This window comes from Carettochelys insculpta, chromosome 1 (genome assembly GCF_033958435.1).
Source record: "Carettochelys insculpta isolate YL-2023 chromosome 1, ASM3395843v1, whole genome shotgun sequence".
NCBI lineage: Eukaryota > Metazoa > Chordata > Testudines > Carettochelyidae > Carettochelys > Carettochelys insculpta.
In genome coordinates this window covers 42,128,835-42,254,229 of record NC_134137.1, presented here as the reverse complement: position 1 = coordinate 42,254,229, position 125,395 = coordinate 42,128,835, and the positions used below count along the sequence as shown (strand labels likewise).

The following is a 125,395-nucleotide window of genomic DNA, read 5'->3' as shown; positions in this document are numbered from 1 at the left end:
GTTAACCAATCACCCTGCCCCTCGCCGCTTAGCTCCAGGGGAGGGTTGTAGCCCAGCCCCTGCTCTGCGGTGAGTGTGCAACGCCCGCCAACCTCGTTCCGCGCCCTCCCGCCCGCGTCCCTCTCACCAGCACCCAACTGCCTCTGCCGCCCGCGCCCCTCATACCTGTTGCTGCCTTCGGCCAGCGCCAGCCTCACCCTCCTTCCCACATCCATCCCACGACCCTCTTCACGGCAGCATGACCTACCGGATCAACCCACCGCCTCCGCTCACCCGATTGATTCCCCCACCAATTGACCACGGCTAGTTTCACGCATAGCTTTCAACGCTATGTGCGGGCTAACACCCACCTATAGTACAGCGATAATCCCCTACCCCCAGGGCACTAGTTGTTAAAACATTCAGGCACATGTATTAAGCATTAGGATAGCAGGTTTTTAGCTGAGACTGCTCTGCATCTTTATTATACTCATGGACACTGATGCAAAGTGTCATTAGTTGAAACAAGCCTGAGAATCAGAGGGTTAAATGGGACCACTGCAGATCACAGCCCTAGGGCCTGCTCACAGCAGGACCAATCCCAATAAAATCATTCCAGCCAGGGCATTGTTAAGTAGGAATGTAAAGACCTCTAGGGAAGAAAATTCTACCACAGCCGTAGCTAGCCCATTCCAAAACTCCACTATTCCATGTTTTTTTCCCCTAATATCCAAGGTAGACACCCCCCCCCCCGCACAACTTGAGACCATTGCTCCTTGTTCCATCATTTATCACCACTGAGAACAACTTCTATCCTCTTTAGAGCCCGCCCCCTGCCCACTTTTCAGGGAGGCAAAGGCTGCTATCAAATCTCCCCTCTGCCTTCTCTTCCATAGACTAAATAAGCCTAAATGTCTCAGCCTTTCCTCCTAAATCACATGCTCCAACCCCCTAATCATTTTTGTCACCCTCCGCTGGACTCTTTCCAGAGCATCCGCATCCTTTCTGGAATGTGGCATGGGGGCAGAATTGCACACAATACGCCACATGCAGCCTCATCCATGCCAAATCAAAGCAAATAATCATTTCCCTAGATCAGAGGGCAGTGCTCTTGCTAATGCACCCCAGTATTTTGTTAGGCTTCTTGGCTACAAGGGCACGCTTTTGGCTCATACCCAGCCTCTCCTCTACTGTAATCCCCAGGCTCCTTTTCTTCTGCACTGCTACTTAACCAGTCAGTCCCCAACCTGTAGAATTGTTTGGGATCCCTCCCAAGCAGGCCTTCACTTGTGCTTGTTGAACCTCATTTCTTTTGGCCCAGTCCTCCAATTTGTGCAGGTCTCCCTGGACCTTATCCCTATCCTCCAGCAGATCACCCTCTCCCTCTAGTTTAGTGTCATCTGCCAATTTGGTGAGGGTGCAATCTATCCCCTCAACCACATCATTAACAAAGATGGTGAACAAAACTGTCTCCAGAACCAGCCCTTGGAGTACTCCACTTGGTACTGGCTGCCAACCGGACATTGAGCCATTGTTCATTACGCATCAAGCTCAACAATCTAGCCAGCTTTCTATCCACCTTACAATCTATTTATCTAATCCATGCTTCCTCAAATTTACTGGCAAGAATACTATGGGACACCATATCAAAAGCTTTGCTAAAGTCAAGGTATATCCACCACCTTCCCCATACCCACAGATCCAGTCACTTTGTCACAGAAGGCAGTCAGGTTGGTCAGGCATGGTGAATCCATACTGACTATTCCTGACCACTTCCTTCTTCTCAGATGCTTCAAAATGGATTCTCCTCCTTCTGTTTTTAAAGAGGGGGACTGCATTTGCCTTTTTCCAATTGCCTGGGACTTCCCCCAATCACCATGAGTTTTCAAAGATAGTGGCCAATGATCTGCAATCACATCAGCCAGCTCCCTCAGCAGCCTCAGATTCATTTGATCCGGCCCCATGGATTTGTGTATGTCCAGCTTTTCTAAGTAGTTCTTAACCTGTTCTTTCTTCACTAAGGGCTGCCCACCATCTCACTCCCATACTGTGCCGCCTAGTGAAGCCCTCGGGGAGCTGACCTTGTCTGTGAAGACAGACAAAAAAAAAAGCATTGAGTACTTCAACTTTTTCCACTTCACCTGTCACTAGGCTAAAGTCTTGGCTTAAATAGATAGGAAAATTAGTGGTAGTAAGAGAGAATTATTTTTGTCATAACTACAGGGAAAGAGTTGCCCACACATCATGATTTATGCCATCATGCGCCAGCAATGCTCCTCTCTACCATGTATATTAGCCAAATCAGACAGTCTCTGAACCAAAGGATAAATAGACACAAATCAGACCTCAAGACAGGTAACAAAACAGTAGGAGAACACTCTAAAATCCATTCCTGACTGTCTAGGGAAGTTAAGTCATCCCCAACACTCACTCCCCCTCTGCTGGGAGTGATCAACATCCATCCTGATCAAACTGAACTCATTAACACTGATCCTACACTTCATAAGTAACTCCCTTCTTTTGATATACTGGTACAGTGGTTCCCAGCCAGGGGTCTCCAGGGATATTGCACGGGGTCCATGAAAAAAATTAATAAAAATGATCATAGAAAATACAATTAACTTTGATGGGGGTCCACACTATTGAAAAAGTCAGGAAACACTGTATTAGCACATAAGGTTGGGAGGTTGTCTGTAGAAGAGAACAGACAGAACAGGTGACATGCCTGTTCTCTCCTACAACCTCCCAACCTTATGAGGATCCTCACAAACAGCCACAGTCTATACCTCAGGAATACCAGTCCTGGAACCTTTCCCTGCAACAAAGCCTGCTACCAGCTTTGTCCATCTATCTTCTCTGGAAATACCATCACTGGACCTAACCAGTAGTCAACAACCAGAGTGGTAGTAAGAGGGAAGGGCTATTGGCTGAGTGGCAGTCAGAGGAAAGGGCTCTCAGAAACGCCCAAGCTTTTTAAACCCTGCTGGCAAGCGACCAGGGAGCTTGCGACCAGGCTCTTGCAAACAGGGTGGTTGTTAACAGGAGGGAGTTTTGCGAGGGGCTCTCCTGGGGAAGGAGGGGGCAAACTACAGCACCTTCGGGTAAGTGGCTCTCTGGAGTGTGTGGGTGTCTGGGTTTGGGGGTTCTGGGCGTAGGTTCGTCTGTCTGTTTGGTGTTTGGAGTGCTGAGCTGTCTGATTGAAAGGCCATGTGCTCAGGCTGGCAGTTGGAAGCTGTTAGCCTTGATTAGGTTTAGGTTTGAAATCTAAACTCTGCGTGCCGATTGGCTGAGCGGTAGTCAGAGGGAAGGGCTCTCAGGAAGGCCAGAGATTTTTAAACCCTGCTGGCAAGCAACCAGGGAGGTTGCTAACAGGAGGGAGTTTAGAGAGGGGAGTTTAGAGGGAGCTAGCTACTTCTACAGGGGTAAGGGGGCAGCAAGATGGTTACGACGGCAGCATTCCCAACTGCTGGCTGGAGCTGAGGGACCCGCCGCCCCCAGGGTGCAGTGTGGGCAGCGGGACACAAGTGGGCTTGGGGAAGTGTGGGGGGCAGGGGGGGCAAGACTGAGGGGTGTCAGTGGTGGGCATGTGGTTTGGGGGCATGTGGTATGACTGTGCGGATGGTGGCACCCACGGAGGCTGGTGGTGGCATGCCCAGCTCAGATTGCCTGGGCTTCCAAGCCCAGTCCTGCGATCCCTACATGCGCGTCCCGCAGCAGCTCCATGGGGCTCTGGGGGCAGCCACAGCCAGAAGAAGAGTTGGTAGCTTTGGCAGGGACCCAGGGCAGGGCTGGGCCGCAAGATCGGCACCTTCCTGGAGGACGTGGGGCTGCAGCAGCGCACGATCAGGTGAGGAGAGGCCGAGGGAAGGGGGACCTGGGGTGATGAGAGCTCATAGGGGTCAGTGTGGTGAGGTGGGGGGACATGGGACTGGATGGGGGACAACATAAGAACATAACATAAGAACGGCCATACTGAGTCAGACCAAAGTTCCATCCAGCCCAGTATCCTGTCTGCCGACAGTAGCCAATACCAGGTGCCCCAGAGGAGGTGAACCGAAGACAATGATCAAGTCATTTGTCTCCTGCCATCTGTCTCCAGCCTTTGACTAAACGCAAGGGGCACCATACTTTACCCTTGGCTAATAACCATTTATGGACCTAATCTCCAAAAATTTATCAAGCTCTATTTTAAACTGTTAGAGTGCTGGCCTTCACAGCCTCCTCTGGCAAGGAGTTCTGCAGGTTGACTGTGCGCTGTGTGAAGAAAAATTTTCTTTTATTAGTTTTGAACCTACTACCCATTAATTTCATTTTGTGTCCTCTAGTTCTTATGAGAACAAGTAAATAACTTTTCAATATTCACTTTCTCCACACCATTCACGATTTTATATACCACTATCATATCGCCCCTCAATCTCCTCTTTTCTAGACTGAAAAGTCCCAGTCTCTCTAGCCTCTCCTCATCTGGGACCCTTTCCAAACCCTTGATCACTTTAGTTGCCCTTTTCTGAACTTTTTCTAATGCCAGTGTACCTTTTTTGAGGTGAGGAGACCGCATCTGTACGCAGTACTCAAGAGGTGGGCATACCATAGTTTTATATAGGGGAACTATGATATTCTTCGTCTTATTCTCTATCCCTTTTTTAAATAATTCCTAATATCCTATTTGCTTTACTGACTGCCGCTGCACACTGCGTGGATGTTTTCAGAGAACTATCCACTATAATTCCAAGATCCCTTTCCTGATCTGTTGTAGCTAAATTTGCCCCCATCACATTGTATGTATAATTGGGGTTATTTTTCCCAATGTGCATTACCTTACACTTACCCACATTAAATTTCATTTGCCATTTTGCTGCCCAATCACTCAGTTTGCTGAGATCTTTTTGAAGTTCTTCACAATCTACTTTGGTTTTGACTGTCCTGAACAGCTTGGTATCATCTGCAAACTTTGCCACCTCACTGCTTACCCCTTTCTCTAGATCATTGATGATCAAGTTGAACAGGATTAGTCTCAGGACGAACCCTTGGGGAACACCACTAGTTACCCCCCTCCATTATGAAAAGCTACCATTTATCCCAACCCTTTGTTTCCTGTCTTTTAACCAATTTCCAATCCACAAAAGGATCTTTCCTCCTATCCCATGACCACCTAATTTACATAAGACCCTTTGGTGAGGGACCTTGTCAAAGACTTTCTGGAAATCAAAGTATATTATGTCCACTGGATACCCCCGTCCGCATGTTTGTTAACCCCTTCAAAGAACTCTATTAGTAAGACACGACTTCCCTCTATAGAAACCACGCTGACTTTTGCCCAACAAATCATGTTCTTCTATGTGTCTGACAATTTTATTCTTTACTATTGTTTCTACTAAATTTGCCCGGTACTGACGTTAGACTTATCGGTCTGTAATTTCCAGGGTCTCCTCTAGAGCCCTTTTTAAATATCGGCGTTATATTAGCTGTCTTCCAATGAGATGATTCCAGACATCAAAAAGAAGCGCGCTGCACTCCTGGAGTACAAATGCTCACCGAGCCAGAGTACCCTGCAAGCACTCAGAGTAGCCAGAAAAACAGTACAGCAGACGGCCAGGCGCTGTGCCAACAACTACTGGCTCGAGCTATGCAGCAGCATCCAGACCAGTGCCGACTTTGGTAATCTCAGGGGAATGTACGAGGGCATCAAGAAGGCATTAGGACCCACCCAGAACAAGATGGCACCTCTGAAATCCAAATCTGGTGACGTCATCGCTGACAAAGCCAAACAGATGGAGCACTGGGTCGAGCACTACTCCAAGCTGTACTCACGCGAGAACATTGTGGTTGATACAGCCCTCGATGCCGTCGAGCTCCGACCAGTAATGGACGAACTGGACCAGGAACCAACTGTGGACGAACTGAAGAAAGCCATTGACAGCATTGCAGTAGGAAAGGCCCTAGGCCAGGATGGTATACCAACAGAGGTAATCAAGTGTGCCACAGACACCCTCCTGGAACCCCTACATGAGCTACTGTGCCTGTGCTGGAGAGAGGGAGAGGTTCCACAGGATATGCGCGATGCTAACATTGTAACCTTGTATAAGAACAAAGGAGACAGAAGCAACTGCAACAATTACCATGGAATCTCCCTCCTAAGCATCACTGGTAAACTGTTCGCTTGAGTCATCCTCGACGGACTCCAGAAGATTGCTGAGAGGGTGTATCCCGAATCACAGTGTGGATTCTGCGCAGAGAGATCTACCATTGACATGGTCTTCTCTCTGAGGCAGCTGCAGGAGAAATGCAGGGAGCAGAGGAAGCCACTCTATATTGCCCTCATCGACCTGACCAAGGCCTTTGACTTGGTCAGCAGGGATGGACTGTTCAAACTGCTCCACAAGATAGGCTGTCCGCCACGGTTACTCAAGATGATCCAGTCTTTCCACAAAGACATGAGAGGAACCATCCAATATGATGGCACATTATCGGATGTTTTCAGCATCAGGAGCGGCGTCAAACAAGGATATGTCCTTGCTCCGACATTGTTCGGGATCTTCTTCACACTCCTTCTGAAGCACGCCTTTGGATCTTCAACAGAGGACATCTCTTTGCACACAAGATCTGATGGGGAAACTGTTTAATCTTGCAAGGCTGAAAGCTAAATCTAAGGTGCGGGAAGTCCTCATCAGAGATATGCTGTTCGCAGATGACACTGCTGTAGTGTCACACACAGAAGACCAGCTTCAGAAACTGCTGGATCGCTTCTCCGAAGCATGCAAGGACTTCAGGCTTTCCATCAGCCTAAAGAAGACAAATGTACTTGCTTAGGACGTTGCTGAACCTCCATCAATCAGCATTGACAACTATACGTTAGAGGTCGTCCATGAGTTCATTTACCTTGGGTCCACCATCACTGACACCCTGTCATTGGAGTCTGAGCTAAATAGGAGGATCGGAAAAGCAGCCACAACTCTGTCCAGATTCAGCAAGAGTGTGTGGAATAACATCAAGTTGTACACCCACACCAAAATGCAAGTCTACAGAGCCTGCATCCTCAGCACCCTCCTTTACGGCAGCGAGTCTTGGACCCTGTACATCTGCCAGGAAAAGAGGCTGAACGTCTTCCACTTGCGCTGCCTCAGGCGCATCCTTGGAATATCATGGAAGGACAGAGTGTCCAACACCGCTGTCCTTGAGCAAGCTGGAATCCCAACCATGCACACCCTCCTCAGGCAGCGGCAGCTCTGCTGGCTTGGCCACGTCCACAGGATGAACGATGGGAGGATCCCAAAAGACATCCTGTATGGCGAGCTAGCCTCTGGCAAGAGACCTCCTGGACACCCCCAGTTGCTCTACAAAGATGTTTGCAAGAGGGACCTCAGGAAGGTAGACATCGAGCCGGACAGCTGGGAGGAGCTGGCAGACAATCGCAGCAGATGGAGGCAGGAACTACACAAGGGCCTTCAGAAGGGTGAGATGAGGATCAGACAGCTAGCAGAGGAGAAGCGTGCCCACAGAAAGTGCAGTAAGTACCTGCCAGACACCCATTACACATGCAACAGATGCAGCAAGGACTGTCACTCATGTGGGCCTTCACAGTCAATGCTGCAAACGATGATCCCAAATGGAACTACAAAGGGCATGATCCATAGTCTACGTAGACTGAAGGATGCTGCTACTACTACTACTATGCTACTATTGCCTAACCAGGTTACCCACAGAATCACGGGCACTAACATCATATATGCCACCAAAACAAAAAGCAGTCAAGTAGCACTTTAAAGACTAGCAAAATAGTTTATTAGGTGAGCTTTCGTGGGACAAACCCACTTCTTCAGACCATAGCCATACCAGAACAGTCTCAATATTTAAGGCACAGAGAACCAAAAACAGTAATCAAGGACATCAGAAAAAAATGAAGGTGAGCAAATCAGAGAGTGGAGGGGTGTGGGGGGAGAAGGTCAAGAATTAGATTAAGCCAAGTATGCAGATGAGCCCCTATAGTGACTCAGAAAGTTCCCATCCCGGTTTAAACCATGTGTTAATGTGCTGAATTTGAATATAAAAGCCAGCTCAGCTGTTTCTCTTTGAAGAACAGTGCGAAAGTTCTTTTTCAGTAACTCACGTACCTTTAGGTCATTAATAGAATGCCCCATTCCATTAAAATGTTGACTAATATATATGCCATCACGTGCCAACAATGCCCAGGTGCTTTGTATATTGGACAGACTTCTAACTCCCTTAGACAAAGGGTTAATGTGCACAAAACAAACATCAAAACACTCCAGATCCACAAACCAATCAGTCAATATTTTAATCTGACAATGGGCCACATCCCCCTGAGTGATTTGATTTGTTTTTCTTCTCTCTTGATCTATACTACTGATAATGGGCCATTTCCACCCTGACTGAACAGACCTGGTCAGCTCTGGCCCTCCCTTTTACTGGGACCCCACTCTTTAAATACTCCTCTGAATCCCCCCTCCCACTCATGCATCTGATGAAGCAGGTCTTTGCCCACGAAAGCTTATGCTCCAAAATATCTGTTAGTCTATAAGGTGCCAGAGGACTTCAGACTAACACGGCTACCTCTGTGATACTTGTGTATCTCTGGTACACCTATGAAGCAGGCAAGGTACAGATTATTATAAGAGCTCAGACAGTATGCACAGATGTTACTAGAACTTTTTTAATTCCTACTAGGGCTAAACGACTTGTTAAAAGTAACCAATTTTGGAAATAATACATAATAAAGCACTCTGGTGAGAGATAGTTTAGGAATTCCTGGGCAAAAGCCACACTGTAAACGTACTGTCCATAAACAAGTGAGTCTTTGACAACTGCCATATAAATAAATCTGAGCTGTGCATTAAAAAGGGAAAGAGTAGTCACTGGAATCCTTTGTTGAATAATTTACAAACCATGACAGTGCATCATTCAGACTTAGTATTGTAAATAAATATCATTGGGGTCATGGATGTAATCTGTTTAAATCAACAATACATGAAAAACAAAGTCAAACGGGAAGAGATAAGGAGCAAAAGGACACAGGTAAGGGTTTTCCTTACCTGGCTTAGTTTTAAACAGCACCAAAAAACAAACAGATAATAAAAGACTAAAGAAGCAGAACAGCATTGAAATAGCACTCGGAAGGTATTAATAATGACCGGCCAGATGCAAAAGATGCATTCAAGAAATATCAAATACAGTGTAGCCACGATAAAGGGGGAAAGCTGAGTGAATGCTGCACATGCAGGACTTAGCAAGTGTATACAACATGGCTTATAAATATTTAAATGCTACCCTCACAGCTGTGCCAAGAGACCACTCTGGATGCAGACAAAAACCAGCAGGTGTTCAGAGAACAAATTAGTGTCCTAAGGGGACAAATTGCAACTTTAAAACTAAATGCTATTCCTAGTGCACTCCCTCTTTCACACCCTTACAAGGATGAAGGGGACAGCTGAGTTTATTATAGGAAATGTGAATTTGATGAACCATAAACAAACAATTACGAAAACCAGAAGAAAGTACCAGTAGCTCCTGGAGAAGGAGCAGTCACAAGACAATGGGCGACAAGCAGGGGATGGCAAGAATGACTGGGGTCCTTCCAAATTCACAGCCATCAAAATGTATGAAGGATTATGAAATCTGGTTTCCCTTGCTGAAATCTAGTATTGTGTGCTTTTATACCTTATTGTGCAGATTTCACAGGAGACACCAGCATCTCTCACGCTGGGGGTTCTGATGCTAAAGGAAGTTGCAGGCATGTCAGAGGGTTATTTTCTGGGGGGTTGTGGAATTGCCACACTTCTTTGCTGCCTTCAAAATCGAGGGCTGGAGAGCAGCGGCTGCTGACTAGATGCCCAGTGCTGAAGGCAGCACCGTGCCCACAGCAGTACAGAATTAAGGATGGAAATTCCATGCTATGTCATTCTCTTTCATATGCATCCTTCAGAGCTGGTCTTCTGGTCAGCAACCACTGTTCTCTACCTTCCCAGCTCTGAAGGCAGTGCTGTTGCCAGGAGCAGTGCAGAAGTAAGGCTAGCAGTACCTCCTACAGCTTTGTCATCTTAATTCCTTTTGGGCTCAGGACCCTATAAATACAACTGTGAAACATATTTAAAATAGCTGAAATAGAGAAATTTACTATTTTAAAAATTCTGTGACTGGGAAATTGACCAATATGTACTGTGAATTTGATAGCCCCACCCCACCCCCCAACAACAACCAGGAAGAGATGGGAGAATTAACTGAAGGGAAGGGGCAAGGGATAGCCCACTGGTTTGAGCACTGGCCTGCTTAACCCTGGATTGTGAGCTCAATGCTTGAGGGCCATTTAGGGATCTGGGGAAATCAAGGACAGGGACAGGTCCTGCTGTGACAGCAGGGGACTGGACTCAATAACCTCTGAGGGTCCCTTCCAGCTCTGAGATAGGAAATCTCTCTCCCCCTGCTTCCCATGGAAGAGCAGCTGAATCCTCTGATTTGCAAAAGTCCAGGGACAGAGAAACCTGTTGACATGAATGATGCTACTCGAGAGAGCTCAGTTACTTTTTTGTGATTGTACAGCACCATGCCTTTGTGGCAATCATGGAGAAAGTCTTTTAAGAGTGGCCAAAATAGAGCAGAGTTTAACATAGAACTAAACAACAGAGGACTGTCCTTGCTGTTCTAAAATCTAGCATAAAAAACTAACTTTCATGACACAAAATATTGGACAAATGCAAAAATCTGATTTTGTAACTCTGCATGGCAGCTGGCTTTGATGCAACAGTGAAATGCAGAGGTTCAGTGAGGAGAATAAGGGTTTTGCTATTAGCTGCTGATAGGGCAGCCCAGAATGCTATAATCTTTGACAATGTTGTGGCTAAGCTTCAGGACATCGTGTACCCAGAACAAGCAGGTATAACTCTGATTGCAAGTACTGACTAATTCCCTGGAAAACATTACACCAATTACTATGAACAGTCGTCATTAGCTTGGAATACAGAGACTGGTTGGATTACAGGAATCCCGTTAGGGTTGTCACCCAGTGTGCTCATCTTGCCAGTGAGCCTGCCCAAACCCCTAGGAAAAAGTAATGGACAACCACGGAGATTGCTATCCAGGTCCTGTATGTTACTCCTGCACATTGCCACCAACTTCCTTGTTATTTCTGAAAAGATAAAACAAGCAAAATATACATTCATCTACAAACCTTAGCTGCAAAAATGACCAAGACCTGCTGTCTCCCAGAGAAGACATTTGTGGGTGGAGTATTTTAGAGTCCTAGGCTTTGTATGTTCCAGAAGAGGGCTCCCAAGCACCAAAATGGGATTGTCAGCCTCATTCTTTGGGGTTTCAGTGAGCAACCTTAGCATGCCCCAGTCACAATCCAAAATGCTGGTTATGGGATGAGAGGGGAGACTGTCATGACAAGATGAAAAAATATCACTCTAAGGCAACATTTCATTTTCTTCTCCCGCTCTACACAGTGTTCCCTCTGTTGCAGACAGCCATTTTCTCACTCTCTTTTTTAAGCATTACTGACTACTACTAGGAAAAACAAAACAGCAGAAATGTAGCACTTTAAAGACGAACAAAATGGTTTGTTCGGTGATGAGCTTTCGTGGGACAGACCCACTTCATCAGATCAATCTCATTTCCAATACGTCTAGATTCATTTCCAATACTTCTAGGAGTAGCTCTAGCAGCTCTCTATACTAGAGGGACAGAGTTGAGCTTATATAAAGAAAGGCAGGATCACAATTGATTTGCCTCCTTGCTTTTTGGCAGGAGGATGCTGACTGCTTGTAAGATGCTGGGAGACCACCACAATTAGTCAAGTAACTTTTTCCATCTTAAAAAAATCCATTTCTTTGACCCAGTTCCCTGTAGCTCAACCACCAACTATATATGAACAAATATCAGTAATGGAGCTCAAAACTTGTCTCAAAAAACAGCTAGAAATCTTTAGCATGAAAATGGACTCAAAGATTAAGTATAACAAAAGGTGCTTGATTGGACATGAGTGACTTTCTAATGCTAAATTCTGAAGCCAAAGTTAGGTAGAATAATTAAGAACAAAGTCTAATTTCCAGGTATGCTTGATTTCACATCATTCCTGCAATACAGTTCCTTTAGCAATTTTGACTGCACTCATCCAAACATGATAGAATTATAATGTTTCTCTGACGTGAATGTACTTTGATTAAAGTCACAAACTCTCTGGATGACTGTCTCTAGCCCATATTAAAATTACTTTTGCCCTGCTAGACTGAAACGACATGAATCAGAGAAACGAGTAAGCATGTTGTACCTGCCCAAAAGTTGAACAAGGGTATCAGACAATTTATCGATGTTTTCTAAAGGATGGATATCTTCTGAGCCACAGAAATGCTATGTTGTAAGACAAATTAAAAGGTTATCTGAGACTCCATTGGTTGTAAACCAAAGACCAGCAACGAGACAGAGTTCTCAGATAAAGACTAGTTTACACTAGGATTTAAACTGTGCAAATATCACTTTAGTGTGATTATAGTACACTGAGTAACCGAGAGAAATAAATCAGAAGGTAAATAGGGTGAGACTCTCTTCAGTTGATTCCAGTATATCACAGAATACTCTTTAAATCGTCTAAAAATGAAAGAAGACATCAAAATATCATTGCAAGAGAGTAATTTTACCTGTATATGATTACCTTCTGCCGAAAAGGTATTAAAGCATTTTAAAGCAGTTATGCAACATTTAATGCAGAATATTTTAAAAATTTCATATATAAAGATATCCGTGATCGCTGGCAACTCTATTTCTGCATACAGCATTGATCCAATGAAAGTAAATGAAAGTCAAGGGGTCAGATCCTGGGCTGCACAGCATTAACAGATTCTGGACATTCAAGCAAGCAAAACTGGGACAGGGAATACAATCCCTATGCATCATTTGGTGATACTGTATCTCTTATACTATTCACGTCAGTGCTGTTAAAAGCTGGAATTAGTTGGAGCAGCCTCTACACTTACCTCTGGGAACTGATTGGTCACAGAGAAGGCCCAGAAACAGGGAAGTGCAGTACCAGTTGAACCTCTCTAATCTGGAACTCTTGTCCAGCAAAATCCATAAATCTGGCATTTTAGTAAGCTAGATGGCCATTTATCATGGGCATGGCTAAGTTTTCTGTGGTCCTGTAAAGTTTTGTTTATAGCTACCAGTCCTAGCTCTCAGTGTTCTGTACTGTTACTTAGAAGACATTTGGGGTAAGTTACAGCTAAGAGCCCACTAAACTGTGGAAGTGTTGGTAATGTGCTTGAAGATAGTGACCTCCTGTCATTTGGCAAATTCTCTCATCTGACACCAGTCAGGTCCTGAGGGTGTCAGATCTGAGAGGTTCAACCTGTACCTTGCCCCCTCATTTTGTGATGTGTGTGCTCCCAATTATATCCCAGAATTTGGCTCACATTATCCAATTGAAATTGCCTGGGAGATTTCAGAAGTTAGAGTGACCAAGTATGAAATAAAGGCAGGATATCAGAAAATTCCATCTTTTGTCAGGCGACCTTATATTTTTCCTATTTTTGTAGCTATTCCAGCCCCACTCCAGCAAATTATTTTTACCCATTACAGGAATAAAAAGAGGAGACATGTCAATGGATAAAATCATATTTGGGCACAGCAGGGTACTACAGAGATCAGAAGACAAACAGTTGAAGAACCTTTCACCTTTGAATCATTGATTCAAGTCTCATCTAAGATGGCAGAAGCTGAAGTAGCCACCACACAATGAATTTCTCTAGAAGTTGCTTATCTTATTTATTTCTCATAGACACATTTCACAAAGACCATAAAAATTACTACCTTTGCTCAAAGTGATAGTTGAAGTACCCTCCCAAGGATTTGTGGGACATGACAACTGATTGTACTTACCCTTTACATTAAAGTTTTCACAAACAGAATTGAAAACACTGGCAGTATGATATGAGGAAGCTTTCTATCTACAAGGGTTGCCAGTCTGAAAATTGTCATGAGCACTGAATATTTATTCAAAAATAGTATTTATTCCATAGAAAGAATCTTTGCATATATCAGAAGGCACAAACATTCTAAATTTACTCTGTGCACCTTAAATACAAAAAAGCTGAAGTATAAGAATTTTAACAATGGAAAAGCAATGACATCAAAAAGAAACAGTCACAGCAGCATTAATAACTTAGTCGTAAATTTTCCTTCATCTTGGTTTGTTTATATAGTATTAGTTTCCTGAAAATTCCATCAGTTTGCATTATTTGGTGATATCACTGACCATTTTAGTTCCACTGATTGCATGGTACTAATGGTATCAGTGATTTCACAAACTGATTTACTCTGGGAGGCATTAACAAAGGTGTACCAGAGAATTTCATGAACAAACACATTTTCAAAGAGAATCACAAGGTGAGCGGCATACTCCAGAGCAACACTGTTACTGAGGGTATTTAGCCCATATCTCATCTCAAGTTACCTTTCATTTTAGATTTACATTTCATCTTTCAAAAGGAATTTAATATATAACATAAAGACACTGAAAGATCTATGTCTCTGCGTACACACACCCACAGCCTTGCATCAAATTACCTCAGTGAGAAAGGCGGACTGAAAATGGCTTAATTGTATCTTTTGATGCTCTGCTCATCTCATAATATAGACTGCATTTAGAATAGGTAGATTTCACACATGGTAGTATTTCTAATATAATGACTAGGAAGGAGTTCTATGCTGATTAAAACTTTTGCAGGGGAGAACACCAACATATCTTGCTAAAAGGAATAGTCTTTTATATTACATTTTTATTTTGCAAGAAAATAAATTATACAACTTAAAAAATAAAATTCAAAAAATTAAGCAGTACATCAAAATAGTTCAGCCAGACTGCCAAAAAGAAACTGCTACCATTCAAAATTGTACAGCATTATTATCTCAGTATGTAGTGGCACACATTCAAAATTGTAAATAACATATGTAGATAGATATTACAACCTAGAAACTCAAGTTTGCTTAACACTCCAGACTACATATAGTGTATAATGACAGGAAAGCTTTCATGTATTGTTTATTTCACAAAGAATATTTCATATGACCTTGAAGAATTTACAAAGATAGCATCCCAGTCATTTAAATGAAAATAGAAAACTGGTTTGAGTCTAAGACAGCAAATAATTCTGTAAAACTATCATCATTTTTCACCCATTTGCGTTTGTTTTGTTTTGTTTTTTTTAATTTGCAATTTACAGGATGAAATCCCAATGCAAATCAATATAAAATGCTGACTATTCAGAATATTACATTTTAGAAAAGGTGAAAACAACCACCAATTGTTTTCTTTTTTGAAATGTAACTATATTACGTTCAAAATAAGTGCAAGAAAATCTGATGACTAAACAAGCTTTGGACACAAACAGTAGAAAGAAAAATGGAAGACTTCAGAATTAAAACTGAGATCTTCATTAAGTTATTGGGACAGAGAAGATTTAACAGTATTTCTCAATTGAATGAGACATTAAGGATGTGATAAACTGTGTTTTCACATCAATAATAGTTTCACTCCATACCTGTTCACTGTGACAGTGTGAGTGGCACTATGTGTTTCAGCACCTCTTTAAGCTAGTTCTTTGGAAATATACAGTCATCACTAAACTTCAGCTTCAAAAGTGCATTGTTGCCATATTGCAAGCAAAGAATCTCATTTTTATTTTGATGTGAACTCCTCCCATCCCCAAAACACATTACTGCATGTATCTGCTCATGCTTCAGATAACATTAGCTTTAAATGCATGTTGGTAACAGTAACCTGATGAAAGATGGTAGATGGGACTCTGCATGTTTTGGAGGTTGCTGGTCTGATTTATTGATTCAATTTTTTAAAAAATCTCTTTTCAAACAGAAATCTAATAGAAATGTAACATTGTTATAAACATGCTGTCAATTATAAACTCCCCTCATCCACATATTGAAGCATGGTGAAATAATTTACAGATTATAATTTTTGAATATGCTAGTGTAAAAGGGAGAAATGCAAATAACTAGCATTTAGAGTTCGTTGCTGTCTGGATGCAAAATTGGGCCAAACAGTTTATGAAAGCTGTCTCCTAGACTTTGGTTAGGACCTAAGAGATAAGCATTGCCCACTTTTATATTTAACTATCTTGCATGTTCCAATGCTTCATGGCTATTAGTCTCCAATTTAATAATGCAAACTGTTCCATATTTCAAATATGTGCTCAGATCATCATAATGGAATTATTTTAAAATTCTGGCTTGTTTGCCATCTCCCCCCCACCCCCCCGCTCTCCAATTATTCGCAAATGGACATTTATTACTATTCATCTTAAAATCAAGTTACAAATGCTGAAAATCTTGTGGCACCATACAAAAAGATTTCTATTCTTAGAACAAATTTTCATTTTCTAAATTTAAAATGTTGGTGAATGTGTTACCAGCAAAATACAGAGAGCACCAATATGTTTTATAATGAATTTAGCAACATTTTAAGGTTATGAATCCCATGTTTCCATCCTACCTTAAAGGTGAAGTATGTTTTCACAGTATCCACTCATTTATAAAAATAAATAAAGCCATATCAATGTATGCAGTGAGATTTAAATAAGAGTTTAAAATTGCTGTGTATCAGTTTTCCTTCCTCTTTTGCATGGCCATGAAGTCTTCCTTGAGCTGAAGATGTCTTATTTGGCAAGATGTCAAATATGCATTGCTCTAAGGAACTTTCATGGGCCCATAATTCAGTGATAAGACACACAGCTCTGATCTATACTAGGAGTTCATATCAGCTGTCTCAGAGATGTGAAAAATTCACTCCTCAAAGACATTTTATCAATATAACTCCCATAGTATCACAGCTAGGCTGAAAGATGAATTCTACCGTCAACTAGTTACTGCCTCACGGAGAGATGGATTATGTGCACTAATGGGAAAATCCCTCCTGATGGCATAGGTAGTGTCTACCCTGAAGTGCTACAGGAGGACAGCTGTTCTGCTGTAGCATTTAAGTGTTGACAAGCCCAGACTGCAAGGCAGTAAAAGACTATCCCCACAATTTTCTTTTGTTAAGATGCCCTTATTTTAATTATTACAGTAAATCATGCAAACTTCTGTTTAACCACTCAACTAAGGAAAATATTTTTCTTTTTTAATTTTTTTTTTTTTGGAAGAGAGTAAAATTATGGGGTCTTTCCATATTATCGGAAATAAACAAGTAGGTTTTTCACCTGGGTTGGTAAATTTTCAGGACAATTTTGCAAGGCTGCCTGACAGCATCTAAAAGAAGAGTATTCATATGCTGCCAAGTGAAAGCTAACTTACCCCAGCCTCCAAACCAGCAAACTCTCTGCTCCAGTGGTACCTATGTCATCAGTCCAGTACACATTGGAACATCTGACAGCTACATGAGCCAGAGGCTACTTAACATGGCTGAAGAAAAAGGGAACCTTTAAAATTTGCCAAATATATCTCAGGAATTTTCTCAATTCCTCTTTGCACATTAAAACATGGAGTTTTTTTCTTCCTTAAACCTTTGGTGGTCTCCTTTAGCTACATTCTTTACCTCTTGGTTCAGGTGAGCAAGAGGTAGCTGGTGCTTTATTTATTTTAAAGGAAACTGACTGAAGAAAATAACGAGGAATTTCTAAAATGTGCAGTCACTGGAACATCTGGAGAGGATGCTAATTGCCCAGAATTTGCAAAGGCTTATTTTCTCAAAGAGGACTTGTTAATCAGATACTTTTAATGTCTTCAGATTTATGTAGTCATTCAAATATTAAATGTGCAAGGGAATACACTTGATATTTATGTTCACTGTAGCAGACCCAGCCATAAGATAGTACATGGGGAAGAAAGCTGCACCTTTTCAAAAGAAGTGTAATGAACCATCTGCCCAGATAAAATAAGCAATGTATATCCATATGTTTACAGCAAACAATATAAAACAATGATTTCCTGCTTAAGGAAAAACAACATCCACAAGTTGGAAATATTTTTATGTCACTTGTATGTCAATACTAAAATCCAGTTACTATATTGAAGCACTGCTTGAGCTAACAGGTTGTTACTGTAACAAATACATATCTTTTATGATGTATCTGTCTCCCTCTCAAATGTTATACATAAAAAGGATCACCAAAGGTGGACAGTACATTTACTCTGTTGATCCAAAACACAAAGTGAAAGTGCTACTTCTAGTCCTAATTGCATTTAAAAAACAACCAAAAAACAAACAATAGCAGTTCCTCAGTGCATGAGTATTTGAAGGTCTTTGTGTGTGTGCAAGTATTGTTCATCTAAAAACCCAAACCTGTATTTCTTCCTGGTGGGTGTAACGCAAATCTACTTTAAAAAGCTCACAAACGGGCTCTTCATGAATGCAAGTTTCTCACAAAACAGCATGCTGTTACAGTGTGCAACATGAAGGGAATGCCATCATGCTAGCTGAATGAGATTGGCAAAATATAGTCTTCTTGTAAGATAAGGCAGGGATTTTAATATGTAATGAAAGTCAAAGTGAGTTCTTCTCCAGCATGAAACTGTTGCAGCTGTCTGCCCACGCACCCTTCAATTTGTGTTCTTGGCATCTTAGAGTCTTCAAATTATGCCATGTATATGAACGTGTTGATATCTGATTCATCTCTTCTGATATATTTGTGCTCTATAAGCCATTCAATTTGCTCTTTTATCATTTTCTTTTGCGGCAAGAACATGTTTTTCAATATTTCTACCAGTTCAGTTTGAAGCTGAGCATTAGTAATTTTCTTCCGCATTTTCATTATTTGGATAATAGCCTCCTAGTAGGGGGGATAAAAAAGAAAAGCATTTTTGGAAATACTGGGTACAAGTAGCAAAATGAATACACAGGGTTAATTGGGAGGCTGTGGGAGAGGAAAGAGAGCAAATCAATGTGATGAACATTCTTTTTTTTTCCCCTAAATATGATGCTTATAGGAAATTTAGCCTGTTGAGTTGTAACACTAGATCTTACCAAAGCACATAAAATAGGCACAGAGAGACAGCCGTTCTAGTCTATATACTATCAAAACAAAAAAGCAGTCCAGTAGCACTTTAAAGACTAACAAAATAATTTATTAGGTGATGAGCTTTCATGGGACAGATCCACTTCTTCAGATCATAGCCGTACCAGAACAGATTCTTTCGACACTTCCATCCAAAGGAATTCTTCCGACACACCTATGAACAACAGTCTGACTCTCTCGACACCCCCTACCAACACCAAAAGAAGAACAACTCTAGGTGGACTCCCCCTGACAGCCGTAGTGAAAGTCTGGATTTCTACATACAATGCTTCCGGCAACCATGCTCAGACTGACATTATAAGCAAACAATACCAAATGAGAGACAATCTCAACTACGCTGAACGCTTTGCTGTCCAGAGTCTCAAAAATAACCCAGACATTATAATCAAACCAGCTGACAAAGGGCGTGCTGTTGTCATCATGAATAAGTTAGACTGTGAACAGGAGGCAGCCAGACAACTCTCCAACACCACATTTTACAGGCCTCTTTCCACTAATCCCACTTTGGAATTCCAAAAGAAATAACAACTACTTAAGGAACTCCGTGCTGCTACTTGGGACCTTCTTCACTCAGGCACACCATCTGAGCCCCAACCTGGATTATTCTATTTATTTCCCAAAATCCACAAACCTGGAAACCCCAGACGCCCTATCATTTCGGGTATCAGCACCCTTACCACCGGACTATCCAGTTATGTGGACCCCCTCCTCAAACCCTATGCCACCAACACTCCCAGCTATTCTGAGATAGCTCTGATTTCCTGAGTAAAATACAAAACATCAGAAAAGTTCCTGACAACACCTTCCTTGCCGCCATAAATGTAGAGGCTCTGTACGCTAATATTCCACACGAAGACAGATTACAAGCGATCAGGAATACCATCCCTGATGTAACTTTGTTCTCACCCACAATTATTTCTGATTTGGGAACAATTTATACCTCCAGATTAGTGAAACTGCTATAGGCACCCACATGGCCCCACAATATGCTAAAATATTTATGGCTGACCTGGAACAACAATTCCTCAGCTCTCGTCCCCTATTACCCCTCCTCTACCTCAGATACATTGATGACATCTTTAAGATTTGGACCCATGGTATAAAGACTCTAGAAGAATTCCACAGAGACTTTAACAATCTGCACCTCACCATCAACTTATGCCTTGACTACTCCATGTTAGAGACACATTTCCTGGACACTACAGTACAAATGAAGGACGGCCTGATCGGTACCACTCTCTACCGGAAACCCATTGATTGCTACACTTACCTACACGCTTCTAGCTTCCATTCTGCACACACATCTAGATCCATTGTTTACAGTCAAGCCCTTAAGTACAATCGCATTTGCTCTGATCCTACTGACAGAGATCAAAAACTACAAGATCTTTACCAAATATTCATAAACCTGAATTACCCACCAAGAGAAATAAAAAAACAAATCAACACAGCCAGACGATTACCCAGAAACCAGCTACTCCAAGATAGGCCCAAAAAAGCCAAGAACAGAACACCACTGGTCATTACCTACAGCCCCCAACTCAAACCACTGCAACACATTATTAAAGACCTATAACCTATCCTTAATCAGGATGCCACACTCCAGAAAGCACTAGGTGACAGGCCTGTCCTCTCCTACAGACAACCTCCCAACCTTATGAGGATTCTCACCAACAACCACAGTCTATACTGCAAGAACACCAGTCCTGGAACTTTTTCTTGCAACAAGGCCTGTTGCCAACTTTGTCCACATATCTATTCTGGAGATACTATCACTGGACCTAACCAGGTTATTCACAGAATCACAGGCACATTCTCATGTTTCTCAGCTAACATCATATATGCCATCATGTGCCAACAATGCTCAGATGCTTTGTATATTGGACAGGCTTCAAACTCTCTGAGACAAAGAATTAATGGGCATGAAACAGACATAACACTCCTGATTCACAAACCTGTCAGTCAGCACTTTAATGGAGTGGGCCATTCTGTTAATGACCTGAAAGTTTGCGTCTTACTGAAGAGGAATTTTCACAACAGTTTAGAAAGAGGCTGCTGAACTCTCTTTTATATTCAAATTTGACACATTTAACATGTGGTTTGAACTGGGATGGGAATTTTCTAGGACATGATAGGGGCTCTTATGCATACTTGACTTTATGTAATTCTTGACCCCTCCCCCCGCCCCGCCTACTGCCCCTCTACTCTCTGATTTGCTCACTTTGATAATATTTTTATGATTTGTCAACTTTGATTACTATTTTTGGTTCTCTGTGCCTTAAATATTGAGCCTGTTCTGGTATGGCTATGATCTGAAGAAGTGGGTCTGTCTCTCGAAAGCTCATCACCTAATAAGTTATTTTGTTAGTCTTTAAAGTACTGCTGGACTGCTTTTTTGTTTTTACATAAAATAGGCATTAGGAAAAGCAGCAAGACCCCAACTTCTACTTTCGTTCATGTCCATGCAACCCTACTGACTTCAGAGGGAGTGCACCAACGTAAATGAGGGCAGGATCTTACCACGATGAAATGATGCCATGTATATGCATATTTAAACAGTGTGAAATGAAGTAACCACAAGGATTAAGTGAGTGAGATGACTAGCCTTTAACAACTGGAAAAAACAGCGAACCATACACAGAAGGCTGTTGGGAACACAAGAACAAGGCAATATTAAAAGGAAACCACAAAGGCAGAAAAAATTACAGTAAGCTTTCTTTTAACTGGCACTCAAACAACCAGACTTCTCTATTAACTGGGATTCCATCCTGTGTCTGTGCAGGTGGTAGCTCCTCCGCTTTCCCGCCTACAGCGGCTCCCCGTATGACAAAGCTGTGCATGAGCTGCCCACAGCAGCCTCCCATGTGGTGCAGCCATGTGCTGGTCACCCAGAGCGGCTCCCCACATGATGATACACAAGCTGGCCAAAGTGGCTCCCCATGTGGCGCAGCACCCCACCCAGAGCATAATGGAACCTTCCACATATCTGGCATATTAGAATACCCAGCAATCTCCCAGTCCTGGGGCTGCCAGATATCAAAGAGTTTACTGTAAAAACTCATTGAAGAAAATATTTGTCCCACACAATGAATCAGATCATAGCATTCAGTACCATTGGAAGTCACAGAAGCCAAGAATTTAGCAAAATTTCAAAGTGGGATTGGAAATGTATATGGATAATATTGACTATAATAGGCAATGCCAAAAAAGATTTTGAAGGAATATTGAACCTCGTGCTTCATGGTTTAAGCCTACCTATAAAATAAGAGGGCACAAGATAAGAGCTAATGTGGAGACCAGAATATTCCATTCTTTTGAAGCAACTGGCCACTAGGAGAAAAAGGACAGTGAACAAGACAGACAAGTCTGATCCATTATGGAAATCTCTAGATTCCTATGGAGACTGGTTTAAGATCACAGATTTTTCCTCAGCAAATATTCAAGATGGATTTTACTGTCCATATGAATTATTGCTGGACCAAGTACTTCAGCCACTCAGGGAAAAAAAAAAGGCACACTCCATGTTTTCAAAAATCTAAGATGAAAACATTCAGGAGAACTGATTTTCTCTGAGCTCCCTTAGAGCGGAATGCCCCTATGAAACAGATTACTTTGGAATGATCTGCACAGTAGGGATCTTTGAAGTTAGTATGTTACATAGATCTATACTTGGAATAATCATTTGTCAGCTTGCTTGGTAAGAACTGAAAGTCACATCCTACAACTATTACTCTAAATTCACCTAACTGGATACTGAATAATTTAATTTAAGGGTTTGGTGGATGAAGAGTACATAGCTAATTGCTGAGAGGATGATTAAGAGTTATGATGGAATTTAGTCACCACTTTTTAAAGGAATTTAGAATGCATCCATAATGCAACCTTATTTTGTGTTTGGCATAACATGGGTCAGCCACTAAAGCACACACTCACTCTGTGCGCTACAGTAATTGCCATTAGAAAAATGACCTTTCCTGTGAAAAACAAGCTGCCAGGCATCATGGAGCTCAAACGGAATTTCCATCAGTGTAGCCAGGACCTGAGCTTCTAATCCCCGACCCTGGTGAGAACAGAACTACATGTTGAATGTACCGTGAAATGCTGAGAGTCTACTGCCAGGGATGGCTTATGACCATTCTAATGACTCAAGAAAGGCTTGTCAGCTTGGAGACGTTCCACATAGGTATGTATTTTTATAGAACTGCATTTCTCTTAAACTGCTGAAGTACTTTTAAACCTTCATTAGAAATAAATGAAAGACGGAACGTTCCTTAAGAAAGCACATCACTCTTCGGCACTGACAGTCTGACAAGTCTTTCACAAGAATGCTGCTCTCACCCATTCTGCATACACAATGGTCAAAGAAAAGTGAGAACTGCAATACACTGTTTCTTCATCTTTGTTAGGAACTTCTGCCCTGGCTGGAGTGAGACTCAGTATCCCACTGTCCTCACTACAAAGTGCCCAGTCCCATTGCATTGCTCTCTGCCATTTACAGATGACCGTTTGTTATGTCAGCATGAAAGATCAATATTACCCGTAAACAAATATAATTTTCCATTTTAGGGCTCAAATTGAGATTTGAAGTCAAAACTGAGCATTCCTCCCCAATATTGTTCCACCATCTCAAAGTTGATCTGACAGAAGCCACTGGAAGCACTGTTAATTTTGTTTCCAGAAGTCAGTTTTTGGCATCTCAGCTCAGAGTCCTCAAAGGAAAAATCACCTACAATTGTGTGTTCTACGAGTGGGACACTGGCTTGTTGGGAACTAGACCAAGTTCAAGCAGCAACTCTTTTCATACAGATTACCATCTAATGGCTAAGTAACAACCTTCATTTACTATTGATTGGTTCTGCATAAAAACAAATTGCTTAGGTGAAAAGTTGGCTATCCATGGCTAATTTTCCTCACTCATCTAGTCATTCCTTACTACACTTTTTAAAAGGTTTAAGCAGAGAAGTTGGGAACAATTCTAAAGCAATGCTATTGAAAATAACCTGCAGATGTTTATATTGAAAATACAGAACTACAGTATAGTGGCTATCAAGGTAAGTAGGAGGTTTCAGCAGATAATCAAGGGACAGATGGGCTATAGACACTCAACAACAATTGGAAGTTTTGCTTTTTGATACACAGAAGACAGCCAAGGTATCTGATAATAGGGAGGGTGAGAATGTCCCTCTTTTGGGCAACATTAGATTTGAAGAGGAGTGGAGGATAAGTTGAATTTCCTGCTTTGTAACCCTCCCCCACAACTGATCTTTAATATCTGCTAGCTCATCCCATGTGCTTCATCCCAACATTTACAACTACATCCAACGACTCACTGAACTGAGAAAGACCCCAAGAGATCATCTATTCCAGTGCTTAGCCATCCTGACTGTTACAGTTTCCCCAATGTCCAATCTAAACGTCTCTTGTTGCAATATGAGCCCATTGTTTCTTTTCTGATCACCTGAGGTTAAGAAGAATATATTTTCTCTCTTCTCCTTATAAAAACCATTTTGATACTTGAAAGCTGTTATAACCCCTTCACTTTTCCAGACTAAATGAATTCAATAGTTTCAACCCTCCCTCTTACACGTTTTCTAGACCTTTACTAATTTTTGCTGTTCTTCTCTGGACTTTCTCCAATTTCTTCATATTTTCCCTAAAATATGGTGCCCAGAACTGGACACAACACTCCAATTGATGCCTAATCAGTGTGGAGTAGAATGCAAGAATTACTTCTTGTGTCCTGTTTACAACACTTCTGCTAAGACATCCCAGAATGATGTTCACTTTTCTCACAACAATGTTAACTGTTATCTTATATAAAGTGCACTAGCTTGAGGTTTCTGCTATAATGATCAGAAGTAAAATTAACCACATATCATTCATAACAATCTTTTGTTTGTATTAATACCTAATAAATAAATTTGGATTGAGCCGCAAACACCTTGAGAGCTATTGTCTCAGGCTGACTTCAATAGACAAATCTGCATTCATTTCCAATTCTGAAGGTTTTCTTCACAACTGTAAGGGCTAGAGATGAGATATGTTTAAATGAAAACTTATATTCCAGATCAATGCTGCAGAGTACATATTCCCATGTTGAACATATTTATGAAACTTCCTCTCAAAAAAATCATGCACTGTAAACCCTTTTGAAAAAAAAAAACACTTCATTTTTAATCCTGTCCAAAACCTAATTATACTGATGAACATCTAAGTCAATAAAATGGAAAACAAACAAAATTTTGAAAATAGCCTTTTTTCAAGTCATGTAGAATAGGGAAAAGAAAGGACTATTATACAATTCTGCCATAGCAGCATACCACCACAGACTTCTTGTGCTCTGTAGACTTTGTGATGTTGGGCTTCAAGCTACCTTCATCCCATGTAATAAGTTCTTAATGGAAGAATATCTCAGAAACGGAGGTGACTTCTGGCAGTTGTAGTACATCACAGGAAATGGGATCATTTGACATTTCTCTGTTAAACTTCACTCACCTGGGTTCGTAATATTCTTAGCTGGACTATTCCTTCATTTTCCTCTTCTCGCATTCTCTCTGTAGTGAGCTGCAACCGGCCAATCAAATTTATCTTACCCCTTTTCTGAACTTTAGCATTTTTTCTGAAAAAGTCAATTACATTTATGTGAAAACAAAACAGAATATATGCATTTTACATTAAGAAGGAATTCACACTAGCCTTAGAGCAAAGCATCACTGACTTTGTATAGCAGTACTGCAGCAAGGGCTGGTGGGTAGTCAGCATACTATGAAACCCCCCAACCTCCACCCAAACAGCTGTAGGCTAGTTTAAAGCATCAGCAGATGCAAACACACATACATACATAACAAATGTCAGACAGGCTACGCTGCTGGATTGTGGCATTATGTAGTTTTACAGACAAAAATACTTCACATACAATATAAATTAAGGGTTTGGATAAAGAGTGCATACAAAAGTAGAACTAGAATGTTGGGCTACTGCTTTGTTCATCACAGAAACCAATGGAAAAATCAGATACATTATGATCAATATGAAAATCATGATAGCAGAATTTTTCAAGTTTCACTCCCCACAGTTTTCCATATTGCTTCCTCTGTATCATGGTGTCATGTCATCCATTCTCCCAGTGTGTGTGTTCGAGGAAGGAAGGACGGACATCTTCGATCCTTTGCAGGGGACTCAGCAGATGTTAAGGACTAAGCAGCAGCTGCAACTGTATCCCCCTCACAAGCCCAAGCAGCAAATAGGGAGAGTCGCAGCCCTACAGTTATTTATCATAAAAAGACCTAAAATCTTCCATATAAAGTACCATAACATCTAACCAATATGCATTTGATTTCATAATGTCTTATTTCTATAGCATCTTTCATTCTGAAAGATCCCAAAGCATCAATGAGGCTTCTATGCTCCTTAGCCACAATATGGTCCCCTTTACCATATCGTACAACAGCTGAGCTACTTTTAATAGTGCACAGAAATAATAATTTAGAAGAAGTGAAAATATCATTCCCAATGTTCCTGACACTGTGACCTAATTGTAGATAGCATCAATTTTTTAATCAGATTCTGTTCTAAAAACATTTATTCCTGCTTGAAGTGCTGTGGGACTCATTAGTCACAAGTCATCAACACCTCAATTTTGCACCTCCACACTAAGGCTGGGTCTACACATGCCCCTTCCTTTCAAAAGGGGCATGTTAATGAGCAGATTCAAAAGATGCTAATGAGGCACTGCAATGAATATGCAGCGCCTCATTAGCATAACGGCAGCCACGGCGATTCGAAAGTGCGGCTTTTCGAATCGTGCGCCACCCGTGGAGATGGGACCGTCCGAAAGGATCCCCGCAGTTTTCGAAAGCCCTTCTTCTGAGCACCAGATAGGAAGAAGGGCTTTCAAAAATTAGCGGGGGAGGGCCTTTCAGAAGGTCCCATCTCCACGGGTGGCATGCAATTCAAAAAGCCGCACTTTCGAATCGCCACAGCCGCCTTTATGCAAATGAGGTGCTGCATATTCACTGCAGCGCCTCATTAGCATCTTTAGAACCTGCTCATTAACATGCCCCTTTCGAAAGGGAGGGGCACCTGTAGACACAGGGTAAGAGATTAAGAAATTAGTTTATATCAAGAGAAATACTGTTAGTACTAAAACACTATATAGCAACTTCATTTTCAAAGAATATCTTACATTAAACTGAACTCCTGGTTCACTGAGAAGAGGGTTCCTTCTGTAAAGTCTTTGGGTGAATTGACTTGAGGTTCATACAATAAAACCTGACGTTTCAGCTTTGGAAATGCTACAAGAGACTACAAAGAAAAGGGGGGGGGGAGGTAAGACACCATGAAAAGGAAACAGAGCCAACCAACTAACATTTAGGATTTAACTGTGTAACAGGCAACTGTACCACATGCTCATTGGCAGGGAGACTGTGCAGTCTGTTTTGACTGTACAAAGCTCATGTATGCTGTTGGCACTCAGAATAATTACTATCATATCAATGATTTATTAAACACTGTTGTGATAGATTAGTTACCACACCTCTCTCTCTGCTATGTTTTAATATAAATAGTATCATTCAGAAGAACAGAAATGCATAAACTGTGCCACAGAAATGGCCCATAGTAAATCTGATCCATTCAAGGCTTCTTCCAAGTTTTTGCTGATCTGACTAGATTACAGAAGTGTTCCCCCAAATATAATGTACTTTATTAAGAAGTGACTTAAGAGTAGTAACTGCTGACCCCCTAAATCTTAATGAGGCCCACATCAAGAACAATTACATTTGTAAACTTTAAGCAACATCTGGTCAGAAAGACATGGCTGCCTCCAAAAGTGTAAGTTTGGCGATCTTGAGAGGAAAGAATGCCTACAGGTAACAACTGTATCAGTATATTTGTGTAGGGGTGAGCAAACTTTTCACATGGGGCCCTACTTTTTGTCCCTGCAATTAACAGGACCCCACCTCAACCCATCCAGAAGTGAATGGCAGTCCCCCCTGCCTCTCACTTAGGAAGGTGATGTGCCGCACTCCCCCAGCAGCAGAGGAAGCTGCTAAGAGAGACTACAGAGGCTGGGGGCGCCAGCATAGATTATGCACATCCCTGCTTTAAGGTGCCAAGGGACTTCTTGTTGTTTTTGCAGATACAGACTACCATGGCCACCCCTCAGACTAATAAAATATTTTTTGTTTGTTTTTATGGTCCTCTGGCTTCTCAGCTTTTAGCATGCACTCAATTCGCATTTTCAAGGTTTTTCTCTGCAACTCTGAGGTCTAGAAACATACTTGGTTAAAAAAAAAAAAGTTGAGAATCTCATGAAAGCACTTGACTCCAGGACCTTGGCCTTTAAGAAAAGAACCAAATATCATGATATGTAATAAAATCAGAAGAACTAGCAATACCAGACTAAAGTTAATGCATGCTACTCAGAGCCCTAACTTTGTATATTCCCCTTTGTCATTAATCTGTGTTGGTGCAGCACTTTGGACAAATTTAAGTCCCAGGTCCGATCACTACTGGATGTATGGCCTTTTGCTTGAAGACAATTGGCTTGGAGCCAAGAGTAGAAATCCAGGACTGGGTATAGATAACTAGAACTAGGTGCACCGGGGCTTCCAGTTTGGCTCAAAAGCTCTAAGCATCCCCACTATAAAAATTATACCAGCTCCCCTGGGATTAGGGCCTCACAGAAATTCTTTCTATTTTCCAGATTTTTAATCAGACTTGGCTCCCAGATTTACCACTTGCAATGTCTCATTTCAGACTTGCGAACAGCCCAAAGACCACTGCAAGTCAGCAGGTCCCACAGGACCTGCCTTGCCGTTTGCAGCGCCTAGAATCTGCTCCCTCTCTGCAAAAAGGAATTGAGTCAGAGGGAGGAAAAGAAACCCCAATGATATGAAAGAAAAGGAAGCCGGCCACATGCTTGCGGAAAGGGAACATGGCTGCGCTGGGAAGGGGTGAATGGGTTAGCCGTTTGCTACTTTGCAGTCCCTTTAAGAAGCCTAGGGACTTGCAGGCTAACCTGTCTGGTGAGAACCTAGCTGCTGGGAACCTTTGAAGATCTCTGCCACTGTTCCCTCCCCAACCCCAATGCAGGCAAGGAACAGGCAGCCTGAGGGAGCAGCTTGCTCCTTTGCAAAGGAATTGGGAGAAGAGATGTCCAGTGAAAGCAGTCCTTGGCTCTGGCTTTGCGTTGGAAGGGGAGAGAAACAGATAATATATGAGGATACACATCTCATAGAACTGGAAGGGACCTTAGGAGGTCATAGAGTCCAGTTCCCTGTCCTCTTGGCAAGACCAAGCACTATCCCTCCCCTGCAATCCTTAAATGGCCCCCTCAAGGACTGAACTCTCAACCCTGAGTTTAATAGGCCAATGCTCAAACCACTGAGCTATCCCTCCGGCAAGCCACTCCTCTAGCCCTTGACTCAAGAGATATTGATTTGTGTTTCTCCCCCTTTTTGCTTGTTTTATTCCCAAAGTCCCTTCCCTTGCCCCTTCCTACTTGACAGGCAAGAAAAAGGAGAATTCCTGATTTAAGAGGTAGAGGGGCTGTCTTTGTATGCAGCTAGACTCTGAAGTGACGCAGCTGGGCAGGGGTGTCTGATCACGCTGCATGCCCCTTTAGAAGCTTCACGCCCCCTTTAGGGGGGCATGTCCTCCACTTTGTGCACCCCGTATTAGTGTAAAGCACAAAGAAGCACCATTGCAACTTAACAGGTAATAAGAAAAGGTTTTCACTTTTCAACTGCAAAGCACTGCCAGAGTTTGTACTTTCAAACACATTCAGATGAATATTTAAGTATTAAATAAAGGCAAAGAAGAAATCTGTTTCAACAGAAAGGGAAAATACCCATAAAGTCCTCCTAAGTTCTGCATCAGGGAGCTCAGTTGCAAGTTTAAGGTTTTCAAAGCTGATCTTCTCTCGAGGTCTTTGGTTCCATGCAAAGAGCACAGCCAGCTGAAACGTTGTTACCTCTAAGTCATACTGGCCAACCTCATTCTTAAATGTTATCTGAAAACGGAAAACATACATATGTTTGTGCTCATTGTGGTTTTTTGTGTACAAGCATATTACTTATTATTATAGACACAGATTCTAATGACATACACTTACAATTCCATTAGACATGAGATGATGCCAATGCAGTTTTCTTCCACTGTGATTCTTCTTGTAGAATTCTTCTACCTCTGGGATGAGGTCTTCGAGTTCCGTGGGTAGCGATACAAATACTTTTTCAGAACTTCGAGACCAGGCACCAGCATTTAAAATTTTAATATTCACAGAATCAGCTATAAAAAACAGAGAGCATTAAAATGTATCCATCTGAAAGCATACTACCAAATGAGACATCAAAGGAGTATTTTAACTGTTTTTTACTTCTAAGTAATGTGTTCTGACTGACTGCCTATGTTCCATATGAAGTCTAAAAATTATAGTAATCCCATATTTTAAAAGAACTATTTTTTAATATGAGTTAAACATCAAAGCACATTTGAGAACTATACCTGGTAGGGCCAATTTATTGTTTTTATGCATTTCTTTGAAGGCCTGATTCAAGTCTTCAGATACTTTGATATCCTGGAACATCCTAGCCAATTTGTTCACATAATCTGCTGGCATACCCACTTCCTGTATAAACAGATAACAAATTACACCAAGACACCACAATCTTTAAGATAAAAGCTTGCATACAGTCTTGAGCATTACAATAACTAATTAAGTGACTTCCATAAAAAAAAATAAAAAAAAAAGACATTTTGTGATAGCAAGTTGCAAGCTGTCTGTATATATCACAAGAACAGGAAATCAGGGCTGAATGAAAGAATTACTTTCAAGAATCAACACGGAACAGGTAAAACACTAAAGCTGGGTCTACACATGAGCACCCCATCAAAAGGGAAAAAAATCAATGGGGAGAGGTCAAAAGAGTGGTCGCCAAAAAGGAGCGACCACACGCTAAAAGCAGATTACCCCTTTTGAAGGGCTGCCACGGTATTTTGAAAGGGAACATCCACATGGCTCCAAGCTCTCCTTTGAAAGAAGGGGGCAGGAAATGGCAAGGCCGCAGCCAGCCTCTCCCTTAATGGGCCCCTTCCTCTACCCCACATGAGCTGAGTGCTGCCCAGCCCAGCAGATCTCACTTGTGCTCCAGGATGGAGGCACACAGCAGCAGCTCCTGCATGAGGATAGCCTTATCCTGGAGAGCCTGCTATCAGTGCTCTGCATGGTTGCCACAGCCACCTCCCATCTACTCAGGTGGCTGAGCAGTCCCCCTGGGGCCATGGGCCCTCCCCGCCCAAGACAACGCTGGGTTCCCCCCACCCCTCGGGTGCCCTGGCACCCCTGGACCCATCCCAGCGACACAGCCTGGAGGGTGCGCCTGGTGCTGGGGGAGTGGAATGAGGAGCAGTGGCTGCAGAACTTCTGTATGTTCAGACAGACCTTCAACAAAATCTGCCACTGGCTCACCCCTGCACCTGGCCCCAGGACACATGCATGAGGCCTGCTCTTTCCCTGGAGAAGCGGGTCGTGACTGCCATCTGGAAACAGGCCAGTCTTACCACTCCATGGGACAACAGTTTGGGGTGGGCAAGGCCATTGTCAGGGCTGTAACTTATATATATAAGCAAGGCTTGAGTCACGCCTGCCATGGGCTGGGGGGTGGGACGGAGGGAAACCCCCAGCTGCAGGGGCCAGGCGGGCAGGGAGAAGGCAGGTGGGGGCAGCAGGCTAGGAGGGGGCAGGCCAGAGCCAGGGGGGATGGCCCACCACGCCCTTACAGGAGCACATTACCCCCTCCGCCCAAATGCTGGTTGTCAGAGTCATCAATGCAATGCTGCCACACAGGGTCATCTGCCTGGTAGATCTGGATGCTGCCATCGCGGGCTTCGAGGACCTGGGCTTCCCAAACTGCTTCAGCACCCTGGATGGCGCACACAGAGCCATCCAATACGTGAACCAAAAAGGCTACCATTCGGTGGTCCTCCAGGCCCCGGCGGATGCTAGGGGCTGGTTCCCGGACGTTTACGTGGGCTGGCCCGGCCGCACTCACGATGCCAGCGCCTTACAGGATTCCACGATCTGCTGGCGCATGAGGACCGGCACATTCGCCCCCAATATGAGACCCCCGGGGGGGGGGGGGGGGAGCAATCACCAGGCTGCTCTACACGGTGGCAGATGCAACCTACCCCCTCCAGCCATGGCTCCTGTGGCCATACATGGGACACACTGACCTCACCCCGGAAGCGTTCAAACAGTGCCTCAACCACACCTGCAATGTCAGACTGGGCCTTAGGGCAACTTAAGGGGTAGTGAAGGTGCCTCCACATGAGGTTGGAGGTCAGGGTCCTCAATGTACCCCAGGTGGTAGGTGCCTGTTGCATCCTCCACAACACTGTGGAGGGCAAGGGAGACGCCTGTGTCCAGGGGGCGCAATGGGGCCAGCATGGTGTATGAGCAGCCAGGCACCACCCCCATGTACCAGGGTCCACCAGCAAGGCCTCTGCATTAGGGAGGCCCTCAGGCAGCCCTTCGTGGATGGCTGTCTGTGACCTGCACCCACCCTCATCCCCCCATGCACATCTGCCACCACCCCATCAGCGCCGCACCCACACACCCACTACCCACCATCCCCCTGAGGGACACAGCACAGAGGGGTGTATGGAAAATAAAAATTTATGAACAACTAAACACTACGTGCAACTATATCTGTGGGGGAAGGGAAAGATGGTGATGGTGAAACCTAACCTGGAGGGGGGCACGGTGGGAGGGCGGCTCAGTGTAGGGCCAGGGTGGTGGGCCACAAGCCCTGTCAGTCCCGGGATCCCCTGCCTCTCCGGGTGCAGCATTCCAGGCAGGGAGGGGAGCACGAGCAGGTAAGGCTGAGGGGTGGGGGGGCTCAGCGGGAAGGCAGCAGCAGGCTTGGCTGGAGGAACCCCGCTGGTGGGCCAGGAGCTGGGGCACATGCTCCTAGAGCACGGTGCTGATGCCCTCCAGGGTGGTCAGCAGCCTGTCCCCCGCCGCCCTCCGCCATTCCAGGTCAGCCTCCAGGAGCCACAGGTGCCGCTCAGCCACCTCGGCCTGGCGGCAACTGGCAGGATCCTCCTCTGCCTGCTGGGGGGCTCTCTGGCCGCAGCACCGATGGTGTGCTGAGTAAGTTGGGGCCTAGCTGCCTTTAACAACCGCCAAGGGACTCAGAGACCAGGGATGGTACAGGGTTTTCCTGGCCCCCGGATGGTGCAGCTGTATGGAGAGAGGGACAGCGTGTTGGTAACATACCACAGCCTGGGGGACGGGTGGGGAGGGGCTGACTTGGGGGGGAGGGGGGTGCAGCCCACATGGTGCACACTCCCACCCAAGAGCTGGGCATCCCACCCGACGGCACGGTGGCCGGGGGGCTACTCAGATGGGTGGGGCTTCCCAGCCTGTGGTGCATGGTCCCCAGGTGCTGTCCAGCACCAACTGGCCACCACCCCACGTGTGGCTCATGGTGTTGTCCACTGGGGGCAGGTGCTGGCCATCACCGGTGAGCTGCCACGGGGTGCCATGTACAACGGCGGATCAGCTTGTACCCCTGGTTCTGTGCGCAGCTGGCTGGCCAGTGCATTGTCCTCACTTCACAGACCAGGCGTGTGCCCCACCGTATACATACTGGAGAGTCCTTTGGCAAAATCTGGGGATGCCTGGCTCCTGGTTGCCTGGCTGGATGAGTGGGAGGGGATGTAGATCATGAAGTCCCCCTCCATGCTTGACCCATCAGAGGTGCCCTCGCTCTCCTGGGTCCCTGGACTGGGCTGCTCCGCTGCCTCTGGCTGAGGTTCGTCCGCAGATGTATCCAGGACTGTTGGGGGTGAGGAGCTGTACCAGGGCCCCAGGGTGCACCAGAGCTCCTAGAAGTTGGGGCAGGTAGCTGGGGCTGCCCTGAAGTGGCCAGCGTTGTCCTGGTCGAGTTCTTTTACTTTTGAGCATACTTGCTCATAAGTATGCTCCAGGCAGCCCTGTGTCAGGAGGCCCTAGGCCAGGCAGGCGAATGCTGCAGCGTTTTGCCACTTAAAACACCCATCTCGTGGAGAACATCCTCCTCCTTCCACAACCCAAGGAGGTCCCTCAGCTTCCTCTCAGTCCAGGAGGGGGCCCTTTTTTTTCCCCTTGTCCCCAGAGCCCTGCGAGGGCTCGGAGGGAGGGCCATCGGGCTCTGGAAGGGGCTGGCTGCTGGTCACTGTCACCTGCTGCTGCTCCTGGGCTGTGCAGAGGGCGTGCTGGGGCTGCTCCTAGCACGCTCTCAACTTCCTACCACGGGGCTTCTGCATCAGTGCTGCTCTAAGGTGAAGGACACAGGGATCATAGAGCTCTGCTGCTGTAAGCTGGAGTGGCCCCGCGCTCCAGCTGATGAGCACCATGGTTGACCCCTCTTTCGAAAACGTAGGATATGGAGTGTATACACATGTACTCTTTCGATTTAGTTTTTCGAAAGGGGAAAATCTTCCTGATTGAAAGAGGGTGTTGCACATGTAGACGCTCCTCCTGTTCTTTTGAAAGAGGACCACATATTTCAACGTTTCATTCATATGTAGACACAGTTTAAGAGACTGACAGATCTTATAAGTTGAAAGGGCATAAGCCAAAAAGCTAAAAGTTATGCATACAAATATGCAAAGCTTATAGTTAACTTACATGTTACTTCCACGAATATGCTCACAAATCTGGTTATTTGGATGCCTCAACCGCCAATTAGTGGCACATCTGGTCATCTGACTCTTTGGTGGCAACACAACTTTTGCATATCTAGCCCTAAGGCTGCTCTTTTGACAGGGCACGAACTAGGAATGTAAAAGGTTAGCCAGTTACCTGGTAAGCTTACTGGGTAACTGATTGGATCGTCAGTTGCACCAGGCGGCATCAGGCTGGCCAGCTCCTAGCCCTGTTGAGGGACAGGCATGGGGAAACAGCGCCATATTTGCATTAGGCAGGTAGGACCTCAAGCCCAGCCCCAGCTGTTGCCTGCCAGCAGTTAACTGGTTAAATGGCATAATTTTAATAATTTAACCAGTTTACTATTTTAATGGATATTAACATCCCTAGCAGGAACTAATCTGCTGACAGTTTCAAGTCACAGAGTTTGCCTAACTATATCAACCAATGTTACAAGAACAGATACACAGAATTTTACAGAATTGTTTTCAGAAAGCAAATCCCACATATGGCATATTGTATGGACCTTTATGTAGAGTATTCTGATCATGCAGCTTAGACTGCATATGTTTCCAGTATGAAAAGTCTTTATGGAAGGACACAGTTTTCAGGGTCATGTAGTAAAACTGCTCTCTCTGGGGTTTCTTCCATATTAAAGACAACACATTTTATGCTCCATAACCCTTTATATCCAGTGATAACTCTCAAAACACTGGTCTCATTTTCATAATATTAAAATTTAAATCAGCAGTTAAGTTTTTTTTTTCCTTGAACTTTATTGGGGAGAGAAGATATTTTTAAATAATTCATGGGTTCTTGTCTACATCTGCAAAGTGTTGGAACTTATAGAGACAAAAAATATCCAAACAGGGCTACAATTTAAAATAAAAAAGTCAGACATGATGGGAGAAACATTTAAACTGAAGAATAAAAATTGATTAGTGGCTACAGGAGCTAACAAAAACAAACAAGGTTTCAGGACACTTACTCTCAGCCACTCCACCATGTTCTCTTCAATTTCACTGTCAGCTGATATATCTAGTATCAGACGTCTTGTTAAATGAGCTTTGTGATATCGCATGAATACATCCTTATTCTGTACATATTTGAGTACCAACAGCTGTTAAAAATAGATTTCAATACCTATTTATTTCCATGCCAATTCAAACCACTTCATTTAGTTTTCTTCAAAACTTTTCCAGCATATCACCATACAATAAAAATATAGAAGCTTACTTCAGATTTCCTCAGAAAAGAATCATGTTACAGCTAGTCACCAGTTGTAGATTGCCACAGTATTTTTGGAAACAAATTTTTTCAACTGAATCATTGAGGAGCACTCCCTTCCCTGGTGCATCACCTCTGATTTGTATTTAAACTTTAATATCCTGTCTACATTTTTCAGATTCTTGTCTATTATATATGTATCATTCATATATGAATTATACTAATGTAATATACTATGGCTATGTCTACACTACAGCGATCTGTTGACAGAAGTTACTGTCGGAAGACATCTTCCAGGAAAACTTCTGTTGACAGATCACTTCCACAAACACAAGCGGATCGAAAGAGCAATCAGCTCTGTTGACAGAGAGCAGCCAGCCAGCCAGTCAGCTTAGACCCCTCTCTCAACACAATGGCCAGCTGGAAGCCCAGGAAACAGGACTGCCTACTGAACCAGAAGCTCTGTCTATTGACAGAGGGCCCTCCGGAGCATCTACATGGCTTTTTTGTCAACAAGAAAGGTCAACAAAGGCATTATACCTCATCACAAAGACACAAAATGCTGTTGGCAGAAGTGCTGAGTTTTGTTGACACTTTGTCGACATTTTGTGTCGAGACGCCCTGCAGGTTTTGTTGAAAAAACTCATGCAGACATAGACAATATGCATATTATAAACTAGCACTTTGGCACTGCTGTTTTGTGACAGCACACAGAAATAAAATATTCTCTGTGGAAGTTTCAGTAACAACTAACGTTCTAGTTTAGCACAATTCTTGAAGATGAAATCCTTAAAAATAAAGCAACAGCCACAATTATTTCTTAGCTTAATTAAGAAGAAAAAGTAAAAAGCATAAACGTACCACTTCTTTAAGCTTTGCTTCAATTTCTTCAGAGGTTAGTTTTTTGCTTAGTGGTGTTTTTCTTAATAGCATGTCACAGTAATTAGCCAGCAGTTCAGGGCATTTGGACTCAGGCTGTGTTTTCAATCCAACCCTAAAATAACAGGAAATTACTCCATAAAACTGAAGAGCAGCCTGCTAGACCAGGTTAATACAAAAAACTAGGATTAAAAGGAAGACCAGGCAAGAGATCCTATCTCAATTAAACTGTTTCAAATGTAAGATAATCTCCTTTTCCATTGCCCTAACCCAACTGCATTCCATCAAACAATAATCAAAAGATGACCAAATGTTTCCACACATCTCTTCTTCTAGAGTCACACCAACTAATGTCACTTGGTAATTTCAGAACAGCAATTTGCATAAATATCTGAAAGGTGGGTGTCCACATACTAGTTAGCATTCCAGAAAAGAATGATCACATAAGGAATGCATTTTCTATCTCTTCCTGCTACTAGTGTAGACTCATAGAAACAGAGAAACACAGAGAAATATTTCACAGATGCTAGAGAGCATGCCATTACTGTCGTCAACACACTAAGTTGGTACTGGACACAAACCCCTGGAAAATGGCTCAGATATCAGAGCCAAAGTCCTGCAACTACAAGCTGTATCAGCAGAACTACAATATTAAAACTGTAGTTCCTCACAAAATACACAGGGAACACAAGGTGGCAGCTTTCTGGAACAGTTAGGACGACTGCCTTGTTGGTCTAGAGCTATGATTTTGGGGGTTGGGGGAAGCTCAGTGGTTTGAACATTGACCTGCTAAACCCAGGGTTTTAAGTTCAATCCTTGAGGAGTCCATTTTGGGATTGGGACAAAACAGATGTCAGGGATGGTGCTTGGTCCTGCCAAGAGGGCAGGGGACTGGACCTCCCAAGGTCCCTTCCAGTTCTAGATGTGTGTCTCCAATTATATTATATATTAAAAAAAAACTCAGTGCTTTTAGAACAAAAAGCAGCTTCTGAATACATGGTTGTCCTATGGCTGTTTAAAAGTTTCAGAAATAAAAGCACATCTTGCTTAGATTATTGTAAGTCTTGATTTTGGAATAGTTTCTCAAACTATGAAAATGGGGGATCATGCTCATTTTCAGACCACAGGTAACAAAGATGTATTTCGTTTGCTCTAAATTTACGGCACAAACTAGGCAGGAGAATGTCCTGATTAAAGTAAAACAGATCTTGGAATAAATCCATGGAAAGAAAGACATGCAAAAGAATTCTGAACAGGAAGATGATAAACTAGTCACTTTTTCTACCACTCACATTAATGCAGGCCCATCAATGGGAGTGGGGCTAGGGAGGGCCAAAGCGCGGAGATCCCCAGAATTTCCCTGGCTGGGGGAAGCGGGCAACTGGAGCAGAGGCTCCAGCCGGCGGCCCCAGCACCCGCTGTTGGTGGGCAGGGGTTGAGTTACGGAATGGGTTGGGGTGCCTCCTGCTCCAGCCACCAGCCATGCAGAGCAGCCATAAAGCCCCTGCCACGCCCCAGCTGCAGTGGGCTTGGTCCCAAGGCTTGCTCTGGCGACAACAGCTCCAGCCACAAGGCAGGAGATGCCTCTTAAGGAGCTGCTGAACCAGCTGGCAGCATGGGAGTAAGCAGAGAGGCAGGGTACAAGTAAATGGAGTCCCCCTGGACTCGACTCACGTTAATATGGGAAACGTGTAAGTCTAGTCTGCACAAAGCAAGGGTCTACTGTATTAGAACTAAAGTGGATTTGCTTAAGTGGTCTGGGGTCTTAATTTCAATTCCGACTGTTGCAAATAAGTGGCCTTCAGACAACCTGAGCAGACAAGTTTGTCAATGATTATCTCCCCACCCTTCAATTCTGTGTGTACACACAGTTTACAATTGAGACTCCCTGAAAAAAGTAACAAGATATACCAGGTACTGAAGATACAACAGACTATGGAGGTCAACATGGTATGGAGTTTTAAGAGGACCACACTGACTTCCACATAAAAACTTCACCACCACTACACAAAAACCTGACTTCTCTAAATACAAAGTTTTCAGTTTTTCAAATGAAAAAGAGATACTCAATGATGTCACAATGTTAAAAACAGAATTAAAATAAAATTACAGCCTGTATCCATAATAGTAAACTGTAAGATGGACCCATTTTTCCTGGACACAGCTACTGTATGGTGGTTATAGGTAGACTCATTTTATGAAAGACTGCTACAGAACTTAGCGGAAGCTCGCCACAGCATAGTCAGGGTTTGTATTTACTCCTATGTTGACATTCCGTATCAGAGAATGCATCCTGAACCCAAACCTTCCGCTGTGCGATTTCATCTTTCCAAATGAGGCTCTTGGCCAAAAAGAGGATTCACTATAGCTTACCAAGTTTTAATTTCTCAGTTTGAATGCTTACTTCCAGAGGGTCCAACTGTCTGGACTTTCTTTTTAAGGATTTTCTTTATGCCTTTGACATTTCTACTTCAAGAACAGACCACGCCCTGACACCAAGTTCCCCTAAGTAACAGCAAACAATGTAAAATATTTAACCAATAAAATAGCAATAAAAGCCATTTTGATAGGCTTTTTTTTTTTAAATAATCACTGATCTGCTGTAGTGAAAAATTTCCTCAGAGTGGGGGGGGGGGGGGGGGGGGGGCGGAAAGGTACCAAAGCCCACAGAGGCCTTTTTGATTTGTTTATTTCAAAAGCACTCAAAGTAAGATGCAGTCTGACATTACATATTGTTCTTAAAACAATTTACAAACTTCACTGAACTGACCCATTCAAATTTAAATTTAGCATACTTGATACATATTAGTATTTAACTGGCTTACCCCTTCTGCTTCAACGGCAATTCAAGTTTAAATATTGTAGCATCATTCACAACTGCCTTATATGCCTATAACGAAGTTAAAATAAGAGTATAAAACACTTAATTCAACTTTTTATAATGCATTCAAATACAAAACAATTCACATTCTTTTTTAATTAAAGTAACCCTCTAATCCAGGACCTTTACAACTCCAATATGATAGTAGGTTGCTTTTCAATGTTTGTCGTAGAAGCAGGCTAAGGTTTTCCTGATATTTTTATTTATTTTAATTCTTCTGTGCTCTACATTTCTGGGCCCATGAGTGATTTCCTCAATTCTTGCATGTCACTGACAGCCCTGGAAATGTATAGCATTGATGAATTAAAATCAATTGGTTCAACATTAAGAATGTCTTAGAAGCAGGTTAAAGATAACATATTGAAAAGCAGTCTTTGCTGAAGCCCTGATTCAGCAAGATACTTCAGAATGTGCTTAACTTTAAGCATATGAGTAGCTCCACTGAAGTCACAGGACTATTCAGAATCATATATACAACCTAGAGCATAATTCCCTATTGAATAAGGCATTTAGACAGTAAGCTCCTCTGCACAGTCAACATCTTCATAGATGTTGTTCAATGAAAACACCACCGGTGCCAGCTCTCATAGGATCCTTCGGGCACTACCACAACACAAATAATAAAAATCAGGTTACCAATTATCTTTAAAAGATGTTAACTGGCTTTGCATTCCACAAATTTATTAGCATAAGAGGCTTCAGGACTCATCAGTAAATGGTCAATGGGATTTTAGAGGCATTGTTTATTATAGATTTCAACAATTTAAAATAAATGAACACAGATCAGATAAATTAAAACATACCTTATCTCTTGCAGTAAGAAACCTCGGGTCATCTTGAAAAGCTTCTTTAACCAGCTTACTAAATCGATTAAATAATGTAAGCAATTGCTCTACATATTTCTCAGAATCCTAAAATCAAAGCAGCAATACAACAAAGCAAATGAAAACGAAAGCCAGTCTCCAAGGGAGGGGAAGATTACATACCTTATGTAGTAACTAAAGTTATGGGAGATGGTTGTCCATGCGATTGCTCTATTTTCACTATCTTGAACCCTGCACTTGTAATCACAGATTTGTGGCAGCAGTGCTCAACTGGAGCACAAATGGGCCATCACCATCTCTTGCCACTCCACACAGTCAACATAGCGGTGTGTGGCTAACAGTTGCTCGGTTCCTTTTTTACACCTGAAAATCTCCATAAAACTCTGAAGTAAAGGGAAGTAGGGAGATTAGCGGAGCAACCAAAGGGTGCTTCTCTTTGCCAAGGAGAGTCCCAGTGACGCTCCACCTCAGGTAACTATTGAGCATTGCCCCTCAATGGAAATGGACTGTTTCGGAGTTGCAGTATTGACGCTGGATAACACCACAAATCCAAAGTCACCATCTGATGCTGACTGTTGCTCTATAGCACAGTATTTTGTGAATGTATGGCCTGATGCCCAGGTTGTTGCTCTGCAACCATCTGTGGTGGGGATATTATGGAAAATGGCCACAGATGCTGCCTATGGTTTGCTAGAGTGTGTATGGACTCCCATTTGAGTGTGCAGGCTGCTCTTGTGGATGCATTGTGATAGCCATTTAGATAATGTCTGTTTTGAGATGTTTTAACCAACTGAGCATACTGTTGTGGAGACAAGCAGTCCAGTGATTTTCTGAATGTCTTTCTTCCCCCACAATGTAGAAAGCCAATGCTCTTCTGACATGCAGCATGCAGAGTGATGCCTCTCTTCCATTTGCATGTGGTTTTGGAAAGGGTAGGTAACTGTGGGCAAGAACTATCTTTAAGAAATGTTTTGTGTGTGAGAGGATTTGCCATTAAGACATCCAATTTTCCCACCCCTCTGGCAGACATGATGGTAATGGGGAAGTCTCCTTCAGATAAGTGGTGCAATGAGCAGATTGCAAGATATTCAAATGGCTTTCCAATAAAGTCTGCATAAGACAAGGTTGACGTCTCACATGGGTAAAGGGTTTTTTTTTTGGGGGGGTGGGGTGTTTTGTTTTTTATTGTGGAGTAGGTGTTGTCAATGCCCTTAAAAAAGCATTTCGTCATTGGGTTGGCAAATATAGTGGCTACATCCACACTGTCATGCTAAGATGTGATATTTGCCAAGCATACCTTGATGAAGCTCATGAAGAGCCTCAAATTTTTAAGTTCCAGTATGTATTCTAGGACCCTTGGCAGAGGGAAAAATGTTAGTAGGATGTGTTCATCTTGACACCAAGTGCTGAATTGTTTCCACTTATGGACATGTGTTTCTGGTCCTCATTCAATGTGTGTGTCTATGCTTCATCCAAACAGGTCTCCTTGACCCTCACTCAGCCATGGAGTAACCAAGCCTTCAGGTGGAATCCTGAGCGGTTAGAATGGTGGACCAGTCCTGCTTCTTGTGATGAGGTATGGAGGGAAGGGTTCGAGGTGTGCTTAGAAGACACAAACGTGTCTGGACCATGTAGGCACTATAAGGATTAACTTGTACTAGTATCTCTTAGGCTTGGGTATGACACAGATTAAGAGAAGGGTTGGAGGGAATGCGTACATTAATGCATCCCATTTGATGAGGAAAGTGTCACCCAGGGAATCATGTCTCAGTCAATCCTGGAGCAACACTGTGAGCACTTCATGTTCTGCGCCATTGAAAAGAGATCTATGACAGGAAATCCCCATAATTTCATTACTATTTTTAAAACTCTAGAATCCACTTCCCACTTATGACTGTAAAGTCCCTGCTTTGTGTGTCTACTATTGTATTTTGACATCCTGGAAAATAGGATGCTGATATGTGGATGTTTTTACTGATACACAATTCCACCATATTCTGTGCATAGGAATTCTGATTGTGCACTCCTGGTGATTTATGTAGTGTGTAGTATTTGTCTGAGGATCCTGGATGGTTTTGCTTTTGGTAAGATGTATAAAGTAGTTGCATGCATTACAAGCTGCCCTTAGTTTTAACAGCTGTATGTATAAAGTTGAACTCCAGTGGGGAACACTGGCCTTGGACTATGTTAAGTAAGTGTGCTCCATGGTGTTTATCGTTGCCAGAGTGCTTTGCAGAAGTGTGACTCCTGTGCAGAAGTTTCTTAGCTGTATCCATTATTTCAGCAAGTCTTTTATATTCCCTGACATCATGAAATGTCTGCTTATGGCAGGGGTCTGCAACCAAAATGGCCAGAAGGGCCATCTTTTCAAATTCAGTTACAAAATCAATACTTCAGGAGCCACAGTGCATGTGAATGAGACAGTCCTTGATAAATAACTTCAAACCATACTTTTGTCATCCCTATTTTAAGAACAGTGCACACACGATGATTTGTACCAGTTAGAAAGTTAAGTTACTCCTATCTTCAGACTTTACCTACTTCAGCCCCCAAATCCGTTTCCCTCCCCGCCTCCACATCCCCAGGCTTAACTCTTCAGTCCCAAGCTCCCAGGCATAACCCCTCTTATAGCCACCCCCCTCTCCCCATATCCAGGCTTAACTCCTATCAGCCCCAAATTCACCCACACTCATCCCCAGGATTTACCTGCCCAAGCTCGTCAATGAGCTCTGCGCACTGCTGCTGCTCCCACCTGCCGCCTCCTTAAAAAGCCACAGTCACAGACCCCTGACTTAGGCTGTGTCTGAATGCACATTGTTCTAAACCAGGATTGTAGATATATGTGTTTGCTGCCATATGTGCCAATAGTTGGAAGCATGTTCTGGCAGATAGCTGTGGAGTATTTGCTACCATTGAAATTAAGGCCATGAGTGTAATAGACCTTTGCTTTTGAACAATCAAGATAAACTCAGATTAACTCCAATTTTAGGACTTTTGCTTATATGTAACCCTAAATTTAGAGAAAGGGTTATGGTCTGTATAGTGTTTATTACTTCATGCTATATGCTGGTGCCCTATGAAACAGTTCTCCAGGATTCAGTGTCTGCAGAGGTGCACTATAATCACCGCTAATACTTTGGAGAAAACTCTGGGGGCACTCAACAGGCCAAAGGACAGAGCTTTGTATTGAAAAAGCTGTTTTTCTGGCATGAACCTTAGTAATTCCTTGTGTGATGGATGAATGGTGATATGGAGATAGAGGGGTTGAGAGCCAATCCTCCTTTTCTAATGCTGGCATTATGACTGACACCATGAACATACTGAAATTTTAGATTTTTACAAATTTGTTCTATTTCTTTAGATCTAGTATCAGTCTCCTTCCACCTCTCTCTTTCTGCACGAGAAAGTAATCTGAATAGAACCCTTTTCCTGTGCTGCACTGGTACTTGTTCCACTGCACTTATGTGAAGATGATCTAATTCTTGATGTACCAGGGAGTCATGAAAAGGGTCTCTGAAGAGGGACAGTGAGGGATGGTAAACGGGACAGAGATAAAGGGAATGAAGTAACCAATTTTGATCATTTCTAAATGATGATGCACCAAATTTGATGAAAAGATGACAAATCAATCTCCAAATGGTCAGGTAAGAGTGTCTGTTTCTACCATTAGATTGTGTGGTTGTCTTGTTCCTTCAACCCCACATTCAAAATTGCTGCCTAGTGTTGGGATAGCAAAGGTTGGTATAGAACATCTGTTTGCTGTTGTTTGTGACACTAGTCATACTATGCTGGGCATATTGTGGTGAGTGGAATCTCTAATTAAAATATGTGCCATATTTCTTATTTGCAGGTGTGTAGAAAACACAGGGATTTCAAAGTTGCCCTTGACTATTGTAGGGTATGGAAAGACTCATCTGTTTTGGCCACATATAATTTTGGGCCTTCAAAGGGAAAAATCTTTGACTGAGGCTGAACCTCACTGGGACACCTCAAGTGATGGAGCCAAGACACACCACCACCACCACCACAGAAGTCATAATGAACCATGCAGCTATGCTGTCCAAGTCAAGAGAAGCCTGTAAAGCTTGCAGAGCAATGAGATGCCTTTCAGTGATATTAGCTTTAAATTGTTTTTTTTTAAATCATCAAGCAGCCTATCAATCAACTGCCATTTCTGAAAAGATACTGTGTACGTATTATGCCATTAGGGCAACATAATTAGCTATGCAGAACTGAAGTCTCACGGGGAAACAGGCCTTGGGGATGCCACGGTGGAAGGTTTCACTTCACTCTATGCAGATCCATTTCAACTTGACCTCATGTGTTCTTTCACTGTCCAAGCTTAGCTGGAGACTCATGGCTTTTCTTGCCCTGGCCTTGAGATTCCAGCAACATGGGAACTTCTGAGTAAATTGTGTGTCCCACCAAGGCAGGAAACACTGTGTGAGACCATCAGAAACCAGGACTGACAGTCCGCAAGTCAGACAGCATTTGAAGCCTAGCAATTTTGGCATACCTGAGACAATCTAATTCTCCCCCACCCACTCGAAAAAAGCGATGACATTAATTTTATGCGAGGCTAAATCTATCTTCCTATTGAGGGGGACAAGGAAAAAAGATTACGTATAAAGGGTAGAATACCTAACTACTGCTTACACAAACAATTATGAACTATGAATTATCTAAAAGCTAACCTTACCTAAGGTAAGAGAAGGCACTTCAGGTTGCTCTAACTCATGCCGAAAGCAAGAGAGACACAGTTAGTCAAACATCGCTCTTTAAATGTCTGGAGTGGCGCGAGATGGCCATGGCATGTGTATAGCCCAACTGGGCACTTCCACCACAGATCTCCGATTATAAGCACAGGGCACCAAGACGCCTAAAGTGGAGCACCCACAGAAAAACAGTACGTGATCATGTAAAGACCATCAGAAACTGGAGGCTAGCATAAAATACATGCATATGTAATGCACGAGTAGACAGTATCAACTATGTTTTCCTGACTGTAGTTCACTGACTTCGCAATTTTACTATAGTTTGTTGTCTGAAATTTCCTACTTAAAAATATGTACTCATACTATGAGTGTTAAAACTCATGATAAATGCCAAATCAAATCAGTTTTTGTGAGACAAGAGGGACATCTATGCCCAGGAGGCAAGGAAGTATCAATCCTCTCCTGTGCAGGTACAGCTACTTAAAAATCCAACCCAACAAACTAAGATTTTTAAAAGATCTTTAAAATATATTTTCTTTTCTTGCTCTTTAAAAAAATATTGTTTTTTGAAACTCCAGAAAAAAAAATATTCCTCAGTTCAGGATAAGCACACTAAATGTTAATCTCAAAAGGTAAAAGGTTGAGAAAGTTATAAGCCAACAAAAAAATCTGTTATAATTAAATTGCTAATAGAACTAACTATAGGGATAGCAATGCACTCCCTCTACATTTATCATCTGCACAGTTTCTTTACATTACAAAAAACTGAAACCATACATAAAATCATAAAAGTTCAAACATACAAGAAGATTCAGGTACAAAATTTCTTTTAAGAGGTTTAAATTCTCATCTCAAACAATGAAAAAGTTAGTGTTTGTATATATCTATCTATCTATCGCATGTAAGTGTAAAAATATTTTTTTAAAATGTAACAACTGGTAATCCCACTACCTTTTTGAGGAGGGAGAGGGGGAAGGGCATGAGTGCTTTTTTTTCCTTTGCAAGAGGTTCTTACTGACTACGCTCCCAAGAGTGTATACTTACAGTAGTAATAGTTTCAGCAGCTGCTACCATATCTGCTAGTCCAGCACTAACAATATGCTCTTCCAGGTCTTTTAACATGGGCTCTATACCATTTGGAACTTTATCCATAAGTGAAAACATTAGATGCAACTCTGAAAGACACAAAATACTGATGAAACCACTAGTCCTTCCACATGCAAAAAACAGACAATGCTTTAAATAAATATTGTATATGGTCTGTTCATATTAATATCTGAAATAAGACATAAAAGTCACAAAAATAACACAGTAAGGTATCTCAATAACATCCCCTCTAATAGTTTTAAAATTAATATTACTGAAACATCTTCAAAATGTGAACTCCACAAGCAAAGGATGCTTCTCTTTCAGACCTTAGTAGGTTAGAGAATAAAAACTTTTCTGTATTCACCAGTAAAAAACCAAGTCTATAACAAATCACAGGCAACCTGGACCAAGTTAACTTATACGTATCATCCACACCTTTTATTAGTGTTTGATTTATTTTCCTTTTTACTAGATTACTTGTACATATACATACACAATCCAAGATCGAAATAAATGCATCTTATCTCAGAAGCAATTCTTGTCCCTGCTTCCCATTTTTGTGCCATTTTGTTAATGGAGTAGTAGTTTGGAATACAACCAGAACTCCCTCCTCCCACCTTTTGACATTCATTCACACTCTTCCTCTCCAGTTGCCCCAACTTTTCTAGTAAAAATGCATCTCAGAGTGAGAAACCTATGACCGCAAAGGAGTGAAAGTGACCAAGGATACAAAACTGGTAACTGACACACAGGAAGGGTGATATTGTTTTGGTCCTGTTGCATGTCCCCCCACCCCAAAAAAAAAAAATCTATGGCCAAGGATTCTTAGATCCCCATTTTCTGAATCAGTAAGCTCTCTAGTTTTTCCTTCCCACTGCATCCGCAAGGAGAGTAACAAAGGCATCTCCAACCTTTATTTTCAGGGAAAAAATAAAGAATCTGTAAGCAAGATGTAATGCACTACACCTGAGATTCTCAGAAAGAATGCAGATAAAATGGTAAGTAGGTTTGAATTTGTTTTGAATTTACAAAGAGTATTAACTTTGGTTTGACTAAAATTATTGTAAATATATAACTCTCTGATTGCACCTACCCGAGCTCTCCTCCACTAACCCATCAATTGTTCCCTGCACCAGGAGAAGCTGTTTGGGAAATGCTGGAGAATGTTACGTGCACTGGGAAGGCACATTTGAGTGTTAGGGAATGTGTATGCTGGGAGAGAGTATTTGGGGGATATGGGAAGGGTACCTGCAGCTTCACTCTTCAGTGAGGGATGTAGCGCCAGCCCCTCCCAGTGGGCTTCTCCTTTTTCCCTAAGGTGGGGAGTTGGGGCCTGACTCTGAGGCCCTGCAGGGGAGCAAACAGTTCAGCCAAGAAGCACTTGGCAGCTTTGCTTCCCTAGTGAGCCGGGTGGCCTAGTTACCTGCTTGCCCTGCTCAGCGAGCAGGAATGCCAGTGTCTGCTTGTTCACCCACATGGCCCACTCACCCCATCCCTGAGCTGCTGCTGGCTGTTGCAGGATAAAACTGACACACAAGCAGCTGCCCACGATGCACTGTGCCCTACAGTCTGTCCCAGCCATCCAACTTGCTCATGAGGGCCTTGTATAACTTGCGCCCCAGCTCATCTTCAGACCGTTTGATCTTTAAAGTCTACTCAAACATCTTTGGGGGTCCAGATTTGGCCCACATCCCTGGCTGACAATACAAAATGACAAAATATGGGGGTGGGGGCAGGGGGTGGAAATACATTATAGGCATGGTTGCATCTTTTGAATGAAAATTCTGCTATTTCCATCTACTTTCTTAACCCAGCCATCAAACGACTGATTTATTATAGTCAAAAGGAAACAGGGGAGTTTTGAAGAAGGATCTGAAAGAGATGGTAGTGGCCATACACACCAATTCAAGAAAAAGCACAGAAAACTATCATGTAAAGATGTTGTTGTAGCCATGTTGGTACAAGGACATTACAAGACAAAGTAGGTGAAGTAACATCTTTTATTGGACCTCATCCACCTCTAGCATGGAAAAAGACACAGGTACTCCTTTGGGGACTGAACATTATACTGTTACAAGCAGAAATGACCTGTGTCTGGCAATGGGGGCATAAGGGGGGCAGCCTTTTTTGAGAAAGGGATACTTTATTTAAAAAAACTGAGGAACATTTGTATATAAAAAAACACTTACCTACCTTTTGCAACTTTTGTTCTTTTAGATGTGTTGTTTATGTCTATTCCAACAGGTGTGTGCATGCCACATGCACAGAGAATTTTTCCCCTGAGGGTTACCTGTCAGGTTAGCTATGGAGCCCCGGCATAGGGTTGCCCATCAGGTTGGCTATGAAGCCCCGGTATAGCGCCTCTGAGGCGTGATAAGATGCTGCTGACCCCTCACCCTCTCAAAAAAGACTTGAGTTAATTTACAAAATGGTTTTGTGTTTCTAATGTAAAATACTAGGGCAGGTCTGACATCCAGTGAGTGGAGGTCCCTTCCTCTATCATTGGCATGGGGTTTAGGAAAGAACTGGCAAAAATATGCCCTGGTTTATATGAAAATGGTAAACCATCTTAGGCAGAAATACCAAGGTGAGGCTGTTATATTTTGTCTTTGAAGACGACACTATGTGGTGGTTCTGAAGTGAGAGCCCGGAGCTCAGAGGCTATGGTCACCAAAAAGGTCACCTTCCAGGAAAGATACAACAATGGGCAGGTCACTAGGAGCTCAAATGTGGGACCCATGAGAGAGAGAACCAGGTTCGGGTCCCTTGAGGGTATGAGGTCCTTGACCTCATAGTACAACCTGCCCAGACCTTTTAGAAACCTCCCAATCATAAATTTTCCAAACACTGATTCAGCGCCTTCCCATAGGTGGAAAGTGGAGATGGCTGCCAGATAGAATCTAACAGATGAAATAGCTATGCCCTGGTGCTTCAGGTGCAATAGGTAATTCAGCACTGGGAAGACAGGGGCTTGCTGTGGAAGGACCCCCTGCTGAACAGACAAGAGTGAAAACCATTTCTACTTTCCCATGTATGTTGCCTGGGTAGAAGGCTTACAGTTACCCATGAGCACCTCATGGAGTAGGTCCAAGCACTACAAGAAGTCCTGTGGCACCTTATAGACTAACAGACATACTGGAGCATAAGCATTTGTGAGCAAAGACCCACTTTGTCAGATGCAAGTGGGTTCATGCTCTCTGTCCACTAAAGAGTGGCATCTGCTGGGAGTGACCAATGGCATGTCTCAGAGCACCAACACCTCCAATGTGGTATGAGAGGGGGGGTCCTTGAGCTTGGTGGTAGGCCCACAGAGTTCAAAGGGGCCAGTGGACTGGTGTTTGCTACTGATACTGCCAGAGTGACACCGATGTTAGTGAATCCCAAGGGCTATGGTGCCAGGAGCAGTGCCTGCTCCTCCTCAAAGCTGAAGACTATGTAAGAATGGCCATTACTGGGTCAGACCAAAGGTCCATCTAGCCCAGCATCCTGTATGCCAACAGTGGCCAGTGCCAGGTGTCCGAGAGGGGCTGGACCAAAGATAATGATCATGCGACTTGTCTCCTGCCATCCATCTCCAGCCTCTAACAAACAAAGGACAGAGACACCATTCCTACCCTCTGGCTAATAGCCTTTTATGGACCTAACATCCATGAATTTATCTAGCTCTTCTTTGAACTCTCTTGGGCTGTGTCTACACGTGCCCCAAACTTCGAAATGGCCATGCAAATGGCCATTTCGAAGTTTACTAATGAAGCGCTGAAATGCATATTCAGCGCTTCATTAGCATGCGGGCGGCAGCGGCGCTTCGAAATTGACGAGCCTTGCCGCCGCGCGGCACGTCCAGACGGGGCTCCTTTTCGAAAGGGCCCCGCCTACTTCGAAGTCCCCTTATTCCCATGAGCTCATGGGAATAAGGGGACTTCAAAGAAGGTGGCGTCCTTTCGAAAAGGAGCCCCGTCTGGACGCGCCGCGCGGCGGCAAGGCTCGTCAATTTCGAAGCGCTGCTGCCGCCCGCATGCTAATGAAGCGCTGAATATGCATTTCAGCGCTTCATTAGTAATCTTCGAAATGGCCATTTGCATGGCCATTTCGAAGTTTGGGGCACGTGTAGACACAGCCTTATAGTCCTAGCCTTCACAGTCTCCTCTGGCAAAGAGTTCCACTGGTTGACTGGGCACTGTGTGAAAAAGAACTTTATTAGTTTTAAACCTTTTACCCATTAATTTCATTTGGTGTTCTCTAGTTTTTATATATATATTATATTACTCCTCCCCTGGAGCCCAAAAAAGTGGTCAGACCATGACTTTGGCAGAGTTGAAGTGATATTGATCAGCAATGCATCATTGTGGGCATGGGCATTCCCTTGTGTTGGCCCACTCATGATACTGATGGTGCCAAGGAGGATGTTGGGGATGGTGCCAACCACTACGCAGGAGCTGGGGTCCCTGCTTAAGCATAAGAACGGGCATACTGGGTCAGACCAAAGATCCATCCAGCCCGGTATCCTGTCTGCCAACAGTGGCCAGTGCCAGGTACCCCAGAGGAGGTGAACCGAAGACAACGATCAAGTGATTTGTCTCCTGCCATCTGTCTCCAGCCTTTGACTAAAGGCTAAGGGCACCATACTTTACCCTTGGCTAATAGCCATTTATGGACCTAATCTCCAAAAATTTATCAAGCTCTTTTTTAAACTCTGTTAGAGTGCTGGCCTTCACAGCCTCCTCCAGCAAGGAGTTCCACAGGTTGACTGTGCGCTGTGTGAAGAAGTTTTCTTTTATTAGTGTTGAACCTACTACCCATTAATTTCATTTGGTGTCCTCTAGTTCTTATATTATGGGAACAACTAAATAACTTTTCAATATTCACTTTCTCCACACCATTCACGATTTTATATACCTCTATCATACTGCCCCTCAATCTCCTCTTTTCTAGACTGAAAAGTCCCAGTCTCTCTAGCCTCTCCTCATATGGGACCCCTTCCAAACCCTTGATCATTTTAGTTGCCCTTTTCTGAACTTTTTCTAATGCCAGTATATCTTTTTTGAGGTGAGGAGACCACATCTGCATGCAGTACTCAAGATGTGGGCGTACCATAGTTTTATATAGGGGAAGTATGGTATTCTTCGTCTTATTCTCTATCCCTTTTTTAATAATTCCTAACATCCTATTTGCTTTACTGACTACCACTGCACACTGCGTGGATGTTTTCAGAGAACTATCCACTATAATTCCAAGATCCCTTTCCTGATCTGCTGTAGCTAAATTTGCCCCCATCACATTGTATGTATAATTGGGGTTATTTTTCCCAATGTGCATTACCTTACACTTACCCACACTAAATTTCGTTTGCCATTTTGCTGCCCAATCACTCCGTTTGCTGAGATCTTTTTGAAGTTCTTCACAATCTACTTTGGTTTTGACTATCCTGAACAGCTTTGTATCATCTGCAAACTTCACCACCTCACTGCTTACTCCTTTCTCTAGATCATTGATGAACAAGTTGAACAGGATTGGTCCCAGGACTGACCCTTGGGGAACACCACTAGTTACCCCCCTCCATTGTGAAAATTTACCATTTATTCCAACCCTTTATTCCAACGACAACCATGCGTTTGTGTCTGATCTGGCAATGGCCCTGACATTGTGGAGATCAAGTCTCTAGCGGCCTCAAAGATCAAGAGCAGAGAGAGAGCCAACTCCTCTGCCAAGTCCTCTTGAACCAGGGAGACAAGGAGCAACAGACTCGATGAGCACTGCAGTTGATGGTGCCAGACTTACTCCCAGACTTACAGTGCACCCTATTGGTGCCCTTATGAGGATGCTTGGGCGGAGAGCGTCCTCTATACACCCTCTTCTTATTACGTGGTACTAGGGTAGGTGTTCAAACTCGCTTACAGAAGCAGCGGTGCTGGTGGTCCTTCAAGGCCTCATTGTGTGGCAATGAGGGGTCCCACAATGAAGCCAGTGCGCTGCTTACCCCCTGAGCTGGTATCCACTCTAGCATGGGTTGAGGATATAGAGCTGCCTGCACAAACGGGAGCTTCAGGTGGCAGTCCCTTTACTTTTTAGTGCAAGGCCTAAAGCTCCTGGTACCACAAAGGGAAAACTTCTCTGACAATTATGCAATGGAGAAGGCATTAACACGTACTGGAATGCACATGAGCAACTACTGGAATTAGAATATTCAGTTCTAACCCGGCATTTCAGAACATACTTAACCTTAAGACTCTCTCATATTCACATAGTTACAAAAAGTCAACAAATTTGGTTGCAGAATGGTATGCTTTTAAAAAAGTAACTATACTGATTTCCATTTCTGTCATTTCCCCTACTTCATTTCTGATATTTTAATATCTATTGTCTTGAATGGCCAGCAGCTCAGCACCTTCATGTGTGCGTCCTATTTGACTCACAATACCCTCAAATTCTCTAGAAGCAAATGCTTCAAGCCACCTTTTAAATGGCATATGGCATGAATGTTGGCTGTAAACACAGATGAAAGACATACAGATGTGCTTTACACACTGACCAGTACATTCTTCCAAATGCTGGTCCTGCACTAGAACTAGAAATTAAAACACTCAACTCCTTCCCTGCTTTCAAAAGTAATACTTTGATGAAGTGGGAAGACTCTCAAAGAAAGTGTCTTTATATCTAAATTCTCGAATGCAATGCTTTGAAAAAGGGCCACAAATTTCATCAAAAATGGAGAAAAGAGGTTTCTTGCAAAAGGAAAGACAATAAATGTGTATAAAAAAATCCATAGCCACAATCTGCCCTTCATGAAAACAAGGAGTTATCCACTCAGTCAAACTGGCATACCTAAAAGGTACAGAGTATAAACACATTTACCAGATGTATTAGTGGATGTTGGTGCATGGCAATATATATTTTTTGTGGAACGAAAAGGGTACACTTAGTGTATGTAGTACGCTTTCTATTTTAAAAAACAGTACAAACAGTACTGTTAAAGTTATTTTATTATTGTTTTGTAACAACAATTTCTTTTTTTAAATCTAGCTGATCCTGAGATCATGCTGCCATCATTTTAAGCTTTACTTACTTTCTGTTTCATTTCGTTTGATCATTCCTTGGCATTCAGCTAAAATGGTCTCTTTAAATGATGTCACCAGGGCATTCACACAGCACTCCATAAGCTGAAATGTGTTAACAAATGTAGTTAGCTTATTACAATCCTTGGAGCTTCACAGTTTATTTCATTTCTCTCAAGTTTAGGTTCAGTATAAATACTAGCCAATCCTCTTTCACTACATTTCAGTAAAATTACTCATAGTGTAATAACTTCCGTATTAAGTACAGCCCATGAGCATGAAATAAGTCAGTCCATGTGTATTTTTCTTTAAAGCACATTGTAGGGGTAATGATGTGAATACTTTAATATTTTCATGGCCTCTTCCTCACAAGAGGGGACCAGTTTTGGAACAAAAGCTACTTATTTAGTTTCTAGATGCATTTCCAACAGTCAATAATAGTTCTCATTCCCATGTACCACATCTGACCTTACTTAATTTGCTTTGAACAAAGCCTAATGATAATTCTAGCAGAGAAATTATTTCTACATTCAAGAGATTGGCAGGTAAGAGACAGTTTTATATACTGCTTACCATTCACATTACCCAGGAATGCCCCGCTCATGACGTAATGCAGAATGAGACCAGACAAAGCGTGGCCACTAAAATAGCCTTGTTTACTGTATGAATTTCAGCAAAGGCTGCACTTACTCTCCCTGAAGTTTCAAACAAAGTGTTTTTCACTTTCCTTCTTAAGCTGTTGGGTGAGCATTGGTAAACAGATGTACGTTCCACCAGAGACAGTTACATTTTACTCATGGAGGGAGGGAATTTAATCATTTATCCATTGTGAAGTATTTGATGATTTTCATGTGATAAACAGTGAAATTTTCCAGATTTGAAAATTGGCACTAAATAACTTTCTACATACGAAGATTGACTGTCTACGTCCCATATCACTGTAATCCACCAAGTGCAATATAAATTGCGCTAGCTTACATTTAAAAAGGCAAGCCCATTCAAAGTCCAATAATCAAGTACTGAATCTAAAAACAGCAGAGTTGCAAGTAAAAAACTATGTACTTTTAGTAAATGTTCCACAGAGTGTTTAGTAAGACTCCAAACTACCAAGAAGGACAATGGTCCCCAAACTTTTTTACCTCATACCCCCTTTAACCTTTCCCAGTACCTCCTGCAGTCAGAAAAGGGGCAGTACTTCTAGGAAGGGAAAAACAGACAAGGATAAGAGGGCTGAGGGCTGGAACAACACTGGGGCCAGCAGGCAGGATGAGGGCAGAAGCAGAGCTGGGTGGTACTCTCTTCCAGGAGCCTCCTGTGGTGGCTGGCCTGTGCTGTTCAACTGTTCTTCCATGTGCCCCAGGAGGGTTCATCCCACATTTTGCGAGCCTTTGAAGGCGGCCCTATTGATTTTTTGTGAGAGTGTGTTTTATAAAAATGAAACTAAAAGTAAAAACAAGCCTTATGGTAGGTTATATCTTCTGACTACAATTAAGTATTACAATAAAAATGCAAGATAGGTTATGACGAAAACTGACATCAGAACCCTTTATTGCTATCAAAAGAGAGAGCATGATTTTACTACATATATAACTAACTTTTGAAACTTACCGCTTCTACAGAGTTACATTCACGCCTTGTCTCTAGATATCTTAATGCTCTTTTCTCTTCTTCTTTTAATTTAGCATCTGCCTGTGCAGAAGCAGAACAGCAATCATTTTAAGTACTAACACCAAGAAAACAATTGTCATCATATGGCTGTCTTTTTACTTACATATTTCATATAGTTCTGTACTCCATTCTGTTGTAAATAAGAAGGCGCTTGTGTTCTATAAAATCTCTCTGTTGAATCCAAATACGCCTTCTCAAAGTTATCCCGGTAAATCTGAAGTTTATCTTCAGGATTAGAACAAAGGTTAACTGCAAAGAGAAAAGGATAGATTTATTCTCATTTTCGTGCTTTTAATGTGTCTAGAAAACAATAGTTTTTCTTGTTATTTTTTCTTCTTTTGAAGACACTGAAGATATTTCTACACAGCAGAGAAAAACCTGCAACTGGTGCTTTCTGATTCTGGCTCAGGTGGTTTCATTGCTATGTAGATGCTCTGGCTGGAGCCCAAGCTCTAGAATTGGACAGCACTGCCAGATGCAACATTTTTAGAGGGGTCTCTTTGGAACAATAAGGGCTAAATCTATGTTTAAATGCAAGTTTCAATTTTGCACAAATTTGTCAGTAGGCTCCTCATCTTGCCATTGGCATGTGCATTTACCTCAATGATGATAAAAATACACGAGGAGGCCCATATCAATAGGCACTCTTTGGCACCATCTTTTTGAAAAGGTTATGAAAAAGAACTATGAAGTAGGAAGGAAGATGCAGCTGAGATCACATTACACAAAAAACATACCATATGATTCTCTAACTCCAATAACGAGTTGAGAGTCAAAAGCTTCTCCCAGTCTTTCAGCATGGACCAGCTTCATTGCACTGTCTTGAAGTCGATTCTTTATATTTGAAAATATGGACTCATTCCAAGTGTCTAACATGAGCTAAACAACGTGGAAGAGAAAGAGAATCAGTCAGTCAAAGCGTTGGGCAGAACTTCAAGTTTAGGGCATGTTTACATACGTACTTACCACACAACAAGCTGAAGTGTAAATCTAGACTGCTGAAGCATGCTATGCACTAACTGTTTACGTGAACCCTGCTGATGTGCACTACAAGTTCCCGAGTGAGCACTGACATACTAAAGGATGTAACAGGTCTCCCAAACAAAGGTGTTAACTTTGGTGCTAAATGTCCAGCAGTGGTCCAGTAGTTGCCATGCCCAAAGGCTTACGCAGAAAAATTATGATGAAATAGCACATGGTAAGTGAGCAAAGGTAATTGTTGGATTGCCTTAGATGGACATGACAGATTAAGCTACTAACAGCCAATGCTTTGTGATCACTTAATTCAGTGAACACAAAGTAAAAACAGTCAAAAAAGTTACCTGGCTATTGCAACGAGCAGCTTTAGTTAATGATGTTGCCCCCATTTAAATATAGTTATCACTAGGATAAGAGTATTATTGTACTTTTATTAGACGACTATCCCTTCAGTTGGTTCAGGTAAGCATGAATACTTCTAAGTTTTTTTTTGTGCCACACCTCAAGGTCAGACCAATATGTTGCATCTGAACACTGAAAACCTTTTGGAGGAAGTCATATCTGTACAGTGCCAAGCACTGCAAGCCATTCGATAATTCTATAATTATGAAGCATATGCTGGTCATTTTAAAATCAGTTCTTCTATGGAAATTTTTCCTTATAAATCCTGGTTCTTTTCTTTCTATCAAAGAGAACGTCTAACATTTCATATTCTAAGCCCTGACTATCTTAATGTATAGTATCTCTGTCCTATATATTAACTGGTATTTTGTTAAGTTTTTAAGTGTACCAACTGTTCACCTGAGATTCCAGTTTTGATTTTCACCCTCATTAGTGTAAAAGGTATTGAATCAACTTTCTTTTTGAAAGAAGACTATTCACAATCATATCTTTTAGTGTCTCCAATACTAATTTCTAGGAGGCTAATTGTTTTGCAAGTTTGGTAAAGAATATAATTCCATCTCATAATTTATCATGGCATCTAACAAAATGCAGGTGAGCATTTGGAAAATGTAAGGGGCATAAAGACATCTTTCAGCCTGAACCTCTCTATGAAACCAAATTCTGCCCTTCGGTGTTGCTCCAACTTCAGTGTCTGTTTTTAAAACATGCTAGACTCACACCTGTTGGACTTGGTAATTTTTGAGTGTCATTTAAAAAAAACAAACACAAAAGACAAAAACAAAAAAAACCTTTTCTTAAGTTGTGTCCCTTGAGTTTAGTTCTTTTATATTTAAAAATATATTAAAATGAAGATCTCAAAATAGAGAGTAAAATGTGTACGCTACAGTTACGTTTCTTTTAAAATTTCACTTCAGAATAGATAGGTGAAACATTTAACTTTGTATTATGTTGTACAAGGATTCAAGCATACAAGAACTCATGACTTAACAGGACAATGGATTGTCACCTCTTGGAACAGCAGAACCACCACCAAGCATTTATTCACTTTGATTCTTGAACACCTGGACGCCAGCAAAGCTAGGGATCTCTATGAGATCTCATCACACTGAACCATCAAACTCTAAAGGATTTGTAGTAATGATAAGATGTGCAGTAGGTATACACATCTGAGATTTTAGTCAAATGTGTCCAAACAACATTTAAATGCAGAAGCCACAGGGCAGTTATGTTTTTGGACTGCTACTCAAAACAACATGATTCATTTTAAGAGCTCTTAACATTTATGATCATAATTCAAGCATTCAAAAAAGCAGTCTTCTGACTTACAATTTTCAAAGTAACAGTGCTACAAGAGATGTACTGAAAATGGAGATGAGCAAGATCTCCATACACTTTAAATTGCATAAAAAAACCAATACGAATTCCAGAGAAACAAGTTAATAGACACTTAAAACACATGATCTGCATTATCTTGACCAATAACAACAAAAAGGAGTAATCAGCATGTACCTCAAGTAACTGTTACTTTATACTAATAACCTTCTCCATTCGGATGACAGATGAGATGTCTTATGTACAAGGTTGTGCCTTTCAAATCCAGGACACACTCCTACAGCAACAATTATGAGCTAGGATCCAGCAGCCCAGACAGAGCCCTGACGCCTGCCTTGGGACAGCTTAGGGCTGGGAACTGGAGATGGAGGCCCATGGCAGCCCTGAGAATCAAGGGACCAGGGCTGGGGCCCTTTGGAACCCAGTTTGGGGCCGGAGTCCCTGGAGAGTGGGAGGCTGGGGACACAACAGCCCTGGGAGCGCCGTGAGTTATATTTCTCCAGCTCCTTGCTAAATACTGACTAAAGCTTCATCTGTAACACATTATTACTGTGCCTTAATGGGTCAGTAAATGTAAACTCACTGACCTGTAGCATCTCAGGCTACAAAAGGAGCAAGATCAGAAGTATTTTTTTTTTTTGTTAAATTAGCCATTTTATGGAGATCTATAACTATTTTTAAAAAAACAGAGAGGAAACGGTCAGAGTTAAGGAAATATTCAGTAAGTGGAAAAGGAAAACCATGGGAAGTAAAAGTTGCAAGGTGATTTAAGTAAATTGATACCCCCAGTTGTGTGAGGTTATTGCAATTTCATCTTTCACTATTGAACACAATCAGTATTATAAAACTAAATCTTTTAACGTTCTGTCACAAAACTCTGATTGGGAAGCGTCACTTACCTTTCGAACAATACTGTCTTCAACGTTGGATTTTTTGTTGCTGCCCTGCTTACCCATCAAAGTTATTTCTAGTTGACAAAATGGTTTGGGCAAGATATCACATTGTGTAAAGAACTTGCGCCATTCCACTATGTATGCTTTTAGTAAAGCTGTATCATCTTGATGACTCAGTACTCTCTGGAAGAAAAGAGCAGCTCATTTGTATACAAATTTTTACATAAACAACAAATGGCTTTGTCTACATGATAAAAATATTTTGGTATAACCTCAGGTTTGAATTTAAGGCAATATTATCCCCCATGTAACCATTCTGATCGAATGCCTTTTTTGGATTAGATTATGTTGCGTGAGACGAAGTTTGGATTTTCTTGATTTTATTTATTCTTCTGCCAGAATAAATGCCCACATGGGGGCTATATATTTTCTACCTTACCTGCACTAGGAAGTTGAATTCAATGTGATCTATTAATCTGGCTTCAGAAACCTTGACTTTTAACGTTTAAGTTGGACTAACTCTGACAGGTAACAACTGATTTAAGTATTATATGCTAATCCATGTCTACAATACAGCAAGGACAGGGTGGAGGAGGAAAAAACCCCATTGATTTAACACATGCAACTCCAGCTACGTGAATTGCACAGCTGGGTCAACATATTCTAGATCAATTTTTCCTCCTGTTCCCTTACTCCTCGAAACTACGAGGAGTACCAAGGACAATGATGGAGCCCTGAACATTTGATTTAGCACAGCCCCACTGCGTGTGCTAAACTGAACCCCAGAAAATCTACCGCCACTACGGGGCTAGATGTATCCCTAGAAAACTACGTAAGCTTATGCTTACATAAACAGCAACCAGTACAGATCATGCTTATGGCCCAAAATCAACAAAGCACTTAAGCATGTGCTTAAAGTACCAACGACAGTCAATGGGACATCAGCATGTATAACAGTTGCCAGATCAGGATAGTCTGCTGTACGCAAGCCTAGATATGAAAGGGCTTTGTTTAATGTATTGAAGAGTTTGTGGAAACACATTTTAGATTTTCTTTTTCCTAAATTTTTGTCTTTGTACATCTTTCACTTTTGACAAAATTTCTTATGAGCATACAACACTTTTTATGTGTCTTTTAATTTAGAATAAACTCAGAAGACCAGGGTGTCAAGTCAATGTTAGACCAGAGCTCCTGAAATACAAATGGCCTATGCAGTATGTCAGGTTGGTAAGTCATGAAGACTACACATTTGACTATTTGTTACACAAAACCATGAATAGGCTGGTATAGTATTGAAGCTAGCTAAAACAATCAAAGAACTTCCTTGATTTAATTAATTTAGCAATTAATTTAGCAAAAGAGTTAATTTAGCAATCTGACAGCTAACAGTCAGTCCAACAAATATTCATAACAAATAATATTCATAATCAAAACAAAAACACAGTCCAGTAGCACTTTAAAGACTAACAAAATAATTTATTAGGTGGGAAAACCAAAACCAAAAAGAGGCTTTTACTGTTCCTTTGCCATTTCCTTCTCTAATCATACAAGTGAAACCACTTCAATGCTTAACTCTGCATCAAGACAAAGTTTGAAAAGTAAATGCTTTTATTTATAAGTCGAAGAGGCAAGTGAGTGAAAGAGTATTTTCCAAGGACACTCCCTAATAAACAGTCGATGAACAAAAATATGGCCAAATCTCCTGGACAGTATACAGCAACCATGACCGCTTAACTCTCAAGAACAGACTGAGAAGTGCTTAAACTTTATGCCCAAGATAAGGGCTTAGAATAAAATGTCAGCTGACCAAAAAAAGTTTTCAGTTTACCTCTGATATTCTAAACAAGGTCCATCAGTACCTAAAAGGCAATTTTCCACACTACCTTAGAAGTTACTGGAAAAAGTCATGCTTGGGATTCAAAGAGGTTTACAGTATTACTTTTATTTTTGAAGGACAGTACAAATTAATTCTTGAGAACTTACTGCCTGTGCTTGTTTAATGAAATCAAGGATGTCTTCTTTCAAAGCTTGATGGATTTTTGCTGGACCTTTGTCATCCCACAAGCAAACTGCATGCACATCCCTAGAAAACAGTTTATACATCCTTCAGTAAGAACTGTACTTGGAATTTATGCAGAAATGCTCTAAGTCTAAACAGTTATAATTCCAGCAGTCCCCCTAAAGGAAGTATGTGTACATTCTAAACACTAAAAATTAAGTCCCATCAAAACAGTGACTGTCAATGAGAGTACACATCCTTCTCTTCTCTAAAAAGCCCTTCATAGACTAGTTTGACGTATATATAGGGCTCCTGATTTTAGGATTTATCTGACAAACACCCCCAATCCAAAAGAAGAATTGAATAATGAATAAAACAAATAGGTGTTCTTTCAAAGCACACTATGGCTACAGTTACACCACAGCGTTCTGTTGACAGAGTGTGGCCACACACAAAAGCCAAATGGAAGAGCCCTGCGCTCTGTCGACAGAGTAGCCAGACTGCCCGGCTGCTCTCTTGACAAAGCAGGCATCCAGAAGCACAGCAGACAGGGCCGCCCATTATTGTGGATGCCCTGTCTGTTAGGAGAAGGTCCCTCAGGGCATCCACACAGCTTTTCTGTTGACAGAATACGTAGACAACAGCATTATGCCTCATGGCTAAGAAGCTGAACGCTGACGGCCAAGGTGCTGAGTTGCATCGATAAAACTCACTAGTGTAACCACAGCCTTCATGGTACTTTGTATTTGACGGCTTGTCTACAAAGAGCAGTAATGAACATGTGATTTCTGAAATACAAACAGCATTCCATGTTTACTGGTCAGCACAGTAAGGAGGTAAGCACTAAAGATTCCGTAGTGCACTTTAGTACGGTGCTTCTGAAACACAGTTATGTTAAAATGCATTAAGAAACAATATAGAGAGATTACTCATTAGGGTACATAAATATAATATGCACATTATATTATTCACTACAATATAGAAAAAGAGAAGGTTCCAATCACCTCAATGACTGACAGCTAAATAAAACTCAAAAATTGGTTACAACAAACAAAAAAAGCCCAAAACTCTGAAGGATTAAATTCATAAACCCAAAATCACGCCTTACCACTATTAGATGGAACACTGAAGTCTAACAGTCAATGAGTGTCATGTCAGCAACTGCAGTAATACTTTGTTTTTTGCGTTCCGTATGAGTATGCCATAGAGAAGTGTTTCTTGAACTGTGTTCCATGGAACACTGGTGTTCCGTGAACAACTTGTAGGTGTGCTGAGAGCATCTGACACTATTTTGATGGTACATATTTTCTGTTTTTAAAACCAGACACAATGTTACCACTTCTTTGCTATAATACCTGATTAAATTACTTGATTTTGTTTTTGCTGTGTACATTGCTGCTTGTTTGTCCTGACAACAATTTGTTTTTGAAGAAAATTTTCATATATGTTCCACATAAAACATAGTTTGGTAATCAGGTACCATAACAATGAAGTAGTAACACTGTAACTTGTTTTAATAAAATAAAATGTATAGCATCAGTGTATGATATCAAAAAGGTGTCAGTGCTTAACCATCCTGACAGTTAGGAAGCTTTTCTTAATGGCAAACCTAAACCTCCCTTCTTACAACTTAAGTCCACTGCTTCTCGCCCCATCATCAGAGGTTAAGGAGAATAATTTACCTCCTCCTCCTTGTAACAACCTTTTATGTTCCATCTCAATCTTCTCTTTTCCAGACCAAACAAACCCAATGCTTTCATTTGTGCCTCACAGGTCAAGTTTTCCTGATCTTTACTCATTTTTGTTTGTTTCTCTTCTCTGGACCTTCTCCAATTTGTCCACATCTTTTCTGAAATGGGGTGCCCAGAACTAGACACAATACTTCAGTTGAGGCCTAATCAGCGCAGAGTAGAGCAGCAAAATTACTTGTCATGTCCTGCTTACAACACTCCTGTTAATACATCACAGAACGAGTTTTTTTTTTTTTTGCAAAATCACATCGTCGACTCATATTTATCTCATGGTCCAGTAGGACCCCCAGATTCCTTCCTCAGTACTTTTTTCAAGGTAGTCATCTCCCATTTTGAATGTGTTCTCAAACTATGGCTCCTATTGTTGACCAGTCTATGTGCTGGATCCTCATTTCCATGGCTTCTGCACACATCTTGGCTCTCTGTTACCAAGAGCCTTGACACCTATACAAGCAGCTAGAAACAGAAAAGGAACAAGCTTCCACTATAAGTAATTTGTACAAATGAGGAGATCATGCTTAGGGATTACAACCATCCGCCACCATTTGAAGCCAAGACCCACCCATGGGACTGCTTTCCCCCACGTCTCCCATTACAAACAGAACATCCAGGGAAGCAAAGGAGAAGGTAAACATGTAGCAAAGAAATACATGCTCAGGAGCAGGGAACAGATAGCTATGAGTTGAATGGAATTGGGCACTTTTGTCAATTTAGTCAAGAAATGTTCCACAACACTGGTGGTTTTTAAAAATGTGGTTATATTCTAGAAAAGGAGCCAAAAAGGCATCTATTGCATCAGTAAATTTCATAACAAACACGATCCACATGAACACACAAAACATTTTCTCCTCTGACAGTCCTGCAAACTCAACCTGGCCTTTACGAGTCAAGCTGGGCTTTTGCCTTCTCACCACTAATAATGAAGATTCTGCAGATAAATTACATCCTCAGTTACAACATGGATCATGTAAAAACAGTGCCACATACATTTTTGATTCATTACTAACTTTTGGGATCCTAGAGCCTTGTGTACATGGGAAAGGGCTGCTCTGGTCTGGCTAGAGTGTCCCTGTCCCTGGTCCTACTGTGGGTGAGAGGCTACTACAGCCTGGCCGGAGCAGTCCCTATCCACAGCGGCCCCAGATAAACCACAGGGAGGGATGCTCAAGCTAGGGGGAGCAGCCCCATTCCCCGGTGCACTGTGTGGGTGCAATCTAGCTCGGCTGGAGCAGACTCTGTCCACAGCAGGGGGCTGCTAATAGAAGGGCCTCTACAACCATCCTCTGCCTCCAGCTGCCACAGATGGGAACTACTTCTGCTGGGCTGGAGTGCCCCTGCCTGTTGCAGCCCCATGGGAATGGAGAAACACCCTGCCCGTAGTGGGTTAGGGGGATGCTCCAGACTATCAGTTAACCATAACCTCATCGGCTACGTCTACACGAGCCCCAAACTTCGAAATGGCCACGCAAATGGCCATTTTGAAGTTTACTAATGAAGCGCTGAAATGCACATTCAGCGCTTCATTAGCATGCGGGCGGCCGCGGCACTTCGAAATTGACGCGCCTCGCCGCCGCGCGTCTCGTCCCCACGGGGCTCCTTTTCGAAAGGACCCCGCCTACTTCAAAGTCCCCTTAAGGGCTTCGAAGTAGGCGGGGTCCTTTCGAAAAGGAGCCCCGTGGGGACGAGACGCGCGGCGGTGAGGCGCGTCAATTTCGAAGTGCCGCGGCCGCCCGCATGCTAATGAAGCGCTGAATGTGCATTTCAGCGCTTCATTAGTAAACTTCAAAATGGCCATTTGCGTGGCCATTTCAAAGTTTGGGGCTCATGTAGACACGGCCATCATGAGGCTTACTGGTTAACCTGTTAAACGTTAACATTCCTACTTACACTAGTAATAACATGTAGACACATTTACTTTAAAGAAGTGAATTTTTCTTGTCACGAAGATGCCCACTAAATCTCTGAATACTTAGTCCATCTGAGACCATGCTGTTCTCTGATCAGAGTCAAAAAAAGGAGTCAGTAGCTGAAGTGTCAGAAAAGGTCTAATGTTCCACTGCTTCAGCCAACGATTTTAGAACACTGAGTTTGCCGAGGACCTGTCTGAGCTGCTGTCTTAATTTCTGATCTACCATATATCATTAATAACTTCAACTGACAGAGTAGAGATGACCCGATTTATATAAGGGAAGGTTTACCATTTACAACTCAAACAGTAATAAATCTGGAAATATAGTGCTATAATCAGTATCATGAAAAAATTATATGAGAGTTAGGTTTAAAAATATATAATTACTCCAGTTAGAGCACAAAAATTATCACTTCACTTTTGAAGGACACAGTCATATGCTAAAATCAGTCATATGCATTTACTGTCAGAGTAACACTGCATGAAGTAACTGATCATATATGAAGACATTACTGTCTAAGTACAACAAAATAGCTAGTCCCCAGTTGCAGGAGGGTACAAAAGACGTATATGGTGTTCAGGTGAAGTACAACAAAACTATAAAAAACAGTAAGAAAGATGGACTTTATGTTCTATGGCTTGTGTCTAAATAAAAACTCCAGACAACTGTGCTCAAGAGAAACAGACACTACTGTTACTATTTAATAAAACAAAATTACTAATTAATTCAGTTCTGTTTTATCTTGTGACTGTATCCATTTCTGTGTGGCTATGCTTTATCCAACTTCTACATTACAAGTAATATTACAGTTTTATTTCTATCCTGTTACCCAAGAACTGGAAGTTTAACAAAAGAAATCGACTTACGAAAACAGATCAAACCACTGCTGTTTTGTGACAGATTCCTGGCGTAACAGCTTCAGAACAATTGGGTGCATGAAATCCCATTTGTCTTCAAACTGAAGCGAACCTTTATTCTTTAAAGAAGAAACAAAAAGCATAATTTAAATGCAGGTCGAGTAAAAACGAACCTCTAAGTAAATTAGGACAGTCTGAGAGCTTCCACATTTGTTTTTACTTCACATTAAGGATTACAATAATCAAAAGCTAAACAGACAATGCTCAATTTTGCGTAAAATTAACAAATAAAAATTTAGTTAATTTCTAAGAGTTGTGAGATATGACCTACTTCACAGAATAGACAAAGACCAAATTAACTTTTTCCAAATCCATGTTTTTAAAAGATTTTTTTACAAATAGTAATTTGCACTTAAAATGTATGTTTAATACATAAAAGCATCTTAATTTTGTGATTTAAAATTACTTCTAAGAATTATGGTCCTCAATGGATTGTACTTCAGTAAATATGATCTAGTCACAGATGTCTCACATATTCTCCCATTTGAAATGTCATACCTACAATGTTCAAGTTCAACTAAGTTTTTCAAGGCAGCAATTTCAAGATTTTTTTTACATGTCATGCACACCAACAAATTCTGTATTGTATTTGAAGTACATGATGGTCATGCACTCAAAGTATATTAGAATGCCACTGTGAATGTTTCATAGGTATTTTAATTATTCATAACTATAAACGTTGCTCAATGTCACTTGCCATGTGACTGTCTAAAAATCACTTATTAAAATTTTATAAAAAGGTATACATCAATTGTCTTAAGCAGCACAACCTGAACTCTAAATGTGCTATAATATTTCCTAATGTTCATTTCTAATTCCGATACTCTTTAAAGGAAATATGCACATGGATGGTTTGAATGCATACGAACCCTTATTTGGCCTAGAGCTGCAGTTCCCAAACTTTTCCAGACTGGGACCCATTTTGACAATTCAGGAAGACTTGGAGACCCAAGGTAATTCAAAAATGGGGGGGAGCAGAGCCTTGACTAGCTAATTTTATGCCAGAAGCAAGAATATAAAATTGTGCACCCTCCTGTTTACATATTCATAATTGTTATTTCATAGAAAAGGGGAAAATATATTAATAAAAATAACACTACATTTACCATAGTCAGTCAGAGCTCTGGTGTGGAAAGACACTCATCCCCAAAATACCCTCCTCTCCGCCCGCCCCGGCTTAAAACCACACTGAGGGGCTAGGAGTCAGCTGAAATGGTTCTTAATCCAATTAAGAAGTTAAGAACCATTTCAGAAGTGTGCATGGCTTCTTAATAGCCACCTGTGGAGCTGCCCAGCCCCGCCAAGGACCCTTTTGAGATGTAATTGAGACCCATAGCTTGGGAAACCATGCCCTAGACTCTTAATGCAGGGAAGGACTTCTCCACAAAACACAACTTTAATTCTAAATTATGCCAACTTTTTTTTTTTTTTAAACCTAACGTTTTTGCATGACACGTTTTAGAGTCCATAAAATGTAGCTGTAGCTAACTAGCTTTAATTAAATTTTTGTCTAATGTTACCGTGATAGTGTCCAGAGGCTCCAGTCAGAAGTGGAACTCCATCACACTGGCCCCCATATAAGAACTCATACAGGGACAACCACAGCCCTACAGCGCTTACACCACTTTTGATATAAAAAATTAATATACGCTACGTATTTTCATAGCTTGAAAGTCATCCCTGTTTCTTGTAGATCCAAGGAGCCAGAGGAATCTCGATTTCCTGATAAGTCACACAACACTATTTGCAAAGCCATTTCTTCACTTTACATAAAGTTCATATACCAAGACAAGAACCAGCAGTTCTCAAACTGCGTTTGGTGACCCTGTTTTAATGGAATTGCCAGGGCTAGCATTAGACTTGCTGGGGCCCAGGGTGCAGGAGGTAGGGGAGGAGTCTAAGCCTCACTCACTCACAACGAAGCCCAAACCCCACCACCCAGTGCGGAAACCCTAAGGCTTGAGCCATCATCTTCAGCTCTGGATGGCAGGGCTCAGGTTAAAGGCCCCCTGTCCAGTGGTATAGCCCTTTGGGCTTTGGTTCCTTCATCCCCCAGAGCAACAGGGCTCAGACTTTGTCCCAACTCCTGGGGCAGAGGGCTCAAGAAAGTTCATGCTTTGGTCCACCTTCCTTGGATCATGTAGTAATTCTTCTTGTCAGAAGGGGGCTTATAGTCCAATGAAGTTTGAGAACTCGAACTAGATTACAGTAGTGCCACATTTTACACAAGGGTTGCATTCCCACACACCCTCATGTAACTCGAATTTTGTGCAAGTCGGGGGGGGGGGGCTTTTTTCCCTGGCAGAATACCTATTCTGCAGTTGGGAAAGAAACAGGAGTACCTGAAGCTCCTTTTGAAAGGTAAGTCCTGGCTTGGGGGATGTAGTTGGCGAGGGTTAAGCCTGGTGGTGAGCTGGGACTGCAGGGGGGCAGATGGGTGGAGCTGAGGTGGAGACAAACGTGGGGGGGCAGATCGTGGAGCTACAGCCACGTGCAGGGGTGGTGAGCCAGATCCATGCTTAGGTGGTGAGCAGGTAGGGGGTTTGAACTGAGGCCAGGGAAGTTGAGCCAGAGCCATTCATGAGGGGTGATAAGCCAGCCATTGCCAGGGGGTGGTGTGTTGAACCGGGGCCATGGAGGACCATGGGGTCTGAACTGGGGTCAGGGAGTTGCACTTAACTCGAAATCACGCATTTCGAGGGTTCACTGTATTCCCAAACTTAAAACATTCAGTGGAAATGATGTATTCTTGAGCTGGAAACTCAAAAGAATTTTTATATAAGACTGATTGATTAACATCCCATCCTGCAAGTCTGAGCACATCTACCCTTTCATAAAACATTTAATATTTCCAGATATTGTAATGACCATTCCCCCTTAGACTGTTTGTGCCTGCTGCATTGCGTTCTCACTTAAAAAATAAACAATTTGTTCCCATAGGATGGATTTCCTACCCTCACATTTAACCAATAAACTATCCTTTAGACTTCTACACGTTTGTTTTAAAACTAGGCTATCCAGGCAGCCAGCTTATTATGGTATTTGGTTAATACTTTGAAGACTGTACTCACTATGCTGGTAGCAGCAAAGGGGGACAAGAAAGTAGAGGAGCATCTATACCAAATAACACCCCCATCCATCAGGTGATTCTACAGAACTAGGCACATCAACATGGCAGTCAGAATTTGCCAGCAGTACACCACAAAATAACCACATTATGTTGGAAGATTTGGACAATTCAAAAGCAGCTAAGTGACAGAAAACCGCAAGTCCCACAGAAAGTCAGCAGGACCCAGACCACTTTCACAACTCAGGTGGTTTTAACAATCTAGCCTTTATATATGCACCAAATTCTAGCAAAATACAGACTGGGAAAAAAGATTAATAAGGATATTTACTGTATAGTTGTAATTTTGCCTGATCACAGCCCTCAACTTTTTCCAGAGGAAACAGCCCTGTGGGATAGGAAAACATTGTTTAAAGAATACAAACTTGGATGCTGTGGCAAAATCTGTGGCCTGGGACTTGCTGAAGCCATGCGGTCTTGGCCGAACACTGATTTCTCAACATACCCACCTAAGCAATGATTTGCACCATTAACCTATTTGGTGGTCTATAATAATACAATAAACTCATGTCCGGCAGCCAGGGGACTGGGAGGTATCCAGAATATTGGACTATCTGGCAAACAGAGAGGTATACCTAGTAATGAATAACTCTAAAGAAAAACAAGATTAGATATTAAGAATCAAACAAAAATGTATGCAGAGTACTTTACTCACCAACAGCAGCATTGTACACTGTAAACTTATACTGTATTTGCTGTATTTAATCTCACTATACTGTACTTATGGAAAATAACTAAAATTTACTTTGATTAAAATCTGTTGCTTATTTGAGATTTGAGAATTCTGGATAATAGAATGCCAGATCTGAAAGCGTTTACAGCATGTACAGCTTATAGCAAAAGCTGTGATATCTGTCTCTTTCCCAACAGGAAAGTCCTATAAGCCAGCACTTCTGCTCATCACAGAAAGTCTGGTTCTTAGCTCAGTTGACGCAGGGCTAGCAGGCTCTTTACCTGGCTCTGTGTGGCTCCCTGGAGGCACCAGATGGTCTCTGCTGCTCTTAGGCAGAGAAATGGCCACAAAAGGATTTGGAGTGCATGGCTGGGGCACGGAACGCATTTCAGAGTGCCAGCTCTGGGGGGCACACCCCTCAGATAGCTTTTCACAAGGGGTGACCTGTCCCTGCTACTCCTGGCAGAGGCACAGCTGGGTAGCGCTGTGTACTTCTCTCGGCCCACCCAAGTGCTGGCTCTGCAGCTCCCACAGGCTGCAGTTCCTAACCAATCGGGTGTGGGGGCAGCACCACCTAGCCAGGCCTCTGCTGGGGCAGCTGGGACAGGCTGCCACTTGAAGAAACACATCCAAGGTGAGCGCTCCTCCGATCCAGCATTCAAAACCTCTCCCATGCTCCAATCCCTCCCAGAGTCCACAACCACTCCTGCACCCCAATCCCAACTGCCTCCCTCTTCTTTAACCTTCACTTACTGGCATCCCCCTACATCCCCACACCATGCCAGATCAATTTTGTTCATGGAATTTTGCAGGTTTAACTCTCTGGAAAAAGTCTGAAGTAGACTTGGTAAATCAGTCAAACTGACCAGACAAATAATGTCAAATTACTGCTTACTTGACCATGGCCAAACATTGTCAAATATTCCAACAAGAACATCCTGATATAGGCTGCACTATACTTTTTGACAGCATGGTGGTGCCATCTGTTAGCTAGTTGACTTAAATATCTTGATCACTCACTTTATGTGCTAATGTATGCAGTATTGTTGTAGCCATGCTGGTCCCAGGATATTAGAAGACAAAATGGGTGGTCCAAAGAAAGCCAATATCCCACCCACCTTGTATCTCATGTTATTGTTGCCTTTGGAGAAAAGAAGAATCAACTGAAAGTTCAACATAATGACTGGCTACGGTTTTCCAGTATACAAAGATGTAAGACATGCTGAATGTAGGTATTTGTACTAGGCCATCAGTGCTGTGGCAAATGTGTGAATTTCTAGCAATACTTTCATGATTCCTATGTATGCCTTGTGACAGGGTCACGCCAAAGGGGTACAGAAGAGTGACAGAAGGGAAACATATTGGCCCTAGATTAAATAGGTTTCTGTTCTCAGAGTAAACTAGGGAGGGCTGATCCAGATCCAGCAGGAACATGCTAGAATCAATTAGGGAAATCAAGCCAATTAAAACCCCTCAGCTACGTCTACACTAGAAGCATCTGTTGATAGAACAACAAAAAGTCCTGTGGCACCTTACAGACTAACAGATATTTTGGAGCATAAGCTTTCACGGGCAAAGACCCGCTTCATCATCAGATGCATGGGGGGGGACCACTCATGCATCTGATGATGAAGCGGGTCTTTGCCCATAAAAGCTTATGCTCCAAAATATCTGTTAGTCTATAAGGTGCCACAGGACTTCTTGCTGTTCTCCAAGATACAGACTAACATGGCTACCTCTGTGATACTTGTCGACAAAAGTTACTGTTGACAGGGAGAGCTCGACAGAACCTCTGGCAACAGATCTCATCAACACAAAACTTGCTCTGCTGACAGAGAACTGTCGGGTGCACACTGCCCTCCGGTGCCAGAAAGTGGAATGGCAATTCTGCAAAGAGGGCTGCCCAGCAACCAGAAGTCCTCTCTGTTGACAAAAGTGTACACGCTGCACATCTGTCGACAGATGCTTCCAGTGTAGATGTAGCCCTAGAGAGAATTGGGAAGCTTGCTGACTCAAGGGAGTCAAGCTCCTGAGGATACCTGGAGTCAAAGAACCACCAACTGAGACTAGTTATAAAAAGGCTCCTCTTCTCTTGGTTCACAGTGCGTGTGAGGCATGCATAGGAAAAGGAGCTGTGGACTTCTCAGAGGAGCAAGCGAAAGCAGGTACCAGAAGGAAGGGTCTGCAGTAAGTAAGGAGAGTGCTAGGGACTGCACTCGGGAAGTGATCCAGAAAATCATTGCTGTCAAGCAGCTGAGACTTGAGACACTACAGGCAGCTGCTATCACAGGGTCCCTAGGCTGGAGCCTGGATTAGAGGGCAGGCCTGGGTTCCCCCTCCATTCTTCCATCCTCTATCCAGCACAGGAGGATGACTGATGTTGGTGGAGGGGTTAGTCAGACATATTGGTGGAGGGGCAGCAGAGACTATGAACTTTGCTCTGCTTTTCCCTCTGCTGGTGATGACAGTAGCTCACTAAACAGCAAAATGGTGTCTGAACTGAGGGCTGCTGTGAGTCTTTGAGAAAGAAATCCGCCAAAAAGCCTGGGACGCACCAAGCTAGAGGAGGAGCTATGTCACAGCCTTATTTTCTTCTGTGCTTTGCGCCTCCTTTTCCATTACGTTCCTCCTCCTCGAGGCTGCGGCAAATGCAATGGATTCTTTAGCAAAAAGGAGATGTTGCCTGTCCACCTTCCCCTCCACATGATCTAGGAGCCTCAAAAGGTTCTGGGAATGAGGAGGGCAGCACACTCAAAATTTTTTTGATAAGCTAGACATTTTCTGGAACGGCAGAAGTTAGAAATCAAACTGTGGTTACTGATTGACATATGAGAGAGAGTTCATAATCGAGAAAACATTCCAGCAGTAGTGAGATATTAACAGTGACAAGTTATACAGTCAAAGAACGCCAAAATCGTTTGTATGGTAAACTGTCAAAGTGAAAATTCAGTTCTTCTGAAAGTGTGACAGACAGAATGGAGAAACAACTGTTAAATTCCTGTAATGTGTGTCAACTAAGTGTTAAAAGCTTGACTGTTGCATTCAAAACACAGGGAAAACCCATCTGGGTCAAAATTTGATATCTTCTGTGCATTCTCCTCTAACTTCATCTTTGGCAGCATCAACAGGAGAGCATGAGGTCTTTTGTGAATGACAAGGAAAGCGAAGTTAATTCCATTTTCTCCTAACAAGAATTTTACTTCACTATTCAATTCAGCACTGAAAACGCCTTCCTCCTAGAAGTCATCTTACTATATGCAATGCTACTGTAGCTGTGCTGGTCCTAGGATGTAGGCATGATCTCCAGCAAATTGCTACCAAGAGGTTGTTGCATGGAATGTTCCATGACCTGAAACACACACTTGATTACATGTGTGCTAGAGGTCTTTCTGCCAATAACATACCCACTTTATGTAGTTTGAAATCTTAATGGCTACGTCTACACTAGCACAAATCTTCGAAATGGCCACGCAAATGGCCATTTCGAAGATCACTAATGAGGTGCTGAAATGCATATTAAGTGCCTCATTAGCATGCCACCAGCTGCAGTTCTTCAAGATTGCTGCTTTTCGCTCCCGTGCGGCTCATCCAGACAGGGGTCCTTTTTGAAAGGACCCCACCAACTTCAAAATCCCCTTACTCCTATCTGCAGTTGCCAGGGTCCTTTCAAAAAGGAGCCCCATCTGGATGACCCGCACAGCTGAGAGCTACGGCAATTTTGATGTGCCACAGCTGCCAGCATTCTAATGACACACCGAATATATATTTCAGCGCTTCATTAGTAAGCTTTGAAATGGCCATTTGCATAGCCATTTCAAAGTTTTGGGATAGTGTAGGCCCGGCCAATGAGGGTGTTTTCAACCTAATCATAACTTCACAATCAGCATTTTACTCTTCTGATGCATAGCTTAGTAGCTCCACACTGCTCAATATATTGCTGATCATTTAAAAAAACAAAAAAACAGACTGGGTCCCTGGAAGGTTATTTTGGTTGTGACTGACAACAAAGCTAATATGAAAGCTGGTTGGGCTTTGTTGAGAAATAAGCATCTACACCTCCCATGTTGCACACAGGCACCCACAAGATGTAGCTTTCTGGCAGCTATGTTCTATATCCGACAACTTCCTCCTCATTTCAGTGATTTTTCTCTTGACAATTTTTTTTTAAAGCCAAAGTACCAGCAGCCATGTTTAGCATTATTTAGTACAGAACTCAATTCATCTATCCTAAGTCAGCCTTGGCCTACTCAATGGGCATTTTCTGTTATATACCTCAGTTATCTTCAGATATTGTCAGCTGTTGTTGCAAAAGGGATAGCTGGGTGTTGCTTGTGAGTAATCTGCACTGACATTCTCAATGATTTTATCTTTTGGATGCAATTTACAGAAAAATGACTATTCTACATTTGTCTGATGCTAAGAAAAACTCCTTAAACATTAACATTTGTGAGAATACTGAACTTACAAAAATAACGTGTTATATTATTTTTATAAATCAGGCATAAGACAATTAAGACCATGGGAGACCTTTTTTTAATGTTTAATAAATTAAGAGATTTTAAAAATATTTCATCCATTTTTGATATGACAGTATTTTATCCATGTTTGACAGACCAATTCTGCTTGCACTGGTCAAATGACCAGCCCTAATCTGAATTCTCCTTGAATTCCATTTAGTATCTTTGAAAATTATGAACTGCATGGTTCTTTCTACTTTTGTTCAGTTTTCTTAAGTGTGCTCGGCAATCAAAAGTAGTCTGCTTGATCTTTTCCTGTACCCAAAGCAAAGTTTCAACCTCCATTAAATCAACTGCTCTCACAGCAAGACAAGACTTGACAAATTGTTTACTATAATAGGATACGCCATACCAGACTATCATAAACCTGTTTACATTTAGAAGTTTCTGAAAAGATTTCATTTGTGGGCTGAAAATTCTGGTTGGTGTTAGTTCAAAGGCAGTGTTTTAGTAAACAGAGAAAAGGTGGTTAAGCCATTAAGAGAGGGATAGAAACAGAACACACTATTTTTTATAGCAGGAACACATAGCTATTCAGACTTTTTTTTGCAAACAAGAAACAAATGCAGTTGAACTTTAAAATCTCACATTTTGCACCTGCCTGTATGAGTAAGAATAGTCTCTGCTTAGTATGGCAAAATACAGCTAGGACTTGAATATGTTTTATTTGATCTGCAAAGATTATCTGGTAAGTTTTAAGAGTATATACGATGAAATGCAATTCTAAATGTAACATATAATTAGAACTAACAACTCATCCACAAAAAAGGGCTCTCTGCTCAAAATAGCTTAATGAAAAATACATCTTAACTGTCATGCTGGTTCACAGGAAAGGACATTAAATAAACAACAAACTTATAGCAAAAATGAGAGCCCTACTTTCTAGAGCTTGGGTTACAGTGGCACAGCTATACCACTTCCAGTGTGAATACTTAAGCTGATATAAGAGCGCCCTCCCACTGCCTGAATTAGGCCAACCCCATGAGTGGCAATGGCTGTGTCAGCGGAGGAAGCTCTCTCTACACCATTGCTTAGGCTGGTACAATTTTCATTGCCTGGGTGTGGGGTAGCTTAGTCACACCTTTTAAGCAACATAAAAATGAGGTAACATGTAGAGAGCATGTAGCCTACATAATATGCTCCTTACATTTAAAACCACTAAGTAAGCAAATAATCAGTACTGGCTGAACGTGTCATGTGGTAATCAAGCACAGATCCATATTAAGTGTATCCACACTACAGAGTCTTGTGCTCACAGTAGGGTCACCCATGGTGGCAAGATCAAAGGGGAGGGTCCAGATAAAAAACGACCTTAAAAGTCCTTGATGGCAGAACAGGTAGGAGGATAGCAAAGGCAATGGTACAATGGCTGCAAAGATGGATGAAGGGTGCAGCAGACAGGAGACTCCCAATTATTGTGGATTCCATGCCACTGGACCTGAGCTTTCGAACCATCAAAAACCATGTGTTGGCTGCAGTGCAACAGTCCTGCCATGTTAAAAGATGTCATGCACAGCTGTCTGCCTCTTTGTACTACTCTCCTAAACTTAAGCCCTATAGTGACTGGTGAATGGCCACAGGAGCAGGATTGTGAAATCTGGAAGCTTTTAGCCATGAATCAGCATGTAGGCAGTGGATGTATGTATCAATTGTTTCATTTCAAGGTCTGAGGTGGTAGAATGGTTCAGCTACTGCATCCATGACTGAGCAGACCTATTTATGATCCACTCTGCTCACTCCACATAGGGAAGGGTGGGGCTAGAAAAGGTACTCTAAACAGTCACCTCAATCCCCCTGAGCAGATAACCGCGTCCAGTGCGTTCACCTCTCTGTGGTTGAAACTGAACAGTAAACTTTGGAACATGGACTATTCAGACTCTAATGGACAATCAGCGACCTGAAAGACGCACAACAACTACCACCCACAAGCTGTAACAATTCAACGTGGATAATGCTGCCCTGCCAGAAACATGTAGGCCAGAAGTACAGCCAAGAGAAGAAGGCGGCAGAGGGTACAAATTTTTATGGAAAGGAACACCAAAGGAAGAAAAAACAAATTCATGGAATAGGTTTTGCCATCAAGAACAAACTGACAAAGATCCAATGTGAAGTCCCTTTTGGCATCAATGAGCGTCTCATGAATTGACACTTGAAGCTTGCTAAAAACCAAGTGGCAACTGTCATCAGTCTTATACACCAGCTCTAGATGCAAAAGATGACATGAAGGAGAAATTGTGTCCAACTGGACAGTCCTGAAAGACATACCCAAAGGAAATCCAAAGGAAACAAGACTATTCTCTTGGGGGATTTCAATGCAAGCATCGGAAGAGATTCGGATCTCTAGCAGACTACTATTGGGAAAGAAGGAGTTGGCAACAGCAAACTCCAGCGGAGTGCCCCTCCATATAAAATGTGTGGAACATGAGCTATCATCACGGACACCATGTTCCGACAGAAAAACAAATTTAAGACCTCGTGGCAACATCCTCAGTCAAAACACTGGCAGCTCATAGACTATGTCATTGTCCGTGGTCGGGATCAGCGTAATATCCTTCTCACACATGCTAGGGCTATGACTGCTGGACCGATCCCTGCCTTATTTGATTCAAAATGGCGATTAGGATTGTCACCAAATGGAGAAATCACAGGAAACAGATCCAAAAAGAGATCAATCTACAATGCTTGAAGGACCCCATCAGACCACGTGACTTCCAGGTAGCACTCCAAAGCAAGCTGCTCACAGTACACTCTGAAGATGTGGAAGAACACTGGTGTCAACTGAAAAATGCCATCATTGGAGCCTGTGGAGAAACTAGTAGCTACCGGAACAGGAAGCCTGAGGACTGGTTTGATGAGAATGATGTGGAAATTGAACACTTGATTGATGCAAAAAGGAAAGCCTTTAGGGGGCAAGAAGGAAAGCCTTCAGAGCCTGGCAAAGTGACATCAATTGTATCACGAAGAGAGACGCGCATGCCAAGGCCATGGCAAAATTGCAATGTAAAACAAGGACTCCGAAAAAGAAGGCACGAGAACTCCAGCACCTTGCAGACACCAACAATACAAGAAGTATCTTCATTGCTACCAAAGCTGTTTATGGACCAAGACAGCATGGACTCAATCCTCTGAGATCAAGAGAATGGTACCCAACTCTTGAAAAACTACAAAGCCATTGCTGCTCACTGCAGGGGGAGCACTATAATGAGATCTTGAACTGCCCCTCCACCGTGGTCCTAGAATCCCTTGACCAAATCCCTCAACAATCACCCAGAGACGATCTTGCAACACTTCCTCCCGTGAGTGAGGTCCAAGCTGCCAAAGTGATGAAGTGCAACAAGGCAACTGGACTAGATGGAATCCCCACTCAAGTCTTCAAAGAAGGTGGTCAGAGCTCCACCTTCTGATTCTCAAGATCTGGGATAGGGAGCAGATGCCATAAGACTTCAGAGACACACTGACTGTCAGTCTTATCAAGAGGGGCAACAAGTCGGACCATGGCAACTCCCTCCTGATAAAGGCAGGGAAAATCTTAGCTTGAATCCTCACACACATACTACTGCCACTCTCAGAAGAAGTTCTCCCAGAATCCCAGTGTGGCTTCCAACCATTTGGAGGAAGAGCGGACATGATCTTCGCTGCACAGCAACTGCAAGAAAATGTCGTGAACACAACCAAGCCTTATAAATGAGTTTCATCACCCTTACCAAAGCATTTGATTCAATCAATTGTAGTGTCCTATGGATCACTCTCTCAAAGATTGGCTGCCCCAAAAAATTCATTAGCATTTTAAGCACCTCATTAGTAATCTTCGAAACGGCCATTAGCATGGCTATTTCAAAGATCTGTGCCAGTGTAGACACAGCCTTATTGTCCCATCCTTAATAGCACATGTATTCTTCAAAAGTATACTTTCAGTGACAGTACACAAAAAAACCCATTCATTGCACTTCAAAGCACATTACGTGAATTGTATCTTAATTTTGGTCCTCATTTTCCAGATCCAGTGCCCAGTGTTGCAGGAAAAAAAAAAAAACAGGAGATGCCAGAAAGCAAAACAAGATATGATCATGCAGCACATGCAAGACACTCATGCAGAGTGTAAGAACTTGACAAAGGACACTGCTCAGTGGCGTCACAGTACAGCTGAGTGGCGTCAGAGTCAAGTAAAATTCAATGACAGAATGCTCAACTTGCAGCAGCAGCAACTGTCCAAAATGAATGCGGCCACGGCAAAGCAGACCGAGGTCTCTGCAAAGCTCTTAACAGGTGTTACTCAGCAGACAGAGATCCTGTGGTCCCTGCTTGAGTTGCACAAATCAGCAGGGCATCAGCTGATACCTGCTGGCCGAAGTCCTCGGAGGAGACGGCTCCCACCCCTGTCATCGTGGTCTGCGCAACAAGTTCCCCGAGGAGAGGTTACCCACTCCCTCAGTCGTCAGGGTCCCCGCATGCAGGGAGGGGAGGGAGGGAAGGAGGGCAAGGCTACCCTGCTGCTCCAGCCTCAAGGGCCATTGCAAAAGGCTATTCAAGCACACTTGAGAAGGCTTCTTTGCCCGGCCACGTCATCATCTCCTAATCCCAAAATAAAACCATCCTTTGAGCTTGGTGTTATTTCTTGTTCTGCAGGAGTGGTGGTGCGGGGAAACAAATCAAAATTGTTGGGGCAGGTTGCGGGGGAGGTGACACTGAAGGCACAGCTGGGCAGTGAAACTCCCTAGTCTGCAGCAGACGCATGGCTGATGGAACCTGGGGGGTGGGGAGGTGGAGGAGGAGGAGGAAGGATAGTGAAAAATCCCTTGTCACACCAAAAAAGAGCATTCATTCTTTAAGGCACGGTTCGTTTATTGGCATGATGGCAGAGGCATACATAGGTACCATGTGCATTACAGATCAGTCATAAAGCTGTTTTTTAAAACGTGCCTTACTGCTGAAGCCTGAGAGAGTGCCTACTGGTGGATGGCAGTGTAGACAGCTGCAAATTAGCCCTGCCTATTGCCTCTGCTTCAGAAGGCCATATAGCTGGGAAACTCTCCCTCCTTGATTCACATATGTTGTGCAAAATAATGCACACTGCAATAACAGTGGGGACATTAGCTTCAGAAACATCCAAGCGGTTCAATAAATATCTGAACCTTGTTTTCAAGTGTCCAAAGGCACATTCCACAATCATTCTGCACCTGCTTAGTCTGTAATTAAAGTTTTCTTTGCTGGGGTCCAGGGCTCCTGTGTAGGCAGGGAAGCACAAGGTAAGCAGCGTCGTCCAATATAACAATGGGCATCTCCACATTGCCAATCTTGATTTTCCGATTAGGGAATAAAGTCCCATCCAGGAACTTTAGGTACAGTCCCGAATTTCGGAATATGCACACGTTGTGAACTCTCCCTGACCAGCCAATATTGATGTCAGTAAAACAACCTTCGTGATCTACAAACCCCCCGCACGACTATGGAGAAGTACCCCTTTCGATTAACTAATACTCTCCGATGCCAGGTGTGCCAGGGCCATGATGGGAATGTGCATGCCATCTATTGCCCCACCGCAGTTAGGAAAGGCCAAGGGCAACAAATCCATCCACTACAGCCTGTACATCTCCCAGGGTCACAGTCTTCCTGAGGAGATGCCAAAAGATTGCATGGGCTACCTCCATCACCATGGACCCCACTGTAGATCTGCCCACCCCCAACTGATTTGCCACTGACCGGTAACTGGGGGTGGGGGGTTGCAAATTTCCACAGTGCAATTACCATTTGCTTCTGTACCGGAAAAGACTGCATCATTTTGGTGTTCCTGCACTTCAGGGCGGGCACCAGTGCATCACAAAGTTCTATAAAGGTGGACGTGTGCATACAAAAGTTCTGCACCCACTGCTGGTCATCCCAGGACTCCAAAACGATGTGATCCCACCAGTGTGTGCTGGTCTCCCGAGCACATGCCGCTCCACTGTCATGAATGCATTCATGGCAGCCACCAGATCCATGTTTTTGGTCCACAATCAGCACAGTTACTGTTCCAAAACACCATCCTCGTCATCAGCAGCAGCAGCACTAGTAGGATAGACAAGCGCCACTGAGCTTTGGAATTGAAGGAAAAATGGCGTGACAGCCGCTGTGGTTGCTGAAACGATCCGTGCTAAGAGCTGCAGCATTCATGGATCCACACTTGCGCTGGAATGCTGCAGCAGGAAATGGCGCGATCTCCAGTTCTTTCTTCGCATGGTTACTGATGCAGTGAATTATGGGACAGTACTTGGAATTCTGGGATTCCAACATGAAACACCCACAAGCAACTGGGGCTAAGGCACTGTGGGATAGGTACCCACAGTGCAGTGCTCATGCTGTTGAGCTTCCGTGAGGCAACGGGGACGCAGAGATTCGACACTGAAAAAGGTGGGTTGAATTTCGGGAAGCTTTGTGGACACTTTACTCAAATTCATGTTATCAAGACAAGTATTTAATTTTATATCAAATTTATCTAGTAGTGTAGACGCAGCCTCACTGACGTGAGCTTTTTACATTACTGAGTCAACCTAAATTGTCAGTGTAGACTTGGCCAAAGTTGTTAATTCTGGTTGTTTCCTCACCTAAACAGCATTATTTCTAGCTAACATGCAAGCTTCTGAAGATGATAGTATGAGTGGCTAATGGAGATATACCTCTCTCATAGAGCTAGAAGTCATCAAGTTCATTCCCCCAACCCCACAGCAGGACATATCACCGTTCCTGACAGATTTTTAAAAAAAACAAAAAGAACAAAAACTATTTGCCCCAGATCCCTAACTGGCCTCCTTAAGAATTGAAATTACAATCATGGGTTTAGCAGGCCAATGCTCAAGCCACTGAGCTATCACTCCCCCCATTACCATGAAGGTCCAATGAGATGACAGAACTGAGCATCCAGCATGTGGCTTAACTTGACACGACCCTAGCAGCTTGACACACAAAAAAGGATGGCTGACAGAATTAACCCTACAAGTCCATCCACGACAGTCCTCCACAAAGACGACTCATCATACAATACTATCTTCTGGGGGTTTATTTATTTCTTTAGAAAAACCAAGCCACGAAAGTGCTACCCTAGCAATCCACGCCAGGTTTTACAGCTACCACAATCAACTGTGGTCTATGACAGGATCAAAAACAAGTGACAGACTTAGTCAGCAGAGACATTTGATCTCTGTTTCTCCCCAGAAGGGAACTGGAGACCAATAAGCCCTGCAGCATTTCCACAATATACTGAGATTAATTAGTATTAAAAAAGGTTCAGGTGTGTCAGAGTGGTAGTATCGTCATCTCCCTTTTTAAACCCTCCCCCACCACAAAAAAAAGTTACAGAAAGGGTAAGATTGCTAGCACAGAAATTGTGTGTGTATACAAGCCTAAGAATTATTTCTTTCAGAGATGCTCCCTTTGCCTTTCCAAAGGGGTAACTAGACACTACTAAACTCTCCCCCAAAAAGTAGCTCTAACTGTCAAGGCTTTGGACATGTGGCAGCCAGTTGCATGTGTACAAGGTGTAACACGTGTGGAGGTGATCACTCCTATGAGAACTGCACAGAAAGGACAGAAGTTATATAGAGCAATCATGGAGGAAATGCACAGTGAAGAATATACAAGATGTGCAGTAGCAGAAACTCCACCATGAAGCCACTGCGACCTCCATGCCAGTCCCAAGCCTGGAGGAAGGAGGAGGGTTGGTCAGATGAGTGTCGATGCGCTGACCGTGAAACAGCAATATGAATGAAATCTGATGCCAGTATGATTAAGTGATAAAAGATGCCAGCTCGGATGTCGCCTGGATAAACAAGGTCCGCAACATCAATCGAACGATCGGGTTGGGTCAATAAATTGGCAACCAAAAGAAAATTACAACTAACACACATGCTATCAATTGGAACATGGAATGTCCGAACATGGTGGGCAATTGGATAATGAGAGCTGCTTCGGAAGGAGATGGAGAGATACTGACGTTATATACTTGGACTGGCAGAGATGCGTTGAATGGCTTCGGGAGAGATGTGCAGTTGCAAAGTCATTGGGTCAGGAAACAAAATGAAGCATGAAGCAGTTGGATTTCTTCTTAGCAAAACAGCTAGAGGACCATTATTAGGATACAAACCACTGAGTGCAAGAATGATGGAAGCGAGATTCGAAGCAAAACCATTCAACATCTCAGTCATTCAGATGTATGCACCCATGTCCGATAGTATGGAGGAAGAGATTGGGCTATTCTATAAAGACTTGACAAAGACGGTGGAGGAGATACCAGAGAAAGATGTGATCGATCAGCAGAGATTGGAATGCAAAGGTTGGAACAAATAACGAAGGTTGGGAGAGGGTCATGGGAAGGTTTGGATATACAGAAGGAAAAAAACGAAGTGAGAAACCACTCGAGTTTGCTATGGAGCATGAGATGGTGATCTGCAACGTGAGATTCCAACAAAAGGACCGTAGGAAGTGGACATGGCGATGAATGATGCGAAGTCCAAGAACATGACAGATATGATTTTCATAAGAAGAAGATGGGTAACATCAGTACAGCAGTGCCGAACTTTCCAAGGACTGGATACAGACTCGGACCACAGTCTAGTGATCACAATCATCAAGATAAAACTCAAAAGAAAAGGTAAGATGCAGTTTAAGAAAAGAAGAGACGTGGCGAGGCTATGTGAGGAAGAAACAAGGAGTGCATACAGAGCAGCACTCGAAGAGAAGATGAAGAATATCACCACAGAAACCGACCTAGATAAGAGAGTCGCAGGGATAGCCACCACTATAGAAGAAGCAACTGAGCAGACTGTTCCAGAAGAAGAGAAGATCAATAAAAAGTTGATTACTCAGGAGACACTGAAGTTGGTACAAGAGAAGAGAGCACTGAAGATCAGAAGAGATGTTCCTGAGATGGCAGAACAGCAATATAGGGTGAAATGCAATGAGGTGAGGAAAGCAGTCAGAAAGGATAAAGAGAAATGGTTAGAGGAGCAATGTGAGGATATAGAGAGGTATTATGGCGAATGTAAGACTAGAAAGGTGTATAAGATGATTAGGAATATTACTAGGAAATGGCAACCCAAGCAGATGGTAATCAAAGAGGAGAATGAAGAAGTGATCATGAGCAGGAAGAAGATTATGCAGTGATGGACGAGATATTGCACCTATCTATACAAAGCACAGTTGGACCCAAGTGTCTCAGAGAGACTGATTGAAGAACTGAAAGAGATATCTCCAGCGAGCATTGAGAGTGAGACCAATATTTTGAAGGAGGAAGTAGAAAAAGCAGTGAAATGACTAACAACCAACAAGAGCCCTGGAAATAACATCATGGGAGAGATGATTAAATATGGTGGAGAACGCATGATTCAGAAATACGCCGACGATGTAATATAGCATGTAAAGAAGGGAAAGCACCTAAGGAGTGGATCGGATCTGTGCTAGTGACAATGCACCAGAAAGGAAGTACATTGGAGTATAAGAACTACAGAACAATTGCCCTGACAAGTCATCTAGGGAAGGTGCTGATGATGATACTGACTGAGAGACTAAGATCGCAGATAGAAGAATATATAGCAGACGAGCAAGCAGGGTTCAGAAAAGATATAAGTACCATACAGCAGATATTGGCACTAAGAGTGATTGAGGAGAAAGCTCAATGAAAGAACAAGAAAGCACATGTTTGCTTCATCATTTCAAAAGACATTTGACAGTATAGATCAGAAAGTGACTTGGGTGGTGCTGGAGTCATATGGAGTGGATAGCAATCTGATATGGTTGAAGGATATCAATGACAATGTGGTGGCAGCGGTGAGAATGTAAGGGGAGTTGGGAAGTTGGTTTACAACAAGTACAGGTACGAGACAAGGAGATCCAATATCGCCAAGTATGTTCACCACGCACCTGGAAAGAGCAACGGACAAGATCAAGGAAGAGGCAGAAGGGATATCTGTGCACAGGAAAAGAATTAACTTGAGGTTCGTGGATGATCACTGAGGAAGATGAGGAGAAGCTAGTGAAAATGGTGCAGCTGCTAAATGAAGAAGGGAAGTGGTATGGACTGATTATGAACAACGATAAAACGAAAACAACAGTATTTGGAGATAAGGAAATAGGAAGCAAGATCAGTGTCGATGGTATTGACTTAGAAAATGCAGAGAAGTTCACATATCTGGGGAGCAGCATAACATATGATCTAGACCGTTAGAAGAAAATAGCGACTAGAATAGCAAAAGAAAAAGCAAGTTTGAAGGCGATGGATAAGATCTGGAAAAGCAAAGCGATTAGCTTAGGAACGAAGCTGAGCATCTTGAAAACATGTATTCAGCAGCATGTTGTACGGATGTGACACATGGGTGATAATGAAAGATTTGAAAAGAAGAACAATGGTGTTCAAAAGGAGTTGTTATAGAAGGATTCTGAGAATAGGATGGATGCAGAAGGTCACCGATGAGGAATTAGACAGAAAGATACAGCTGAAAGAGAGCTACAACTATTTGGGCACATTTGCAGAATGAACGACAAATGAAAAATCAAGACTCTGGTATTTGGCATAATGGATAGTTCGAACAGGAGAGGCAGACCCCACAGAGAATGGTTAGATGATATAGTAGATTGGCGTGGAGCTAGTCTACAAAGCCTAAGCCACTCCGCGCTGGACAGGGAACGATGGAAAGGAATAATGACAGAGGCATCAGACACAAATGGGTGCTGAGCCCACAGTTATTGATGATGATGCAGTAGCAGAACAAGCTAGAGAAATACAATAAAATTAATATTCTAAATGTGTCATAAGCAGAAGGCTACCAACGAGTACATAATGAAGAATATAGGAAGAAAAATACTCAAAGAAGAGATGAGCAGGAGAACACATTTCCAATCAGGGAGGAGACTATGAGAGGAATGGAAGATGATGTACTACTTGTAAGTAAAAAACAGTTTAGAGTGTTCATTATAGAGGTAATTAACTGAACTTTGCAGACAAGAAAAACCTGAAAGGATTAAAATCATAGCAAAAGCAGCAGAAAAATATCTAAAGATAGACACTCTCACCATAGAAAGCATTCACATGATTTTAAATGAAAGCAATAATACATTTTAAACAACACGATCTTAATTATTCTTAGCTGGAACATGAATAAATTAATAATAAAGTTAAGAAAGCCATCCTTGCATTGTGGAAATAAAGCTGGATGAAATATATGTGAAAGGAACATGGCTAATAAATAAACCTGTGTCCAATCAGCCATATGGACAAATGGACTGTCACCTAAAATACCACACTGGAACTTATATAGGGCAATAAAAACAAACAAACAATTACTGCTCAGATTTCAGAGGGACCACATTCTAAAATAAATCTTTCCTCAACCTCCTCTTCTGGCACTTCAAACAACTCAACCTCTCCAAGTTCATCATCAGAACTAAGCTACCCAGAGACCAGGATCCAACAACTCTGGCAGGGTCTGGTTCTGCTTTCAATGGCACCAAACTCAAATACACACCTTTCAAGATCCATGGATGTACACATACATATAACATGTGGTGTGCCTTACCCACACACTAAATGCCCCCAACAACTGCATGAGCAAAACACGACAAACACTATATTCAAGATAGAACTTCTACTTAAAAATAATTCTGTTGGTGAAAGCTTTTTACTAAAGTGAACACTATGCATTGGACTTCAGTGTTCCTCCTCAGAGGAAACCTGTGTAACACCTGCAGAAGAGAAGACTGGAAATTTAAATTCATAGCTTTGATAGATACTAAAGATCATGGACTGACTAGAACACTGGCTTTATGGCTTATTACAACTAACTATAACCCCCTATCCCCTCTCCCGCCCCCACCTTTCTATCACCTCATGACTGGAAAGATGTTAATAGGCCACTTCACCTTGAACAGTCTTATATCTACTATATTTATTACTACTATATCTCTCTGAAAAATACCTACTTGTGTTAAACAATCCATCCTACCTTGCATTTAGCTGTTGCACTTTTCCCATACCCGAAAAAGCCCTTTGAAAATCTGCCTCCCTCACAAACCTAAGTTAGTTCAATAAAACATCTCACCCACCTTGTTCTTTAAGATTCAGAAACCAACAGGGCTACAATACCACAAGCAAAGGACCACACTAGAGAATTTCAAGAGGGAATAAAATTGGAGAGTTAAATTCTCACTTGCAAAATTAAAGGAACGTATTTAACCAGAAAGAAAGTTAGGAAAGATTGGGACTTCTTTTTGGTGAAAAAAATTCAGATAGTTCAAAAGTTTATATTCCTAGGAATGGCGTTTGATAATAATTAGCTTGGAAAGATCACAAACACACACACAAAAGTAGAATAAACTTGCTTAAAGTGTAGTTGAAAGCAAAGGGGATGCAGATAAGAAGGTATGAATGATGTATAAGCATTCATAAGATCTATTTTAGAATACAGATATCAAGCTTTCAGTTCGGCCTCTCTCTCTCTCTCTCTCTCTCACACACACACACACACACCTTTTAGTCTATGACTATACTAGAGAACTTGTAGACTGCTTCTGTAAGTTCTCTGCGAAGCCACTCTACACCCGTGATTAGAGAGCTCTCCCACAACTAGTAGTAGCTATGTTGTCAGGAGAATTTCTGTCCACACTGGCACTTAAGTCAGTGTACGTAACGTCACTTCTCATGGTGGCTAACTCATGTCTTTCTGAGACATAGCTTATGTCACCTTAAGTCAGGAATGGGCAACAATTTTTGATGGGGAACCATCAAAATGTTTAAGCTGGGAAGGGCCTCGTTCTTCTATAATAGTAAATGGAGGAGGTGCGGGATCTAGAATGGAGCCTCAGTGCAGAAAGGCGCATGGCATATGGAACTAGGGTGCAGGAAGCAGCGTTGGGACTTGGAGGGAGTTTGGGTGCAGGAGAGGGTTGTGACTTGGGGCAGGGGACTGGGGTCTAGGAGGGAGTGCTGGGTCCAGAAGAGGGTATGGGTGCAGGAGAGAAGTCTGACCTGGAGGACAGTGTAGGAGGGGGTTGACCTGGGGCAGGAACGGAAGCAGGGTCTGGGAGGAGTTATGGGACCAGGAGAGGATTCTGACCTGAATGAGGGATGTAGGAAGGGGTGCAGGGTGTGGGAGAGTTTGTGGCCTTGGGCAGGAGCAAATCATGTCCTAAGGCAGAAGATTGAAGTACAGGGTCCAGGAGGGGACTGCAACTGGGACGGTGTGGCAGAAGGCTGAGGGAGACAGGAGGTGGGGGTGACAGTTGCAGGCTGTGGCTGGGAGGTCTAACCTTAGGGGGCTCCTGGACCGCACCCAATGGGACCCTCAGGCAGGTTCCCTGCCTGTCAAGTCCCTGCAAGCTGCTCACAGCAGCCAGCTGGGGGCCATATGCATCTCTGTATACCACATACCCTTTGGGAGGGGGCTGCACATGCTGCCTGCACCACAAGCACCTCCCAATGACTGGTTTCCAGACTATGGGAGCAGCAAGGCCATGTGTCAAAACAAATCACCCTCCTCAGGGGTGCACAGCATACGGAGAGCATGTGGCCCCCAATCTGAGTGGCATGTAGGGGCACAGAAGGCAGGGAGCCCACCCAAGACACCCACTGAACTGCAGGATGGTGGTGGGCACTGCCTATTCTTTAGAGTAGCAACAGCCTTGAGCCTCCAAACCGCTCCAGGTCTGAATTCTGCAACTAGCATGTGGCACAGTGACAATGACACTAGAGTATGCACTACAATTAGTTCCTAGAGAGGCACCTATAAACATAAGGATGAAACTATTAGATCTAAACTTTTGGGCAGCAGTAAAAGTTAATAAGTGAAAATATAAGTTCACAACAGATTTATGGAGATTGCTAAGAGCTTTGATGCTCACAAGCATTTAAAAATTGGGTAAAGGACATAAGTAAAAAGAAAACTAAAAATGTTTAGTCATGAGAAATCAAATCAGTTATTTTTCCACACCGTGATTTTGAAATTATACGAAAAAGTGAGAGAAGGGAAAAAGCACACATTATGACCACTGAAATTTCTGAATTTATTTATAAAAAAATGGAACTAGCTTTGTCAAGTCTATACTGTATAGATGGATCAAAAGGCGACAGCAAGGGTACAATGGGAACAGCCTATGTTCCCAGTCTTGAGACTGCAGAAATCTGAAAGACTGTTGAGTTATGCAGCCTTTCTGATGATGAAACTAATGGAGATAATGTTGGCCCTAGTCTGGATTAGAGTTCTGTGACTGACTGCAGCTATAATTTTATCTGACTCCTTGTTGGGCACTATAAAAATCACAGGGCTCTGGAAAACAGAAGTAATGACAAAAATGAAATCATGTTACCTGCTTGAATTATTTCTGTATTTATCTGTCACAAAAGTATCAATTCTTGCACATATGGGAACACTTGGAAGTGAAAGGCTGACAAAGCAGAAAAAAAGTCATGATGGAGTGAAAATCATTTCAAGTGTGCTAACAGGTCATTGTGCCTTAAATGCTAAATTAGACATATTAAAATACATAAATATGGGCTGTGCAAGGAGTGCAAGAACAAAGAAACTTGCACGCGCTATGTTAAGGTGGGCAATATTGAGGAATAGTGCAAAAAACATCTTGCTGCATTTCCTTAAGGTTACTAGACACAGTAGAAAGCTCATCACTTAAAATTATTTTGTAAGTCTTTAAAGTGCTACAGGACTGCCTTTTTTTTTTAAGGCTCAGTAAAAAGACAATGTATATTATATAAAAACCCACAGTGGCTAAAAATGACAGAGGGTTACAGTCAGTCACTCAGTCTAGTGAGAAGGACAAAACCCAGAAGGCACCAGGAGCTCCGGGCTCCTGACACTGAGGAAGGAATTCAGCTATCGTGGTGAAAGGAGAAGGAAGCCTGCGTTAGGAAGAAGCCCCAGGAAAACAGCAAAGGATGAAACGGTGCAGACCTTAACTGATCGCGTGGCCTGTGAGCTGGAACTTCCAGTAGCTAGCAGGCAGGCCTGATTCTGCTCACCCCCACCATCATGCAGTCTTGAAGACGACGACTGCAGAACGGCACCCCAACAGTTGGGCCAGCAAGAGTCTGATACCACTGAAGGGGAAAACTGCACAGTGACTTAGTTGGAGGGTCAAGCCACAAAGAGGAAAAGCCATGCAAATCCTAGAGAGCAAAAAAGGGCCACGGAGCAAGTAACTGAAGGAAGATGACAACAGCACAGCACTAATTCCCAGAGGCCACCACAAGGGAACTCCACAGTGGTGAGTGAACCCTGTTAGACACCAATAATGGACTTTGTACACCTTGCCTTTTAGATCAATATTCTCATTTGATACATCACAGAATTTTGGTGGAATGAGGACAACTGACACAGTCATACCAGGGTTCAAAAGTGGAAGGACAGAACAGGTTGTGCTACTAGTGGGGATGAGTGGCACTATATCTGAAAGAAACCATAGAACCAAATGAAGTAAAAGCCTTAAATGAACCAAACTGTTCCACAGAATGTCTAAGGATAGTAATTCCGTGATCTAATAATGAAAACATAGCTGTAGGGGTATATAACCGACTACCTGCCCAGGATGGTGATACTGACTGTGAAATGCAAAAGGAAATTAGAGAAGTAATAAAAATACAAAGCTTAACAATAATGGAGGATTTCCACTATCCCTATATTGACTGGGTACATGTTACCTCAGGATGGGATGCAGAGATAAAGTTTCTTGACACCTTAAATTACTGTTTCTTGGACGAGCTGGTTCTGGAACCCACAAGAGGAGAGGCAATTCTTGATTTAGTGCTAAGTGGAACACAGAATCTGGTCCAAGAAGTGAATATAATTGGACAGCTTGGAAATGGTGACTATATTATAATTAAATTTAACATCCCTGTGGTGGGAAAAAAACCACCACAGAGCAGCCCAATACTGTGGCATTTAATTTCAGCAAGGGGAAATGACACAACAACAACAGAAATCAAAGGATACAGTTAAACAGAAATCAAAGGATACAGTGCTAAAAGTGAAATCCCTGCAATATGTATGGAAACTTTCAAAGACACCATAATTGAGGCTCAACTTAACTGCATACTCCAAATCAATGAGAACCCAAAAAAATACAACCATGGCTTAACCAACAAGTAAAAGAAGCAGTGAGAAATAAAAAGGCATTTAAAAAAAGTATATGTTAAATCCTAGTGACAGAAACACAAAGGAGCATAAACTCTGGATAATGGAGTGTGAACATAAAAGTAGGAAAGCTGAAAAAGAATTTGTAGAATAAGTAGCCACCACCACCACCCCCCGCAAAAAAAAAGGGCAAAAAAATTAAGTACATCAGATGCAGAAAACCTGATAAACAACCTTTGGGACCACTGCTGTATTGAGAGGCTAAAGGAGAATTCAAGGATGATAAGGCCTTTGTGGAGAAGCTACATGAATTCTTTGCATCAGTCTTCATGGCTGAGGATGTGAAGGAGATTTCCAAATCCAAGTGATTATTGTAAGGTGACAATTTGAGGAACTGTCCAAGACTGAGGTGTCAGAGGAGGTTTTCAAACAAACTGATAAACAGTAAGTCACCAGGATCAGATGATATTCACCCAAGCATTCTGAAAAAAAACTCAAAATGTGAAACTGCAGAACTAACTGTAGTTTAGTAACAGAGAGATAGCTGTTAGTCTGTATTCTCACAAAACAGCAGTCATGCAGCACTTTAAAGACCAACAAAATGATTTATTAGGCGATGAGCTTTCATGGGACAGAAAGCAACAGATAGATCTGAAGACAAGGGTCTGTCCCATGAAAGCTCATTGCCTAATAAAACATTGTTAGTCTTTAAAGTACTACATGACTGCTATTTTGTTTTTTTAACTGTAGTTTGTAACCTACCTTTTAAATCAACTCCCGCAGTAAATGACTGTAGAATAGCCAATGTGACACCGAAGATGGGAAACAAAGGGTAGAAAAATAGTTTTCAGAATGGAGAGAAGTAACTGGTGGTTTCCATAGGGGTCCATAATGGGACCAATTCTATTCAACATATTCATAAATGATCTGGAGAAAGTGGTAAAAAAAATGAGGTGGCAAAATTTGCAGATGATACAAAATTGCTCAAAATGGTTAAGTCCAAGCAGACTGTGAAGGGCTTCAAAAGGATATCACAAAACTACATGATTAGGCAACAAAATAGCCTCTGAAATGTAATGTTGATGAATGCAATGTAATGCATATGAGAAAATGTAATCTCATCTATACCTATAAATTGGTTGAAACTAAATTAGCTGTTACCACTTAAGAGAAAGTGATCTTAGAGTAACCGTAGACAGTTCTCTGAAAATATCCACTTACTATGCAGCTGGAGACAAAGCTAACAGTGTTAGGAATCGTTAAAAAAGGAACAGGTAAGACAGAAAATATATTGCCTCTATATAAATCCATGGTACTCCTACGTCTTGAATACTGCATGCAGATGTAGTCACCCCATCACAAAATACAGATGATATCTTAGCATTGGAAAACACTGAGAAAAGGACAACAAAAATTATTAGGGATATGAAATGGCTGCCATATGAGGAGAAATTACTAAGACTGGGACTTCTCAAACTGCAAAAGTCACAACTGTGGGGGGATATGACAGAAGGCTATAAAATCATGACTGTAGAAAAAGTGAATGAAGAAAAGTTATTTACTCCTTCCTAAAACACAAGAACTCTGGATCATCAAATGAAGTTAATAGGTACCAGGTTTAAAAGAAAAGAAAAGAAAATACTCCACAAAATGTCAAATCCACCTGTAGAACTCCCTGCCAGAGTGTGTTGTGAAGGCCAAGACTAACAGAGTGCCAAAAAAAGCTAGATGCATTCATGGAAAATAGACTCATCAATGGCCAAGGTGGGTAGGAATGGTGTCCCCAGTCTCTGCTTGCCAGGAGCTTGAAATGGGTCACTTGATGACTGCCTGTTCTGTTCATCCCCTTTGGTGCACCTGGCATTGGCCATTGTAGGCAAACAGGATATTAGGCTAGATGGACCTTCGGGCTGACCCTGTATGACCATTCTTATACTTTTACTTTGCCAAACCTACAGTTCTTGAACCATTCTTCACTTCCTTTTATAACCCATTCACTCTCACCCAGTGTATCCCACCTATCACTATTAAAGGACAAAAAGTAATGTCAGCACAGGCAACTTTCACTTGCACTTCCTGAAACTCAGAATTTTAAGATTTGCAACAGGATGGCATACTACCTAACAACCGTAACTCTGCAGTAATGTAGCTTTTTGATGCTGACTAGCAGGCTCTTTGGGGCACGGCTTTCTATTACTGCGTGTTATATAAAGTCTCACACAATGCTGCCTTGATATCTTTTGGGGTTTAGGCACTATTGTATTACAATAAAAGAAAATGAGACGATCATGAAAGCACACCCACCCATCTCAATTATATTTGTAGCCTTTATTATATTTTCCCAACATTTCTGACTTCATTTTTCCTTAACTCTAATGTTGCATGCAGCCTAGTTGCAGACATTTTGGTCTCAGGATAGGAGAAAGAAATTTAAGTTTGTAACTACTGGACACCAAAAACCATAGATTTGACAGACTGACTACACACCTTGCTATCTACTACAGAAAGGTCTCAGAGTAAGTGAGGGTTCCATTCTATACGCCCTCACGTAAACCTGGATTTTGCATAAGTGGAAGCCCAGCTTCTTCCCCAGCAGAACACATTTTGCAACTGGGGAAGCAGCAGAAAGGTAAGTCCTGGGGTGCGGGGGCAGTTGCAGAGGGTTAAGCCTGGTGGTTGGTTGGGGCGATGGGGGTGTGGGGGAGGGTTAGGGCTGCAGAGGGTGAGGTATGGAGTTGAGCCAGAGCTGCGTGCAGGAGTGGTGAGGTGGAGCCCTGCTCAGGTGGTCAGCCAGGCTGCACGGGGCCAAGCCGGAATCCGAACCAGGCATGGGTGGTGAGCTGGCAGGGGGCATGAACCTGGGGTGGGGCGTTGAACTGGAGACGTGTGGGGCTGCTTGAACCACAGCCACACGCGGGCGGTTTAAACAGGGGCAGGGGGTGAGCTGGAGCCGTGCATGAGGGGTGGTAAGCTAGAGCCAGGCATAGGCATGCGGGGTAAGCCAGAGCTGGGCACAGCTGGTGAGCTGGCAGGGGGTTTGAACCAGGCCTGGGGAGCTTGAGCCAGAGCCACGCCTGAGGGTGGTGAGGTAGAGCTATGTGTGGTTGGTGAGTGGAGCTGGGGGGGGGGCGCTGAGCTGGGGCTGTGCGGAACTCGGGGGGGGGTTGAGTCAGGGTGGGGGGGAAGCGAGTTAAGCGCAACTGGAAATTGCGGTACGGGGTTTACTGTAGGAAGTGGAGTCAACCACATTAAGGGCAGGGTCACATATTCTGAGTTCGTGTACTCAGAGACCTTACTGTAATCTTCCACTGTTCGCAAACTAGAAGAGGTGTTAATTGCCAACTTAATTTTAAGTGGTTTCTTCTTACAACACAGCTCTCAACTGGGAGGAGGGCCTAAAAGCAGGTTTCAGGGGGTCTGACAAAATAAATCAGGGATCAGCTCTAGGCTGCAGAGCTCATGGAGAGAGTGCCACCTCCATGCCCTTCAGCAGGACAGTCAGCCTGTCTGGGTTTTGGGGGGGAACAACCAAAAATTGCAGGATCACTGCACAAGAGACCTTTCCTTGCCATCAGAAGGGGTTGACTCTACAAGTAGGCAGCAGGTAGGCAAGGATGCACACCACAGTTCTGCCCAGTTACATCAGCACTTCAGGGAGCAGGGCCACATGGAAAGTCGAAATCTGGAGGGGCATGTGAAGCCCTGTGCATCACCTTTGAAAGTGGTTCAATAGGTTTGTCTATTTAAGTTTAGGGTTTCTTGGGTTAAAAAAAAAAAAAAGGTTGACAGTGTCCTGCATGTGCGAACCCTTTATGCTTAACGATCTTTCCCACTTTGCATTTAGCGTGGATGCTCCAGTTTCCTTCCTTCCGCAGACCTAAGTAAACAACTTTGAAGCACAAAAGCTTGTCCTTTCCATCAACAGAGGTTGGTCCAATAAAAGATACGACCGTACCCTGTCTGACTTTAATGTACGTGTTGCTGTGCTGGTCTTAACAGTAGCTTCTGGATATCAAATATGGGACCTAAAGAGTGCTTAAATCCAGCTCCTGCATAGACTTCAAACCAAGCATGCAATTTCATCAACCTCTACTTGGACATCTCTCACAACTGAGGCTACGATTGCAATGCAGTGACCACTGACTACTGAGCAGCTATGGACAAGCCAAAGAATGAGGCTTTAGCAGTAGGTATTGAGGGTCAGTCAGTGTTATGACAAGAAGGCCTCCACTATCCACCTGTAGTTGGCATATGTTCTTTGCTGACATTTTAAGCACATCCCAGGAGGAAACAGTCAAGACAAGGCACCAAGAGTATAGAGCTGGAAATATTTACTCCGAGTTACAGAGATCAAAAGTACCTGATATACTGAAGGTCACCAGGGATGAGAGGTTGGAAAAGAATGGCTGCAGTAAGAGACAGATTGGATAAGATAAAGGATTTAAACATGGGAAGAGAAAAAAAAGTAAGGTTTCCTACAGAATCCTACAGACTAATCTGATGCCCCAATCCTTACCTACATCTTCAAGGGTGTACTTGCACCTGCATGCAGCCCCATTCACTCCTGCAAGACTCTACATAGATACATATTTTGGTCTACATGAATCCAACTGCAGGATCGGAGACCAGATTTTTCTTGCTTCTGTTGCCATTAAGTGTTCCGAGGAGTGGATGATTGTGTGGATACATATATATGTAGTGATAGCTGAAAGAAAAACTTGGATTTGAACGTCCCTGAACTCTGGGAGTTCAAAAGTCTATTATGTATTTGGCTTCTCTCTATTTCCAAGTGCCAGAAGGCAAATGAGAGATCCCTGCACTAGTTGGAGTGCCTTTACTAAGCTTTCTAATGCAGTAATTTACAGGGTAGCAAATATACCACATAGTTCATGCAACTCTCATAATTGCTCCAGTTATATGCAATGAGCTCTAGAAATACTGAAACACAGACATAAAGAACTGCCCCCTGCCCACACAAGGCTTATTTTAGAAGAGTGTAGCACTGCTACAGTTAATGAAGAGATGAGCTTACTGTTTATCAAACTGATTTTGATAAGCACTCTAAAATCTACATCAATATTGAGACTGACTTGAAATTTGCTGTGCCTCCCCGTTGTCCACGTGAAGACTACTTGGCCAATTTTGACGTTGTTTGAGCAAGTTGCTTTCAAAACAGAACATCCCTATTAAAAACAACTCATGATATCAAAATGTCACTTTTCTTCATTGTAGAAGTGAGGGGGTGTATATCTGAGGCTCAAATTGTACAGATACATTCCAACTGGCATTACCTAGTCAGGTTATAACTCATCTTGCATCAAGGCATCCACTGCCCCTGTGAGGAAGTCATATTTCATTTCACTTCACCTCCCAAGCAAATAAAAAGGTCCAGGGAAAGTGCACAAAGAATGCAAGGAAAACTGAGACCATGTATGTACGAGCATAAAGGTATAGTTTAAATGAACGGAAGCTAAATCTGACCTACACTCAACCGCTCTGCCTTCTCCCTCCTCCAGAGACTAACCAGATGTTAACAGCTTTTAACTTTTGTCCTAGATATTATCTATTGGACTACACCTTCAGTTATTACACATTTGTACTACAGCACTATGAGATTTTGGTCACCAAACTGCTAGAACTCCCCAGAGTCAATAATGAAGGGCAGAAACAGAAAAGGTGCACAGCACTGTGTGAATGTGACTACAGATATGGGGGTTCTGCTGAGCTTTGAGAAAAATGCAAGAGTGTTAGGATGCGTGGAAACTTGTAGTCCCATATTTTCTGGGCATCCCTAGTTGAATGCCAGCATGTGAAAAGGACTAATAATGATGCCAGCAATCAATACCACAACCCCTTACCACTGTGCACACAGGGATCCTTGATCCCTCTAGTTGCAACCACCCTCACTCCTCAGATGGAGGAGTACATTCTGGTAACTTGCTGCAACTAATCTCCGAATCAATGAGCTTATACCACACACACACCGAACGTCAGTGAGGGAGTGTGAAGGGGAACAATGTGTTGGGTGCAAACAGCAATTGCCCAATATAGCTAGCATTAAGTCAGATTTTGCCTGGTCCTAGTGCCCATTGCCAACTGAAGGAAGCAGAGTTAGAGTTGGGAGGTGGGAGTGGGACGGAAAGGGCACAAAGATTAAGTTATGTCTATATTAGCACTTTTTTAATACAGCTTAGGTCACTCAGGGTTTGAAGTCCCTTTAGCCCCCATACCCCCAAGCAACAGAAAAATTATACTAACAGAAGTGCTGGTGTGGACAGCACTATGTTGGCAGGAGATGCTCTCACATCAAGACAGCTACCACTGCTCTTTGAAGGTGGCTTTATTATGCCAAAAGGAGAGCTCTCTCCCATCAGCATAGAGTGGCTACACAAGCACTCAGAGGGGCACAGATGCATCAGTAGAGCAGGGCTGCTGTATACTAGCTCTGTATTGTACAGTTTTCAAAGGGTTGCATTTTATATTCTGAAAGGGTATGAAACACTGCCAATGGACCTTAATTTGTTTTTATATGGCTGAAGTGTAGTACTTTCTAAGCCTCTAGACTAGGAGTTAAGCATGTTTCTGTTCCCAGCTGCCACTGGACCACTTTGTTGTTTTCTAAAAGTCAATCTTCATCACAGTTTCCCTGTTAGTAAAATGGGTTCATATTTAACTTGTGTTTGTATAGCAGTTTCAGATGCCCTGATGGAAAAGGCAGACTAGCATTATGTTAAGTTAGTAATAATTATCTAAAAGCTTTACAGGCATCAGCAAGTACTCCAACATTTCTCTATATCATATGTCCTGAGCCTGCCCCTTCTCTGTATTACGCATGAGGTTATAAAATACTGTTTCAAAACCAATTTTGAAGATATAATCATTCCACAACTAGCAAAAATCAATGCATTACAATGCACTCTCCCCTACATTTAAATTGAAATACCATCAAATCTGAGAAGCTACATTTTCTTACATCCATTTATAAGGCCATGTAATTAATGTTTGCCCAAAGCAAATATAAATTTATCCAAAACTTGCTAAACATACTATAAGTAACACCACAGCATACACAGTGCTGAAGTAAAACATGGCTGAACAGACCGGCTGTTTGGACCTAGCATTCTGAAACAGCACTCCTTCAAAGAATCACACTATGTCCCCATTTTCCCCTCCTGGGCACCTTGTTGCATAGCAACACACAGTGGTTTTGGAATTCTGCAACTTTAACTGATTAAGACCAGGTCTCATTTAAATCTATCTCCAATTTTACATGCAAAAGGGAGTATAAAACCCAGGATATAAACTACATAAATTTCTAATTTAAAAAGGAAAAAGGTGCTTCCTAATAACACAATCAGCAGCTTCAGGACAAGTTAGAAAAGGAAAGTAAGTCTAATTTAAATAAGTGTTGCTACCACATTTTAATTTTTTTAAAATCACGAGCATAACACAGGTACAAAAAAGACTTTAAATGAACATTATACTAATGGTGGTCAACCTTATGCTACTAGTTAACATTTTTTATGCTAGTTACTAAAATACTGGCTAAGACAAGATTAGTTTTGTTCTCCATACTTCTATATTCAGAATTTGTACAAACAATTCTAAATTTGTGTCCTTCTATTGTGATAAAGGCATATAAAAATCTAATGGCTACTTTAATCAGTATAAATGTCTGCCATTGTTCAATGGGGTTTACAATCATACACCAAAAACTTTCACAAAAAGTATTTACATAAACAGTATACATTTGTGGGGGGTTCCTTGCAGGTAAACTGCAGCCCTCAATAACTTTTGAATATAGTGGCAATACAATACTTACTCAGTGTACATTTAAAACACTTATCTTAAAAAAATAAGTTTCTGCCTGCCCAGAATTTCTTTGTTAACGCAGAGGTAGCCGTGTTAGTCTGTATTTTAACAAAACAAACCAGCAGTCGTGTAACACTTTAAAGACTAACAAAATGATTTACTAGGCGATGGGATCTGAAGAAGTGGGTCTGTCCCAGGAAAGCTGATGACCTAATAAATCCTTTTGCTAGTCTTTAAAGCGGTACATGGCTACTGGTTTGTGTTGTTAACTCAGAACAGGAGGAAGCAATGTGGTGTCTGAAATATGGCCCCGCAGACTTTCCCAGCATTTGCTCGATCGAAGAGCGGGTGCTGTCTAAGACCGACTGGCCTACATGAAGTTCTCTTGAGCCCGTTTGATCCAGTCACCAGCTCAGGAAAGAGGAGGATTTGTTACAAGCCCCCCGCCCCCACGTTACCACACACCGGACACAACTTCAGAGACAAGCCCTTCCCTGCTTGGTTTCAGGTCTGTCCCAGCACAGCGCCTGGGCCGCACGCCCTCACCCCCGTCCTCACCCTCCGCCTCTGCTCCCCGCGCCCCCCAGGCCGCTGCGCTCCCCCGCCTCCCGGCCCTGCAGCGACGGGCCCTGGGGACCTCCAGGAGCAGCCCCCAGTCCACAGCCCCTCCCCGCGGGCCCGGGTCGCACCTTTAAGAGATTAGACGTCGCCATGTTCCCCCGTGGGGCCCCCTCCGGACCGGCGGCGGCTCCTCGCTCCGGGCGCGGGCTCCCGGCCGCCCCGCTTCACATGGCCCCGCGCTCCCGCCGACCGGCCCCGCGCCGCAGCGGACGGGGCTTCGCTCGCTGAAGGCCGGGCGGAGACTCGGGACTACAGCTGGCTCGATGCTCCCACGCAGCCGCCACTCAGCGCCTCATGGCGGCGCCCACCCAGGAGACACTCGGCCGCGGCCGCGGCTCCGTGCGAGGGCTGGCCTGGCCCACATGATGCGCGCCGAGGAGCCGGCGGCGCCGCCAAGAGGAGAGGCTGGGGCGGGAGGCTCTGGCTGCAGCGCCTTCTGCCGGCCTGGCGGCGCGTCGCGGCGCGTCGGGGGCCTCCGCCCCCTGAGCCCAGCCCCGCCTGGCCACCCCCGGGAGATCTCAGCCCTCTACAGCGCGGCCGCGAAGTCCCCGCAGACATCCCAGCCCTGCAGCCCGGCCCCACAGCTACCCCAGAGACACCCCCAGCCCTGCAGCCCGGGCCTCCCGTCTACCCCAGAGACACCCCCAGCCCTGCAGCCCGGCCCCACAGCTACCCCAGAGACACCCCCCCCGCCCTGTAACCCGGGCCTCCTGTCTACCCGAGAGACACCCCCAGCCCTGCAGGCTGGCCCCACATCTACTCCAGAGACACCCCCCCAGCCCTGCAACCCAGGCCCCCCATCTACCCCTCAAGACCCCACCCCTGCAGCCTGGCCCCACATCTACCCCCTGAGACACCCCTAGCTCTGCAGCCTGGGCCCCACATCTACCCCGAGACCCCCACCCCTGTAGCCCAGCCCCCACATCTACCCCCTGAGACCCCAACCTCCCATAATCAGGAGAAGCCCCAACTCCCTGAAGCCCAGCCCCCACAGCTATCCCAGTTCCCTGAACCACAACCCCCCATTTACCCTGGGGAGACCCCAGCTTTCCCGTCTACCCCCTGAGGCCCAGCTCCACCACTCTACCCCAGGGAGACCCCAAATCCCTGCAACCCAGCCTTCCATTTATTTCCACAGACCCCAGCTCTCTGCTGCCCATCCACCCCAGAGACCCCTGCCTCCTGCAGCCCAGCCTCCAACACGCCAGCTCTTCCCATCTCCCTCCAGAGATCCCTACCCCTGAGGCCTAGTCTCTGCATTTATCCCTGGGAAACTACAGTCCTCTGCATCCCAGCTTCCCCATCTACCCCAGCTCCTGGCTGCCCAGACCCGCATCTACTCTTAGAAACCTCGCCTCTGTGGGTGAACAAGTTAAATAGAAGTAAAATGTTTGGTTTCCAGGGGAAAAAATTGATGTTTGGTAAATTTGTTGTGCTTTTGTCAGGCCAAAAATAAAGAACTGTACTGAAACAGGCTTTCAAAAAAGAAAAATATTTTGGATTCACGGAATTATTTAGGAATAAAATGCAATTTTTTAAAACAAATCAATTATTTCCCCAAAGGTTTATTAACTTCCACGGGGATTTTGGTTGAAAAATTTGGTTCAACTTTGGCTTAAAATTGTAAGTAAAATTAAACTACATTGATGTTTTGGTCAGTAGGTGCCAAAAAAACCTATTTTATTTATAAAAAAAAGTCAACCTGCTTTACTCAAAGGTAAGGAAATTCTGGAATTAAAATAGACTGTACAACATTAATTTTGCCCCTTTGTGTTTATGGATTTTATGATACAATCCTTTTTAGCGCTCTTATTAATTGCATGGGATGAATGGTGCTCCATCTGTAGATTTCTACCTGCTCAACTGCAGAAACTGGATGAAGTATAGAGGAAAAGTCTCGGAGGAAGGGCAATGATGATTTGGGGTTCAGAGAGCTGCATGCATTTGTTGGGGCAAATCACTCAAACCAAATTCTTCACACACGGGCTAACTCTACATTACTTCTTTCGAAAGAGGGTGTCCACACAAAAAAGCAGATCGAAAAAATCATTCTGCTCTTTTGATAGAGAGCATCCACACAGCCCCTCTCTTTCGAAAGAATGGCCCAGGGATCAAAAAGTCCAGCACCATAAGGACTGCTCTTTCAAAAAAAAGGTCCCCAGGGTGTCTACACACATTTTTTCCCAAAAGAACCTTTCAGAAAAAGGCGCTTTTCCTCATCTGGGAGAGGAAAAGGGCTGCCGGAAAAATGCTGCATTCTTCCAATTTAATATGAAAAGAACACATCTTGTGTGTAGACGCTCCATGACATTTTTTGAAAAAGCCCTGGCTTTTTCAAAAAAACTTGCTAGTATAGACGTAACCAGGTTCAATAAGGCTATGTGTACACTACAGAGTTATTTCAAAATAACAGCCATTATTTCAAAGTAATTTTGCTGTCGTCTACACTGCACACACACTATTTTGAAATAAATTTTGAAACTGGCAATCCTCATTGCAGGAGGAAAAACACCTGTTTTTAAATAAGCTATTTTAAAATAGGCTGAAATAGCACTATTTTGAAATAAGCCATAATGGCATCCAGTGGCACTATTTCAAAACAGACACTGTGTGTCTGGAATGCTATTTTGAAATAGCTGGATGCTATTTTGAAATGCATTGGGCTGCGTCTACACCAGCAAGCTCTTTCAAAAGATTTTTCGAAAGAAGAGGGCTCTTTTGAAAGATCCCATCGCTCTTCCTTTCCCGTTTCAGGAAGAATGGCCTCTTTTGAAAGAAGCTTTTGAAAGAAAATGCTCGTAGATGCTGCACAGGGCCCTTCTTTTGAAAGAGCAGTCCTCAGGGGGCCTGATTTTTCAATCCCTGGCCTGTTTTTCGAAAGAGCAGGGCTATGTGGATGCTCTCTTTTGAAAGAGCCAATCACGCTTTTGATCTGCTTCTTTGGTGTGTGGATGCTCTCTTCGAAAGAAGTTCTTTTGGAAGATATCTTCTGGAAGAGCTTCTTCGAAAGATCTCCATAGCGTAGAAGTAGCCTTTATGTGTAGCAGCATTGTTTTGAAATAAGCTATGTCAAAATAGCTGTTTTGAAATATCTTATTTGGAAATAATTCTGTAGTGTAATTGTAGCCTAACTGTGGATCTTTTCTGGATGCTCTTGATGTGCCAGTTGCCTGCTACAGAGGTACCGAGCAATCATATCTTCAACTAAAGACAACGGAAGTAGTCATTGAACACAGCATCTTTTTATTGCACTTTATAAGAAATCTGAAAAATCAAACTTTAGGCATCTCATGTTGGGCACCCAACAGCAGTAGGCACTTTTGACAGATTTGGCTGTGGCTCAGTTCCCCATCTGTAAAATGGAGATAACACCATCTTATCTCCCAGGTGTGCTGTGAAGATAAATGTATGTTTGTAAAGCATTGACATACTATGGTGATTGTACCATTGAAAAGCCCATGAGGAAATAATTGTGTATTCAATACTAGGTTTGGAAAACATGCAGAAAATAATAATAGCTTCCCATTCAGTGAGCACTGTCTCCTAATTTTCCTAACTTTTGAATGCTTGAATTTTCATTTTTAATTTTTTCTTTCTGTAAGAAATTATTTTGTAATATGCAACAGACAAGATGGGGATGAAATCCTCTAGGTTTGAGTACTTTATAGAGAAGGACAGTGGGTCTTAAGGCATTTTTTTTAATTCTGTCATTTGAAAATGAGTGACTTACACAAGACTGAAGAGCCTGTGATCTGATGACCCCAAACTGTAAAAATGATGAGCCAGTACCTAAACACATTAATTTTGCAATAAAATCTGAGTGCAGAACAATTTTTGCTATCACACAACTTCTGTAATGTCCAATGGGCACCCAGTGGACATAATATACCTAGATTTCCAGAAAGCCTTTGACACGGTCCCACACCAAAGGCTTTTATGTAAATTAGGTGGTCATGGGATAGGAGGAAAGATCCTTTCATGGATCGGGAATTGGTTAAAAGACAGAAAACAAAGGGTGGGAATAAATGGTAAATTTTCACAATGGAGGAGGGTAACTAGTGGTGTTCCCCAGGGGTCAATCCTGGGACTGATCCTGTTCAACTTGTTCATCAATGATCTAGAAAATGAGGTAAGCAGTGAGGTGGCAAAGTTTGCAGATGACACCAAGTTGTTCAGGACAGTCAAAAGCAAAAGGGATTGTGAAGAACTCCAAAAAGATCTCAGCAAACTGAGTGATTGGGCAGCAAAATGGCAAATGAAATTTAATGTGGGTAAGTGTAAGGTAATGCATGTTGGAAAAAATAACCCAAATTACACGTACTACATGATGGGGTCAAATTTAGCTACGACAGATCAGGAAAGGGATCTTGGAGTTATAGTGGATAGTTCTCTGAAGACATCCACGCAGTGTGCAGCGGCAGTTAGTAAGGCAAATAGGATGTTAGGAATTATTAAAAAAGGGATCGATAATAAGACAAAAGATATCATACTTCCCCTATATAAAACTATGGTACGCCCACATCTTGAGTACTGCGTGCAGATGTGGTCTCCTCACCTCAAAAAAGATATATTGGCATTAGAAAAGGTTCAGAAAAGGGCGACTAAGATGATTAGGGGCTTGGAACGGGTCCCATATGGGGAGAGGCTAGAGAGACTGGGACTTTTCAGTTTGGAAAAGAGGCGATTGAGGGGCGATATGATAGAGGTATATAAAATCATGAATGGTGTGGAGAAAGTGAATATAGAAAAATTATTTACCTTTTCCCATAATACAAGAACTAGGGGACACCAAATGAAATTGATGGGTAGTAGGTTCAAAACTAATAAAAGGAAATTTTTCTTCACACAGCGCACAGTCAACCTGTGGAACTCCTTGCCCGAGGAGGCTGTGAAGGCCAGGACTCTATTAGGGTTTAAAAAAGAGCTTGATAAATTTTTGCAGGTTAGGTCCATAAATGGCTATTAGCCAGGGATAAAGTATGGTGCCCTAGCCTTCAGAACAAGGGCAGGAGATGGATGGCAGGAGATAAATCACTTGATCATTGTCTTCTGTTCTCCTTCTCTGGGGCACCTGGCATTGACCACCGTCGGCAGATGGGATGCTGGGCTGGATGGACTTTTGGTCTGACCCAGTATGGCCATTCTTATGTTCTTATGTTCATATCTGCCTATTTCCACTAAACCCACTAATTTAAAACAAGAAATAAAGCAGCCATTGTGCTAAATAAAATATTTTCATTTGGGCAGATTTAGTTAGATCAGACCCAAAACAGGATCCATGTAGTGTCTTCTCCTCTCTGTGACAGTGGCCAGTATCATGCCTCAGAGGAAGAAGTAAAAACAGCACAGTGGGCAGAAGAGGGATAATCAACTTCCATTTTGGTCTCTCAGCTAGCACTGATTTAAACCTTGAAGCATAAGCTGTAATATTCCCTCTAAAATCCATGATAAATGGATATTCTTGTCAGCCATATAAATATCCTCTCCCTTTTTGAATTGTTACGTTCTTGGCCTCAATGACTGTGTAGCAATGAATTCCACTGTCTAATTTCATGCTGTATAAAATAGTATTTTCTTTTGTCATTCTGAAGTTATGGAGCACAAGCCTTGCCCTTAGCACTCTCACAAATCTCCCAAGGTGGAGTGGGAAAAGCATAATTTGCCCCTAGAATTACCTTCCAAGAGAAGCTAGACCAGGAGTGGCCAATCTGAGCAGGAGCTAGGATTTACTAATGGATTTTACCAAAGAGCTCCTGTAGTACTCAGCAGCTCTCGGTGCCTCCCAGCAGCCTGGCGGATCAGCCCCACTTCCTCCCTGCATCTCCTGCCCACTGCAATTAACTATTTCATGGTATGAAGGAGGCTCTGGGAGGAGAGGGGTACAAGCTAGGGCACAGTAGGTGGAGGGGAAGGAGTGGAGGCTTTGAGGAAAGGGGTGGAGTTGGGGCGGTGCCTGGACCAGAGCCCAGGATTTAGCAGTGAGCACCCCCTGCACTCTGTAAACTTAGTACCTGTCGTCCCAGCCCTTGGGTCAACACCTATGCAAGGAGCCTTCTGAAGAGCCACATGCAGCTAAAAGCCAAAGGTTGGCCGTCCCCAAGACAGACGAAAGGAAGTGACGGGAAGTGAAAGATATAGAATCAGTGAGGTGCAGGACAAAACACCCTGCAGCAAAGTGCATGAGGGTAAACAGAAATGCTGGTGTTCTGCCCCATTGCTGTCAGCTAGTAGGAGTACCACTCAGACTGTCCCTCTGACCAGCAAGGCCGAGAGTGCCACAGAGGCAGCACCCTCAGCTCCTAAGAAATGCCTTTTCTTTCGCATTAGGCTTGCCAACCCTTTCCCTTTGGCCACGTACAGCGCCATATTATGGTTGTGCTGTGCAAGAAATCAGTCCTTCTGACCTGGGAGCGGGGTCACCGCAGTGGGGGGATTTGGGGGAGAGGTGATAAATGGAGAGAAGCAGCAAAATGGAGTCTCAGGTTATACTTCACCTCCCTCACTGAGGCTATGTCTAGACTGCAGCCGTCTTTTGGAAGAAGCTTTTTTCGGAAGAGCTCGTCCACACACGAAAGCACATTGGAAGACCGATCCACCCTTTCGACAGAGAGCAGCCAGACAGCCCAGATGCTCTTGCGCATAAAAGGCCACCCAGAAGCACTTCAGCCAGGGTTTTAGGTCACCAGTTGCTTTGGAGTGCTGTTGTCAGAGCCTTAAAAGGACCCTACTGGACAGCCATTCCTGGGCCTCTGTTGCATGCTTGCCTACCTCTTCGAGGGACAGCAAAGCTCTTGCAGTGCTTATCCTGGTTTTTGGATGCCACAGCTTTCCTCCTGGTGCTGTGAAGCCAGAGCTGCCCCTGGGCATGTGATGGCCCCGCTACAGTTTTTGCAGCACTTTTAGCCAGCTGCCTTCCTGTTCCTCAGTGAGCTCAACGTCGAGCTCATCCACAGGACCGTCTCCCTGGCTGCTGGAGCTACACCCTGGCAACGGCACCTCATGGTGGACAGGCAGATTTGGAGGCACCATGCTAGTTTGGACTCATGGGACCAGCTGGTCATGGAGTGGTAGGATGACCAGCAGTGTCTCTATAACTTCTGCATGCACAAGGCCATCTTTCTGGAGCTCTGTGCCTGGCTTGCCACCACCCTCCAGAGATGCAACACCCACCTGCTGCCCACCATCCCCCTGGATAAACAGGTCACTATCGCCATCTGGAAGCTTGCCACCCCCAACAGCTACCAGTCAGTGGGAAACCAGTTTGGCATGGGGAAGTCCACCATTGGGCTCTTTTCATGGAGGTAATACACCCTCGGTCCCCACTTGGGGGGTGTGTCCTGGAAAAGAGGGTCCCTCAGGAAAGGAGGTTGGGGGTGTGAGGGGTAGAATGGGGGATGGAGGGAAGCCCTGTCCCCAGGGGGTTGTGCCATCCTGCCCTCCTACAGCCCTGCTGCTGTGGGGGTGGCTTCAGGGGAGGCTCCTGGGGTTCTTGGGGGCAGGAGATGGGAGGGGGACAGGCACCTCCCAAGAGCTCAGGCATTCCCTCCTTCATTCCCTGTCTTGTGTGTTTGTTCATCTCCTTCTGCAGGTTGTGAGGGCCATCCACTCAATCCTGCTGTGGAGGGTCAGCTGCCTGGGAGACTTGGACCCGACTGTGGCCAGATTTGCTGCCCTGGGGTTCCCAAACTGTGCTGGAGCCATTGACGGGACCTATGTCCTGAGCCATGCACCAGAGCATTGTGCAGCCCAGTATATCAACAGGAATGGTGAATTCTCCATGGTACTGTAGGCCCTGGTTGACCATGGTGGACGCTCACAGGCATTTTCGTTGGGTGGTGGGGCAGGGTGCACAACACCTGTATGTTCTGCAATTCCAGCCTGTGCAGGAAGCTGGAGGCCGGCATATTCATTCCCCACTATGAGCTGGCTGCTGGGGATGTGCAGATGCCAGTGGGCATCATAGGGGATGTGGCTTACTCCCTCATGCCAAGGCTGATGAAGCAGTATACTGGATACCTGAACTCCAGCAGGGACCAATTCAATGCCCACCTGAACCATGCCACATTTCAGGTGCCTGCTGAGGCACCTAGACACAGGGAAGTGCATCATCCCTGAGGTAGTGGCAGCATGTTGTGTCCTCGCAACATCTGGGAGATGGAGGGGGAGGCATTTCTACTTGTGTAAGGGGGGCAGACGCCAGCCGTGAGGGGCGAGCGTGCAAGAATGGGGTGTGCATGCAGGAGGCCCCGAGAAAGAAGTTATTTTAAGAACCCCAATAACTTTCCCTAGGGCCCCCCATTGGGGGCCTTTGGCTTGCAGCCCTACCTCATCCCCTCCACAACCCCTCCCTTTGCCCCTTCCCTGACCCCTGAATAAAGGCATCTGTTTGGTTTCCAACTAAATGAAGTCTCTATTTATTGTCCATTAGCAACAGCTGGGCAGAGGAAGTGAGGCTCATAAACTGGAGCGGGAGGGGGAGCTCATAACCTGGAGGTAGGGAGGACTCGGAGTGTTGTCAGGGTTCAGTTGATGCACCACCTTGGATGCAGGGACCCTGTTGGTGTTGTATAGGTCCAGGGATCATGCAGGCTAAGCAGGTGGTGGGGCTGGAGCAGGGTCCAGGGTAGCAGGGGGTCAGGGGAAGGGGCCATGGGCATTGGTTGTGGTGGGGAGGCAGAGGGGAAATGGGCATAGCAGGGGGGCAGGAGGGTGGTGGGCAGGAGGAGCGACAGCAGCCAGCTGTGCTATCATGTTGCGCATGGTGGCACACATGGTGATGCACTGCATGAGCCGGTCCCATCTTGGTTCCGCCACTCTATGTTTTGCGGACCTTCTGTGCCAGGGTCTGCTGCATGTTGCATGGGATGCCAATGTGCTGGCAAATGACGTCCTCCTGGACCCTGGTGTGCTTTCAGGTCCCCGGATTCTGGTGCTTGGTGACGATGGTGCAGCTCACCCCTCAGTCCCAGCTGGTCCGGCTGTGCAGAACACAAGGAGGGAGAGACTGTCAGTCGTTCATGCAGACAGTGTCCCTGAGGCTGTGCCCTCCTCTGTGAGCAGCGATCAATGCTCCTCAGGGCAGGGGAGGGGGATGTCCTGGGAGCAAGGCCATGTGTATCTATGGGACTGTGCTGTCTGCTTCTGCCCCTGATCCCAGACAATGGACGAGCGGGCAAGGGAAGTGTCCAACCACAGTGGGGTCCCTTCATGGGCAGCAGAGGAGCCGGAGGCAGCCAGCTCACACACCAGCAGCTTGCTGCACTGCCCACAGGAGCAGGTGATGCCTCTCATGTGCGGGCATGCCTGTGTGCTGTGTGCGGCACTCCTCAGTGTGTCCGGGGTCATGACAGCGCCCTTGTGGCTAGCCTGCTTCCAGCCATGGCAGATGCTGGGAGAGCCCCCCCGCCTGGGGCCAGACATGTGTGTGGCCTCCCCAGGCCCGGCAGCAGAATGCCACCCGTGCTCAGGGACTGCCTGCTGTGTCCACATGGTGCACACGAATGCTGCATGTGGTTCCATGTGCGAAGACTGTAGCATGATGTCCAGCCCAAGTTGGCTGAGCAACGCTCGCGCCCCAGCCCCTCTGTGCCCACATCTCCTGCTCTGTGTGTGCGACGAACTGGGAGCCCTCACCTGACGATCCCTCTCCAGCATCAGACTATGCCTGGCACACATCCTGGGAGGCAGGGACCAGCTCCAGGGTGAGGGTGATGGTGCCCACATCCGCTGCTGCCTCTTCCTCCTGCTGCTGCCCCGGTCCTCCTCCTCCTCCAATGTGACCTCCAATCAGGTGACTATGGGGGTCTTGAGCCCGGAGTCCACCATGATGGGTGGAGATGATGTTTCCCCACTCCCCAGGGTTGGTGCAGCTCCTGGTAGTAGGGGCAAATGTGGGGTCCTGGCCCTGGGCACGAGCTCTACTCTCTCACCTGGATGTACCCCCGGTGGATCTCTTTCATCTTGCTCTGGACTTGCTCCAGGGTCTGGGGTGGGTGTCCATGCTCTGGCAGGGACTTGCCCATACACCCCTAGGTGTCTGCAGTGCGGTGCTTGGAGTGGGGATCCTGCAGTGTGTCCTCCTCACCCCACAGCTCAAGAAGGGACAGAACCTCTGCCCTGGACCAGGTGGGTGCCTGCCTCTTGGTCCCCTGGGTGGGTCCTGGGACGCCTGGGGCTGTTGCCTGAGAGGTCAGCAGGATCTCAGGGGGCTTGGGGCTCTGCCATGGTGTGAGCAGATGTGGCAGCGGGAGACAAGTGGTCAGGTGCTGCTCCCCAGGCCAGCTTCCTGCCACGAGGCCAATCCAGGGTGCTTGCAGCTGTAAGAGCGGGTAGGAGACAGGAACCACAGAGCTGTGCTTGGTTTGGATGGGAGCACCCGTGTTATTTCATGGAGACCTCTTCTTTTGAAAGAAGGCCCTCCTCCACGTCCACACATGCCTTTCTCTGAGGGATCTCTCTTGGACGAGTGTTCTTCCTTGTAGCAAGCGGGGCATAGCTGGCAGAAAATACCCTCCATTCTTTTGCTTTATTATCATGAGAATGTGGTTGCAGTGCGGATGTGGCTCAAGTTTTGTTGGAAAAGGGCCATTTTTCTGACAAAATTCTGTACCGTACACACACCCTGAGGGGTGGGGGTGGGGCGCATAGTCTATCCATGGTCTTCATTAAGGGAGAAAGGAAATAGGACTGAGACATTAGCATGGTGAATTAATTAGTTAGGCTCAGATCCACACTGCACTTGGGCATTGTGACGTTCAGCATCTCAGCGCCAAATTCTAGATGCCTAGAAGACCACTGAAACAACAATGGGATTTGCAAAGCCTGCTGAGGGGATGCGGGGGGCGCTGAACGATGATATTCACAAATGCTGGCCTGCTTGGTCAGCAGCTGTCTGAGCATGCAGTGGGATGTTAACTACAGGGGCTTGTCCTAAGCCCCGCCCCCTTCATGGAGATTGGCACCTGAGTCTGGGGTGCAGGGAGGTGCATTTCTCTGCTTGTGATCCACAACTAAAGCACAGTCTCCCGGCAGGGCTGTCCTTAGGCATGTGCAGAATATGCAGTTGCATAGGGTACCACTATGCCCCAAATTTAACAGTGCCTTATGCTGCTTATGCCTAGCACTCACCCTAATTTCCTGGTCCCTGCTCTGATCCCATCCTGTATGAATGCTGGATAAGCAAAATTCTCAAGACATGAAATTCTGATGAGTTGCACTGGGATTTTTTTAAGCTACAAATTCTGCGCCATGGTTGAGAACTGAAGTCATGGTCTGCATATCACTTTACATCTTCACAAAAATCCTTTCTCAAAAGCAAAAATCACTGAAAAATATCCCCAAAAGTATGGCAGAAATAGCGAAGATATAAAAATTTAAGGGATGTGCACTAGTGTTGAATGTTAATATAAGTAACGACTAGAGTTATTGGTTCTAAAGACGACAAGCCTTGTCCTCCTGTACCAAATAATACTGCTTCCATTTTCATATATCTTGTTTAATACGAAATTATTTCCAACAGCTCTGTAATGGTTTTGTTTCCATTTAAAAAGCAGAGTCTTCATCTCAATTTCTAATGCACGTCCCTTATCCAGCATTCAAACAGGATAAATATGTAAGTTTTTTACAGGTGCTATTAAAACAAACTCACCAGGGTGATACATACGTTTCTTTTTATTTATAATCTCTTATTATTAATCTTTTAGTTTCTCTTCTCTTTGTGATGCAGGTAGACAAGCAGTGGTGGTCCCTGAATCATATTGTGCTTCATTATGCCTTGTTTATTATGTTTGTTGTTGATAAAGCACGTTTGTTTCCCGCATAGGGTTTTACATGTACTATAGCTGACAGTGATTACACATTCCCTTTAAAATATCAAATGTTGCAGGGTAAATGTAAGAGCACACAGGTTGCAGAAGCATCTGGGTGTTTTGCAAGCTTTTGTTGGAATAAACTTTTTAAAAAATTCTCCCATCCTTGCTCTAGCACTGGTGTGGTTCCACCTGTGCTGCAACTGGGAGAGCATTAGCTGAGACAGAGTACACATCACTGGATCTGTACTGAAATAAGCTTTGTGAGTGCAGATAGCTAGGCAAGAAAGGTATTTGAATGAACAAACAAAATAACCCACTCCCTCAAGATAAATAGGGGTACTTCCTACTGATAACAAAAATGAATAAATAAAATAAAGGTTAATTAATTCTCCATGGTTCTGACAATATCTATATGATCTTTCTATAAGGCCTATAGAGTATTTTTGCTAGTATGGGAAAAGCTCTTTAAGTGTCATGGTTCAACTTGATTGTTTATTTAGTACCTACCTCAATAGTTAATGCAAGTATCTATAATGAAGCTGTTATGTAATTTTGTCTTATTAGTTTTAATTATTGCAAGCTGATTATCACTGAATGGTGTGTGGCAAAAGATTAATAAGTACATGATTTACATTAACAAATATATGTCATGAATTTGAAAGACAATAATGAATGACATTTACCAGTTATAGCCACTGTACATCTTCACGGTGATTTGTAGAACATCAGCTAATTAAGTTTTGGCCTGTGATAAAAAGAAATATTTGGTATAATGTCCTAGAGATACTGGGCTGAATTTATCACTCCTGTAATTCCATTGACATTAACTGATTTATATCAGAGATAGATTTGGGGTATTATGTCCCTTACCAGGACTTTGTATCAGCATGTAATAGACAGCCTACATAGAATTTATCTCACTTCTTAATGAGTGAATGATGGGACAAGACATTTGATGGGAGTTTAGTCATTTTTGTGTCACCCTCCAATCAGGCTGGATATGTTTAACAAAGCTTTTGGGTCCCAAACCTCAAAGACATGTGGGATTCTAACCTCCACTGGTTTCAATGAAAGTTAGCAATCCAAATATTTTTGAGCATCTGGGTACATACCTTGGGGAGTATTCTGTAAACCCCATCTTCCTAATTTTATATCATTTTGATTTTACTTGTGAAGCATACCTTGTAAGGCATCAAGGGAGAGGTTATGATTTGCTAAAAGTCATTTCTCTATCCAGGTATGTATACCATCAATCTATGTGAAGTTATTAGATTGTGTTGTATGGCTATCCTTAAAACATGCTACAAGTCAGGAAAGCAGCCAGAGATTAATGCCTCAGCGAACAGAGCAAGAAGAGTAGCCAGCGCCCAAGTAGGGTGACAAACAGCTCTCAACTGCCATTTTCCAGCAAGGGAGCTACAATTCAATGACTCACTGCATGAGGCTCAGCCAGGAAAATTGCTCAAGTTTGCCTGTCAACTCAGCAATGCCTCAGACAGGCCTGGACTCATGCTTCCTAAGCACAGGCACTGAGTGTATAAAAAACAAACATAGGGGCCATGTTTTGCCTTTCTCCTGCTCTACCATACTACAAACAAGACACTCTGAATACTCCAACAAAGGGGACTGGCCCAGTTTTCACAGGTGAAATTGAAAGGTGGATATTGCAGTCTACAGGACCCAGTTTTCACCTTTGAAATCTGGGTATGGCGGACTGCAATATCCAGTGGAGTTAGAAAAACTGCTTGGTCTAGTTGTTGCCAACTCTATAAGCATTGTGAGTTTAGACTGTGTGTTTAGGTTTTATTTTCTTTTGGTAAGTACTCTGACTTTTTGCCTAATATGTACAGCCTCTTAAATCCTATCTTTGTAATCAATAAACTTGTTTTACTGTTTACCTTTCCTGTTGATTTTATATGACGTGTGTGGCAAATCTGCTCAGGTTTTGGAAACTGATATATGTCCTTTTCCCACTGATGAAGTGGTGAATCAGTTAAAAATAGGCAGTGTAATCCTCAGGCACAGTACTGGGAGCTCAGGCGCAATTCAGCTAGTGCTACTCTGAGATTCATGAATGTCTCTGGGAGCCACTCCTGTTTCCTGCCCAGAAAAGCTTACCAGAGGGTGATAAGCATCAGTAAAAGTACCCTATTCCAGGAACAGACAGCACTGTGTAGTAACTAATTATCAAAAATATAAGTAAAGGCCGTATTTGTAAAGTCACTCCTCCAAATTTTTGTTTTTCTTCTCATGGCACTGTGGAACACATTGTAATAATGCCTATCCCAGTATTTCAAAACACTCAGCCTATAATTAATGGTAAAGGAGGTAACTGTAATTGCCCTAATAGGCATGGGTGGTGGGTGAACACCCAGCTGGGGAAGGCGAACTTCAGCCCTACACCTTCCACCCAAGGCTCCATCCCTTCCACCACTACCTACTGTGGCATCAAGCCCATCCCATGCCGCAGTGGCTGGCACCCACCCCAGGCAATTGCTTCCAGCGCCAGAGTGTCCCCAGATCCCATAGCCTGCCACCTCCAGCAAGTGGTGTGGCCCCAACCTTCCAAGCCCAGTTGGAGCAATTTGGGGAAGACAGTGCTACCCACCATCCATGCTAATTAGGTTTGCGTTGCTATTTGTGGTACAAAAATAAAAGGGCCAGGCTAAAATACCAGAGTGAAAAAGGACTGGCATGCTTGGATATAAGGTATTGTCATACATACACATATATGCCTATATACCCGTACAAAGTATACATATAGTTTATATACCCCCAAAGCTCAATTATAAACCTACACTCCTCAGCCAAAGTCCCAGCCTAACACTGTTAAAAACTAAACACAATTAAAAAATAAAATCAGTTCAGTCACGCACGGGAATGTGCAGACCAAGGGACAGATGGGGCATGCGTGGATGAATGATAAAGTAATGTTGCCATATAATTAGAGCCCTGCATATCCAGGGATATCTGCTTCATACCCATGCATAGTGGAGCAGATAGCCACATAAGACTCTCCCTGCTCCTCCAACTGGCTGTTGGGAAGGTACGCAACAAGCTCCTAAATCTCTCTGCTGGAGGAGCCGAGTGCTGGCCCCACCCAGTTCTCCTCCCTCCCCTGTCTGGCAAGCACTGACCTGCAGGAGACCTGGCCCCAGTCCTACTTGGAGACACATGCTGCCCATTGGACACGCTGCTCTGTGCTGCTGGCCAGTGCAGCTGAGCATGTGCATGTGGGGCAGCACCTCATTTCTGGGGGAGAAGGAGGGCTACCAGCAAAGCAGCGAGCTGCCCTGCTCTGAATCAGGAGGGAGTGGCTCTATGGGCCAAGGGCTGGAGCTGATGCTTACCCCACTCCCTGCTTTCATGGTACCTCCCTCTTCCCTGCATGCCTGGCTCATCTGTGCTCCCTTCCTTCTTCCCTCCAGATGGTTTGCCGCCTGCTGCAGTAAAATCCAGACCATGGATGTCAGACCAGATGATGACTTGAGCCTGGCACGTGTAGATCGGATGTGGATCTACATTTTTGTAGCTGCTTTTCTGGGATGAGGGGTAAACATCCACCCCATGGGCACCATTGTGGGAGAGTGGGGTTGTTACATCCATGTGTATCAAAATGCTGCTTGCTCTTCTTTCCCTCGCGATCGGGGGAGCGAGAGGAAAGTACACTCATCCCACGTTTAACGAGTACTTTACTTACATGTACTTGCTAAAACAAGGGACACACATAACTACCTTTGTTCACAAAACGTGTGAACTTTCCCCGCTTATATGAGCCAGCCGTAGGGTCTCTGCCTGGGGGAGGGGAGACCCACAGCCCCAGCCCAGCCTGCTCTGAGCACTCCCCCGGTCTGCAGCTCCCCCCGCACACCCCAGCCCGGTTAGCTCCCAACACCCAAACCAGCCTGATCCCCAAGCCCTCCAGTCACACCCCCCACAGGTACCACTGCTGTAGGCTGGAGGAGCAAGCTGCCACCTCCTCCACCAGAGCTGCCATCGGGTTTTAACCCTCCCTCCCGCTCCTGGCCCCAAACTGCCCCCAGCCTTTAACCCTCTCCAACTCCCACACCACCCAACGCAAGGTTCACTCACCTTTCAAAAGCAGCACCACCTGCTACCGCTCCTTCGCCGCGTGAGGAGCACTAGGCACCCATCAGAGACTTTAACGTGTATTTAATAGTAATTTAGTGTCCCTCTTACGAGTTTTGCCTACGAGCAGAAAGCTGGGAACCCACTGTGCTTGCATAGGGAGGGATGAGCGTACGCTGCTTGCCGGCCTTCCACTCACTCCCAGCTGGTGAGGGGAGGAGGCGGAGGAGTAAGTGACGCAAGCTGCGTACTTTCCCCTCGCTCCCTGATTGTGAGGGGAAAGGGAAGAAGAGCAAGCAGCCTTCTGGTACCTGCAGCTTTAGCACACACACATCCGCCCTCCCAAAATGGCCGCCTTGACCCTCCTCATAACAATACAAAAGTGGGGGAATGTAGTAGAAATAGGGTGACCACATTGCCCTATGGCCACCAGCCTCTGGGGTCGCTGTTCCACGTCAGGGCTCCTCAGTGATGGGGGCGGCTGCCCCCAGTGAGGCACCAGGGATGGAGGCTCCACAGCCTCTTAATGAGGGGGAGTGGAGGATGGGGGCTCTGCAACCTCACAGCCGGGGGTCGCCCGGGGATGAGGCAGCTGCCCCATGGCAGAGCTCACCGGCAATGGCAGCTGCTTCTGGGGGTGTCAGGGAATGGGGCAGCCTCCCACTGGAGGAGCTCCCTGTCAGCGGGGTTTCCAGCCTAAAGACACTGGGTGCTGGGGGACAGGAGCACCACAAAATACGGGACAATTTGCCCCTTTTTAAAAAAAAATGTGGGACACCTGTGAGACAGCTTGAATACGGCACCGTCCTGGTAACAATGGGACAGATGGTCCCCCTAAGCAGAAAGAGAAAGGCTGAAGCATAGCCGGGTGCAAGGTTTGAGGCCAAAACCACAGTCAGCAAAAGCTATGATATGAGCCATAGTCAGGCACTATAAAAAGCAGATGCTTGATTGCAAGGCACTGTCTGGTACACAAACTTGGCGCCAGTATGTAGCATTGCTAAAATTTTCTGAATATGCAAACACATTTCAGCACAAGAACCACCCAACCTAGCACATGATAAAGCAGTTTGACAAAACTGATGTCAGGATATTTGGCTTGAAACATCAGGAGTAAAACCATGAAGACACCCTTCTGCCTGTCCCCCCACCAGCCTCCCTGCTCTGTTCCTGCCCCCATAGCCCTGAGCGTGCACACACACATGCGCACACAAAAGGGATGAGGGATGCAGGTGCTCAGGCTACATAGGCCACCAGAATCACAGAGATGGCCCTGAGCTAAAGGGTTCCTGGCATCTGCAGTTCCTAGCACACTCTGAGGGAAGGAGAGCGTGGCACACAGAAAACTCCTGTGCAAGCCTGATCCTGAGCATCAGTTTTTTAATCCCTCTGGATCTCTGGGATCTGGGGAGAGTGAGGGCAGGTGGCTGGAGAGGAAATGGCTGGGCTCTGGGGAAGAGGGCATAAGGCCAACTTTCCCTCTAAGCATAATGTGCTCAACCTCTCCACCCTCCACCCCAAGACCTGCCCCATTTTATCCCCCTTCCTTAAGCCCCACCCCAACTCTTCACTTTCTTCCCTGAGTGTGCCCCGTCCCTGCTCCTTCTCCTCCCTCCCGAAACTATTTGAAAGCTGAAAATCAGCAGCTCAGGCACTCCAGAAGCATTCAGAGGGTAGGGGAGGAGTTAGTCAACAGGGCCACCAGCAGATGAGAATCGCAGGAGGAGGGAAGTTGCGGGGGAGCTTGGCTGCCCACACTATTTTTAAATTCTGCAAAAGTAAAAACATTTTATTTGTCAAAGTAGCACTAGAGAATCACATCAGTTACAATTATTTTGCTAATTTATTTCAGAATAACTACCTGCAAGCATGGTTTGGTTCGCAACACTTTGTAGTTTCTCATAGAAGTCTGTTTTACATTCTTCAGCTGCTTCGTTGGTTGGTGCCTAATATTGCACATTCAGGCTACGTCTACACGTGCACCCAACTTCGAAATAGCTTATTTCGATGTTGCGACATCGAAATAGGCTATTTCGATGAATAACGTCTACACGTCCTCCAGGGCTGGCAACGTCGATGTTCAACTTCGACGTTGCTCAGCCCAACATCGAAATAGGCACAGTGAGGGAACGTCTACACGCCAAAGTAGCACACATCGAAATAAGGGAGCCAGGCACAGCTGCAGACAGGGTCACGGGGCGGACTCAACAGCAAGTCGCTCCCTTAAAGGGCCCCTCCCAGACACACTTTCATTAAACAGTGCAAGATACACAGAGCCAACAACTAGTTGCAGACCCTGTATATGCAGCACGGACCCCCAGCTGCAGCAGCAGCAGCCAGAAGCCCTGGGCTAAGGGCTGCTGCCCACGGTGACCACAGAGCCCTGCAAGGGCTGGAGAGAGAGTATCTCTCAACCCCCCAGCTGATGGCCGCCATGGAGGACCCCGCTATTTCGATGTTGCGGGACGCGGATCGTCTACACGTCCCTACTTCGATGTTGAACGTCGAAGTAGGGCGCTATTCCCATCCGCTCATGGGGTTAGCGACTTCGACGTCTCGCCGCCTAACGTCGATTTCAACTTCGAAATAGCGCCCAACACGTGTAGACGTGACGGGCGCTATTTCGAAGTTACTGCCGCTACTTCGAAGTAGCGTGCACGTGTAGACGCAGCCTCAGTAACTTCCGCCCTTCGGTGTAGAATCTGGCTGTGATGATGCATGGTGATACTGCTGTCCACTCCTTTAAAGCACCAGATGCCTCACCCAATAACATCAAGCGCGTGCCACCTGTGTGTGGTGTGCCCTCTTCTTCATGTCCTCAGTAGATGAGGGGTTCACCTGTTGCCAGGAGTATCAGTCCTGATTGCGTCCATCTTGTCTCACACAAGCCCCAAACTGCAAGCTTGTACTATTTCATCTCCACTGCAGTCTGTGCTGTCTTTCCCGCTTGATACGTGGCCCACATGTTCCACGTACCAGACTGGGTGGTTGTCCTGGGTGAGAGAAGGGTCATCTGCAGGGCAGTTTCCTTTCGGCTTTTCCTACCACGGTTCATACTCAGTCCCTGTGGATTGCCAACTCCTCCCAAGACTTCTGTAGTTGTAGGTTTCTTTGTAGATGTTTCTCTAACTTTCGTTTTTTACAAGTAGAACAAAGACAGAAATTGACAGACAGCTCAAGGAAAACCAGGCCAGCTGCCAAAGCAAGAAATCTTGTACTGACCAAATAGCAGCTCTCAGAGTGATCATAGAATAGTCACTCGAGTGGAACTCCCCAGTGTACATAACCTTCATAGACTTTGAAAAAGCCTTCAACAGGATTGATACAGACACTCTGTGGAAACTGCTGCAACATCGTGGCATCTCATCCAAAATTATTAACCTGATCCATTCAACGTACGAACCCTCAACACGCCAAGTTGTTCACAATGGTGTCTTGACAGAATCTGTCAGCATACTCTCAGGAGTGCAACAAGGGTGTCTATTCTTTCCTGTTCCCGAGTGGCAGGGAGGGAACAGGGGGCAGTGGCTGGGAGGCAGCGGGGGGAGTGGGGGAGCAGGGGCAGGGTATGGGGGCTGGGAACTGCCTGCCATGCCCTCACAAGAGCGCACATCCTCCATCCTGTGCAGGTCATCCGTGCGATCAATGCGATGCTCCTCCACAAAGTTGTGTGCGCCGGGGACCTGGAAGCAGCAGTCAGCACATTCGCAGCACGCAGCTTCCCAAACTGCTTCAGCAGCCCAGATGGGACGCACATCCCCCCCTGCGCCCTGGCACACAATGGCAGCCAATATATCAGCAGAAAGTGCTAGCACTCTGTAGTCCTCCAGGCCCTGGTGGATCCCAAATGTTCCTTCATGGATGCATACATGGGCTGGGTGGGCCGGTCATATGATGCACATGTGTTCTGGAATTCTGGCCTGTGCAGGCGCATGGAGGCCAGGACCTACATCACCCAGAAGGAGCTCCCAGTCAGTGATGTCACCATACCACTCTGCATGGTGGATGAAGATGCCTACCCCTGCAGCTGCCGCTCATGCGGCCCGATATGGGCCACCTCGACTGGACCCAGGAGGCCTTCAACACCTGCCTCACCCAGGCTCACAATGTGGTTGAGTGGGCTTTTGAGTGTCCGAAGGGGAGGTGTCTCCTCTTGTGCCTGGAAGTTGGGGTGCAGAATGTGTCGCAGGTGGTGGGTGCCTGCTGCACCCTCCACAACATTGTAGAGAGCCAGGGGGATGCCTTCGTCCATGGTGGGGGGCCTAGTCCAGCCCTGGCTATGAGGAGCTGGCCGCCGACTGCAGTCACCAGGCCAGCTGTGATGGGGTCCACATCAGAAAGGCCCTCCATGAGAGCTTCGCTGACCCCCACCCACAGCCATGCCTCACCCCCTCCCCCAACAACCATCCCTCACCACCACCAACACACCCATGCCCCCACCCCCACCATTCGCTCACCACGCACATGGGACATGGGGATTTTTTGAAAATAAAACTTTTACTTTACACTACTATGTGTGATCTGTTACACAACTAACTCGAAAACTTGGTACAATGGGGGGAAACCATGTACACTGCGGGGCTGGGAGGGACCTGAACCTGAAGGGGAGGTGGGAGGGAGCTGAACCTGGAGTGGGGGCTCACTCAGGGGCAGGGGGTCAAAGGTTGAGAGTCCCATCAGCCCCGGGATCTCCCCTTCCCCAGGTTCGGGGTCCATGGGGGGGCTGGGATGGGGCATGAACCATAGTCAGGAGGGCTTTGGTGGGGTCAGGCTTGGTAAGGGGGTCAGTGAAAGGGGCACTGGTGGACAGGCGGCAGGGGGGCAGCGCAGGGGGCCAGGAAGTAGGCCGCGTTGGCCATATGCTCCCACAGCTTCCCACTAATGTCCTCCAGGTTGGACATTAGCCTGTCTCAGGCCACCCTCTGCCAGGCCATACCGGCCTCCTCCAGCCAGAGGCATCAGTCTGCCACCACGGCCTGGCAGGGACTGGCAGCATCCTCCCCCGACCACCACTGAGGTCTCCAGCCTCAGGCCCAACATGGTGGTGCTGGGGGGTGCCTGTTCACTTTCCACTGCCTCCAGGGGGCTCTCCGGGACCACGGACTGCATGGGACTCTCCCAGCCCTCAGACGGCACAGCTGAAAGGAGAGGATGGCATTTCAGTCCCTGATCACGGCCCTCAGGGCCGTGCCCCTTAGGGAAACACCCATCTCCCCTGGGGGTAACACCCCCCAGCTATGGGCACGGTGGCCATGGGCTACCCTGGCACGTAGCGGTTCCCTGCCCATGTGGGACAGTCCCCAGGCATGGTCCAGCCCCACCTACCTCTCACCGCACATGCGGCTTACAGTGCTCTCCATGGGGGGTGGGTTCTGCTGTCACTAGCGAGCATCATGGTGTGCTGGGGGCCATGACCAACCAGGATATGTCCAGGCCATGAACACTAGGAATGTACATAGCCTGCTGGCAGCTGTGTCACCCCTTGCACCGCTAGCTGGCATGCGTCCCCTCCAGGGGATTTACAGAGGGTCCCTCAATGAAGTCTGGCAATGCCTGGCTCCCAGGTGCCCGGGCTGGACGACTGGTAGGGCACATCGATCACAAGGTTCCCTTTGTTGCTCAACCATTCCAAGGTCATGTCCAGCCCCTGGCTCTGGCTCCCTGGCCTCGGCTCCTCCTGGCTTCTGCTTCTGTCTGGTCCGCATGGTAGGTGGAGGGGAGCATCTTCCGGGTCCCAGGATGGATCAGAGATCCCAATAGTAGAGTCAGGTGGAGAGACCTGCCCCTGAGCATCCTGCCTTATCCCTGTCCCAGGCGTAGCCCTGCCAGAGCTACTTTACTTTACCCTGGACGTGGTCTGGAGTGCGCTTGGGGTGTGCCTTGGTGCTGAGGCCAGAGGCAAAGCAGGCAAAGGCCACAGTGTTGCGCCAGGTTATCCTCATATCCTGGAGGATCTCCTCCTCTTTCCACAGTCCCAGGAGGTCTCTCAGTTCTGGCTCTGTCCAGGAGGGATCTTTTTTTTTATTTTTCACCCTGGGGCTCCTGGGAGCCCTGTGAGGCCTCTGAGGGGGGCCCTGGGGCTCCTGCAGTGGGTGCTGCTTGCCACCCTGGAGAGTTTCTGTTTTGGGGAGGGTGTGAGGGCATGCTGAGAGCAGCTCACGGCTGTGACACTTGCACACTCTCAGCTTCCCACCACGTGGTTTCTGGGTCCATGTAGGGTCTTTGTGCTCTAGCTGGCTGGTGCCATGGCAGACTCCTCTTTTGAAAGGGTGGGACATGGAACATCTACACGTCTTCTTTGAAAAGAGAATTTTAAAAGGGGACGCTCTTTCTCATATGGGGTTGGGGCAGGGATTTGAAAATCTGCACCACATTCCTCCAATTTTCTTTTGAAAGAACACATTGTACAGAGACGATCCTCACGTCCTTTTGAAAGAGCGCCAGGAATTTTTAATTTATTTACACATGTAGACAGGGCTAGTCAGTGCAGCATGTAGAAGAAGGAACACATACATGAAGCCAAACATCTGACCACACTCAACACTTGGCTTGTCAACCCAACACATAACTAGCACCCATGGGAAAAAAGTGATCATAATCAGCATGTTGAGTGTGCAGATTTAATGATGATAATAACACAAGATGTCCAATAGGGTCAACTGGAATTATTTAGTGAAAAATAATTAGTTGTAGGTTAATATAGCACAATATGGGATACGGAAAGAAAGGCATAGTTTACCAAAGCCTCTGTAACTGGTGAAGAGATAGTAACTTGTCTACTTTCAGCATAGCTAACTTTTCCCATTTATAGGGTATGGGACAAAGATGTTCCTCTGTGGAGAAGAGAAGCTACTTTTCCACAGTTAATTCAACTGTATTTTTTATGTATATATTTCAGTTTACATAATTGCTTATGGAACTTTTTTACGGCATTACAGTTCATATGACTGACAGTTTAAAAGGGATTTCTAATCCAGTCATTACTACAAATGTGTGTGGCAACTAGCAATTCCTAATGAGTTATAAACATATTTCAAGTGGTCATTATTTCATAAATCACAGAAAACAGCTGCAATAACAATGTTGCTTCCTAGTCACAGTTTCTGACAATCTTGTTTACTAGAATAGGCATCTGTCATAACAGCTTCTCTAACACTTTCTTGGATGAGCTGAGGCATTCAGGTGAGTCACTAAATGTATGGAGATGCACACTTATAGAGCTGGAAAGGACCTTGGGAAATCATTGATTCCAGTCCCCTGCCCTCCTAGGAGGACCAAGAGCAATGCTTGAGCAATTTTTTTTTTTTTTTAAGTTTATTTGCCTCTGACCTCTCAATGAGGGATTGAGCTCACAACCCAGGGCTTAGCAGGGTAATGCTTAACTCACTGAGCTAGCCCTCAACCCCTAACAGCCCCTTGCAACAGAACAGAGACTCCTATTCACCTACCAGAGGAAATTCTCCCCAACTACCAGCTGATGGCAACATAAGTTCTGTGTCCCAGGCTCCAGGACCTCTGCTTTCTGTCTTTGCAGGCTAGGGATTTACACACCCCACTTTGTTACACTTGAGTGCCCAGTCCTTTATCTTCACCTGTAGTGTACACTGATTTACTCTTTCCTGTGAAGAAGCAGTGTACCCCAGTTTAATGACTTCCCCTCATCCCAGAAGTCTCTTTAGCACAAGTTAGACAAGTCTTTAGTAAAACCGGATTGAAGTTTATTTAACAGCACTTGAGATAGAAATTCAAATAAAAGCAAAGGTAAGGATTTGGAAACATAATGGTACAGGTAAAAGGAAAACATAAGATACAATCTATAGCCTGTATTTATCAAAAGGTTACTTTCTGGTCTAACTATGTATAGCTCACCCAAAGATTATTCCTTGCAGTGCTTGTCCATGAGATGTCTCTGCTGGCAGAGACTTTCCTCCTGTGATGAGTTACAATTAGTGCTGTTTGGTTTGCTCTTTTGCAGTTACAGGCGATTGTCTCTCAGCCTAGAGAGTCCTTCCTCCTTTCAGGGACCCCCTCCTGGGAATCTTTTTCTTTGTCAATGTTCAGTTCTCCTCCTGGACCAGACACTAAGCAAAGTACCGTTTCCATAAGTGTCCACTATGGTGGACATTGTTTGAGTTAGCCCTGAAATCCTGCTTTGCCTCAGCTGCTAAGTCTCACTTCAACAGTTTTGCTCACAAACTGTTTCTCATACAAACATCTTGCAATAACCATGTCCATCAGCTAGTTCTTAACATTCAGCAGAGACCACGCATGACTGCTTTTGTCTAATGTCAAGTTTATAAATTTAACATCCTTTGGGGGAAAAAATAGGACAGAAACCCATCACAGGAGCTGCCACTGCAGGGAGCATCGTGTGGGTTTATTCTCCAAACCCCATTTCTTGCAGCTTCCCGTCAGTGTTTTTGCACCTTTAGTTTCATGCTTTTGGGGAGTATTCTTCTTAAGCTTGTTTGCTTTCACAGTAATTTTTTGAAGTGTGGGGACTCATTTTCAGATTTTACCCTGTCCAGGAAGAAGAGAAGGTGTGGCTCCACAACTGGAAAAAGAAGCCTGGAAAAAAATCCCAAATTTACTCCTTTTTGGATGGGGCCTTGCATGGTAGTTAAAAAAACTAAACCACTTATCCTGGCTGTTATAATATCAGAAGCTAAAGCTCATCCCTTTGTAACACACTGACAGCTAGTGCACAGATTCATGGACAGAAAAGGAGGACAAACACTGAAGATGCTCTGCCACCATGCCAGAGGGAAGTAGGAGGTGATTGGGAAGTACCCCGGCAGGTTCCAGTGGCTCCAGGTGTGAGGTGAGTTATGGAGGAAGAATTGCCTATGCCAGGGTACCCTTTGGACAACAACACACTGTAATGTTCAGCAGACACAATGGATAGGACTGACCAAGAGGATGTGACACGTGCACTTGCTGATAATCGATCCAACTACTAATGATGGTTCATTGACGGAAGATAGAACTTGAGCAGCCAGACCAACAGATAAGTATGTGTGGATGGAAGACCACCCAGATTCCCTGGAGTTACTATTTAAATTCTTATTAAACTAGGGAGACAAAAGTTGCAGTGATTTGTGTAGACCAGAGGTTCTCAGACTTCATTGCCCCTTCTCACAGCTAAAATTGGTACACTATCCCAGGACGGGGGACTGAAGCCTGAGCCTTCCCTAGCCCTGTCTCCTTGGGCAGAGGACCAAAGCCCAAGGGCTTCAGCCACAGTCAGGGTGCATGTAACCTGAGGCCCACCACCCGGGGCTGAAGTTCTGGGGCTTCTGCTTTGGCCCCATGTGGTGGAGTTTGGGTATCAGCACTAGACCCCTTCAAGTTTAAGGCAGCCCTGGTGACCCCATTAAACTAGGGTCATGACTCACTTTGAGGTCACAACCAATAGTTTGAGAACCACTGGTGTAGACTGTACCTCCAACGCTAAATGGTGCAGTACCTTTATCTTAGTGGGTAGCTACTGTATGAGAAGTTACTGTATTATTGTAGTTGATCCCGTTTAGCAGGAAGTTGAATCCTGCTTGAGTGTGATGGAGTTGGTATTTGCAGTATTTCCATAAATCCGTGTGATCCTATAAGTGCATATTACAGCAGAATTTGTTGTGAAATTTTGATTTCGCTGTTCCCTTGTGGCTGCAACAAAAATATTTTGATGAAAAAGTTTGAGGTGTGAAGTGTTGCAGTGGTTTCAAATCAAACATGCCTAATTTATGTGTAAAAAGGAATTGTTTTCTAATAAGCTGCTCCACCCTGCTAAAGGAACCTAGAATTTGTGAGCCAGGTTAAATTTTATTCCTTCTCATGCTGTGTCACCAGTAATAAATGTACTGTGGGCCAAATTATGTCCTCAATTACACCTGTGCAATATTGTCTTGAGATTATGTCCCTATGGACATTTTCGCAACCTCATGGCCTTCAAAGGTTGGCGCAGCAATTGTAATTCACCGAACAATTCTGTTGTTCACACACACGGAATTCAGCGGTTTCAGATCTGTTAGCATCAATGAGCTGAGAGAAGAATTGCTGATTAAGAGAGTGTCACAGAGGAACCAACAGCTGTGCCATGTCCCTTGGCAAGGTATGAGGTGGGGACAGCTCCAGAAAGGGCATGGCTGAGGGTAGAAGGGGCGGGATCAAGGGCAGCCAGCCCCTAGTGCCTTTCAGACCATGGCACCCCCACCCCAGGGCTGCCTGACACGCAGTGTGTGGCGCCCATCTCCCTAGGCAGCTCTAAAAGCCATGGGAAGCAGTGGTGCTCCAGCAGTGAAGGGCTAAGGATTCTGGGTGCACTGCTGTCACAGCAGCACCCAGAGTCCCAGCCCCCTTTAAATCACCAGGCCCTGGGGCAATTGCCCCTTTTCCCCCCTCCCCATTGGCAGGCCTGGGGTGTCATATTTATATAGCTATTTTTCACAGAGCAACATTTTTAAAGCTGAGTAACTGGGAGCTAATAGAAAGTATAGGTGCACCAATTAGATATGATTTTTGAAGTTTTTTTCTCCTACATAAGTGAACTGAACGTGGAATTCAATACAAATACTCCTGTTTCTAAATACGTTCTGAAACTGGTAATACTGTTCCTTACCCTGTTATCCAGGTCTTGGCTAGGTCTCCCAGGTGCTCTTGCAATATAAATATAATACAGGTTGTACCTCCCTGGTCCAGCACCCTTGGGACCTCAGTGGTCCCGAATGAGGGATTTGCCAGACCAGGGTAGGTTAATGTCCCTCCAGTCCCTGGCTGCCTCCCACTATCCCCCAGCCCCAGTGCTCCAGCCCTGTGGGTCTGCCGGGGGAAACTGGTGCTCTGGCCCCAGTCCCAGGCCTGCGTGGGGTTGCTGGGGGAAGCCGGAACTCTGGTCCCAGTCCCTTGTGAAGCTGCCAGGGAATGCTGCCTCCGGCCTCAGCCTGCTGCACCCCTGGGAGTGCCAGATGGTTGCCCTCCTGCCCCAGCTCTCTGGTCCAGGAATATCCCTGGTTTTGCCAGACGAGGGATGTTTCTGGACCAAAGAGCGCAGGTTTTAGGAGATGTAATCTATAGTAACTAATAATAATAAAAAGATCACTACAAGCAATCAGATGTTCTTCTAGCACATTCATAATCTCTTTATTTTGTTGTGCAAATCATAGCAATTCATTCTTTTAAAGTGGTTTATATAATTTTACAAATAATTTGGCTACAGATCTTTATTAGTTTGTAGTACAGTCTCTGAAATGGGTATGTGTTGACATAATTCTGTAAAGGCTGGTACCTGTTCCTTTGAAATTCATAATTATTATTATCAGACAACTGTTGTGGTCACTTCTGGTGATTCTGGTAATTAGGAATTGCTTTATTTATTAATACATTCAAATATTGTGTTCCAGAAACAGCATTTCATGAA

At 44.0% G+C, this 125,395-nt stretch overlaps 1 protein-coding gene across 1 annotated transcript; it reads right to left on the bottom strand.

The window, feature by feature from the left end:
* Nucleotides 1–13,318: 13,318 nt before the first annotated feature.
* CUL5 (cullin 5) lies at nucleotides 13,319–98,433 on the bottom strand. The gene is made up of 19 exons (XM_074984850.1): nucleotides 98,155–98,433; nucleotides 65,180–65,289; nucleotides 60,637–60,736; nucleotides 58,660–58,836; nucleotides 55,783–55,924; nucleotides 55,149–55,294; nucleotides 54,986–55,066; nucleotides 53,389–53,482; nucleotides 46,281–46,411; nucleotides 40,501–40,608; nucleotides 39,642–39,706; nucleotides 36,799–36,931; nucleotides 35,699–35,830; nucleotides 30,525–30,648; nucleotides 30,133–30,308; nucleotides 29,869–30,030; nucleotides 27,202–27,320; nucleotides 25,512–25,635; nucleotides 13,319–18,770 (listed from the first exon to the last, which is right to left on the bottom strand). Exons 1-19 carry the CDS (start codon nucleotides 98,176–98,178, stop codon nucleotides 18,576–18,578), a joined length of 2,343 nt encoding a protein of 780 aa, XP_074840951.1. The 5' UTR covers nucleotides 98,179–98,433; the 3' UTR covers nucleotides 13,319–18,575.
* Between the last annotated feature and the right edge of the window lie 26,962 nt (nucleotides 98,434–125,395).

What these genes read in the sequence shown, in the direction of transcription:
- CUL5 (XM_074984850.1), bottom strand. Translation starts at nt 98,178, where the DNA reads ATGGCGACGTCTAATCTCTTAAAG. An exon ending in CTGCTGAAACTATTACTACT is followed by an intron (nt 40,609 to 46,280) that starts GTAAGTATACAC and finishes CTTTGATTTTAG; the next exon opens with GATTCTGAGAAATATGTAGA. An exon ending in AACCAGGAGTTCAGTTTAAT is followed by an intron (nt 25,636 to 27,201) that starts GTAAGATATTCT and finishes TGACTTTTTCAG; the next exon opens with AAAAAATGCTAAAGTTCAGA.